We start from the raw sequence: 144,179 nt of genomic DNA, 5'->3' as shown, positions 1-144,179 counted from the left end.
TGTACTGAATCCTTCCCCTCTATCCTTCTGTCAGCGGGTCCCACGTATGTACTGAACCTCCCACCCTATCCTGGCCTTGTGTCAGCGGGTCCCACGTATGTACTGAATCCTTCCCCCCTATCCTTCGGTCAGCGGGTCCCACGTATATACTGAATCCTTCCCCCCTATCCTGGCCTTCTGTCAGTGGGTCCCACGTATGTACTGTATCCTTCCCCCATATCCTTCTGTCAGCGGGTCCCACGTATGTACTGAATCCTTCCCCCATATCCTTCTGTCTGTGGGTCCCACGTATATAATGAATCCTTCCCCCATATCCTTCTGTCAGCGGGTCCCACGTATGTACTGAATCCTTCCCCCATATCCTTCTGTCAGCGGGTCCCACGTATGTACTGAATCCTTCCCCCATATCCTTCTGTCAGCGGGTCCCACGTATATACTGAATCCTTCCCCCCTATCCTGGCCTTTTGTCAGCGGGTCCCACGTATGTACTGAATCCTTCCCCCCTATCCTGGCCTTCTGTCAGCGGGTCCCACGTATGTACTGAATCCTTCCCCCCTATCCTGGCCTTGTGTCAGCGGGTCCCACGTATGTACTGAATCCTTCCCCTCTATCCGTCTGTCAGCGGGTCCCACGTATGTACTGAACCTCCCCCCCTATCCTGGCCTTGTGTCAGCGGGTCCCACGTATGTACTGAATCCTTCCCCTCTATCCGTCTGTCAGCGGGTCCCACGTATGTACTGAATCCTTCCCCCCTATCCTGGCCTTGTGTCAGCGGGTCCCACTTATGTACTGAATCCTTCCCCTCTATCCGTCTGTCAGCGGGTCCCACGTATGTACTGAATCCTTCCCCCCTATCCTGGCCTTCTGTCAGCGGGTCCCACGTATGTACTGAACCTCCCCCCCTATCCTGGCCTTGTGTCAGCGGGTCCCACGTATGTACTGAATCCTTCCCCCCTATCCTTCGGTCAGCGGGTCCCACGTATATTCTGAATCCTTCCCCCCTATCCTGGCCTTCTGTCAGCAGGTCCCACGTATGTACTGAATCCTTCCCCCATATCCTTCTGTCTGTGGGTCCCACGTATATATTGAATCCTTCCCCCCTATCCTGGCCTTGTGTCAGCGGGTCCCACGTATGTACTGAATCCTTCCCCCCTATCCTTCGGTCAGCGGGTCCCACGTATGTACTGAATCCTTCCCCCATATCCTTCTGTCTGTGGGTCCCACGTATATATTGAATCCTTCCCCCCTATCCTGGCCTTCTTTCAGCGGGTCCCACGTATGTACTGAATCCTTCCCCCCTATCCTTCTGTCAGCGGGTCCCACGTATGTACTGAATCCTTCCCCCCTATCCTTCTGTCAGCGGGTCCCACGTATGTACTGAATCCTTCCCCCCTATCCTTCTGTCAGCGGGTCCCACGTATGTACTGAATCCTTCCCCCATATCCTTCTGTCAGCAGGTCCCACGTATGTACTGAATCCTTCCCCCCTATCCTTCTGTCAGCGGGTCCCACGTATGTACTGAATCCTTCCCCCATATCCTTCTGTCAGCGGGTCCCACGTATGTACTGAATCCTTCCCCCATATCCTTCTGTCAGCGGGTCCCACGTATGTACTGAATCCTTCCCCCATATCCTTCTGTCAGCGGGTCCCACGTTTATACTGAATCCTTCCCCCCTATGCTTCTGTCAGCGGGTCCCACGTATGTACTGAATCCTTCCCCCATATCCTTCTGTCAGCGGGTCCCACGTATGTACTGAATCCTTCCCCCATATCCTTCTGTCAGCGGGTCCCACGTATGTACTGAATCCTTCCCCCCTATCCTTCTGTCAGCGGGTCCCACGTATGTACTGAATCCTTCCCCCATAGCCTTCTGTTATCGGGTCCCACGTATGTACTGAATCCTTCCCCCCTATCATTCTGTCAGCGGGTCCCACGTATGTACTGAATCCTTCCCCCATATCCTTCTGTCAGCGGGTCCCACGTATGTACTGAATCCTTCCCCCATATCCTTCTGTCAGCGGGTCCCACGTATGTACTGAATCCTTCCCCCCATATCCTTCTGTCAGCGGGTCCCACGTATGTACTGAATCCTTCCCCCATATGCTTCTGTCAGCGGGTCCCACGTATGTACTGATTCCTTCCCATGTATCCTTCTGTCAGCGGGTCCCACGTATGTACTGAATCCTTCCCCCCTATCCTTCTGTCAGCGGGTCCCACGTATGTACTGAATCCTTCCCCCCTATCCTTCTGTCTGTGGGTCCCACGTATATACTGAATCCTTCCCCCCTATCCTTCTGTCAGCGGGTCCCACGTATGTACTGAATCCTTCCCCCTTATCCTTCTGTCAGCGGGTCCCACGTATGTACTGAATCCTTCCCATGTATCCTTCTGTCAGCGGGTCCCACGTATGTACTGAATCCTTCCCATGTATCCTTCTGTCAGCGGGTCCCACGTATGTACTGAATCCTTCCCCCCTATCCTGGCCTTTTGTCAGCGGGTCCCACGTATGTACTGAATCCTTCCCCCCTATCCTGGCCTTCTATCAGCGGGTCCCACGTATGTACTGAATCCTTCCCCCCTCTCCTGGCCTTGTGTCAGCGGGTCCCACGTATGTACTGAATCCTTCCCCTCTATCCGTCTGTCAGCGGGTCCCACGTATGTACTGAACCTCCCCCCCTATCCTGGCCTTGTGTCAGCGGGTCCCACGTATGTACTGAATCCTTCCCCCATATCCTTCGGTCAGCGGGTCCCACGTATGTACTGAATCCTTCCCATGTATCCTTCTGTCTGTGGGTCTCACGTATATATTGAATCCTTCCCCCCTATCCTGGCCTTTTGTCAGCGGGTCCCACGTATGTACTGAATCCTTCCCCCATATCCTTCTGTCTGTGGGTCCCACGTATATATTGAATCCTTCCCCCCTATCCTGGCCTTGTGTCAGCGGGTCCCACGTATGTACTGAATCCTTCCCCCCTGTCCTGGCCTTCTTTCAGCGGGTCCCACGTATGTACTGAATCCTTCCCCCCTATCCTTCTGTCAGCGGGTCCCACGTATGTACTGAATCCTTCCCCCATATCCTTCTGTCTGTGGGTCCCACGTATGTACTGAATCCTTCCCCCCTATCCTTCTGTCAGCGGGTCCCACGTATGTACGGCATCCTTCCCCCATATCCTTCTGTCAGCGGGTCCCACGTATATACTGAATCCTTCCCCCCTATACTGGCCTTCTGTTATCGGGTCCCACGTATGTACTGAATTCTTCCCCCATATCCTTCTGTCAGCGGGTCCCACGTATGTACTGAATCCTTCCCCCATATCCTTCTGTCAGCGGGTCCCACGTATGTACTGAATCCTTCCCCCCTATCCTTCTGTCAGCGGGTCCCACGTATGTACTGAATCCTTCCCCCATATCCTTCTGTCAGCGGGTCCCACGTATGTGCTGAATCCTTCCCCCATATCCTTCTGTCAGCGGGTCCCACGTATGTACTGAATCCTTCCCCCATATCCTTCTGTCAGCGGGTCCCACGTTTATACTGAATCCTTCGCCCCTATGCTTCTGTCAGCGGGTCCCACGTATATACTGAATCCTTCCCCCCTATCCTTCTGTCAGCGGGTCCCACGTATGTACTGAATCCTTCCCCCATATCCTTCTGTCAGCGGGTCCCACGTATGTACTGAATCCTTCCCCCCTATCCTTCTGTCAGCGGGTCCCACGTATGTACTGAATCCTTCCCCCCTATCCTTCTGTCAGCGGGTCCCACGTATGTACTGAATCCTTCCCCCATATCCTTCTGTCAGCGGGTCCCACGTATATACTGAATCCTTCCCCCCTATCCTTCTGTCAGCGGGTCCCACGTATGTACTGAATCCTTCCCCCCTATCCTTCTGTCAGCGGGTCCCACGTATGTACTGAATCCTTCCCTCATAGCCTTCTGTTATCGGGTCCCACGTATGTACTGAATCCTTCCCCCCTATCCTTCTGTCAGCGGGTCCCACGTATGTACTGAATCCTTCCCCCATATCCTTCTGTCAGCGGGTCCCACGTATGTACTGAATCCTTCCCCCCTATCCTTCTGTCAGCGGGTCCCACGTATGTACTGAATCCTTCCCCCATAGCCTTCTGTTATCGGGTCCCACGTATATACTGTATCCTTCCCCCCTATCCTTCTGTCAGCGGGTCCCACGTATGTACTGAATCCTTCCCCTCTATCCTTCTGTCAGCGGGTCCCACGTATGTACTGTATCCTTCCCCCCTATCCTTCTGTCAGCGGGTCCCACGTATGTACTGAATCCTTCCCATGTATCCTTCTGTCAGCGGGTCCCACGTATGTACTGAATCCTTCCCCCATATCCTTCTGTCAGCGGGTCCCACGTATGTACTGAATCCTTCCCCCCATATCCTTCTGTCAGCGGGTCCCACGTATGTACTGAATCCTTCCCCCATATGCTTCTGTCAGCGGGTCCCACGTATGTACTGAATCCTTCCCCCCTATCCTTCTGTCAGCGGGTCCCACGTATGTACTGAATCCTTCCCCCATATGCTTCTGTCAGCGGGTCCCACGTATGTACTGAATCCTTCCCCCATATGCTTCTGTCAGCGGGTCCCACGTATGTACTGAATCCTTCCCCCCTATCCTTCTGTCTGTGGGTCCCACGTATATACTGAATCCTTCCCCCCTATCCTTCTGTCAGCGGGTTCCACGTATGTACTGAATCCTTCCCATGTATCCTTCTGTCAGCGGGTCCCACGTATGTACTGAATCCTTCCCATGTATCCTTCTGTCAGCGGGTCCCACGTATGTACTGAATCCTTCCCCCCTATCCTTCTGTCAGCGGGTCCCACATATGTACTGAATCCTTCCCCCTTATCCTTCTGTCAGCGGGTCCCACGTATGTACTGCATCCTCCCCCCCTATCCTTCTGTCAGCGGGTCCCACGTATGTACTGAATCCTTCCCCCCTCTCCTTCTGTCAGCGGGTCCCACGTATGTACTGAATCCTTCCCCCATAGCCTTCTGTTATCGGGTCCCACGTATGTACTGAATCCTTCCCCCATATCCTTCTGTCAGCGGGTCCCACGTATGTACTGAATCCATCCCCCGTATCCTTCTGTCAGCGGGTCCCACGTATGTACTGAATCCTTCCCCCCATATCCTTCTGTCAGCGGGTCCCACGTATGTACTGAATCCTTCCCCCCTATCCTTCTGTCAGCGGGTCCCACGTATGTACTGAATCCTTCCCCTCTATCCTTCTGTCAGCGGGTCCCACGTATGTACTGAATCCTTCCCCCATATCCTTCTATCAACGGGTCCCACGTATGTACCGAATCCTTCCCCCCTATCCTTCTGTCAGCGGGTCCCATGTATATACTGAATCCTTCCCCCCTATCCCTCACTCAGCGGGTCCCACGTATGTACTGAATCCTTCCCCCCATATCCTTCTGTCAGCGGGTCCCACGTATGTACTGAATCCTTCCCCCATATGCTTCTGTCAGCGGGTCCCACGTATGTACTGAATCCTTCCCCCCTATCCTTCTGTCAGCGGGTCCCACGTATATACTGAATCCTTCCCCCATATCCTTCTGTCAGCGGGTCCCACGTATGTACTGAATCCTTCCCCCATATCCTTCTATCAACGGGTCCCACGTATGTACTGAATCCTTCCCATGTATCCTTCTGTCAGCGGGTCCCACGTATGTACTGAATCCTTCCCCCATATCCTTCTGTCAGCGGGTCCCACGTATGTACTGAATCCTTCCCCCTTATCCTTCTGTCAGCGGGTCCCACGTATGTACTGCATCCTCCCCCCCTATCCTTCTGTCAGCGGGTCCCACGTATGTACTGAATCCTTCCCCCATAGCCTTCTGTTATCGGGTCCCACGTATGTACTGAATCCTTCCCCCATATCCTTCTGTCAGCGGGTCCCACGTATGTACTGAATCCTTCCCCCATATCCTTCTGTCAGCGGGTCCCACGTATGTACTGAATCCTTCCCCCCTATCCTTCTGTCAGCGGGTCCCACGTATGTACTGAATCCTTCCCCCATATCCTTCTGTCAGCGGGTCCCACGTATGTACTGAATCCTTCCCCCTTATCCTTCTGTCAGTGGGTCCCACGTATGTACTGAATCCTTCCCCCCTATCCTTCTGTCAGCGGGTCCCACGTATGTACTGAATCCTTCCCCTCTATCCTTCTGTCAGCGGGTCCCACGTATGTACTGAATCCTTCCCCCATAGCCTTCTATCAACGGGTCCCACGTATGTACTGAATCCTTCCCCACTATCCTTCTGTCAGTGGGTCCCACGTATGTACTGAATCCTTCCCCCATATCCTTCTATCAACGGGTCCCACATATGTACTGAATCCTTCCCCCATATCCTTCTGTCAGCGGGTCCCACGTATGTACTGAATCCTTCCCCCCATATCCTTCTGTCAGCGGGTCCCACGTATGTACTGAATCCTTCCCCCATATGCTTCTGTCAGCGGGTCCCACGTATGTACTGAATCCTTCCCCCATATGCTTCTGTCAGCGGGTCCCACGTATGTACTGAATCCTTCCCCCATATGCTTCTGTCAGCGGGTCCCACGTATGTACTGAATCCTTCCCCCCTATCCTTCTGTCAGCGGGTCCCACGTATGTACTGAATCCTTCCCCCCTATCCTTCTGTCTGTGGGTCCCACGTATGTACTGAATACTTCCCCCATATCCTTCTGTCAGCGGGTCCCACGTATGTACTGAATCCTTCCCCTCTATCCTTCTGTCAGCGGGTCCCACGTATGTACTGAATCCTTCCCATGTATCCTTCTGTCAGCCCCACGTATCCCACGTATGTACTGAATCCTTCCCATGTATCCTTCTGTCAGCGGGTCCCACGTATGTACTGAATCCTTCCCCCATATCCTTCTGTCAGCGGGTCCCACGTATGTACTGAATCCTTCCCATGTATCCTTCTGTCAGCGGGTCCCACGTATGTACTGAATCCTTCCCATGTATCCTTCTGTCAGCGGGTCCCACGTATGTACTGAATCCTTCCCCCATATCCTTCGGTCAGCGGGTCCCACGTATGTACTGAATCCTTCCCATGTATCCTTCTGTCAGCGGGTCCCACGTATGTACTGAATCCTTCCCCCATATCATTCTGTCAGCGGGTCCCACGTATGTACTGAATCCTTCCCCCCTATCCTTCTGTCAGCGGGTCCCACGTATGTACTGAATCCTTCCCCCATATGCTTCTGTCAGCGGGTCCCACGTATGTACTGAATCCTTCCCCCCTATCCTTCTGTCAGCGGGTCCCACGTATGTACTGAATCCTGCCCCCCTATCCTTCTGTCAGCAGGTCCCACGTATGTACTGAATCCTTCCCCTCTATCCTTCTGTCAGCGGGTCCCACGTATGTACTGAATCCTTCCAAAGTATCCTTCTGTCAGCCCCACGTATCCCACGTATTTACTGAATCCTTCCCATGTATCCTTCTGTCAGCGGGTCCCACGTATGTACTGAATCCTTCCCCCATATCCTTCTGTCAGCGGGTCCCACGTATGTACTGAATCCTTCCCATGTATCCTTCTGTCAGCGGGTCCCACGTATGTACTGAATCCTTCCCATGTATCCTTCTGTCAGCGGGTCCCACGTATGTACTGAATCCTTCCCCCATATCCTTCGGTCAGCGGGTCCCACGTATGTACTGAATCCTTCCCATGTATCCTTCTGTCAGCGGGTCCCACGTATGTACTGAATCCTTCCCCCATATCATTCTGTCAGCGGGTCCCACGTATGTACTGAATCCTTCCCCCCTATCCTTCTGTCAGCGGGTCCCACGTATGTACTGAATCCTTCCCCCATATGCTTCTGTCAGCGGGTCCCACGTATGTACTGAATCCTTCCCCCATATGCTTCTGTCAGCGGGTCCCACGTATGTACTGAATTCTTCCCCCCTATCCTTCTGTCAGCGGGTCCCACGTATGTACTGAATCCTTCCTCCCTATCCTTCTGTCAGCGGGTCCCACGTATGTACTGAATCCTGCCCCCCTATCCTTCTGTCAGCGGGTCCCACGTATGTACTGAATCCTTCCCCCCTATCCTGGCCTTCTGTCAGCGGGTCCCACGTATGTACTGAATCCTTCCCCCATATCCTACTGTCAGCGGGTCCCACGTATGTACTGAATCCTTCCCATGTATCCTTCTGTCAGCGGGTCCCACATATGTACTGAATCCTTCCCATGTATCCTTCTGTCAGCGGGTCCCACGTATGTACTGAATCCTTCCCCCCATATCCTTCTGTCAGCGGGTCCCACGTATGTACTGAATCCTTCCCCCCATATCCTTCTGTCAGCGGGTCCCACGTATGTACTGAATCCTTCCCATGTATCCTTCTGTCAGCGGGTCCCACGTATGTACTGAATCCTTCCCCCCATATCCTTCTGTCAGCGGGTCCCACGTATGTACTGAATCCTTCCCATGTATCCTTCTGTCAGCGGGTCCCACGTATGTACTGAATCCTTCCCCCTTATCCTTCTGTCTGTGGGTCCCACGTATGTACTGAATCCTTCCCCCATATCCTTCTGTCAGCGGGTCCCACGTATGTACTGAATCCTTCCCCCATATCCTTCTGTCAGCGGGTCCCACGTATGTACTGAATCCTTCCCATGTATCCTTCTGTCAGCGGGTCCCACGTATGTACTGAATCCTTCCCATGTATCCTTCTGTCAGCGGGTCCCACGTATGTACTGAATCCTTCCCATGTATCCTTCTGTCAGCGGGTCCCACGTATGTTCTGAATCCTTCCCCCATATCCTTCTGTCAGCGGGTCCCACATATGTACTGAATCCTTCCCCCATATCCTTCTGTCAGCGGGTCCCACGTATGTACTGAATCCTTCCCATGTATCCTTCTGTCAGCGGGTCCCACGTATGTTCTGAATCCTTCCCCCATATCCTTCTGTCAGCGGGTCCCACATATGTACTGAATCCTTCCCCCATATGCTTCTGTCAGCGGGTCCCACATATGTACTGAATCCTTCCCCCATATCCTTCTGTCAGCGGGTCCCATGTATGTACTGAATCCATCCCCCATATCCTTCTGTCAGCGGGTCCCACGTATATACTGAATCCTTCCCCCCTATCCTTCTGTCAGCGGGTCCCACGTATGTACTGAATCCTTCCCCTCTATCCTTCTGTCAGCGGGTCCCACGTATGTACTGAATCCTTCCCCCCTATCCTTCTGTCAGCGGGTCCCACGTATGTACTGAATCCTTCCCCCCTATCCTTCTGTCAGCGGGTCCCACGTATGTACTGTATCCTTCCCCCCTATCCTTCTGTCAGCGGGTCCCACGTATGTACTGAATCCTTCCCATGTATCCTTCTGTCAGCGGGTCCCACGTATGTACTGAATCCTTCCCCCATATCCTTCTGTCAGCGGGTCCCACGTATGTACTGAATCCTTCCCCCCATATCCTTCTGTCAGCGGGTCCCACGTATGTACTGAATCCTTCCCCCATATGCTTCTGTCAGCGGGTCCCACGTATGTACTGAATCCTTCCCCCCTATCCTTCTGTCAGCGGGTCCCACGTATGTACTGAATCCTTCCCCCATATGCTTCTGTCAGCGGGTCCCACGTATGTACTGAATCCTTCCCCCATATGCTTCTGTCAGCGGGTCCCACGTATGTACTGAATCCTTCCCCCCTATCCTTCTGTCTGTGGGTCCCACGTATATACTGAATCCTTCCCCCCTATCCTTCTGTCAGCGGGTTCCACGTATGTACTGAATCCTTCCCATGTATCCTTCTGTCAGCGGGTCCCACGTATGTACTGAATCCTTCCCATGTATCCTTCTGTCAGCGGGTCCCACGTATGTACTGAATCCTTCCCCCCTATCCTTCTGTCAGCGGGTCCCACATATGTACTGAATCCTTCCCCCTTATCCTTCTGTCAGCGGGTCCCACGTATGTACTGCATCCTCCCCCCCTATCCTTCTGTCAGCGGGTCCCACGTATGTACTGAATCCTTCCCCCCTCTCCTTCTGTCAGCGGGTCCCACGTATGTACTGAATCCTTCCCCCCATATCCTTCTGTCAGCGGGTCCCACGTATGTACTGAATCCTTCCCCCCTATCCTTCTGTCAGCGGGTCCCACGTATGTACTGAATCCTTCCCCTCTATCCTTCTGTCAGCGGGTCCCACGTATGTACTGAATCCTTCCCCCATATCCTTCTATCAACGGGTCCCACGTATGTACCGAATCCTTCCCCCCTATCCTTCTGTCAGCGGGTCCCATGTATATACTGAATCCTTCCCCCCTATCCCTCACTCAGCGGGTCCCACGTATGTACTGAATCCTTCCCCCCATATCCTTCTGTCAGCGGGTCCCACGTATGTACTGAATCCTTCCCCCATATGCTTCTGTCAGCGGGTCCCACGTATGTACTGAATCCTTCCCCCCTATCCTTCTGTCAGCGGGTCCCACGTATATACTGAATCCTTCCCCCATATCCTTCTGTCAGCGGGTCCCACGTATGTACTGAATCCTTCCCCCATATCCTTCTATCAACGGGTCCCACGTATGTACTGAATCCTTCCCATGTATCCTTCTGTCAGCGGGTCCCACGTATGTACTGAATCCTTCCCCCATATCCTTCTGTCAGCGGGTCCCACGTATGTACTGAATCCTTCCCCCTTATCCTTCTGTCAGCGGGTCCCACGTATGTACTGCATCCTCCCCCCCTATCCTTCTGTCAGCGGGTCCCACGTATGTACTGAATCCTTCCCCCATAGCCTTCTGTTATCGGGTCCCACGTATGTACTGAATCCTTCCCCCATATCCTTCTGTCAGCGGGTCCCACGTATGTACTGAATCCTTCCCCCATATCCTTCTGTCAGCGGGTCCCACGTATGTACTGAATCCTTCCCCCCTATCCTTCTGTCAGCGGGTCCCACGTATGTACTGAATCCTTCCCCCATATCCTTCTGTCAGCGGGTCCCACGTATGTACTGAATCCTTCCCCCTTATCCTTCTGTCAGTGGGTCCCACGTATGTACTGAATCCTTCCCCCCTATCCTTCTGTCAGCGGGTCCCACGTATGTACTGAATCCTTCCCCTCTATCCTTCTGTCAGCGGGTCCCACGTATGTACTGAATCCTTCCCCCATAGCCTTCTATCAACGGGTCCCACGTATGTACTGAATCCTTCCCCACTATCCTTCTGTCAGTGGGTCCCACGTATGTACTGAATCCTTCCCCCATATCCTTCTATCAACGGGTCCCACATATGTACTGAATCCTTCCCCCATATCCTTCTGTCAGCGGGTCCCACGTATGTACTGAATCCTTCCCCCCATATCCTTCTGTCAGCGGGTCCCACGTATGTACTGAATCCTTCCCCCATATGCTTCTGTCAGCGGGTCCCACGTATGTACTGAATCCTTCCCCCATATGCTTCTGTCAGCGGGTCCCACGTATGTACTGAATCCTTCCCCCATATGCTTCTGTCAGCGGGTCCCACGTATGTACTGAATCCTTCCCCCCTATCCTTCTGTCAGCGGGTCCCACGTATGTACTGAATCCTTCCCCCCTATCCTTCTGTCTGTGGGTCCCACGTATGTACTGAATACTTCCCCCATATCCTTCTGTCAGCGGGTCCCACGTATGTACTGAATCCTTCCCCTCTATCCTTCTGTCAGCGGGTCCCACGTATGTACTGAATCCTTCCCATGTATCCTTCTGTCAGCCCCACGTATCCCACGTATGTACTGAATCCTTCCCATGTATCCTTCTGTCAGCGGGTCCCACGTATGTACTGAATCCTTCCCCCATATCCTTCTGTCAGCGGGTCCCACGTATGTACTGAATCCTTCCCATGTATCCTTCTGTCAGCGGGTCCCACGTATGTACTGAATCCTTCCCATGTATCCTTCTGTCAGCGGGTCCCACGTATGTACTGAATCCTTCCCCCATATCCTTCGGTCAGCGGGTCCCACGTATGTACTGAATCCTTCCCATGTATCCTTCTGTCAGCGGGTCCCACGTATGTACTGAATCCTTCCCCCATATCATTCTGTCAGCGGGTCCCACGTATGTACTGAATCCTTCCCCCCTATCCTTCTGTCAGCGGGTCCCACGTATGTACTGAATCCTTCCCCCATATGCTTCTGTCAGCGGGTCCCACGTATGTACTGAATCCTTCCCCCATATGCTTCTGTCAGCGGGTCCCACGTATGTACTGAATCCTTCCCCCCTATCCTTCTGTCAGCGGGTCCCACGTATGTACTGAATCCTGCCCCCCTATCCTTCTGTCAGCGGGTCCCACGTATGTACTGAATCCTTCCCCTCTATCCTTCTGTCAGCGGGTCCCACGTATGTACTGAATCCTTCCAAAGTATCCTTCTGTCAGCCCCACGTATCCCACGTATTTACTGAATCCTTCCCATGTATCCTTCTGTCAGCGGGTCCCACGTATGTACTGAATCCTTCCCCCATATCCTTCTGTCAGCGGGTCCCACGTATGTACTGAATCCTTCCCATGTATCCTTCTGTCAGCGGGTCCCACGTATGTACTGAATCCTTCCCATGTATCCTTCTGTCAGCGGGTCCCACGTATGTACTGAATCCTTCCCCCATATCCTTCGGTCAGCGGGTCCCACGTATGTACTGAATCCTTCCCATGTATCCTTCTGTCAGCGGGTCCCACGTATGTACTGAATCCTTCCCCCATATCATTCTGTCAGCGGGTCCCACGTATGTACTGAATCCTTCCCCCCTATCCTTCTGTCAGCGGGTCCCACGTATTTACTGAATCCTTCCCCCATATGCTTCTGTCAGCGGGTCCCACGTATGTACTGAATCCTTCCCCCATATGCTTCTGTCAGCGGGTCCCACGTATGTACTGAATTCTTCCCCCCTATCCTTCTGTCAGCGGGTCCCACGTATGTACTGAATCCTTCCTCCCTATCCTTCTGTCAGCGGGTCCCACGTATGTACTGAATCCTGCCCCCCTATCCTTCTGTCAGCGGGTCCCACGTATGTACTGAATCCTTCCCCCCTATCCTGGCCTTCTGTCAGCGGGTCCCACGTATGTACTGAATCCTTCCCCCATATCCTACTGTCAGCGGGTCCCACGTATGTACTGAATCCTTCCCATGTATCCTTCTGTCAGCGGGTCCCACATATGTACTGAATCCTTCCCATGTATCCTTCTGTCAGCGGGTCCCACGTATGTACTGAATCCTTCCCCCCATATCCTTCTGTCAGCGGGTCCCACGTATGTACTGAATCCTTCCCCCCATATCCTTCTGTCAGCGGGTCCCACGTATGTACTGAATCCTTCCCATGTATCCTTCTGTCAGCGGGTCCCACGTATGTACTGAATCCTTCCCCCCATATCCTTCTGTCAGCGGGTCCCACGTATGTACTGAATCCTTCCCATGTATCCTTCTGTCAGCGGGTCCCACGTATGTACTGAATCCTTCCCCCTTATCCTTCTGTCTGTGGGTCCCACGTATGTACTGAATCCTTCCCCCATATCCTTCTGTCAGCGGGTCCCACGTATGTACTGAATCCTTCCCCCATATCCTTCTGTCAGCGGGTCCCACGTATGTACTGAATCCTTCCCATGTATCCTTCTGTCAGCGGGTCCCACGTATGTACTGAATCCTTCCCATGTATCCTTCTGTCAGCGGGTCCCACGTATGTACTGAATCCTTCCCATGTATCCTTCTGTCAGCGGGTCCCACGTATGTTCTGAATCCTTCCCCCATATCCTTCTGTCAGCGGGTCCCACATATGTACTGAATCCTTCCCCCATATCCTTCTGTCAGCGGGTCCCACGTATGTACTGAATCCTTCCCATGTATCCTTCTGTCAGCGGGTCCCACGTATGTTCTGAATCCTTCCCCCATATCCTTCTGTCAGCGGGTCCCACATATGTACTGAATCCTTCCCCCATATGCTTCTGTCAGCGGGTCCCACATATGTACTGAATCCTTCCCCCATATCCTTCTGTCAGCGGGTCCCATGTATGTACTGAATCCATCCCCCATATCCTTCTGTCAGCGGGTCCCACGTATATACTGAATCCTTCCCCCCTATCCTTCTGTCAGCGGGTCCCACGTATGTACTGAATCCTTCCCCTCTATCCTTCTGTCAGCGGGTCCCACGTATGTACTGAATCCTTCCCCCCTATCCTTCTGTCAGCGGGTCCCACGTATGTACTGAATCCTTCCCCCCTATCCTTCTGTCAGCGGGTCCCACGTATGTACTGAATCCTTCCCCCATATCCTTCTGTCAGCGGGTCCCACGTATGTACTGAATCCTTCCCCCCTATCCTTCTGTCAGCGGGTCCCACGTATATACTGAATCCTTCCCATGTATCCTTCTGTCAGCGGGTCCCACGTATGTACTGAGTCCTTCCCCCTTATCCTTCTGTCAGCGGGTCCCACGTATGTACTGAATCCTTCCCCCATATCCTTCTGTCAGCGGGTCCCACGTATGTACTGAATCCTTCCCCCATATGCTTCTGTCAGCGGGTCCCACGTATGTACTGAATCCTTCCCCCATATCCTTCTGTCAGCGGGTCCCACATATGTACTGAATCCTTCCCCCATATGCTTCTGTCAGCGGGTCCCACATATGTACTGAATCCTTCCCCCATATCCTTCTGTCAGCGGGTTCCACGTATGTACTGAATCCTTCCCCCATATCCTTCTGTCAGCGGGTCCCACGTATATACTGAATCCTTCCCCCCTATCCTTCTGTCAGCGGGTCCCACGTATGTACTGAATCCTTCCCCCTTATCCTTCTGTCAGCGGGTCCCACGTATATACTGAATCCTTCCCCCCTATCCTTCTGTCAGCGGGTCCCACGTATGTACTGAATCCTTCCCCCCTATCCTTCTGTCAGCGGGTCCCACGTATGTACTGAATCCTTCCCATGTATCCTTCTGTCAGCGGGTCCCACGTATGTACTGAATCCTTCCCATGTATCCTTCTGTCAGCGGGTCCCACGTATGTACTGAATCCTTCCCCCATATCGTTCTGTCAGCGGGTCTCACGTATGTACTGAATCCTTCCCCCATATCCTTCTGTCAGCGGGTCCCACCAGGGCTCAGCATATTGTTTTTTCCTGGGATACAAACTTCACACCCAGTAAATGGCGAGAAATGCAGAAACTGCTGCATGAGACCTCTCTATAACACCTCTCCTCATATACTACCGCACACCCTTTTTTTTTTTTACCTTTATTTATTAGCAGGCTAATAAACAATACAATGAGATGCATTGTCACATATTCACAATTAGCAGAGCAATGCATAATAGCGCCATACAAACACAACACGCATATCATGTGCATGCATCAGGTAAACTATAAAGCCCCTTTCCCCCCAACGTAATATTAATTATCTAATTTAACTTAAAATGTAAACTTTAGCCGCTGGGATGAGAATATTGTGGGAGAACCTCAGAATAATAATCTGAGCACAGACTGGATCCCATCGTTGGAGAGACTGGATCCCATCGTTAGAGAGTATAGGGATGGCTGGTCCAGCTATCTCTCTACCTTCCCTGTTATGTAAGTTGTAGTAAGACACAGACAGTGACAGGCTATCCTATGGGGTTTTCCCCCTCCTCATGCTGACTTCCTGAGTGACAGGAGTGGTGGTGCATGTGCTGGGCCCTCCCTCTTTGACCTACAGGAAGGAAGTGCCTAAATTATTGTATGAAGTTCAGCCCGTAGGGGTGGGTCCTTCAGTCTGTGATTGGGGTTCCAGACTATCTCTTCATGGGGTAGGAGCTCTGAGCTCCCCTCCGGGCTGGGAGTGAGACATGTGCTCAGTCCCTCATGGGCTGAGGCACTAACCTAATCCAGAGAGGCCTCACAATTACCAGCAGGCCCGTACCACCCAGAAGCCAGGGATCTACCTTATCAACTAGAGCATACGCTGTAACACCACCAGCAGTGGCTGCAGCAATAAAGACAATCCTCATTTATACTTCCCTGGCAGTCTGTGTGGAGGGAAGTATTAAAAGTAAGGACTGTCAGAGCGGGGACCCCCTTCAGCCCTGCTGAAGCCCCCTATGTCTGGAGGAGCTAACACCAAGAAGAAAGAACCAGAGGGATCCCCAAGTTTGCACCAAATCCCCTGGTGCAAAACGTGCAAATCCCTCCGCTCTCGTCCCTGGTGCAAAACGTGCAAATCCCCCAGCTCTCGTCCCTGGTGCAAAACGTGCAAATCCCCCAGCTCTCGTCCCTGGTGCAAAACGTGCAAATCCCTCAGCTCTCGTCCCTGGTGCAAAACCCCTGTCACGGGAGACCAGCCATTTACACCTCTTTGTCTGGATCACACATTGAGCAAAACAAGATAAGTGGAATAAATTGAAGATTTATTCGCATGAAAATGCAAACACACAGTGGGACTCAAACTACATAAGAAATACACACTTACTTGGGACCTGGGCAAGAAAACGAGACTTTCCTAGGTAAAATAGAACGAAATACAAGAGTCTTTAGCTGACCGGGACTCGGCCCAAACTGTCCTGGAACTAAAATCGTCATGAAGTTCCTGTCGCCGCCGCTGTGTCTGCTCCGGAGGCGCTGAAATAAGTTCACCGGGAATTAGCTCCGATTGTCCTGGAACTAAATTCAGCTCGCAATCCCGGCCACGACCGTTACGTTCAATTATTCCGTTCAAAGGCCGCAAAAAGCAGGACTTTGCTATTTCTGTCGGAGCATCTTTTGGATGTTTCGAATTTGCCGCTGCTGTTCTCGCACTTAGAATCTGTTGTCCGGATTGGCTGAGGGATTCTTATAGTATTTCAGAGTTCATGAAATACTCCAGGCAATCTGGGCATGGGAAGAATCCAACCAGCCTATCAGAGCGCAGCAAGTCTATCTAAGACTAAGGCCCCGCTGCCTCAGACCACGCGACCGCACTGCAGACAGGCGGCACGTGGAGAGGCACTTGACCGCTATCTGCGGTCTATAGGGAGCGGGAGCCAAGACGGTTCGGGGGGGGACGTGGCCATGACAGGCGCTAATGTCACTCTCCAGGCTGTGTGTTCCCCACAGATGTCACAGCCCCCCCTGCCGCCCACCCCCTCGGTCTCGGGGAGAGACTGTGAGCGGATCTGTGCCCCGTCACCCACTCAGCAAACATGGGGAGAGGGTAGCCGCCTCCCTCCCCGTAACCGCCTCCCTCCCCTCATTGGCTGACTGCTGCACCACGTGATGCGTCAGCGCTTCTGATCACCAGAAGCTTGCAGCATCGGCCGGCTGACGCGTCACAGCGCGCAGTCAGCCACGTCTGAAGGAGCCAGCGGGGACCTCCAGACTGGAGGAAAGGAGCTGGTGGCTCGCGGCCGCAGCCTATGTCGGGCAAGCGTGGATTCGGAATCTGACAAGGACATGCGCAAACCTAGCACCTCTTCCACTTGTCAGTCAGAAGCCACCTGCTGGGTTAGGCTCCTTACAGTCTGGGCTGGGCAAATGGTGGTCCGATGACTTCCATTCGCCCCAGGACGTGAGTACTTAAGCCTAGATCGCCTGCCCAAATGGCTTTAACACCTTGGCAACCTCTGAGGCTTTCATGTGCGGGACCCAAGCAGACTGGATGGCACCAGGCTTGGTAGCCACATGGTCTCCCGGAACCGTGGACCTGGAAGTCCCAGCTCATACTACCGTGCACAAGCATAAGTACTTTTAAAACAGTGGTTTTTTTTCAACTTCAAGATTTTTATTGGGTCATACAGCTTGTACATTATAACACAGACCATTGTGTAACATCCTTATGCCCACACAGGTATTTCCCCCCCAGCTCTCACTACCGGGGGTTATCATCGATCACATTCAAAACTAGACAGACAACATTTACTCACAGGACCAACCTGACTGACATGACCGAGACAAGACAACATCGGGTGCATACAATGGGGGGGATACCTCGGATAGCTCCTGGGTCGGTAGGCATCTGCCTATTTGGATGTTGCTCTCCGGGCGCCGCCTGTGTGAAATCTTGTACGTTCTTGGTAAAGGGGTGGGTCATACCTGTCTCGTATCTAAGTCATCGTATATCCTGCTCTATCACCAGAGAATGCATCTACCGTTATTATTGCAAAATTGTGCTGGTATCTAACCCGGGGATGTCTGTCTGGGCGATCCATGGTGCCCATACTTTTAAGAAATTGCGGCCAGTGTCGTTGACCCAGCTCGTCAACTGTTCCATCTGGCAGACGTGCCAAATTCTATTTCGAATTCTGGGGATTACTGGTAGATCTTGCTGTTTCCACACCGCTGCGATCTCACACCTGGTGGCGGTCGCAAAATGTGCAACCAATTTGTGTGCCGACTTTGGCAATCCCTGGATCCGTCTGCCCAAAAGGAACAGCCACGGGTCCAGGGGGATCTCCAAGTTGAGAATCCTTTGTGTCCATCCTCTAATGTCCTCCCAAATCGGGACCACCTTAGGGCAGGACCACAGCATGTGGAGTAAGTCAGCTACCTCCCCGCACTGCTTTGGGCAGAGCGGGGAGTATCCGCCGACAAATTTAGACAGTTTTAATGGGGTGTGGTACCAGCGCATCAGGACCTTATATGCGTTCTCTTTTAACGTTGAGCAGATGGAGCTTTTGGCTGCCGCTTGTAGGATGAGTGCCCAGTCTTCGTCCTCTAGAGTCTCCCCTAGATCTGTCTCCCATTTTGTCATGTACTGTAGTTCAGTTGGGGTTCTTCGGGTCCTTCAGGATAGACTACTTCCCTGTACATTCTAGAGGTAAGTCCCCTTGTGTCCGTATCTCTAGAGCACAGCTGCTCGAAATTGGTCCTTGCCGGTCGAATTGGGAATTTATTGTAAAATGCTCTGATCTGGAGGTAATGAAATAGTTCGGTGTTTGGCAAGCCTTTCTCTGATTTGATTTGTGTAAAAGTTTTAATGAATTTCCTCCCCTCCAGATTTTTTCAGTCGCTTGTATCCCGACTGTGTCCAATTTATGAAATGGTGATTGCCGGCCACCCCCGGAGCGAAATCCGGATTGTTCAATAACGGGGTCATTAAGGAGTGTTTGGTTGTCAGGTTATGTTTAATTTGGTATTCCCCCACACCGCCAGAGAGTTTGCCATAGCCGCAGCAGCAGCATCCCCACTGTGTTACCACATCGTTTTGGTAGCCAGATTAAGTTGTGCAGCTCAACTAGTGCACAGCAGTCTCTCTCCAGCGCCACCCATCTCCGCAGCGACGGGTCTGAATGCCACTTGATAATTTGGCATAATTGCGCTGCTTTATAATACGCCATCAAGCAAGGTATCGCCAATCCTCCCCTAATCGTTGGCCGTGTTAGTATGCCCTTCGCGATTCGCGGGCTCTTGTTGTGCCATATAAATGTCATGATTCTGGCCTGCAAGGCGAGGATGTCAGCCCGCACCGGGGGTACAGGGAGGGCCTGGAACAGGTAAAGCACCTTTGGCAGGAGATTCATTTTAATGCTATGAATTCTTCCGAACCAGGAAATGCCATACCCCGCCCACACCCCTGAGATCCTCCCGCAGAGTCCGAAAAAGTTTGGGCTAATTGGCCTTATAAAGGGAACCATAGGTTTTAGTAATGTATATTCCCAGATATTTGATAGAGGAGGCTTGCCACTTGAAATTAAAATTTAGTTCGATTAATTTCTCTACCGGTCTTGTTAGGTTTAGATTGAGGGCTTCAGATTTGGTCTGGTTAATTTTGAACCCCGAAATTTGATTAAATCTTTCCAGAATCTCAAAGACATTGGGCAGAGAGGTAAGAGGTTTTGACAGTGTCAGGATGACGTCATCTGCATATAGCGCCACTTTGTGGGACTGGTCCCCCACATCTATCCCTGCTATATCTGGGTTTAGGCGGATGTGCGCCGCCAGGGGTTCTATACACAGGGCAAACAGCAACGGGGACAGGGGACACCCCTGTCGCGTCCCACTACAGATCTTAAATTGTTCTGAGGGGTAGCCCTGATGGCGCACCCTCGCCGTGGGGCCATGATACAAGGCTAAGATGGCCTCCAAGATACGTCCTTCAAAACCAAATGCCCCTAATGTTGCTCTCAGATAGGTCCAGTCTATCCTATCGAAGGCTTTCTCTGCATCTAGACTTAGTATCATAGACGGGATATTTTTTTTGTTGGCCAGATCAATCAAATCTATTATCCGTCTAGTGTTGTCTGCTGCTTGCCTTCCTCCGATAAACCCCACCTGATCCGGGTGGATTAACCTTGGCAGGACGATACCCACCCTGTTGACTAGTAGTTTAGAGAAGATTTTAACGTCAGAATTGATCAGGGAAATGGGCCGATAGCTCTTACAGTCTACCGGGTCCTTGCCTGGTTTGTGGATCAGCGAGATTGAGTTCTGGAGCATTTGAGTTGGGAAGGAGCCCCCCGCGAGAATATCATTGAATAGTTTCAAGAGATGTGGCGCTAGTATTTTAAGATATTTTTTGTAGTATAAATTTGAAAAGCCGTCCGGCCCGGGGGCATTGGCTGGTTTGAGGGACTTTATTACCTCGGTTAACTCCTCGACCGTAAAGTCCCCCTGTAGTGCCTCCCTCTCCACTCTACCCAATTTGGGAAGATGTGCCTCTTTTAGGAATTTCTCTAATTTTTCTCCTGCTTTTTGTGTGTGGCTGACCTTATCTCCGTCGTAGAGAATCTCATAGTATTGTTTAAATTCCTCTACTATTCGTCTAGGATTGGAGGTAAGGTCCCCCCCCTTCGTTCGGATTGAGGTGATACTATAATTTGGGAGCCTGTTACGCAATGTGTTGGCAAGTAAGGTATCTGGCTTGTTGGCCTTATCATAGAACTTCCGCTTAGACCAGGCCACCTCCCTCTCGGCCCTGGAGGTTAGCAACAAATTAAGTTTAATTGTAGTGTCAGAGAGCTCCTTCAGGGTGCCTCCCTGTTTATTGACTATATGAAGGGCGGAGAGATGTGATAGTCTCTCTCGTAGTTCTTTTATCTGGGCCTCCTTTGCTCTTTTTGTTTGTGCTGCCAGATTCATTGAGTCCCCTCAGGGTCGCCTTATGGGCTTCCCAGAGCGTGGAGTGTGAAGACACGCTCCCGGTATTAATCTCAAAGTATTCCTTGATTTTATTTCCTATTTCCCGCTCTGATATTGGGTTTTTTAACAGCAGCTCATTTAATTTCCAGTTCGCCCCTGGCCTGTCCAGCGACCGTAATGTGCACCGCATCTCAATTGGTGCGTGGTCTGACCATGAAATTTCATGAATCCCAGAGTGGGAGACCACGGGGACCGCTTTATGAGAGATCAGGAAGTATTCTATCCTGCTGTACCTGTCGTGAGGGTGCGAATAGAAGGTGTATGCTCTCGTCGTGGGGTGTTGCTCCCTCCATATATCAATCAACTGACAGTCTCTTATTCCTTGTGTTATGTTTAGTACGTCATGTTTCTGCGGTAGGTTAGTTCCCGTGCATCTGTCCAGGTCTGGGTCTAATGTTCTATTGAGATCTCCCGCCAGTATCACACAACCGCGTGCTATTTTATGTAGCCTGTCAAAGAATTTCATGAAGAACTGTGGGGTTTGTTCACACGGGGCATATATAGATACCAAAGTGACTTCTTGACTGTGTATCGTCCCAATTACGATAACGTATCGCCCGTCAGTGTCTACATGGGTCTTAGTCACCTGTAAGGGCAGTCTGTTGTGGACTAAGATGGCCACTCCCCTTTTCTTAACCGCGGCTGAGGCCATAAAGACTGATCTTAAGTGTTTGTCTAGATATTTCGGGGGATTGTGTTGGAAGAAGTGTGTTTCTTGGATGAGAACAATGTCTGCTTTTTTGCGGATGTAATCCCGGAAAGCAATCCTACGTTTAATGGGGTTATTAAATCCTTTGACGTTATGTGATATAAGGATCAGCTCGTTACTCATCTGGGCGGTGGTGTGAACCCTCGTCCAATGGGAGCATTGCTTTCATCTCTGCTGCTGGCCCTCTCAGGTACCGATCCCCGGCTTCTCTTGTGACCCTTCGGATCTCTTTGACCGGTGACCCCTGGGGACTGGGGGGAAACAGAAGGGAAACCTGGGGGGAGACACATATACATACACAAAAAGAACCAGCATGTAAAGTCCTCAGAGCCGTGGCCCCGCCATCTTGGCTCCAAGTCCATCGCCTTTGGGATCTGGGGAGCAGCAGCGGGGAGCCAACCTCCAACTCTCCCCCCCCTCCGTATCCCCCCCTCTTCCCAAAGGACTTTACTGGAGCGTCCCGGCTCCAGCCCCTGGCCCATGTGGACCGCAGAGCAGGCTCGGCTCCTGTAGCCCCCGCCCCGCTCTTAACTGTGTAAAACTAATTAAACCGCTATAACGTGCACCTTCTGCTCTAACCATTAACTGATGCTACTCCTAGCATCCTTGTCAGGGTTTCCTAACTCGCCCCTGCTTCCTAACCCCCCGCCTAGCTAAAAGATATGCCCCTCTGTGCACTGGCCCCCCTCCCTGTGATCTCCTGCTCCGCACTTCGCTGCTGTTGCCCTTCCTAGATTATGGCCGCATGTCTCCTGCTCCTATCTGGTTTCTCCCCCACCCGCGTCGCTCTTCCCTTCTTTCCCTTCTCTCCGTTTCTCCTCTTCCTCTTCCTGGTTCTCAGCTTCTCTACAGAACTCTCTTCTTAATCACTTGCTATGTTCCCTTCTCTTTACATTCTTTACCCACCTCGACTTCCCTCACTCTCTCTAGCACTTGCTTTTTCCCATCTCTCTCACCGCTGCATACTTTCTCTACCTGCTCCTTTCCAGCTCCCTCTTTACTCCTGCTTGTTCTCCAACCTTTATTCTATCTGCTCGCTGCGGACTCCCTTTCCCCTCTACTGACGCTTCTCCTCTTCCTTCATGTCCTCTCTGTCACTTTACTACCGCCCTTCCGCTACCTGCCTCTGCTACTTCCATCTTCTTATATCACATCCCCCTTCTGTTCTGCTTCTCTCCCTGATCTCTCTCATCCTGCTAACCTCTTCTTGCCTTCTATCCGCTTTTCTTTATCCGTCTCTATCTTCCTCCCCCTTGACACTCTCCTCGGCTGTCTGCTCTCAATTCCAGTACCCCCTTCTCCTTGTTTCCCCATACTGGGCTACGCTTCCTTATTTTCCCCCCTAAGCCCGGAGTCCAATTATCCGTCTTCTGTGTCTCTTCTGTGCCCCCCCGGCTGATCTGGGGTTGCGCTGCTTCCGTCCTCCCCTGGTCCGGCGACTGCTGTGACGGTCTCCGCCCTTGTCGCTGCTCCGTGACGTCAGCCGCCATCTACGCCGTCCCAACCAAGGTGGCCGCTTGGTCACTTCCGCTCAAGGTCCCCGACATCCGGCGGCCGCCATTAAAACAGTGTTTTAATTTAATTTAAAAACATACACTTTAACCTACTAAGTCTCTGGGTTATGGGGAGGAGAATAAGAGGCTGCACGTTTATTCTTACTAGTTATATTCCCCACACTCTTATAACAAATATCTCACAATCTTATGTACGGTTGGAGCACCCCAGAACCCCTACATAGGTTTTTGGTGATCTGGGCATCCCCCTTAACCTAGGGGCCCCCTGATATGTTCAGGGACAACTCACACCCCTTTGCCCATTTACCTTTCTGGTCTGTGCTGAAGCAGGGAATCCTAGCGGTGAGTGCAAGCGTTTTCAAGGCAGGATTTTGACCGGAGCATTGTGTCTACATGTATCTGGGATTCCGACCTGATTCCCGGGTACATTTTTGGGGTTTCCAGCAACTCTGGAACCCGGCTACCCAGGCACAATCTGACAACACTTTCTCCGTAAACCCCCCCTTGAAACTCATAGCCCAGAAATCCCTGCACGCTGGCACCCTCCCCCCCCCGCAATAATCCCTGCACGCTGGCACCCTCCCCCCCCCCGCAATCCCTGTGCGCTGGCACCCCCTGCGCGCTGGCACCCCCTGCACGCTAGCACCCCCTGCGTGCTGGCACCCCCTGCACGCTGGCACTCCCTGCTCGCTGGCACTCCCTGCTCGCTGGCACCCCCTGCACACTGGCACTCCCTGCACGCTGGCACTCCCTGCTCGCTGGCACTCGCTGCTCGCTGGCACCCCCTGCACGCTGGCACTCCCTGCTCGCTGGCACCCCCTGCACGCTGGCACTCCCTGCTCGCTGGCACCCCCTGCACGCTGGCACTCCCTGCTCGCTGGCACTCCCTGCACGCTGGCACTCCCTGCACGCTGGCACTCCCTGCTCGCTGGCACTCCCTGCTCGCTGGCACTCCCTGCGCGCTGGCACTCCCTGTATGCTGGCACTGCACTGGCACTCCCTGCGCGCTGGCACTCCCTGTATGCTGGCACTGCACTGGCACTCCCTGCTCGCTGGCACTTCCTGCTCGCTGGCACTCCCTGCTCGCTGGCACTCCCTGCTCGCTGGCACTCCCTGCTTGCCGGCAGGTAAAGGTAAAAACACAGGCTCCTGAAGAAACCGAATGCGGAGAAACGCGTAGAGTGACGCTGACCAGACCAGACCAGAGAGATTCCTAAGCGAGTGGAGCCCCTGCAGGCTGATGACGTCAGTTCCGGTTTCCGGATCCGGTGAGACGCACCGGTGACACGCACGCCGATACACAGGGGAGGCAGAGAGCACACGCTTCGTTTGCCGAGATCCAGATCGCAGGATCTAAATGCTTTTTTAAATCTACTACCATGTGAGTGTATCCCTTACCACTTACCTGCTTTTATAAATTGTCCTTCCAGTCTGCACTATGTCCGTTTCTTTTTATATATAAGGTCTCCAGAAGCTCCTGGTGTTAATCATCCTTGGTGGGCTGAGATTTAAAGATACCTTTTTGTGAACAGCACTCACTATATGTTTGTGAGTATTTTGCACACAGACCTTTATCAATATATTAACTCACGAATTATCACGTGTACTGCACCATCAGACTTTTTTTCTGTTTTCCATGGCTTGCGCTTCCCGATGACTTACACCACTTCTATCTACATGGGATCGTGAGAAGGATCCTCCACTGGGTTATAGCGGCATCCATATTTGTTTGTATTGGTATCACTTTTATATTTTGTATTACACTGTTGATCACACTGTTTATCACATGTAGTATGTTGGGGGTTTAGGCAGGTTGTATTTTATTTGGTTATTCTAGAGCGCCACTATTGATAATTTTGTTTGTATCAAAGGTAAAAACACAAACATTCAATATTGTCGCTTAATTTACAGAAATGCATTTCCGATCACTGGGCTCAAGAGCTGACACTCCCGATCCCCAATACATGGAGCAGAGGTAAGCAAACGGGCTTAAACCTTTGTGAGCCTGGTTACCCCCTCACCATCACATCCCCCATCTCTATTCCCTGGTGCAAAACGTGCAAATCCCCCAGCTCTATTCCCCGACGCCTCGTGCAAATCCCCCAGCTCTATTCCCCGACACCTCGTGCAAATCCCCCAGCTCTATTCCCCGACGCCTCGTGCAAATCCCCCAGCTCTATTCCCCGACGCCTCGTGCAAATCCCCCAGCTCTATTCCCCGATACCTCGTGCAAATCCCCCAGCTCTATTCCCCGACACCTCGTGCAAATCCCCCAGCTCTATTCCCCGACACCTCGTGCAAATCCCCCAGCTCTATTCCCCGACACCTCGTGCAAATCCCCCAGCTCTATTCCCCGACACCTCGTGCAAATCCCCCAGCTCTATTCCCCGACACCTCGTGCAAATCCCCCAGCTCTATTCCCCGACGCCTCGTGCAAATCCCCCAGCTCTATTCCCCGACACCTCGTGCAAATCCCCCAGCTCTATTCCCCGACACCTCGTGCAAATCCCCCAGCTCTATTCCCCGACACCTCGTGCAAATCCCCCAGCTCTATTCCCCGATACCTCGTGCAAATCCCCCAGCTCTATTCCCCGACACCTCGTGCAAATCCCCCAGCTCTATTCCCCGATACCTCGTGCAAATCCCCCAGCTCTATTCCCCGACACCTCGTGCAAATCCCCCAGCTCTATTCCCCGACACCTCGTGCAAATCCCCCAGCTCTATTCCCCGACGCCTCGTGCAAATCCCCCAGCTCTATTCCCCGACGCCTCGTGCAAATCCCCCAGCTCTATTCCCCGACACCTCGTGCAAATCCCCCAGCTCTATTCCCCGACACCTCGTGCAAATCCCCCAGCTCTATTCCCCGATACCTCGTGCAAATCCCCCAGCTCTATTCCCCGACACCTCGTGCAAATCCCCCAGCTCTATTCCCCGACACCTCGTGCAAATCCCCCAGCTCTATTCCCCGACATCTCGTGCAAATCCCCCAGCTCTATTCCCCGACACCTCGTGCAAATCCCCCAGCTCTATTCCCCGACACCTCGTGCAAATCCCCCAGCTCTATTCCCCGACGCCTCGTGCAAATCCCCCAGCTCTATTCCCCGACGCCTCGTGCAAATCTCCCAGCTCTATTCCCCGACGCCTCGTGCAAATCCCCCAGCTCTATTCCCCGACACCTCGTGGAAATCCCCCAGCTCTATTCCCCAACGCCTCGTGCAAATCCCCCAGCTCTATTCCCCGACGCCTCGTGCAAATCCCCCAGCTCTATTCCCCGATACCTCGTGCAAATCCCCCAGCTCTATTCCCCGATACCTCGTGCAAATCCCCCAGCTCTATTCCCCGGCGCCTCGTGCAAATCCCCCAGCTCTATTCCCCGATACCTCGTGCAAATCCCCCAGCTCTATTCCCGACACCTCGTGCAAATCCCCCAGCTCTATTCCCCGACGCCTCGTGCAAATCCCCCAGCTCTATTCCCCGATACCTCGTGCAAATCCCCCAGCTCTATTCCCGATACCTCGTGCAAATCCCCCAGCTCTATTCCCCGACGCCTCGTGCAAATCCCCCAGCTCTATTCCCCGACACCTCGTGCAAATCTCCCAGCTCTATTCCCCCGACACCTCGTGCAAATCCCCCAGCTCTATTCCCCGACGCCTCGTGCAAATCCCCCAGCTCTATTCCCTGATACCTCGTGCAAATCCCCCAGCTCTATTCCCCGACACCTCGTGCAAATCCCCCAGCTCTATTCCCCGACGCCTCGTGCAAATCCCCCAGCTCTATTCCCCGATACCTCGTGCAAATCCCCCAGCTCTATTCCCCGACACCTCGTGCAAATCCCCCAGCTCTATTCCCCGATACCTCGTGCAAATCCCCCAGCTCTATTCCCCGACACCTCGTGCAAATCCCCCAGCTCTATTCCCCCGACACCTCGTGCAAATCCCCCAGCTCTATTCCCCGATACCTCGTGCAAATCCCCCAGCTCTATTCCCCGACACCTCGTGCAAATCCCCCAGCTCTATTCCCCGATACCTCGTGCAAATCCCCCAGCTCTATTCCCCGACACCTCGTGCAAATCCCCCAGCTCTATTCCCCGGCGCCTCGTGCAAATCCCCCAGCTCTATTCCCCGGCGCCTCGTGCAAATCCCCCAGCTCTATTCCCGACACCTCGTGCAAATCCCCCAGCTCTATTCCCCGACGCCTCGTGCAAATCTCCCAGCTCTATTCCCTGACACCTCGTGCAAATCCCCCAGCTCTATTCCCCGACGCCTCGTGCAAATCCCCCAGCTCTATTCCCCGACGCCTCGTGCAAATCCCCCAGCTCTATTCCCCGACACCTCGTGCAAATCCCCCAGCTCTATTCCCCGACACCTCGTGCAAATCCCCCAGCTCTATTCCCTGGCGCCTCGTGCAAATCCCCCAGCTCTATTCCCCGACGCCTCGTGCAAATCCCCCAGCTCTATTCCCCGACGCCTCGTGCAAATCCCCCAGCTCTATTCCCCGACATCTCGTGCAAATCCCCCAGCTCTATTCCCCGACACCTCGTGCAAATCCCCCAGCTCTATTCCCCGACACCTCGTGCAAATCCCCCAGCTCTATTCCCGATACCTCGTGCAAATCCCCCAGCTCTATTCCCCGACGCCTCGTGCAAATCCCCCAGCTCTATTCCCTGACACCTCGTGCAAATCCCCCAGCTCTATTCCCCGGCGCCTCGTGCAAATCCCCAGCTCTATTCCCCGGCGCCTCGTGCAAATCCCCCAGCTCTATTCCCCGACGCCTCGTGCAAATCCCCCAGCTCTATTCCCCGACTCCTCGTGCAAATCCCCCAGCTCTATTCCCGATACCTCGTGCAAATCCCCCAGCTCTATTCCCGATACCTCGTGCAAATCCCCCAGCTCTATTCCCCGGCGCCTCGTGCAAATCCCCAGCTCTATTCCCCGGCGCCTCGTGCAAATCCCCCAGCTCTATTCCCCGACACCTCGTGCAAATCCCCCAGCTCTATTCCCGATACCTCGTGCAAATCCCCCAGCTCTATTCCCCGACACCTCGTGCAAATCCCCCAGCTCTATTCCCCGACGCCTCGTGCAAATCCCCCAGCTCTATTCCCTGACACCTCGTGCAAATCCCCCAGCTCTATTCCCCGGCGCCTCGTGCAAATCCCCAGCTCTATTCCCCGGCGCCTCGTGCAAATCCCCCAGCTCTATTCCCCGACACCTCGTGCAAATCCCCCAGCTCTATTCCCTGATACCTCGTGCAAATCCCCCAGCTCTATTCCCCGACACCTCGTGCAAATCCCCCAGCTCTATTCCCCGACGCCTCGTGCAAATCCCCCAGCTCTATTCCCCGGCGCCTCGTGCAAATCCCCCATCTCTATTCCCGACACCTCGTGCAAATCCCCCAGCTCTATTCCCCGACACCTCGTGCAAATCCCCCAGCTCTATTCCCCGACGCCTCGTGCAAATCCCCCAGCTCTATTCCCCGGCGCCTCGTGCAAATCCCCCAGCTCTATTCCCTGATACCTCGTGCAAATCCCCCAGCTCTATTCCCCGGCGCCTCGTGCAAATCCCCCAGCTCTATTCCCCGACACCTCGTGCAAATCCCCCAGCTCTATTCCCCGACACCTCGTGCAAATCCCCCAGCTCTATTCCCCGACGCCTCGTGCAAATCCCCCAGCTCTATTCCCCGACGCCTCGTGCAAATCCCCCAGCTCTATTCCCCGACACCTCGTGCAAATCCCCCAGCTCTATTCCCCGACACCTCGTGCAAATCCCCCAGCTCTATTCCCCGACGCCTCGTGCAAATCCCCCAGCTCTATTCCCCGACACCTCGTGCAAATCCCCCAGCTCTATTCCCCGACACCTCGTGCAAATCCCCCAGCTCTATTCCCCGACACCTCGTGCAAATCCCCCAGCTCTATTCCCCGACACCTCGTGCAAATCCCCCAGCTCTATTCCCGATACCTCGTGCAAATCCCCCAGCTCTATTCCCCGACACCTCGTGCAAATCCCCCAGCTCTATTCCCTGATACCTCGTGCAAATCCCCCAGCTCTATTCCCCGGCGCCTCGTGCAAATCCCCCAGCTCTATTCCCCGGCGCCTCGTGCAAATCCCCCAGCTCTATTCCCCGACACCTCGTGCAAATCCCCCAGCTCTATTCCCCGACACCTCGTGCAAATCCCCCAGCTCTATTCCCCGGCGCCTCGTGCAAATCCCCCAGCTCTATTCCCCGACGCCTCGTGCAAATCCCCCAGCTCTATTCCCCGACACCTCGTGCAAATCCCCCAGCTCTATTCCCCGACACCTCGTGCAAATCCCCCAGCTCTATTCCCCGACACCTCGTGCAAATCCCCCAGCTCTATTCCCCGACGCCTCGTGCAAATCCCCCAGCTCTATTCCCCGACGCCTCGTGCAAATCCCCCAGCTCTATTCCCCGGCGCCTCGTGCAAATCCCCCAGCTCTATTCCCCGACGCCTCGTGCAAATCCCCCAGCTCTATTCCCCGACACCTCGTGCAAATCCCCCAGCTCTATTCCCCGACACCTCGTGCAAATCCCCCAGCTCTATTCCCCGACACCTCGTGCAAATCCCCCAGCTCTATTCCCCGACACCTCGTGCAAATCCCCCAGCTCTATTCCCCGACACCTCGTGCAAATCCCCCAGCTCTATTCCCTGACACCTCGTGCAAATCCCCCAGCTCTATTCCCCGACACCTCGTGCAAATCCCCCAGCTCTATTCCCCGACGCCTCGTGCAAATCCCCCAGCTCTATTCCCCGACACCTCGTGCAAATCCCCCAGCTCTATTCCCCGATACCTCGTGCAAATCCCCCAGCTCTATTCCCCGATACCTCGTGCAAATCCCCCAGCTCTATTCCCCGGCGCCTCGTGCAAATCCCCCAGCTCTATTCCCCGACACCTCGTGCAAATCCCCCAGCTCTATTCCCCGACACCTCGTGCAAATCCCCCATCTCTATTCCCCGGCACCTCGTGCAAATCCCCCAGCTCTATTCCCCGACACCTCGTGCAAATCCCCCAGCTCTATTCCCCGATACCTCGTGCAAATCCCCCAGCTCTATTCCCCGACACCTCGTGCAAATCCCCCAGCTCTATTCCCTGGTGCAAAACGTGCAAATCCCCCAGCTCTATTCCCCGACGCCTCGTGCAAATCCCCCAGCTCTATTCCCCGACACCTCGTGCAAATCCCCCAGCTCTATTCCCCGACACCTCGTGCAAATCCCCCAGCTCTATTCCCCGATACCTCGTGCAAATCCCCCAGCTCTATTCCCCGACACCTCGTGCAAATCCCCCAGCTCTATTCCCCGACACCTCGTGCAAATCCCCCAGCTCTATTCCCCGACGCCTCGTGCAAATCCCCCAGCTCTATTCCCCGACGCCTCGTGCAAATCCCCCAGCTCTATTCCCCGACGCCTTGCGCCTCGTGCAAATCCCCAGCTCTATTCCCCGACGCCTCGTGCAAATCCCCCAGCTCTATTCCCGATACCTCGTGCAAATCCCCCAGCTCTATTCCCCGACGCCTCGTGCAAATCCCCCAGCTCTATTCCCCGACACCTCGTGCAAATCCCCAGCTCTATTCCCCGACGCCTCGTGCAAATCCCCAGCTCTATTCCCCGACACCTCGTGCAAATCCCCAGCTCTATTCCCCGACGCCTCGTGCAAATCCCCCAGCTCTATTCCCGATACCTCGTGCAAATCCCCCAGCTCTATTCCCCGACGCCTTGTTCAAATCCCCCAGCTCTATTCCCTGACACCTCGTGCAAATCCCCCAGCTCTATTCCCCAACACCTCGTGCAAATCCCCCAGCTCTATTCCCCGACACCTCGTGCAAATCCCCCAGCTCTATTCCCCGACACCTCGTGCAAATCCCCCAGCTCTATTCCCCGACACCTCGTGCAAATCCCCCAGCTCTATTCCCCGACGCCTCGTGCAAATCCCCCAGTTCTATTCCCCGACACCTCGTGCAAATCCCCCAGCTCTATTCCCTGGTGCAAAACGTGCAAATCCCCCAGCTCTATTCCCTGGTGCAAAACGTGCAAATCCCCCAGCTCTATTCCCCGACACCTCGTGCAAATCCCCCAGCTCTATTCCCCGACGCCACGTGCAAATCCCCCAGCTCTATTCCCCGATACCTCGTGCAAATCCCCCAGCTCTATTCCCCGACGCCTCGTGCAAATCCCCCAGCTCTATTCCCCGACACCTCGTGCAAATCCCCCAGCTCTATTCCCCGACATCTCGTGCAAATCCCCCAGCTCTATTCCCCGACGCCTCGTGCAAATCCCCCAGCTCTATTCCCCGACACCTCGTGCAAATCCCCCAGCTCTATTCCCGATACCTCGTGCAAATCCCCCAGCTCTATTCCCCGACACCTCGTGCAAATCCCCCAGCTCTATTCCCCGACACCTCGTGCAAATCCCCCAGCTCTATTCCCCGACACCTCGTGCAAATCTCCCAGCTCTATTCCCCGATACCTCGTGCAAATCCCCCAGCTCTATTCCCCGACACCTCGTGCAAATCCCCCAGCTCTATTCCCCGATACCTCGTGCAAATCCCCCAGCTCTATTCCCCGACATCTCGTGCAAATCCCCCAGCTCTATTCCCCGGCGCCTCGTGCAAATCCCCCAGCTCTATTCCCCGACACCTCGTGCAAATCCCCCAGCTCTATTCCCCGACACCTCGTGCAAATCCCCCAGCTCTATTCCCCGATACCTCGTGCAAATCCCCCAGCTCTATTCCCTGACGCCTCGTGCAAATCCCCCAGCTCTATTCCCCGACACCTCGTGCAAATCCCCCAGCTCTATTCCCCGACACCTCGTGCAAATCCCCCAGCTCTATTCCCCGACACCTCGTGCAAATCCCCCAGCTCTATTCCCCGACGCCTCGTGCAAATCCCCAGCTCTATTCCCCGACACCTCGTGCAAATCCCCCAGCTCTATTCCCCGACACCTCGTGCAAATCCCCCAGCTCTATTCCCCGACACCTCGTGCAAATCCCCCAGCTCTATTCCCCGACACCTCGTGCAAATCCCCCAGCTCTATTCCCCGACACCTCGTGCAAATCCCCCAGCTCTATTCCCCGACGCCTCGTGCAAATCTCCAGCTCTATTCCCTCGTGCAAATCCCCCAGCTCTATTCCCTCGTGCAAATCCCCCAGCTCTATTCCCCGATACCTCGTGCAAATCCCCCAGCTCTATTCCCCGACACCTCGTGCAAATCCCCCAGCTCTATTCCCCGACACCTCGTGCAAATCCCCCAGCTCTATTCCCCGACGCCTCGTGCAAATCCCCCAGCTCTATTCCCCGACGCCTCGTGCAAATCCCCCAGCTCTATTCCCGATACCTCGTGCAAATCCCCCAGCTCTATTCCCCGACACCTCGTGCAAATCCCCCAGCTCTATTCCCCGACGCCTCGTGCAAATCCCCCAGCTCTATTCCCCGATACCTCGTGCAAATCCCCAGCTCTATTCCCGATACCTCGTGCAAATCCCCCAGCTCTATTCCCCGACGCCTCGTGCAAATCCCCCAGCTCTATTCCCCGACACCTCGTGCAAATCCCCCAGCTCTATTCCCCGACACCTCGTGCAAATCCCCCAGCTCTATTCCCCGACGCCTCGTGCAAATCCCCCAGCTCTATTCCCCGACGCCTCGTGCAAATCCCCCAGCTCTATTCCCCGACACCTCGTGCAAATCCCCCAGCTCTATTCCCCGACGCCTCGTGCAAATCCCCCAGCTCTATTCCCCGACGCCTCGTGCAAATCCCCCAGCTCTATTCCCCGACGCCTCGTGCAAATCCCCCAGCTCTATTCCCCGACACCTCGTGCAAATCCCCCAGCTCTATTCCCCGACACCTCGTGCAAATCCCCCAGCTCTATTCCCCGACACCTCGTGCAAATCCCCCAGCTCTATTCCCCGACGCCTCGTGCAAATCCCCCAGCTCTATTCCCCGATATCTCGTGCAAATCCCCCAGCTCTATTCCCCGATATCTCGTGCAAATCCCCCAGCTCTATTCCCCGATATCTCGTGCAAATCCCCCAGCTCTATTCCCCGACGCCTCGTGCAAATCCCCCAGCTCTATTCCCCGACACCTCGTGCAAATCCCCCAGCTCTATTCCCCGACGCCTCGTGCAAATCCCCCAGCTCTATTCCCCGACGCCTCGTGCAAATCCCCCAGCTCTATTCCCCGACACCTCGTGCAAATCCCCCAGCTCTATTCCCCAATACCTCGTGCAAATCCCCCAGCTCTATTCCCCGACGCCTCGTGCAAATCCCCCAGCTCTATTCCCCGACGCCTCGTGCAAATCCCCCAGCTCTATTCCCCGACACCTCGTGCAAATCTCCAGCTCTATTCCCCGGCGCCTCGTGCAAATCTCCCAGCTCTATTCCCCCGACACCTCGTGCAAATCCCCCAGCTCTATTCCCCGACGCCTCGTGCAAATCCCCCAGCTCTATTCCCCGATACCTCGTGCAAATCTCCAGCTCTATTCCCCGGCGCCTCGTGCAAATCCCCCAGCTCTATTCCCCGGCGCCTCGTGCAAATCCCCCAGCTCTATTCCCCGACACCTCGTGCAAATCCCCCAGCTCTATTCCCCGACGCCTCGTGCAAATCCCCCAGCTCTATTCCCCGACACCTCGTGCAAATCCCCCAGCTCTATTCCCCGACACCTCGTGCAAATCCCCCAGCTCTATTCCCCGATACCTCGTGCAAATCCCCCAGCTCTATTCCCCGACACCTCGTGCAAATCCCCCAGCTCTATTCCCCGGCGCCTCGTGCAAATCCCCCAGCTCTATTCCCCGACACCTCGTGCAAATCCCCCAGCTCTATTCCCCGACGCCTCGTGCAAATCTCCCAGCTCTATTCCCGACGCCTCGTGCAAATCCCCCAGCTCTATTCCCCGACGCCTCGTGCAAATCCCCCAGCTCTATTCCCGATACCTCGTGCAAATCCCCCAGCTCTATTCCCCGACACCTCGTGCAAATCCCCCAGCTCTATTCCCCGATACCTCGTGCAAATCCCCCAGCTCTATTCCCCGACGCCTCGTGCAAATCCCCCAGCTCTATTCCCCGACATCTCGTGCAAATCCCCCAGCTCTATTCCCCGACGCCTCGTGCAAATCCCCCAGCTCTATTCCCCGACGCCTCGTGCAAATCCCCCAGCTCTATTCCCCGACGCCTCGTGCAAATCCCCCAGCTCTATTCCCCGACGCCTCGTGCAAATCCCCCAGCTCTATTCCCCGACGCCTCGTGCAAATCCCCCAGCTCTATTCCCCGACGCCTCGTGCAAATCTCCAGCTCTATTCCCCGGCGCCTCGTGCAAATCTCCAGCTCTATTCCCCGGCGCCTCGTGCAAATCTCCAGCTCTATTCCCCGGCACCTCGTGCAAATCCCCCAGCTCTATTCCCCGACACCTCGTGCAAATCCCCCAGCTCTATTCCCCGACGCCTCGTGCAAATCCCCCAGCTCTATTCCCCGACACCTCGTGCAAATCCCCCAGCTCTATTCCCCGACGCCTCGTGCAAATCTCCAGCTCTATTCCCCGGCGCCTCGTGCAAATCCCCCAGCTCTATTCCCCGACACCTCGTGCAAATCCCCCAGCTCTATTCCCCGACACCTCGTGCAAATCCCCCAGCTCTATTCCCCGACGCCTCGTGCAAATCTCCAGCTCTATTCCCCGGCACCTCGTGCAAATCCCCCAGCTCTATTACCTGGTGCAAAACTGGGAAATGCTTGTGAAATGAAAGTGTCGGGTTTCCATGGAGTGTGTGAGGGGCCAGTGCCCCCATGTGGTCGCCGTGTGTACTGCACGATTCATTGTAACGTCAGTAACACGCGTGTGCATGTCAGTGACACACTAACACTCAGATCTTGTGAGAGGTGATACTCGGGTATTACAGTGTGCCAGTACGTTACACAATTATTACGTGGAGGGAACACGTGCGACGTGTAACCAGGGAAAGTGATGTGAACAGCACCACACCAGGTCCGCATGGCTGCATCGCGGAGGAAAACACAACGTTTACTGGAATTACAAAATAAAACCGCGCAGGAAACACATGAATTCAAAGAGAAACTATGAGCCTGTCCCTCCCCCCGCAGGGTGACACAGTGACACAGACAGAAGGGAGCTATGAGTCTGTCCCTCCCCCCGCAGGGTGACACAGTGACACAGACAGAAGGGAGCTATGAGTCTGTCCATCCCCCCGCAGGGTGACACAGTGACACAGACAGAAGGGAGCTATGAGTCTGTCCATCCCCCCGCAGGGTGACACAGTGACAGAGACAGAAGGGAGCTATGAGTCTGTCCCTCCCCCCGCAGGGTAACACAGTGACACAGACAGAAGGGAGCTATGAGCCTGTCCCTCCCCCCGCAGGGTGACACAGTGACACAGACAGAAGGGAGCTATGAGTCTGTCCCTCCCCCCGCAGGTTGACACAGTGACAGACAGAAGGGAGCTATGAGTCTGTCCCTCCCCCCGCAGGGTGACACAGTGACACACACAGAAGGGAGCTATGAGCCTGTCCCTCCCCCCGCAGGGTGACACAGTGACACAGACAGAAGGGAGCTATGAGTCTGTCCCTCCCCCCGCAGGGTGACACAGTGACACAGACAGAAGGGAGCTATGAGTCTGTCCCTCCCCCCGCAGGTTGACACAGTGACACAGACAGAAGGGAGCTATGAGTCTGTCCCTCCCCCCGCAGGGTGACACAGTGACACAGACAGAAGGGAGCTATGAGTCTGTCCCTCCCCCCGCAGGGTGACACAGTGACACAGACAGAAGGGAGCTATGAGTCTGTCCCTCCCCCCACAGGGTGACACAGTGACACAGACAGAAGGGAGCTATGAGCCTGTCCCTCCCCCCACAGGGTAACACAGTGACACAGACAGAAGGGAGCTATGAGTCTGTCCCTCCCCCCGCAGGGTGACACAGTGACACAGACAGATGGGAGCTATGAGTCTGTCCCTCCCCCGCAGGGTGACACAGTGACACAGACAGAAGGGAGCTATTAGTCTGTCCCTCCCCCCGCAGGGTGACACAGTGACACAGACAGAAGGGAGCTATGAGTCTGTCCCTCCCCCCGCAGGGTGACACAGTGACACAGACAGAAGGGAGCTATGAGCCTGTCCCTCCCCCCGCAGGGTGACACAGTGACACAGACAGATGGGAGCTATGAGTCTGTCCCTCCCCCGCAGGGTGACACAGTGACACAGACAGAAGGGAGCTATGAGCCTGTCCCTCCCCCCGCAGGGTGACACAGTGACACAGACAGAAGGGAGCTATGAGTCTGTCCCTCCCCCCGCAGGGTAACACAGTGACACAGACAGAAGGGAGCTATTAGTCTGTCCCTCCCCCTGCAGGGTGACACAGTGACACAGACAGAAGGGAGCTATGAGTCTGTCCCTCCCCCCGCAGGGTGACACAGTGACACAGACAGAAGGGAGCTATGAGTCTGTCCCTCCCCCCTCAGGGTGACACAGTGACACAGACAGAAGGGAGCTATGAGTCTGTCCCTCCCCCGCAGGGTGACACAGTGACGCAGACAGAAGGGAGCTATGAGACTGTCCCTCCCCCCGCAGGGTGACACAGTGACACAGACAGATGGGAGCTATGAGACTGTCCCTCCCCGCAGGGTGACACAGACAGAAGGGAGCTATGAGACTGTCCCTCCCTGCAGGGTGACACAGACAGAAGGGAGCTATGAGACTGTCCCTCCCCCCGCAGGGTGACACAGATAGAAGGGAGCTATGAGTCTGTCCCTCCCCCCGCAGGGTGACACAGTGACACAGACAGAAGGGAGCTATGAGTCTGTCCCTCCCCCCGCAGGGTGACACAGTGACACAGACAGAAGGGAGCTATGAGTCTGTCCCTCCCCCCTCAGGGTGACACAGTGACACAGACAGAAGGGAGCTATGAGTCTGTCCCTCCCCCCGCAGGGTGACACAGTGACACAGACAGATGAGAGCTATGAGACTGTCCCTCCCCGCAGGGTGACACAGACAGAAGGGAGCTATGAGACTGTCCCTCCCCCCGCAGGGTGACACAGTGACACAGACAGATGGGAGCTATGAGACTGTCCCTCCCCGCAGGGTGACACAGACAGATGGGAGCTATGAGTCTGTCCCTCCCCCGCAGGGTGACACAGTGACACAGGCAGAAGGGAGCTATGAGCCTGTCCCTCCCCCCGCAGGGTGACACAGACAGAAGGGAGCTATGAGTCTGTCCCTCCCCCCGCAGGGTGACACAGACAGAAGGGAGCTATGAGTCTGTCCCTCCCCCCGCAGGGTGACACAGTGACACAGACAGAAGGGAGCTATGAGCCTGTCTCTCCCCCCACAGGGTGACACGGTGACACAGACAGAAGGGAGCTATGAGACTGTCCCTCCCCCCGCAGGGTGACACAGACAGAAGGGAGCTATGAGTCTGTCCCTCCCCCCGCAGGGTGACACACTGACACAGACAGAAGGGAGCTATGAGTCTGTCCCTCCCCCCGCAGGGTGACACAATGACACAGACAGAAGGGAGCTATGAGTCTGTCCCTCCCCCCGCAGGGTGACACAGACAGAAGGGAGCTATGAGTCTGTCCCTCCCCCCGCAGGGTGACACACTGACACAGACAGAAGGGAGCTATGAGTCTGTCCCTCCCCCCGCAGGGTGACACAATGACACAGACAGAAGGGAGCTATGAGTCTGTCCCTCCCCCCGCAGAGTGACACAGTGACACAGACAGAAGGGAGCTATGAGCCTGTCCCTCCCCCGCAGGGTGACACAATGACACAGACAGAAGGGAGCTATGAGTCTGTCCCTCCCCCCGCAGGGTGACACAGACAGAAGGGAGCTATGAGTCTGTCCCTCCCCCCGCAGGGTGACACAGTGACACAGACAGAAGGGAGCTATGAGACTGTCCCTCCCCCCGCAGGGTGACACAGTGACACAGACAGAAGGGAGCTATGAGTCTGTCCCTCCCCCCGCAGGGTGACACAGACAGAAGGGAGCTATGAGTCTGTCCCTCCCCCCGCAGGGTGACACACTGACACAGACAGAAGGGAGCTATGAGTCTGTCCCTCCCCCCGCAGGGTGACACGGTGACACAGACAGAAGGGAGCTATGAGTCTATCCCTCCCCTCGCAGGGTGACACAGTGACACAGACAGAAGGGAGCTATGAGTCTGTCCCTCCCCCCGCAGGGTGACACAGTGACACAGACAGAAGGGAGCTATGAGTCTGTCCCTCCCCCGCAGGGTGACACAGTGACACAGACAGAAGGGAGCTATGAGCCTGTCCCTCCCCCCGCAGGGTGACACAGTGACACAGACAGAAGGGAGCTATGAGCCTGTCCCTCCCCCCGCAGGGTGACACAGACAGAAGGGAGCTATGAGCCTGTCCCTCCCCCCGCAGGGTGACACAGACAGAAGGGAGCTATGAGTCTGTCCCTCCCCCCGCAGGGTGACACAATGACACAGACAGAAGGGAGCTATGAGCCTGTCCCTCCCCCCGCAGGGTGACACAGACAGAAGGGAGCTATGAGTCTGTCCCTCCCCCCGCAGGGTGACACACTGACACAGACAGAAGGGAGCTATGAGTCTGTCCCTCCCCCCGCAGGGTGACACAATGACACAGACAGAAGGGAGCTATGAGTCTGTCCCTCCCCCCGCAGGGTGACACAGACAGAAGGGAGCTATGAGTCTGTCCCTCCCCCCGCAGGGTGACACACTGACACAGACAGAAGGGAGCTATGAGTCTGTCCCTCCCCCCGCAGGGTGACACAATGACACAGACAGAAGGGAGCTATGAGTCTGTCCCTCCCCCCGCAGGGTGACACAGTGACACAGACAGAAGGGAGCTATGAGTCTGTCCCTCCCCCCGCAGGTTGATACAGTGACACAGACAGAAGGGAGCTATGAGTCTGTCCCTCCCCCCGCAGGGTGACACAGCGACACAGACAGAAGGGAGCTATGAGCCTGTCCCTCCCCCTGCAGGGTGACACAGTCAGAAGGGAGCTATGAGTCTGTCCCTCCCCCAGCAGGGTGACACAGTGACACAGACAGAAGGGAGCTATGAGTCTATCCCTCCCCTCGCAGGGTGACACAGTGACACAGACAGAAGGGAGCTATGAGCCTGTCCCTCCCCCCGCAGGGTGACACAGACAAAAGGGAGCTATGAGACTGTCCCTCCCCCCGCAGGGTGACACAGATAGAAGGGAGCTATGAGTCTGTCCCTCCCCCCGCAGGGTGACACAGTGACACAGACAGAAGGGAGCTATGAGACTGTCCCTCCCCCCGCAGGGTGACACAGTGACACAGACAGAAGGGAGCTATGAGACTGTCCCTCCCCCCGCAGGGTGACACAGTGACACAGACAGAAGGGAGCTATGAGACTGTCCCTCCCCCCGCAGGGTGACACAGTGACACAGACAGAAGGGAGCTATGGGTGAGCAGAAACTCAAATTCATCTTTATTGATTACCTGAAGAGTCCTACCCAATTCCAACAGGTCCACAAGTTCTCTTTTAAATTGGACCGTGGGATTGGAAGGTAATTTGGAATATGAATCAGTATCATTCAACTGACGTAGAGCCTCAATCTCATAGGCCTTGGCAGATTGTACAATAACTGCTCCCCCATGGTCAGCATTTTTTATTATTATAGACTTATCCTTCTGCAAATCAAGAGATGTTCTGGATGTTCTCTCTGGACACTCTGGCCCCAGTGGGCATCAATGTCGACTGGAAACTTCAATTTTTTTTACATTAATCAATTTTTTCCTTTCCCCCTTTCCCTTCCATTCCCCCTCCCCCCTCCCATTCCCCCCCCCCTCCTCCTATCTTCCCCCCCTCCTCCTCCCTTCCCCCTACCTCCTCCCTTCCCCCCTCCTCCTCCCTTCCCCCCCCTTCCGCTGTCCATTCTTTCCTTCCCCCCCCCTCCCCCGCTCCCTCTCCCCTACCTCCCCCGCTCCCCTCCTCCCTGTTCATTCATAATTAATAGATTTCCACTTGGTTGGATATGCTGGACATGTATAATCTTTGGGTATATAAGGTTATATGATCATTATCCAATGGCTAGGTATATATTTTTTAATCATGATAAGTTATAGATGATTGGTATAGTTATCTGTTCATTATTGTGCTTTGTCCATATACAATAAATAAGTGTTCTTTATTATATACAAGGATACATGAATGACATAGTACAGTATAAGACCTCAATTTATTATATAATTAATTTTGCCAGTTATTCTTAGTCGTTATGTATTGTGCTGATCCAATATGCAGCATTTTTGTTTTAAATTTTTCGGATCACTTCATGGTTGGAGTGAGTTTTATTGTCACACAGTTCTTCCTAAATAGCTAAGGGGGTTCAGGGCTGCTCGTTTTTGCTTGGAATCCTGTATTTTTAATTATGTACAATGTAGAAGGTACAGGCATACCCCGCTTTAAGTACACTCAATTTAAGTACACTCGCGAGTAAGTACATATCGCCCAATAGGCAAACGGCAGCTCACGCATGCGCCTGTCAGCACGTCCTGAACAGTAATACCGGCTCCCTACCTGTACCGAAGCTGTGCGCAAGCGGGGAGACTATAGAGACTGTTACACATGCATTATTTACATCAGTTATGCACGTATATGAGGATTGCAGTACAGTACATGCATCGATAAGTGGGAAAAAGGTAGTGCTTCACTTTAAGTACATTTTCGCTTTACATACATGCTCCGGTCCCATTGCGAACGTTAATGCGGGGTATGCCTGTATTTAGTTATCTAGTTTCCACTATACTGTGTGTGTATATAGTACCCATTTGTTTCCTGCCCCTGTTTTTTGTACTATCGTTTTCAGCAGGCTAATAGTTAGGCTCAATAGTAATCAGACCAAGAGCTTTTCATTGATGGCTCAGCCGTCACGTCATAAGGGGGCTGGAGCTTTTGTGCCTCCGTGTGCCTCCTGCCTGTTTAAGAGATACCAGTTGTGTTTAGTGCTGTTATTACTTAGCGTCCCTGTTAGAGGGGGCGGCTTGACTCTCATAGGCAGAGAGCGCCGATACGTCATCACAGGAGGCGGGAATTGTGGGTATTTAAATCTTATGTGTTGTGTGTATACTATACTCTTTGACAAAGGCCAATTGCGGCTGAAACGCGTCAGAGTTTGTCTGTTGCTGTTTTTAAGTGCCATTAAACTTTGTTGTACCCAGTTTCTTGCAAGTTTGGTCCCACAAATTTTTTCCAAGGCAGCTGCACCGCCATCCAAGAATCTTCTGCATTGCAAACCACCTCGGTAGGAGCACGCCCCACAGCACCTGCATCTCCAGAGACTTGTGAGTTCGGTTTTTCCTTTTTTCACTGTACCCATGGCTTGTGACACCCATACAAAATATACCCCCTACAGAGGTTAGTGGGAGTCCACAAAGAGTGGCCCTAAGGGTTATTAGTGACAAAGGATTACCGATACGACTACAAAGCTGTGTGTATATGGAATAATATTACTGTTTGCATTGATACATGGACGTTCCCTGTGAGCATTGCATAGGAGTTCTATTTCCTATTCCTCCACCTTGACACAATGACACAGACAGAAGGGAGCTATGAGCCTGTCCCTCCCCCCGCAGGGTGACACAGTGACACAGACAGAAGGGAGCTTTGAGCCTGTCCCTCCCCCCGCAGGGTGACACAGTGACACAGACAGAAGGGAGCTATGAGCCTGTCCCTCTCCCCGCAGGGTGACACAGACAGAAGGGAGCTATGAGTCTGTCCCTCCCCCCGCAGGGTGACACAGTGACACAGACAGAAGGCAGCTATGAGTCTGTCCCTTCCCCCGCAGGGTGACAGTGACACAGACAGAAGGGAGCTATGAGTCTGTCCCTCCCCCAGCAGGGTGACAGTGACACAGACAGAAGGGAGCTATAAGTCTGTCCCTCCCCCGCAGGGTTACACAGTGACACAGACAGAAGGGAGCTATGTGTCTGTCCCTCCCCCCGCAGGGTGACACAGTGACACAGACAGAAGGGAACTATGAGCCTGTCCCTCCCCCCGCAGGGTGACACAGTGACACAGACAGAAGGGAGCTATGAGTCTGTCCCTCCCCCCACGGGGTGACAGAGATAGAAGGGAGCTATGGGTCTGTCCCACCCCCCGCAGGGTGACACACTGACACAGTCAGAAGGGAGCTGAGTCTGTCCCTCCCCCCGCAGGGTGACACAGTGACACAGACAGAAGGGAGCTATGGGTCTGTCACTTCCCCCGCAGGGTGACACAGTGACATAGACAGTATTACTTCATGGTAAAACATTTTATAAATAAATAAAAGACAGAAGGGAGCGATGGAATTTGCTGCTCTCACAGCAGTACGATGTGGTCCTGTTCAGCCAGCAAGTCGCTAATGACCGGATTTTTGGTGCTCGGTGACACTGCCAGTCAATGGTGCAACAGTCTGCAGTAATATTTACAGTGTATCATGTGCGACGGTCTGCAGTAATATTTACCATGTATAATAGTGCGACGGTCTGCAGTAATATTTACGATGTATAATAGTGCGACGGTCTGCAGTAATATTTACGATGTATAATATTGCGATGGTCTGCAGTAATATTTACGATGTATAATAGTGCGACGGTCTGCAGTAATATTTACGATGTATAATAGTGCGACGGTCTGCAGTAATATTTACGATGTATAATAGTGCGACGGTCTGCAGTAATATTTACGATGTATAATAGTGCGACGGTCTGCAGTAATATTTACGATGTATAATAGTGCGACGGTCTGCAGTAATATTTACGATGTATAATAGTGCGACGGTCTGCAGTAATATTTACGATGTATAATAGTGCGATGGTCTGCAGTAATATTTACGATGTATAATAGTGCGACGGTCTGCAGTAATATTTACGATGTATAATAGTGCGACGGTCTGCAGTAATATTTACGATGTATAATAGTGCGATGGTCTGCAGTAATATTTACGATGTATAATAGTGCGATGGTCTGCAGTAATATTTACGATGTATAATAGTGCGATGTCTGCAGTAATGTTTACCATGTATAATAGTGCGATGGTCTGCAGTAATGTTTACCATGTATAATAGTGCGATGGTCTGCAGTAATGTTTACCATGTATAATAGTGCGATGGTCTGCAGTAATGTTTACCATGTATAATAGTGCGATGGTCTGCAGTAATGTTTACCATGTATAATAGTGCGATGGTCTGCAGGTTTGAAGTAACACATTTCTAGGTGCTGGCTGACACTGGGCGTTGCATTACAGCTTTTCTAGAGAACTTCTCTCTTTGCTAAGTGACAGGGTGACAGGCCTCGGGCTGCAGGTGACACCGCGTGACATCTGTGTCCCAGGGGTCAGATCTGCACATATCTGATGATCTCGCTCAGATCGTAGCCGGTGACAGCGAAGGACGTCCCCTGCGGGTCACAGAAACGGGCCCCACAGATCTGCGTGTCTGTCACGCACTCCGAGTGACGGTGCTCCACCTGTGGCGAGAGGAGAAGTGACACAACCCGGAGCATCGAGCTCGCCCCGAGAGGGAAGCCACGCTGCCTGGAACAGGGCGCAGGGCGCGGGTACACCGAGGAAACGCAGTCACACAAATACTATGTACAGTCATGTGAAAAAGAAAGTACACCCTCTCTGAATTCCATGGTTTTACATATCAGGACATTATAACAAGCATCTGTACCTACACTGTGTCATGATTTATTTAACAAAAATAAAGCCAAAATGGAGAAGCCGTGTGTGAGAAACTAAGTATACCCTTACTGCTTCCACAGGAATGAAGATGCTATGTAACATACAGGTGCTGCTAATCAAATGCCCTTGATGAATTGATCATCAGAAAGTGTGACCACCTCTATAAAAGCCGAAGTTTTAGCAGTTTGCTAGTCTGGAGCATTCAGGTGTGTGTTAACACCATTCTAAGGAGGAAAGACATCAGCAATGATCTTAGAGAAGCAATTGTTGCTGCCCATCAATCTGGGAAGGGTTATAAGGCCATTTCCAAACAATTTAAAGTCCAACATTCTACAGTGAGAAAGATTATTCAAAAGTGGAAAACATTCAAGACAGTTGCCATTCTTCCCAGGAGTGGACGTCCCAGCAAATTCACCCCAAGGTCAGACCGTGCAATGCTCAGAGAAAGTGCAAAAAAAACCAAGAGTTACATCTCAGACTCTTCAGGCCTCAGTTAGCATGTTAAATGTTTAAGTTCATGACAGCACAATTAGAAAAAGACTGAACAAGTATGGTTTGTTTGGAAGGGTTGCCAGGAGAAAGCCTCTTCGATCTAAAAAGAACATGGCAGCACGGCTTAGGTTTGCAAAGTTGCATCTGAACAAACCACAAGACTTCTGGAACAATGTCCTTTGGACAGACGAAACCAAAGTGGAGATGTTTGGCCATAATGCACAGTGCCATATTTGGCGAAAACCAAACACAGCATATCAGCACAAACACCTCATACCAACTGTCAAGCACGGTGGTGGAGGGGTGATGATTTGTTTTTCAGCCACAGGACCTGGGAACCTTGCAGTCATTGAGTCGAACATGAACTCCTCTGTAAAACCAAAGTATTCTAGAGTCAAATGTGAGGCCATCTGTTCGACAGCTAAAGCTTGGCCGAAATTGGGTCATGCAACAGGACAACGATCCCAAGCACACCAGCAAATCTACAACAGAATGGCTGAAAAAGAAAAGAATCAAGGTGTTGCAATGGCCCAGTCAAAGTCCAGACCTCAACCCGATTGAAATGCTGTGGCTGGACCTTAAGAGAGCTGCGCATAAATAAATGCCCACAAACCTCAATGATCTGAAGCAACGTTGTAAAGAAGAGTGGGCCAAAATTCCTCCACAACGATGTGAGAGACTGATAAAGTCATACAGAAAACGATTACTTCAACTTATTGCTGCTAAAGGTGGTTCTACAAGCTACTGAATCATAAGGTATACTTAGTTTTTCACACATAGCTTTTCCATTTTGGCTTTATGTTTGTTAAATAAATCATGACACAGTGTAATACGTCATGTGTTGTTGTTCATCTGAGGTTGTATTTACCTAATTTTAAGACCTGCTAAGGCACAGATGATTGTTATTATGTCCTGATATGTAAAACCATACAATTCAAAGGGTGTACTTTCTTTTTCACATGACTGTACATGCAGCCTCGCGAAGGCGGAGCAGGGCGCGGATACACCGAGGAAACGCAGTCACATAAATATTAAGCCGAGATGAGATACGCAGAGATGAGATAGTCAGGCTGCTGCTGCAGCGAGTGAGACTGTTACAGTAGATATGTCAGAGATGCACTACGAGAGCACACCCTATGTCCCAGCTAATTATCCCCTTCCCACAAAATGTGACACAATAATTGAGAAAGGAGTCGGTGAGCTGTGATCAGTGATTAGCTGCTAATGAGGGTTTGTAATGAAGGAGCCGCCGGCCCCGTCTATTTCTGGGAATCTCCAACGTGGAAGAATCCCCCCAAACTCACCTCGATGGTTCCCGAATCAGCACAGCGGCTCAGCTGCCACATCTGCACAAAGGAATCTTCTGCCCCTGACAGCAGCTGCGGAGATAGGAGCAGTGTTATATACAGACCTTCCCACTCCTCCATATAACACCTCCCTTCTTATTGCCCCATATCCCCTTCTATTACCCCATATAACCACCCCCTATTGCCCCATATAACCCCTACCTATAACTCCTCCTATTACCCCATATAACTGCTCCCTATAACTCCTCCAGGATGGGCTGCAGGTGAGCTCCTGCTGGGGAGCCAGGATGGCCTTAGACCCAGGGGTTGGTGGCTGTGAGTTGGAGGTGGAAGTAGGAGAGGCTGCAGGCTGCAGCGGGGGTGTAGGCCTTGAGGAGCCTGAATGCGAGTTACAGGAGAGTTTGGAGAGAAAGGAAAGAGCAGAACAGAATCTGCTTAAGAAAGAAGAGAAACAAGTTTATTGAAGAAGTATAACAGGAAGATAGAAGAATTGGAAATAGAAAATATTAAATTAAAGAAATGTCGTGGTCGTGAGATAGACACGCGCAAGAAGCAAATACATAATCTGCATGTTGAATTATCCCAATTGGAAGGTGAGATTGCTAAAATAGCAGGGGTTCCAGTCAAACAGAAACGTTCCCTTTAAAAAACAATTGAAATGCTAACCCACAGTGCTGAGCAGGGTGCAGAGCGGGGCGCAGAGCAAAATGCTGAGCAGGGTGCAGAGCGGGGCGCAGAGCAAAATGCTGAGCAGGGTGCAGAGCAAAATGCTGAGCAGGGTGCAGAGCAGGGCGCAGAGCAAAGTGCTGAGCAGGGTGCAGAGCGGGGCGCAGAGCAAAATGCTGAGCAGGGTGCAGAGCAAAATGCTGAGCAGGGTGCAGAGCAGGGCGCAGAGCAAAGTGCAGAACAAGGCGCAGATTCATATTGTGGAAACGGAAGCCAAAACCCCATTAAGAATCACATTAAATGCTCTCAAGAAAAGATACGTTTGGAGACGTCTAAAAAAAGTGGGAGAGAAACTAGATCCCAGAACAAGTCTGCAATGTCTAAAGATAAAACAGAGAACTTATCCCAGGAAGACTCAGATCCCGACAGTTTAAATCAATCAACTGCCAAGAAAACCCCAAAGGGTAAAGCTGCTAAAGAAAAGAAAGCAAAGGACCGTCAGCTAAAGGATTCTACAGGTGAAGGTAACAGCCCTGTAATAGGGTCCAAAGACATCAGGGAAGGGGACCCACCTCAGGATGTATCAGACTGTGAGCAAGGATCTGTTCCAGAGCTTCCAGCATCCCAGGAGTTAACAGCAGAAGATCTGGTTAAAAGACCCTTGCATGCAAAGAATGCAGCAGACACCTGTGATGTTAGGTTATCTCAGACTCCCACGCTGGGAGAAGTTACAGAAATTACAGAGAATTCTGGAGAGCAGCAAAGCAAGAACCTAAAAACTCTGAGAGGAGAACAGCTGGAAATGGAGTTTGTGCCTGAGAGCAGTGAGCCAGAGAACCCATGCTCACCTGTGGACTTACAGAACCACCCCCCTGCTTATTAGCAGGTCCTGTGATTCAGAACTCTGAGAGGGGAGAACAGCAGGTGGTAATTAGCAGCAATGGAGACAGCATTAACCCTGTAATGCCTGGGAGTGAAATTAAGGTTGTAGAGACTGAAAGTGCTGCTCCTATCCTAACAGTTCCTGATAGAGTGTCCCAATCAGAAGATGGGGTAAAGCAAAGTAATGGCATTAAGGTAACCCCAGTTCACACAGCACCCCCTTCAGCCTGGAGTGGGAGATCCTTTGTGAGCGCTGTGACCAGAAATGCACAACCTTTAAAAAGGAGGAATGTGGTAAAGTTGAGGTATAAAGGCAGTGAGAAGATGAAGCCTGACAGGATTTTTGTTGGAAAACATCTATTGGAAGAATCCTTGGGCTTCAGAGCAGATGAAATTTACGCACTCATCCATGTTCCAGGTTCATGCAAATACGATGTCAGCTTTAAGAGACCTCAGGCTCTGGACTATTTCTGGACAAAATATGAAAGTCTTAAAAATACTGAATTATGGAAGTCCTTTGCTGTTTTTCCTGTGTGGGCAGCGCAAGCGTTACAAACTCCTCCTATTACCCCATATAACCACTCCCTATAACTCCTATTGTCCCATATAACCCCTCCTATTGCCCCATATAACCTATCCCTATAACTTCTCCTATTACCCCATATAACCGCTCCCTAGAACTCCTCCTATTGCCCCATATAACCACTCCCTATAACTCCTCCTATTGCCCCATATAACCTCTCCCTATAACTGCTCCTATTGCCCCATATAACCGCCCCCCCATCCCATGTGAGAATGTGCCTCACTTTCCCGGACTCGGGTGCGATGTCCAGGGTGTAGATCCACCGTGCGTGTGTGTCCAGCTCCACATGCAGAGCCCCCGTGGCTGCGTCATATACGCGGATCTGCCCGCTGCCGTACGCCGCGGCAATCACCCCGTCCCACAGCTTCACCGAGGAGCAGGGGACCCTGCGGGACAGGACAGGATTCATGTCAAACACACCACATGCACCAGGAAACAGATCCGGGAAGGACCTGACCATGTCCGGAGGGGAGGACCTGACCATGTCCGGAGGGGAAGACCTGACCATGTCCGGAGGGGAGGACCTGACCATGTCCGGAGGGGAGGACCTGAACATGTCCGGAGGGGAGGACCTGAACATGTCCGGAGGGGAGGACCTGACCATGTCCGGAGGGGAGGACCTGACCAGGTCCGGAGGGGAGGACCTGACCATGTCCGGAGGGGAGGACCTGACCATGTCCGGAGGAGAGGACCTGACCATGTCCGGAGGGGAGGACCTGACCATGTCCGGAGGGGAGGACCTGAACATGTCCGGAGGAGAGGACCTGACCATGTCCGGAGGGGAGGACCTGACCATGTCCGGAGGGGAAGACCTGACCATGTCCGGAGGGGAGGACCTGACCATGTCCGGAGGGGAGGACCTGACCATGTCCGGAGGGGAGGACCTGACCATGTCCGGAGGGGAGGACCTGACCATGTCCGGAGGGGAGGAGTGAGAGGGTGGGGGAGGGAAGGATCTGAACATGTCCGGAGGGGAGGACCTGACCATGTCCGGAGGGGAGGACCTGACCATGTCCGGAGGGGAGGAGCGAGAGGGGGGGGGATAAGGAATGACCTGAGCATGTCCGGAGGGGAGGACCTGACCATGTCCGGAGGGGAGGACCTGAGCATGTCCGGAGGGGAGGACCTGAGCATGTCCGGAGGGGAGGACCTGACCATGTCCGGAGGGGAGGAGCGAGAGGGGGGGGGATAAGGAAGGACCTGAGCATGTCCGGAGGGGAGGACCTGACCATGTCCGGAGGGGAGGACCTGAGCATGTCCGGAGGGGAGGACCTGAGCATGTCCGGAGGGGAGGACCTGACCATGTCCGGAGGGGAGGACCTGACCATGTCCGGAGGGGAGGAGTGAGAGGGTGGGGGAGGGGAGGAGTGAGAGGGTGGGGGAGGGAAGGACCTGAACATGTCCGGAGGGGAGGACCTGACCATGTCCGGAGGGGAGGAGTGAGAGGGTGGGGGAGGGAAGAACCTGAACATGTCCGGAGGGGAGGACCTGACCATGTCCGGAGGGGAGGACCTGACCATGTCCAGAGGGGAGGACCTGACCATGTCCGGAGAGGAGGACCTGACCATGTCCGGAGGGGAGGACCTGACCATGTCCGGAGGGGAGGAGTGAGAGGGTGGGGGAGGGAAGGATCTGAACATGTCCAGAGGGGAGGAGCGAGAGGGGGGGGGATAAGGAAGGACCTGAGCATGTCCGGAGGGGAGGACCTGACCATGTCCGGAGGGGAGGACCTGACCATGTCCGGAGGGGAGGACCTGACCATGTCCGGAGGGGAGGAGTGAGAGGGTGGGGGAGGGAAGGACCTGAACATGTCCGGAGGGGAGGACCTGACCATGTCCGGAGGGGAGGACCTGAACATGTCCGGAGGGGAGGAGTGAGAGGGTGGGGGAGGGAAGGACCTGAACATGTCCGGAGGGGAGGACCTGACCATGTCCGGAGGGGAGGACCTGAACATGTCCGGAGGGGAGGACCTGAACATGTCCGGAGGGGAGGAGTGAGAGGGTGGGGGAGGGAAGGACCTGAACATGTCCGGAGGGGAGGACCTGACCATGTCCGGAGGGGAGGACCTGACCATGTCCGGAGGGGAGGACCTGAACATGTCCGGAGGGGAGGACCTGAACATGTCCGGAGGGGAGGACCTGAACATGTCCGGAGGGGAGGACCTGACCATGTCCGGAGGGGAGGAGCGGGAGGGGGGTGACGGTGAGGGGGTACCCAGGCCATTAATAAAGGTATTATGCTCTGCTGGGTGCCCCTGAGCCATATGGGGGAATTGGGATTGTCAGCTCTTCAACCCAGTCATGGCATGTAACTGCATTTGTAAGAAAGATGTATGTGTATTTTTGCTGTTCCAGGAGTGCCAACCAGCGGAGATGTGCAGGGCGTGAGCTTCAGGAGTGCCAACCAGCGGAGATGTGCAGGGCGTGAGTTCCAGGAGTGCCAACCAGCGGAGATGTGCAGGGCGTGAGCTTCAGGGGTGCCAACCAGCGGAAATGTGCAGGGCGTGAGTTTCAGGGGTGCTAACCAGCGGAGATGTGCAGGGCGTGAGCTTCAGGAGTGCCAACCAGCGGAGATGTGCAGGGCGTGAGCTTCAGGAGTGCCAACCAGCGGAGATGTGCAGGGCGTGAGTTCCAGGGGTGCCAACCAGCGGAGATGTGCAGGGCGTGAGTTCCAGGAGTGCCAACCAGCGGAGATGTGCAGGGCGTGAGTTCCAGGAGTGCCAACCAGCGGAGATGTGCAGGGCGTGAGTTCCAGGGGTGCTAACCAGCGGAGATGTGCAGGGCGTGAGTTCCAGGAGTGCCAACCAGCGGAGATGTGCAGGGCGTGAGTTCCAGGAGTGCCAACCAGCGGAGATGTGCAGGGCGTGAGTTCCAGGAGTGCCAACCAGCGGAGATGTGCAGGGCATGAGTTCCAGGAGTGCTAACCAGCGGAGATGTGCAGGGCGTGAGCTTCAGGGGTGCCAACCAGCGGAGATGTGCAGGGCGTGAGTTCCAGGAGTGCTAACCAGCGGAGATGTGCAGGGCGTGAGTTCCAGGAGTGCCAACCAGCGGAGATGTGCAGGGCGGGAGTTCCAGTGGTGCCAACCAGCGGAGATGTGCAGGGCGTGAGTTCCAGGAGTGCCAACCAGCGGAGATGTGCAGGGCGGGAGTTCCAGGGGTGCTAACCAGCGGAGATGTGCAGGGCGTGAGTTCCAGGAGTGCCAACCAGCGGAGATGTGCAGGGCGGGAGTTCCAGGGGTGCTAACCAGCGGAGATGTGCAGGGCGTGAGTTCCAGGAGTGCCAACCAGCGGAGATGTGCAGGGCGTGAGTTCCAGGAGTGCCAACCAGCGGAGATGTGCAGGGCGTGAGTTCCAGGAGTGCCAACCAGCGGAGATGTGCAGGGCGTGAGTTCCAGGAGTGCCAACCAGCGGAGATGTGCAGGGCGTGAGTTCCAGGAGTGCCAACCAGCGGAGATGTGCAGGGCGTGAGTTCCAGGGGTGCTAACCAGCGGAGATGTGCAGGGCGTGAGCTTCAGGGGTGCCAACCAGCGGAGATGTGCAGGGCGTGAGCTTCAGGGGTGCCAACCAGCGGAGATGTGCAGGGCGTGAGTTCCAGGAGTGCTAACCAGCGGAGATGTGCAGGGCGTGAGTTCCAGGAGTGCCAACCAGCGGAGATGTGCAGGGCGTGAGCTTCAGGGGTGCCAACCAGCGGAGATGTGCAGGGCGTGAGTTCCAGGAGTGCCAACCAGCGGAGATGTGCAGGGCGTGAGTTCCAGGAGTGCCAACCAGCGGAGATGTGCAGGGCGTGAGTTCCAGGAGTGCTAACCAGTGGAGATGTGCAGGGCGGGAGTTCCAGGGATGATTTTACGGTAAAATGTTGTCAGGGTGTGTTTGGGTAGAAGGGGGCCAGTGTTGCGGGTTACCCCGAAACATGTACACAGGAATCCTACCAGATTCCTGAGGAACACAGACCACCAGATAAAATCTTCCCTAGAAAGCAGTGTGCAGCTCGCCGCCAAATCTCCCTGCTTCAGCACAGGCCAGGACAGTAAGAACGGGCAGGGAACTGTGTTACATAACAGGTCCCGGGGTATGCCCAAACCCCAGAACCCAGTGAGGGGTTCAGTACCTCTCTCACCAAGTATAAGGTGAAGAGAGTTATAGGTGTTTTAAGTTAAAGTGTAGAGTGTCAGTTCTGCGACCCAGTGATGGCTGCCATACTGTAATTGTATTAAAAAACGTCTGTGTGCCTCCCACCAGGGATAAGGTGGCGAGAATCATATCATGCTTTAAATGTATGGGTTACTGGAACAGTGTTTCCCTGTGAACCGCGCAAAGGAAAAAAGGGTGTTTATAAGCAGCAGCTTTCAGCACAGCGCACAGCGTTTAGCTAACTTCGGCTAGGAAGGTCCGGGAGCGCAGAGTTTTGCTGTGAGTGCTGCTGGAGTAAAATCATTAAAAAGGTGATGCCGCAATTTTTATAAAGGTATATAAAAATTGATGTATAGAAGTCCTCAAGGGTTACGTTTTTGGTAAAGTAATGTTCAGAGGAAGTCATTCAGTGTGGATGAAGGTCCATTTGCATAAGAAACAGAGGAAGCTACCCCGCCCCCAAGCTTCAAAGGCCGTCCAGGATATGAAGGTGTTAACCATGTGTTAGCACGGGTATGGAAGTGTTAGACCTTGTGTTAGCAAGAAGGGGTGAAGGAAGAGACTTCAATAAGCCATCCTGCGAAATGGCTGCTCTGTCCAGACTTTTTGGTGCTGAGCCGGCAGGGGATCTAGCATGACAAATGGGGAAAGATGGCGTTTATCGCACATGCCCAGTTGCTATGCTGAAGCTCCAAGTGCCAGTATACACAGGACTGGCAAACTCAAGGATAGGTTGGATAATTTATTCCCACGCAGAGATTGGCTGACCAGGTTAGGTATAGGAAGGTTTAACCCTATAATAATCCGTGCAGCCCATCCGGTAACAGTTCCATCTAAGTTCCATCCTGTAACCAGACTTAATTAACAGCGTAACTAGTAAGTGTATTTTTTTGTTGTAATTGTAAATCAAGCTGTGTATGTTCATTCTGTAAATAAATTACAATTTATTTTATCTCTTGCTTTGCTCAAATCAAAGGATCCGGGTAATTAAGGTGTTAAAAGCATTTTTTCTCCTGTGACAGAGGGGGGGGGGGGGGGTGACAGGGAAGGACCTGAACATGTCCGGAGGAGAGGAGCGAGGGGGCGGGAGGAGGGGTGAGAGGGAAGACAGGGTGTTCTCTCAGCGCAGGTTCAGCCCGTCTGTTCTCTCAGCACAGGTACAGCCCGCCTGTTCTCTCAGCGCAGGTACAGCCCGCCTGTTCTCTCAGCGCAGGTACAGCCCGCCTGTTCTCTCAGCGCAGGTACAACCCGTCTGTTCTCTCAGCGCAGGTACAGCCCGCCTGTTCTCTCAGCGCAGGTACAGCCCGCCTGTTCTCTCAGCGCAGGTACAGCCCGCCTGTTCTCTCAGCGCAGGTACAGCCCGCCTGTTCTCTCAGCGCAGGTACAGCCCGCCTGTTCTCTCAGCGCAGGTACAGCCCGCCTGTTCTCTCAGCGCAGGTACAGCCCGCCTGTTCTCTCAGCGCAGGTACAGCCCGCCTGTTCTCTCAGCGCAGGTACAGCCCGCCTGTTCTCTCAGCGCAGGTACAGCCCGCCTGTTCTCTCAGCGCAGGTACAGCCCGCCTGTTCTCTCAGCGCAGGTACAGCCCGTCTGTTCTCTCAGCGCAGGTACAGCCCGCCTGTTCTCTCAGCGCAGGTACAGCCCGCCTGTTCTCTCAGCGCAGGTACAACCCGTCTGTTCTCTCAGCGCAGGTACAGCCCGCCTGTTCTCTCAGCGCAGGTACAGCCCGCCTGTTCTCTCAGCGCAGGTACAGCCCGCCTGTTCTCTCAGCGCAGGTACAGCCCGCCTGTTCTCTCAGCGCAGGTACAGCCCGTCTGTTCTCTCAGCGCAGGTACAGCCCGCCTGTTCTCTCAGCGCAGGTACAGCCCGCCTGTTCTCTCAGCGCAGGTACAACCCGTCTGTTCTCTCAGCGCAGGTACAGCCCGCCTGTTCTCTCAGCGCAGGTACAGCCCGTCTGTTCTCTCAGCGCAGGTACAGCCCACCTGTTCTCTCAGCGCAGGTACAGCCCGCCTGTTCTCTCAGCGCAGGTACAGCCCGCCTGTTCTCTCAGCGCAGGTACAGCCCGCCTGTTCTCTCAGTGCAGGTACAGCCCGCCTGTTCTCTCAGCGCAGGTACAGCCCGCCTGTTCTCTCAGCGCAGGTACAGTCCGTCTGTTCTCTCAGCGCAGGTACAGCCCGTCTGTTCTCTCAGTACAACACAATACAGCCTGCACTCACCCGTACGCAGAGATCTTGGTCCGCAGTTTAAAGTCTTCCCCAGACTTCCATACGCACAGAACCCCAGAGTCATCAGCAGTGACGAGGTCATTGGCGCTGTCCTACAGGAGAAAACATCTCACAATACTGCAATACCATAAAGCCTCTCTGATACATCCCAGGGACCAGAGACAGACAGGGGCTCTCACTTCCTGTCTCTGTGACACAGTGTATTCTCAGATCAGTGCCCTTGGTCTCACTTCCTGTCTCTGTGACACAATGTATTCTCAAATCAGTGCCCTAGGTCAGACGCTGGCTCACACTTCCTGTCGCTGTGACACAATGTATTCTCAGATCAGTGCCCTGGGTCAGACTCTGTGTCACAGAGACAGGAAGTGAGAGCCAGAGTCTGACCCAGGGCACTGATCTGAGAATACATTGTGTCACAGAGACAGTAAGTGAGAGCCAGGGCACTGATCTGAGAATACATTGTGTTACAGAGACAGGAAATGAGAGCCAGGGCACTGATCTGAGAATACATTGTGTCACAGAGACAGGAAGTGAGAGCCAGAGTCTGACCCAGGGCACTGATCTGAGAATACATTGTGTCACAGAGACAGGAAGTGAGAGCCAGAGTCTGACCCAGGGCACTGATCTGAGAATACACTGTGTCACAGAAACAGGAAGTGAGAGCCAGAGTCTGACCCAGGGCACTGATCTGAGAATACATTGTGTTACAGAGACAGGAAATGAGAACCAGGGCACTGATCTGATAATACATTGTGTCACAGAGACAGGAAGTGAGAGCCAATGTATTATCAGATCAGTGCCCTGGTTCTCACTTCCTGTCTCTGTGACACAATGTATTATCAGATCAGTGCCCTGGCTTTCACTTCCTGTCTCTGTGACACAATGTATTCTCAGATCAGTGCCCTGGGTCAGACTCTGGCTCTCACTTCCTGTCTCTGTGACACAATGTATTATCAGATCAGTGCTCTGGTTCTCACTTCCTGTCTCTGTAACACACTGTATTCTCAGATCAGTGTCCTGGGTCAGACTCTGGCTCTTACTTCCTGTCTCTGTGACACAATGAATTATCAGATCAGTGCCCTGGGTCAGACTCTGGCTCTCACTTCCTGTCTCTGTGACACAATGAATTATCAGATCAGTGCCCTGGGTCAGACACTGGCTCTGACTTCCTCTCTCTGTAACACAATGTATTCTCAAATCAGTGCGCTGGGTCTCACTTCCTGTCTCTCTAACACAGTGTATTATCAGATCAGTGCCCTGGGTCAGACTCTGGTTCTCACTTCCTGTCTCTGTGACACAATGAATTATCAGATCAGTGCCCTGGGTCAGACTCTGGTTCTCACTTCCTGTCTCTGTGACACAATGTATTATCAGATCAGTGCCCTCGGTCAGACTCTGGTTCTCACTTCCTGTCTCTGTAACACATGAATTATCAGATCAGTGCCCTGGGTCAGACTCTGGCTCTCACTTCCTGTCTCTGTGACACATTGTATTCTCAGATCAGTGCCCTGGGTCAGACTCTGGCTCTCACTTCCTATCTCTGTGACACAGTGTATTCTCAGATCAGTGCCCTGGGTCAGACTCTGGCTCTCACTTCCTGTCTCTGTGACACAATGTATTCTCAGATCAGTGCCCTGGATCAGACTCTGGTTCTCACTTCCTGTCTCTGTAACACAATGTTTTATCAGATCAGTGCCCTGGGTCAGACTCTGGCTCTAACTTCCTGTCTCTGTGACACAGTGTATTCTCAGATCAGTGCCCTGGGTCAGACTCTGGCTCTCACTTCCTGTCTCTGTGACACAGTGTATTCTCAGATCAGTGCCCTGGCTTTCACTTCCTGTCTCTGTGACACAATGTATTCTCAGATCAGTGCCCTGGCTCTCACTTCCTGTCTCTGTGACACAATGTATTCTCTGATCAGTGCCATGGGTCTCACTTCCTGTCTCTGTGACACAATGTATTCTCAAATCAGTGCCCTGGTTCTCACTTCCTGTCTCTGTGACACAATGTATTCTCAGATCAGTGCCCTGGGCCAGACTCTGGTTCTCACTTCCTGTCTCTGTGACACAGTGTTTTCTCAGATCAGTGCCCTGGTTCTTACTTCCTGTCTCTGTGACACAATGTATTCTCAGATCAGTGCCCTGGGTCAGACTCTGGCTCTCACTTCCTGTCTCTGTGACACAGTGTATTCTCAGATCAGTGCCCTGGGTCAGACTCTGGCTCTCACTTCCTGTCTCTGTGACACAATGTATTCTCAGATCAGTGCCCTGGGTTAGACTCTGGTTCTCACTTCCTGTCTCTGTAACACAATGTTTTATCAGATCAGTGCCCTGGGACAGACTCTGGCTCTCACTTCCTGTCTCTGTGACACAGTGTATTCTCAGATCAGTGCCCTGGCTTTCACTTCCTGTCTCTGTGACACAAGGTATTCTCATATCAGTGCCCTGGCTCTCACTTCCTGTCTCTGTGACACAATGTATTCTCTGATCAGTGCCCTGATTCTCACTTCCTGTCTCTGTGACACAATGTATTCTCAGATCAGTGCCCTGGGTCAGACTCTGGTTCTCACTTCCTCTCTCTGTAACACAATGTATTATCAGATCAGTGCCCTGGTTCTCATTTCCTGTCTCTGTAACACAATGTATTCTCAGATCAGTGCCCTGGGTCAGACTCTGGCTCTCACTTCCTGTCTCTGTGACACAATGTATTCTCAGATCAGTGCCCTGGGTCAGACTCTGGCTCTCACTTCCTGTCTCTGTGACACATTGTATTCTCAGATCAGTGCCCTGGGTCAGACTCTGGCTCTCACTTCCTGTCTCTGTGACACAGTGTATTCTCAGATGAGTGCCCTGGGTCAGACTCTGGCTCTCACTTCCTGTCTCTGTGACACAGTGTATTCTCAGATGACTGCCCTGGGTCAGACTCTGGCTCTCACTTCCTGTCTCTGTAACACAGTGTATTCTCAGATCAGTGCCCTGGCTCTCACTTCCTGTCTCTGTGACACAGTGTATTCTCAGATCAGTGCCCTGGGTCAGACTCTGGCTCTCACTTCCTGTCTCTGTGACACAATGAATTCTCAGATCAGTGCCCTGGGTCAGACTCTGGTTCTCACTTCCTGTCTCTGTAACACAATGTTTTATCAGATCAGTGCCCTGGGTCAGACTCTGGTTCTCACTTCCTGTCTCTGTGACACAGTGTATTATCAGATCAGTGCCCTGGGTCAGACTCTGGCTCTCACTTCCTGTCTCTGTGACACAATGTATTCTCAGATCAGTGCCCTGGGTCAGACTCTGGCTCTCACTTCCTGTCTCTGTGACACAATGTATTATCAGATCAGTGCCCCGGTTCTCACTTCCTGTCTCTGTAACACAATGTATTCTCAGAGCAGTGTCCTGGGTCAGACTCTGGCTCTTACTTCCTGTCTCTGTGACACAATGTATTCTCAGATCAGTGCCCTGGGTCAGACTCTGGTTCTCACTTCCTGTCTCTGTGACACATTGTATTCTCAGATCAGTGCCCTGGGTCAGACTCTGGTTCTCACTTCCTGTCTCTGTGACACAATGTATTCTCAGATCAGTGCCCTGGGTCAGACTCTGGTTCTCACTTCCTGTCTCTGTGACACATTGTATTCTCAGATCAGTGCCCTGGGTCAGACTCTGGTTCTCACTTCCTGTCTCTGTGACACATTGTATTCTCAGATCAGTGCCCTGGGTCAGACTCTGGTTCTCACTTCCTGTCTCTGTGACACAATGTATTCTCAGATCAGTGCCCTGGGCCAGACTCTGGTCCTCACTTCCTGTCTCTGTGACACAGTGTATTATCAGATCAGTGCCCTGGGTCAGACTCTGGCTCTCACTTCCTGTCTCTGTAACACAATGTATTATCAGATCAGTGCCCTGGGTCAGACTCTGGTTCTCACTTCCTCTCTCTGTAACACGATGTATTCTCAGATCAGTGCCCTGGCTCTCACTTCCTGTCTCTGTGACACAGTTTTTCTCAGATCAGTGCCCTGGGTCAGACTCTGGCTCTCACTTCCTGTCTCTGTGACACAGTGTTTTCTCAGATCAGTGCCCTGGGTCAGACTCTGGCTCTCACTTCCTGTCTCTGTAACACAATGTATTCTCAGATCAGTGCCCTGGCTCTCACTTCCTGTCTCTGTGACACAATGTATTCTCAGATCAGTGCCCCCCTGGGTCAGACTCTGGCTCTCACTTCCTGTCTCTGTGACACAATGTATTCTCAGATCAGTGCCCTGGCTCTCACTTCCTGTTTCTGTGACACAATGTATTCTCTGATCAGTGCCCTGATTCTCACTTCCTGTCTCTGTGACACAATGTATTCTCAGATCAGTGCCCTGGGTCAGACTCTGGTTCTCACTTCCTGTCTCTGTGACACAATGTATTCTCAGATCAGTGCCCTGGTTCTCACTTCCTGTCTCTGTAACACAATGTATTCTCAGATCAGTGCCCTGGGTCAGACTCTGGTTCTCACTTCCTGTCTCTGTGACACAGTGTATTCTCAGATCAGTGCCCTGGGTCAGACTCTGGTTCTCACTTCCTGTCTCTGTGACACAATGTATTATCAGATCAGTGCCCTGGTTCTCATTTCCTGTCTCTGTAACACAATGTATTCTCAGATCAGTGCCCTGGGTCAGACTCTGGCTCTCACTTCCTGTCTCTGTGACACAATGTATTCTCAGATCAGTGCCCTGGGTCAGACTCTGGCTCTCACTTCCTGTCTCTGTGACACAGTGTATTCTCAGATGAGTGCCCTGGGTCAGACTCTGGCTCTCACTTCCTGTCTCTGTGACACAGTGTATTCTCAGATGACTGCCCTGGGTCAGACTCTGGCTCTCACTTCCTGTCTCTGTAACACAGTGTATTCTCAGATCAGTGCCCTGGCTCTCACTTCCTGTCTCTGTGACACAATGAATTCTCAGATCAGTGCCCTGGGTCAGACTCTGGTTCTCACTTCCTGTCTCTGTAACACAATGTTTTATCAGATCAGTGCCCTGGGTCAGACTCTGGTTCTCACTTCCTGTCTCTGTGACACAGTGTATTATCAGATCAGTGCCCTGGGTCAGACTCTGGCTCTCACTTCCTGTCTCTGTGACACAATGTATTCTCAGATCAGTGCCCTGGGTCAGACTCTGGCTCTCACTTCCTGTCTCTGTGACACAATGTATTATCAGATCAGTGCCCTGGTTCTCACTTCCTGTCTCTGTAACACAATGTATTCTCAGAGCAGTGTCCTGGGTCAGACTCTGGCTCTTACTTCCTGTCTCTGTGACACAATGTATTCTCAGATCAGTGCCCTGGGTCAGACTCTGGTTCTCACTTCCTGTCTCTGTGACACATTGTATTCTCAGATCAGTGCCCTGGGTCAGACTCTGGTTCTCACTTCCTGTCTCTGTGACACAATGTATTCTCAGATCAGTGCACTGGGCCAGACTCTGGTCCTCACTTCCTGTCTCTGTGACACAGTGTATTATCAGATCAGTGCCCTGGGTCAGACTCTGGCTCTCACTTCCTGTCTCTGTAACACAATGTATTATCAGATCAGTGCCCTGGGTCAGACTCTGGTTCTCACTTCCTCTCTCTGTAACACAATGTATTCTCAGATCAGTGCCCTGGCTCTCACTTCCTGTCTCTGTGACACAATGTATTCTCAGATCAGTGCCCCCCTGGGTCAGACTCTGGCTCTCACTTCCTGTCTCTGTGACACAATGTATTCTCAGATCAGTGCCCTGGCTCTCACTTCCTGTCTCTGTGACACAATGTATTCTCAAATCAGTGCCCTGGGTCAGACTCTGGTTCTCACTTCCTGTCTCTGTGACACATTGTATTCTCAGATCAGTGCCCTGGGTCAGACTCTGGTTCTCACTTCCTGTCTCTGTGACACAATGTATTCTCAGATCAGTGCCCTGGGCCAGACTCTGGCTCTCACTTCCTGTCTCTGTGACACAGTGTATTCTCAGATCAGTGCCCTGGGTCAGACTCTGGTTCTCACTTCCTGTCTCTGTGACACAATGTATTCTCAGATCAGTGCCCTGGTTCTCACTTCCTGTCTCTGTGACACAATGTATTCTCAGATCAGTGCCCTGGGTCAGACTCTGGTTCTCACTTCCTGTCTCTGTGACACATTGTATTCTCAGATCAGTGCCCTGGGTCAGACTCTGGTTCTCACTTCCTGTCTCTGTGACACAATGTATTCTCAGATCAGTGCCCTGGGCCAGACTCTGGTTCTCACTTCCTGTCTCTGTGACACAGTGTATTATCAGATCAGTGCCCTGGGTCAGACTCTGGCTCTCACTTCCTGTCTCTGTGACACAATGTATTCTCAGATCAGTGCCCTGGGCCAGACTCTGGTTCTCACTTCCTGTCTCTGTGACACAATGTATTATTAGATCAGTGCCCTGGTTCTCATTTCCTGTCTCTGTAACACAATGTATTCTCAGATCAGTGCCCTGGGTCAGACTCTGGTTCTCACTTCCTGTCTCTGTGACACATTGTATTCTCAGATCAGTGCCCTGGGTCAGACTCTGGTTCTCACTTCCTGTCTCTGTGACACAATGTATTCTCAGATCAGTGCCCTGGGCCAGACTCTGGTTCTCATTTCCTGTCTCTGTGACACAATGTATTCTCAGATCAGTGCCCCCCTGGGTCAGACTCTGGCTCTCACTTCCTGTCTCTGTGACACAATGTATTCTCAGATCAGTGCCCTGGCTCTCACTTCCTGTCTCTGTGACACAATGTATTCTCAAATCAGTGCCCTGGGTCAGACTCTGGTTCTCACTTCCTGTCTCTGTGACACATTGTATTCTCAGATCAGTGCCCTGGGTCAGACTCTGGCTCTCACTTCCTGTCTCTGTGACACATTGTATTCTCAGATCAGTGCCCTGGGTCAGACTCTGGCTCTCACTTCCTGTCTCTGTGACACAGTGTATTCTCAGATGAGTGCCCTGGGTCAGACTCTGGCTCTCACTTCCTGTCTCTGTGACACAGTGTATTCTCAGATGACTGCCCTGGGTCAGACTCTGGCTCTCACTTCCTGTCTCTGTAACACAGTGTATTCTCAGATCAGTGCCCTGGCTCTCACTTCCTGTCTCTGTGACACAGTGTATTCTCAGATCAGTGCCCTGGGTCAGACTCTGGCTCTCACTTCCTGTCTCTGTGACACAATGAATTCTCAGATCAGTGCCCTGGGTCAGACTCTGGTTCTCACTTCCTGTCTCTGTAACACAATGTTTTATCAGATCAGTGCCCTGGGTCAGACTCTGGTTCTCACTTCCTGTCTCTGTGACACAGTGTATTATCAGATCAGTGCCCTGGGTCAGACTCTGGCTCTCACTTCCTGTCTCTGTGACACAATGTATTCTCAGATCAGTGCCCTGGGTCAGACTCTGGCTCTCACTTCCTGTCTCTGTGACACAATGTATTATCAGATCAGTGCCCTGGTTCTCACTTCCTGTCTCTGTAACACAATGTATTCTCAGAGCAGTGTCCTGGGTCAGACTCTGGCTCTTACTTCCTGTCTCTGTGACACAATGTATTCTCAGATCAGTGCCCTGGGTCAGACTCTGGTTCTCACTTCCTGTCTCTGTGACACAGTGTTTTCTCAGATCAGTGCCCTGGGTCAGACTCTGGTTCTCACTTCCTCTCTCTGTAACACAATGTATTCTCAGATCAGTGCCCTGGCTCTCACTTCCTGTCTCTGTGACACAATGTATTCTCAGATCAGTGCCCCCCTGGGTCAGACTCTGGCTCTCACTTCCTGTCTCTGTGACACAATGTATTCTCAGATCAGTGCCCTGGCTCTCACTTCCTGTCTCTGTGACACAATGTATTCTCAAATCAGTGCCCTGGGTCAGACTCTGGTTCTCACTTCCTGTCTCTGTGACACATTGTATTCTCAGATCAGTGCCCTGGGTCAGACTCTGGTTCTCACTTCCTGTCTCTGTGACACAATGTATTCTCAGATCAGTGCCCTGGGCCAGACTCTGGCTCTCACTTCCTGTCTCTGTGACACAGTGTATTCTCAGATCAGTGCCCTGGGTCAGACTCTGGTTCTCACTTCCTGTCTCTGTGACACAATGTATTCTCAGATCAGTGCCCTGGTTCTCACTTCCTGTCTCTGTGACACAATGTATTCTCAGATCAGTGCCCTGGGTCAGACTCTGGTTCTCACTTCCTGTCTCTGTGACACATTGTATTCTCAGATCAGAGCCCTGGGTCAGACTCTGGTTCTCACTTCCTGTCTCTGTGACACAATGTATTCTCAGATCAGTGCCCTGGGCCAGACTCTGGTTCTCACTTCCTGTCTCTGTGACACAGTGTATTATCAGATCAGTGCCCTGGGTCAGACTCTGGCTCTCACTTCCTGTCTCTGTAACACAGTGTATTCTCAGATCAGTGCCCTGGCTCTCACTTCCTGTCTCTGTGACACAGTGTATTCTCAGATCAGTGCCCTGGGTCAGACTCTGGCTCTCACTTCCTGTCTCTGTGACACAATGAATTCTCAGATCAGTGCCCTGGGTCAGACTCTGGTTCTCACTTCCTGTCTCTGTAACACAATGTTTTATCAGATCAGTGCCCTGGGTCAGACTCTGGTTCTCACTTCCTGTCTCTGTGACACAGTGTATTATCAGATCAGTGCCCTGGGTCAGACTCTGGCTCTCACTTCCTGTCTCTGTGACACAATGTATTCTCAGATCAGTGCCCTGGGTCAGACTCTGGTTCTCACTTCCTCTCTCTGTAACACGATGTATTCTCAGATCAGTGCCCTGGCTCTCACTTCCTGTCTCTGTGACACAGTTTTTCTCAGATCAGTGCCCTGGGTCAGACTCTGGCTCTCACTTCCTGTCTCTGTGACACAGTGTTTTCTCAGATCAGTGCCCTGGGTCAGACTCTGGCTCTCACTTCCTGTCTCTGTAACACAATGTATTCTCAGATCAGTGCCCTGGCTCTCACTTCCTGTCTCTGTGACACAATGTATTCTCAGATCAGTGCCCCCCTGGGTCAGACTCTGGCTCTCACTTCCTGTCTCTGTGACACAATGTATTCTCAGATCAGTGCCCTGGCTCTCACTTCCTGTTTCTGTGACACAATGTATTCTCTGATCAGTGCCCTGATTCTCACTTCCTGTCTCTGTGACACAATGTATTCTCAGATCAGTGCCCTGGGTCAGACTCTGGTTCTCACTTCCTGTCTCTGTGACACAATGTATTCTCAGATCAGTGCCCTGGTTCTCACTTCCTGTCTCTGTAACACAATGTATTCTCAGATCAGTGCCCTGGGTCAGACTCTGGTTCTCACTTCCTGTCTCTGTGACACAGTGTATTCTCAGATCAGTGCCCTGGGTCAGACTCTGGTTCTCACTTCCTGTCTCTGTGACACAATGTATTATCAGATCAGTGCCCTGGTTCTCATTTCCTGTCTCTGTAACACAATGTATTCTCAGATCAGTGCCCTGGGTCAGACTCTGGCTCTCACTTCCTGTCTCTGTGACACAATGTATTCTCAGATCAGTGCCCTGGGTCAGACTCTGGCTCTCACTTCCTGTCTCTGTGACACAGTGTATTCTCAGATGAGTGCCCTGGGTCAGACTCTGGCTCTCACTTCCTGTCTCTGTGACACAGTGTATTCTCAGATGACTGCCCTGGGTCAGACTCTGGCTCTCACTTCCTGTCTCTGTAACACAGTGTATTCTCAGATCAGTGCCCTGGCTCTCACTTCCTGTCTCTGTGACACAGTGTATTCTCAGATCAGTGCCCTGGGTCAGACTCTGGCTCTCACTTCCTGTCTCTGTGACACAATGAATTCTCAGATCAGTGCCCTGGGTCAGACTCTGGTTCTCACTTCCTGTCTCTGTAACACAATGTTTTATCAGATCAGTGCCCTGGGTCAGACTCTGGTTCTCACTTCCTGTCTCTGTGACACAGTGTATTATCAGATCAGTGCCCTGGGTCAGACTCTGGCTCTCACTTCCTGTCTCTGTGACACAATGTATTCTCAGATCAGTGCCCTGGGTCAGACTCTGGCTCTCACTTCCTGTCTCTGTGACACAATGTATTATCAGATCAGTGCCCTGGTTCTCACTTCCTGTCTCTGTAACACAATGTATTCTCAGAGCAGTGTCCTGGGTCAGACTCTGGCTCTTACTTCCTGTCTCTGTGACACAATGTATTCTCAGATCAGTGCCCTGGGTTAGACTCTGGTTCTCACTTCCTGTCTCTGTGACACATTGTATTCTCAGATCAGTGCCCTGGGTCAGACTCTGGTTCTCACTTCCTGTCTCTGTGACACAATGTATTCTCAGATCAGTGCCCTGGGTCAGACTCTGGTTCTCACTTCCTGTCTCTGTGACACAGTGTATTATCAGATCAGTGCCCTGGGTCAGACTCTGGCTCTCACTTCCTGTCTCTGTGACACAATGTATTCTCAGATCAGTGCCCTGGGTCAGACTCTGGCTCTCACTTCCTGTCTCTGTGACACAATGTATTATCAGATCAGTGCCCTGGTTCTCACTTCCTGTCTCTGTAACACAATGTATTCTCAGAGCAGTGTCCTGGGTCAGACTCTGGCTCTTACTTCCTGTCTCTGTGACACAATGTATTCTCAGATCAGTGCCCTGGGTCAGACTCTGGTTCTCACTTCCTGTCTCTGTGACACAGTTTTTCTCAGATCAGTGCCCTGGGTCAGACTCTGGCTCTCACTTCCTGTCTCTGTGACACAGTGTTTTCTCAGATCAGTGCCCTGGGTCAGACTCTGGTTCTCACTTCCTCTCTCTGTAACACAATGTATTCTCAGATCAGTGCCCTGGCTCTCACTTCCTGTCTCTGTGACACAATGTATTCTCAGATCAGTGCCCCCCTGGGTCAGACTCTGGCTCTCACTTCCTGTCTCTGTGACACAATGTACTCTCAGATCAGTGCCCTGGCTCTCACTTCCTGTCTCTGTGACACAATGTATTCTCAAATCAGTGCCCTGGGTCAGACTCTGGTTCTCACTTCCTGTCTCTGTGACACATTGTATTCTCAGATCAGTGCCCTGGGTCAGACTCTGGTTCTCACTTCCTGTCTCTGTGACACAATGTATTCTCAGATCAGTGCCCTGGGCCAGACTCTGGCTCTCACTTCCTGTCTCTGTGACACAGTGTATTCTCAGATCAGTGCCCTGGGTCAGACTCTGGTTCTCACTTCCTGTCTCTGTAACACAATGTATTATCAGATCAGTGCCCTGGGTCAGACTCTGGTTCTCACTTCCTGTCTCTGTGACACAGTGTATTATCAGATCAGTGCCCTGGGTCAGACTCTGGCTCTCACTTCCTGTCTCTGTGACACAATGTATTCTCAGATCAGTGCCCTGGGTCAGACTCTGGCTCTCACTTCCTGTCTCTGTGACACAATGTATTATCAGATCAGTGCCCCGGTTCTCACTTCCTGTCTCTGTAACACAATGTATTCTCAGAGCAGTGTCCTGGGTCAGACTCTGGCTCTTACTTCCTGTCTCTGTGACACAATGTATTCTCAGATCAGTGCCCTGGGTCAGACTCTGGTTCTCACTTCCTGTCTCTGTGACACATTGTATTCTCAGATCAGTGCCCTGGGTCAGACTCTGGTTCTCACTTCCTGTCTCTGTGACACAATGTATTCTCAGATCAGTGCCCTGGGTCAGACTCTGGTTCTCACTTCCTGTCTCTGTGACACATTGTATTCTCAGATCAGTGCCCTGGGTCAGACTCTGGTTCTCACTTCCTGTCTCTGTGACACATTGTATTCTCAGATCAGTGCCCTGGGTCAGACTCTGGTTCTCACTTCCTGTCTCTGTGACACAATGTATTCTCAGATCAGTGCCCTGGGCCAGACTCTGGTCCTCACTTCCTGTCTCTGTGACACAGTGTATTATCAGATCAGTGCCCTGGGTCAGACTCTGGCTCTCACTTCCTGTCTCTGTAACACAATGTATTATCAGATCAGTGCCCTGGGTCAGACTCTGGTTCTCACTTCCTCTCTCTGTAACACGATGTATTCTCAGATCAGTGCCCTGGCTCTCACTTCCTGTCTCTGTGACACAGTTTTTCTCAGATCAGTGCCCTGGGTCAGACTCTGGCTCTCACTTCCTGTCTCTGTGACACAGTGTTTTCTCAGATCAGTGCCCTGGGTCAGACTCTGGCTCTCACTTCCTGTCTCTGTAACACAATGTATTCTCAGATCAGTGCCCTGGCTCTCACTTCCTGTCTCTGTGACACAATGTATTCTCAGATCAGTGCCCCCCTGGGTCAGACTCTGGCTCTCACTTCCTGTCTCTGTGACACAATGTATTCTCAGATCAGTGCCCTGGCTCTCACTTCCTGTTTCTGTGACACAATGTATTCTCTGATCAGTGCCCTGATTCTCACTTCCTGTCTCTGTGACACAATGTATTCTCAGATCAGTGCCCTGGGTCAGACTCTGGTTCTCACTTCCTGTCTCTGTGACACAATGTATTCTCAGATCAGTGCCCTGGTTCTCACTTCCTGTCTCTGTAACACAATGTATTCTCAGATCAGTGCCCTGGGTCAGACTCTGGTTCTCACTTCCTGTCTCTGTGACACAGTGTATTCTCAGATCAGTGCCCTGGGTCAGACTCTGGTTCTCACTTCCTGTCTCTGTGACACAATGTATTATCAGATCAGTGCCCTGGTTCTCATTTCCTGTCTCTGTAACACAATGTATTCTCAGATCAGTGCCCTGGGTCAGACTCTGGCTCTCACTTCCTGTCTCTGTGACACAATGTATTCTCAGATCAGTGCCCTGGGTCAGACTCTGGCTCTCACTTCCTGTCTCTGTGACACAGTGTATTCTCAGATGAGTGCCCTGGGTCAGACTCTGGCTCTCACTTCCTGTCTCTGTGACACAGTGTATTCTCAGATGACTGCCCTGGGTCAGACTCTGGCTCTCACTTCCTGTCTCTGTAACACAGTGTATTCTCAGATCAGTGCCCTGGCTCTCACTTCCTGTCTCTGTGACACAGTGTATTCTCAGATCAGTGCCCTGGGTCAGACTCTGGCTCTCACTTCCTGTCTCTGTGACACAATGAATTCTCAGATCAGTGCCCTGGGTCAGACTCTGGTTCTCACTTCCTGTCTCTGTAACACAATGTTTTATCAGATCAGTGCCCTGGGTCAGACTCTGGTTCTCACTTCCTGTCTCTGTGACACAGTGTATTATCAGATCAGTGCCCTGGGTCAGACTCTGGCTCTCACTTCCTGTCTCTGTGACACAATGTATTCTCAGATCAGTGCCCTGGGTCAGACTCTGGCTCTCACTTCCTGTCTCTGTGACACAATGTATTATCAGATCAGTGCCCTGGTTCTCACTTCCTGTCTCTGTAACACAATGTATTCTCAGAGCAGTGTCCTGGGTCAGACTCTGGCTCTTACTTCCTGTCTCTGTGACACAATGTATTCTCAGATCAGTGCCCTGGGTCAGACTCTGGTTCTCACTTCCTGTCTCTGTGACACATTGTATTCTCAGATCAGTGCCCTGGGTCAGACTCTGGTTCTCACTTCCTGTCTCTGTGACACAATGTATTCTCAGATCAGTGCACTGGGCCAGACTCTGGTCCTCACTTCCTGTCTCTGTGACACAGTGTATTATCAGATCAGTGCCCTGGGTCAGACTCTGGCTCTCACTTCCTGTCTCTGTAACACAATGTATTATCAGATCAGTGCCCTGGGTCAGACTCTGGTTCTCACTTCCTCTCTCTGTAACACAATGTATTCTCAGATCAGTGCCCTGGCTCTCACTTCCTGTCTCTGTGACACAATGTATTCTCAGATCAGTGCCCCCCTGGGTCAGACTCTGGCTCTCACTTCCTGTCTCTGTGACACAATGTATTCTCAGATCAGTGCCCTGGCTCTCACTTCCTGTCTCTGTGACACAATGTATTCTCAAATCAGTGCCCTGGGTCAGACTCTGGTTCTCACTTCCTGTCTCTGTGACACATTGTATTCTCAGATCAGTGCCCTGGGTCAGACTCTGGTTCTCACTTCCTGTCTCTGTGACACAATGTATTCTCAGATCAGTGCCCTGGGCCAGACTCTGGCTCTCACTTCCTGTCTCTGTGACACAGTGTATTCTCAGATCAGTGCCCTGGGTCAGACTCTGGTTCTCACTTCCTGTCTCTGTGACACAATGTATTCTCAGATCAGTGCCCTGGTTCTCACTTCCTGTCTCTGTGACACAATGTATTCTCAGATCAGTGCCCTGGGTCAGACTCTGGTTCTCACTTCCTGTCTCTGTGACACATTGTATTCTCAGATCAGTGCCCTGGGTCAGACTCTGGTTCTCACTTCCTGTCTCTGTGACACAATGTATTCTCAGATCAGTGCCCTGGGCCAGACTCTGGTTCTCACTTCCTGTCTCTGTGACACAGTGTATTATCAGATCAGTGCCCTGGGTCAGACTCTGGCTCTCACTTCCTGTCTCTGTGACACAATGTATTCTCAGATCAGTGCCCTGGGCCAGACTCTGGTTCTCACTTCCTGTCTCTGTGACACAATGTATTATTAGATCAGTGCCCTGGTTCTCATTTCCTGTCTCTGTAACACAATGTATTCTCAGATCAGTGCCCTGGGTCAGACTCTGGTTCTCACTTCCTGTCTCTGTGACACATTGTATTCTCAGATCAGTGCCCTGGGTCAGACTCTGGTTCTCACTTCCTGTCTCTGTGACACAATGTATTCTCAGATCAGTGCCCTGGGCCAGACTCTGGTTCTCATTTCCTGTCTCTGTGACACAATGTATTCTCAGATCAGTGCCCCCCTGGGTCAGACTCTGGCTCTCACTTCCTGTCTCTGTGACACAATGTATTCTCAGATCAGTGCCCTGGCTCTCACTTCCTGTCTCTGTGACACAATGTATTCTCAAATCAGTGCCCTGGGTCAGACTCTGGTTCTCACTTCCTGTCTCTGTGACACATTGTATTCTCAGATCAGTGCCCTGGGTCAGACTCTGGCTCTCACTTCCTGTCTCTGTGACACATTGTATTCTCAGATCAGTGCCCTGGGTCAGACTCTGGCTCTCACTTCCTGTCTCTGTGACACAGTGTATTCTCAGATGAGTGCCCTGGGTCAGACTCTGGCTCTCACTTCCTGTCTCTGTAACACAGTGTATTCTCAGATCAGTGCCCTGGCTCTCACTTCCTGTCTCTGTGACACAGTGTATTCTCAGATCAGTGCCCTGGGTCAGACTCTGGCTCTCACTTCCTGTCTCTGTGACACAATGAATTCTCAGATCAGTGCCCTGGGTCAGACTCTGGTTCTCACTTCCTGTCTCTGTAACACAATGTTTTATCAGATCAGTGCCCTGGGTCAGACTCTGGTTCTCACTTCCTGTCTCTGTGACACAGTGTATTATCAGATCAGTGCCCTGGGTCAGACTCTGGCTCTCACTTCCTGTCTCTGTGACACAATGTATTCTCAGATCAGTGCCCTGGGTCAGACTCTGGCTCTCACTTCCTGTCTCTGTGACACAATGTATTATCAGATCAGTGCCCTGGTTCTCACTTCCTGTCTCTGTAACACAATGTATTCTCAGAGCAGTGTCCTGGGTCAGACTCTGGCTCTTACTTCCTGTCTCTGTGACACAATGTATTCTCAGATCAGTGCCCTGGGTCAGACTCTGGTTCTCACTTCCTGTCTCTGTGACACAGTGTTTTCTCAGATCAGTGCCCTGGGTCAGACTCTGGTTCTCACTTCCTCTCTCTGTAACACAATGTATTCTCAGATCAGTGCCCTGGCTCTCACTTCCTGTCTCTGTGACACAATGTATTCTCAGATCAGTGCCCCCCTGGGTCAGACTCTGGCTCTCACTTCCTGTCTCTGTGACACAATGTATTCTCAGATCAGTGCCCTGGCTCTCACTTCCTGTCTCTGTGACACAATGTATTCTCAAATCAGTGCCCTGGGTCAGACTCTGGTTCTCACTTCCTGTCTCTGTGACACATTGTATTCTCAGATCAGTGCCCTGGGTCAGACTCTGGTTCTCACTTCCTGTCTCTGTGACACAATGTATTCTCAGATCAGTGCCCTGGGCCAGACTCTGGCTCTCACTTCCTGTCTCTGTGACACAGTGTATTCTCAGATCAGTGCCCTGGGTCAGACTCTGGTTCTCACTTCCTGTCTCTGTGACACAATGTATTCTCAGATCAGTGCCCTGGTTCTCACTTCCTGTCTCTGTGACACAATGTATTCTCAGATCAGTGCCCTGGGCCAGACTCTGGTTCTCACTTCCTGTCTCTGTGACACAGTGTATTATCAGATCAGTGCCCTGGGTCAGACTCTGGCTCTCACTTCCTGTCTCTGTAACACAGTGTATTCTCAGATCAGTGCCCTGGCTCTCACTTCCTGTCTCTGTGACACAGTGTATTCTCAGATCAGTGCCCTGGGTCAGACTCTGGCTCTCACTTCCTGTCTCTGTGACACAATGAATTCTCAGATCAGTGCCCTGGGTCAGACTCTGGTTCTCACTTCCTGTCTCTGTAACACAATGTTTTATCAGATCAGTGCCCTGGGTCAGACTCTGGTTCTCACTTCCTGTCTCTGTGACACAGTGTATTATCAGATCAGTGCCCTGGGTCAGACTCTGGCTCTCACTTCCTGTCTCTGTGACACAATGTATTCTCAGATCAGTGCCCTGGGTCAGACTCTGGTTCTCACTTCCTCTCTCTGTAACACGATGTATTCTCAGATCAGTGCCCTGGCTCTCACTTCCTGTCTCTGTGACACAGTTTTTCTCAGATCAGTGCCCTGGGTCAGACTCTGGCTCTCACTTCCTGTCTCTGTGACACAGTGTTTTCTCAGATCAGTGCCCTGGGTCAGACTCTGGCTCTCACTTCCTGTCTCTGTAACACAATGTATTCTCAGATCAGTGCCCTGGCTCTCACTTCCTGTCTCTGTGACACAATGTATTCTCAGATCAGTGCCCCCCTGGGTCAGACTCTGGCTCTCACTTCCTGTCTCTGTGACACAATGTATTCTCAGATCAGTGCCCTGGCTCTCACTTCCTGTTTCTGTGACACAATGTATTCTCTGATCAGTGCCCTGATTCTCACTTCCTGTCTCTGTGACACAATGTATTCTCAGATCAGTGCCCTGGGTCAGACTCTGGTTCTCACTTCCTGTCTCTGTGACACAATGTATTCTCAGATCAGTGCCCTGGTTCTCACTTCCTGTCTCTGTAACACAATGTATTCTCAGATCAGTGCCCTGGGTCAGACTCTGGTTCTCACTTCCTGTCTCTGTGACACAGTGTATTCTCAGATCAGTGCCCTGGGTCAGACTCTGGTTCTCACTTCCTGTCTCTGTGACACAATGTATTATCAGATCAGTGCCCTGGTTCTCATTTCCTGTCTCTGTAACACAATGTATTCTCAGATCAGTGCCCTGGGTCAGACTCTGGCTCTCACTTCCTGTCTCTGTGACACAGTGTATTCTCAGATGAGTGCCCTGGGTCAGACTCTGGCTCTCACTTCCTGTCTCTGTAACACAGTGTATTCTCAGATCAGTGCCCTGGCTCTCACTTCCTGTCTCTGTGACACAGTGTATTCTCAGATCAGTGCCCTGGGTCAGACTCTGGCTCTCACTTCCTGTCTCTGTGACACAATGAATTCTCAGATCAGTGCCCTGGGTCAGACTCTGGTTCTCACTTCCTGTCTCTGTAACACAATGTTTTATCAGATCAGTGCCCTGGGTCAGACTCTGGTTCTCACTTCCTGTCTCTGTGACACAGTGTATTATCAGATCAGTGCCCTGGGTCAGACTCTGGCTCTCACTTCCTGTCTCTGTGACACAATGTATTCTCAGATCAGTGCCCTGGGTCAGACTCTGGCTCTCACTTCCTGTCTCTGTGACACAATGTATTATCAGATCAGTGCCCTGGTTCTCACTTCCTGTCTCTGTAACACAATGTATTCTCAGAGCAGTGTCCTGGGTCAGACTCTGGCTCTTACTTCCTGTCTCTGTGACACAATGTATTCTCAGATCAGTGCCCTGGGTCAGACTCTGGTTCTCACTTCCTGTCTCTGTGACACAGTGTTTTCTCAGATCAGTGCCCTGGGTCAGACTCTGGTTCTCACTTCCTCTCTCTGTAACACAATGTATTCTCAGATCAGTGCCCTGGCTCTCACTTCCTGTCTCTGTGACACAATGTATTCTCAGATCAGTGCCCCCATGGGTCAGACTCTGGCTCTCACTTCCTGTCTCTGTGACACAATGTATTCTCAGATCAGTGCCCTGGCTCTCACTTCCTGTCTCTGTGACACAATGTATTCTCAAATCAGTGCCCTGGGTCAGACTCTGGTTCTCACTTCCTGTCTCTGTGACACATTGTATTCTCAGATCAGTGCCCTGGGTCAGACTCTGGTTCTCACTTCCTGTCTCTGTGACACAATGTATTCTCAGATCAGTGCCCTGGGCCAGACTCTGGCTCTCACTTCCTGTCTCTGTGACACAGTGTATTCTCAGATCAGTGCCCTGGGTCAGACTCTGGTTCTCACTTCCTGTCTCTGTGACACAATGTATTCTCAGATCAGTGCCCTGGTTCTCACTTCCTGTCTCTGTGACACAATGTATTCTCAGATCAGTGCCCTGGGTCAGACTCTGGTTCTCACTTCCTGTCTCTGTGACACATTGTATTCTCAGATCAGAGCCCTGGGTCAGACTCTGGTTCTCACTTCCTGTCTCTGTGACACAATGTATTCTCAGATCAGTGCCCTGGGCCAGACTCTGGTTCTCACTTCCTGTCTCTGTGACACAGTGTATTATCAGATCAGTGCCCTGGGTCAGACTCTGGCTCTCACTTCCTGTCTCTGTAACACAGTGTATTCTCAGATCAGTGCCCTGGCTCTCACTTCCTGTCTCTGTGACACAGTGTATTCTCAGATCAGTGCCCTGGGTCAGACTCTGGCTCTCACTTCCTGTCTCTGTGACACAATGAATTCTCAGATCAGTGCCCTGGGTCAGACTCTGGTTCTCACTTCCTGTCTCTGTAACACAATGTTTTATCAGATCAGTGCCCTGGGTCAGACTCTGGTTCTCACTTCCTGTCTCTGTGACACAGTGTATTATCAGATCAGTGCCCTGGGTCAGACTCTGGCTCTCACTTCCTGTCTCTGTGACACAATGTATTCTCAGATCAGTGCCCTGGGTCAGACTCTGGTTCTCACTTCCTCTCTCTGTAACACGATGTATTCTCAGATCAGTGCCCTGGCTCTCACTTCCTGTCTCTGTGACACAGTTTTTCTCAGATCAGTGCCCTGGGTCAGACTCTGGCTCTCACTTCCTGTCTCTGTGACACAGTGTTTTCTCAGATCAGTGCCCTGGGTCAGACTCTGGCTCTCACTTCCTGTCTCTGTAACACAATGTATTCTCAGATCAGTGCCCTGGCTCTCACTTCCTGTCTCTGTGACACAATGTATTCTCAGATCAGTGCCCCCCTGGGTCAGACTCTGGCTCTCACTTCCTGTCTCTGTGACACAATGTATTCTCAGATCAGTGCCCTGGCTCTCACTTCCTGTTTCTGTGACACAATGTATTCTCTGATCAGTGCCCTGATTCTCACTTCCTGTCTCTGTGACACAATGTATTCTCAGATCAGTGCCCTGGGTCAGACTCTGGTTCTCACTTCCTGTCTCTGTGACACAATGTATTCTCAGATCAGTGCCCTGGTTCTCACTTCCTGTCTCTGTAACACAATGTATTCTCAGATCAGTGCCCTGGGTCAGACTCTGGTTCTCACTTCCTGTCTCTGTGACACAGTGTATTCTCAGATCAGTGCCCTGGGTCAGACTCTGGTTCTCACTTCCTGTCTCTGTGACACAATGTATTATCAGATCAGTGCCCTGGTTCTCATTTCCTGTCTCTGTAACACAATGTATTCTCAGATCAGTGCCCTGGGTCAGACTCTGGTTCTCACTTCCTGTCTCTGTGACACAATGTATTCTCAGATCAGTGCCCTGGGTCAGACTCTGGTTCTCACTTCCTGTCTCTGTGACACAGTGTATTCTCAGATGAGTGCCCTGGGTCAGACTCTGGCTCTCACTTCCTGTCTCTGTGACACAATGTATTCTCAGATCAGTGCCCTGGGTCAGACTCTGGCTCTCACTTCCTGTCTCTGTAACACAGTGTATTCTCAGATCAGTGCCCTGGCTCTCACTTCCTGTCTCTGTGACACAGTGTATTCTCAGATCAGTGCCCTGGGTCAGACTCTGGCTCTCACTTCCTGTCTCTGTGACACAATGAATTCTCAGATCAGTGCCCTGGGTCAGACTCTGGTTCTCACTTCCTGTCTCTGTAACACAATGTTTTATCAGATCAGTGCCCTGGGTCAGACTCTGGTTCTCACTTCCTGTCTCTGTGACACAGTGTATTATCAGATCAGTGCCCTGGGTCAGACTCTGGCTCTCACTTCCTGTCTCTGTGACACAATGTATTCTCAGATCAGTGCCCTGGGTCAGACTCTGGCTCTCACTTCCTGTCTCTGTGACACAATGTATTATCAGATCAGTGCCCTGGTTCTCACTTCCTGTCTCTGTAACACAATGTATTCTCAGAGCAGTGTCCTGGGTCAGACTCTGGCTCTTACTTCCTGTCTCTGTGACACAATGTATTCTCAGATCAGTGCCCTGGGTTAGACTCTGGTTCTCACTTCCTGTCTCTGTGACACATTGTATTCTCAGATCAGTGCCCTGGGTCAGACTCTGGTTCTCACTTCCTGTCTCTGTGACACAATGTATTCTCAGATCAGTGCCCTGGGTCAGACTCTGGTTCTCACTTCCTGTCTCTGTGACACAGTGTATTATCAGATCAGTGCCCTGGGTCAGACTCTGGCTCTCACTTCCTGTCTCTGTGACACAATGTATTCTCAGATCAGTGCCCTGGGTCAGACTCTGGCTCTCACTTCCTGTCTCTGTGACACAATGTATTATCAGATCAGTGCCCTGGTTCTCACTTCCTGTCTCTGTAACACAATGTATTCTCAGAGCAGTGTCCTGGGTCAGACTCTGGCTCTTACTTCCTGTCTCTGTGACACAATGTATTCTCAGATCAGTGCCCTGGGTCAGACTCTGGTTCTCACTTCCTGTCTCTGTGACACAGTTTTTCTCAGATCAGTGCCCTGGGTCAGACTCTGGCTCTCACTTCCTGTCTCTGTGACACAGTGTTTTCTCAGATCAGTGCCCTGGGTCAGACTCTGGTTCTCACTTCCTCTCTCTGTAACACAATGTATTCTCAGATCAGTGCCCTGGCTCTCACTTCCTGTCTCTGTGACACAATGTATTCTCAGATCAGTGCCCCCCTGGGTCAGACTCTGGCTCTCACTTCCTGTCTCTGTGACACAATGTACTCTCAGATCAGTGCCCTGGCTCTCACTTCCTGTCTCTGTGACACAATGTATTCTCAAATCAGTGCCCTGGGTCAGACTCTGGTTCTCACTTCCTGTCTCTGTGACACATTGTATTCTCAGATCAGTGCCCTGGGTCAGACTCTGGTTCTCACTTCCTGTCTCTGTGACACAATGTATTCTCAGATCAGTGCCCTGGGCCAGACTCTGGCTCTCACTTCCTGTCTCTGTGACACAGTGTATTCTCAGATCAGTGCCCTGGGTCAGACTCTGGTTCTCACTTCCTGTCTCTGTGACACAATGTATTCTCAGATCAGTGCCCTGGTTCTCACTTCCTGTCTCTGTGACACAATGTATTCTCAGATCAGTGCCCTGGGTCAGACTCTGGTTCTCACTTCCTGTCTCTGTGACACATTGTATTCTCAGATCAGAGCCCTGGGTCAGACTCTGGTTCTCACTTCCTGTCTCTGTGACACAATGTATTCTCAGATCAGTGCCCTGGGCCAGACTCTGGTTCTCACTTCCTGTCTCTGTGACACAGTGTATTATCAGATCAGTGCCCTGGGTCAGACTCTGGCTCTCACTTCCTGTCTCTGTAACACAGTGTATTCTCAGATCAGTGCCCTGGCTCTCACTTCCTGTCTCTGTGACACAGTGTATTCTCAGATCAGTGCCCTGGGTCAGACTCTGGCTCTCACTTCCTGTCTCTGTGACACAATGAATTCTCAGATCAGTGCCCTGGGTCAGACTCTGGTTCTCACTTCCTGTCTCTGTAACACAATGTTTTATCAGATCAGTGCCCTGGGTCAGACTCTGGTCCTCACTTCCTGTCTCTGTGACACAGTGTATTATCAGATCAGTGCCCTGGGTCAGACTCTGGCTCTCACTTCCTGTCTCTGTGACACAATGTATTCTCAGATCAGTGCCCTGGGTCAGACTCTGGTTCTCACTTCCTCTCTCTGTAACACGATGTATTCTCAGATCAGTGCCCTGGCTCTCACTTCCTGTCTCTGTGACACAGTTTTTCTCAGATCAGTGCCCTGGGTCAGACTCTGGCTCTCACTTCCTGTCTCTGTGACACAGTGTTTTCTCAGATCAGTGCCCTGGGTCAGACTCTGGCTCTCACTTCCTGTCTCTGTAACACAATGTATTCTCAGATCAGTGCCCTGGCTCTCACTTCCTGTCTCTGTGACACAATGTATTCTCAGATCAGTGCCCCCCTGGGTCAGACTCTGGCTCTCACTTCCTGTCTCTGTGACACAATGTATTCTCAGATCAGTGCCCTGGCTCTCACTTCCTGTTTCTGTGACACAATGTATTCTCTGATCAGTGCCCTGATTCTCACTTCCTGTCTCTGTGACACAATGTATTCTCAGATCAGTGCCCTGGGTCAGACTCTGGTTCTCACTTCCTGTCTCTGTGACACAATGTATTCTCAGATCAGTGCCCTGGTTCTCACTTCCTGTCTCTGTAACACAATGTATTCTCAGATCAGTGCCCTGGGTCAGACTCTGGTTCTCACTTCCTGTCTCTGTGACACAGTGTATTCTCAGATCAGTGCCCTGGGTCAGACTCTGGTTCTCACTTCCTGTCTCTGTGACACAATGTATTATCAGATCAGTGCCCTGGTTCTCATTTCCTGTCTCTGTAACACAATGTATTCTCAGATCAGTGCCCTGGGTCAGACTCTGGCTCTCACTTCCTGTCTCTGTGACACAATGTATTCTCAGATCAGTGCCCTGGGTCAGACTCTGGCTCTCACTTCCTGTCTCTGTGACACAGTGTATTCTCAGATGAGTGCCCTGGGTCAGACTCTGGCTCTCACTTCCTGTCTCTGTGACACAGTGTATTCTCAGATGACTGCCCTGGGTCAGACTCTGGCTCTCACTTCCTGTCTCTGTAACACAGTGTATTCTCAGATCAGTGCCCTGGCTCTCACTTCCTGTCTCTGTGACACAGTGTATTCTCAGATCAGTGCCCTGGGTCAGACTCTGGCTCTCACTTCCTGTCTCTGTGACACAATGAATTCTCAGATCAGTGCCCTGGGTCAGACTCTGGTTCTCACTTCCTGTCTCTGTAACACAATGTTTTATCAGATCAGTGCCCTGGGTCAGACTCTGGTTCTCACTTCCTGTCTCTGTGACACAGTGTATTATCAGATCAGTGCCCTGGGTCAGACTCTGGCTCTCACTTCCTGTCTCTGTGACACAATGTATTCTCAGATCAGTGCCCTGGGTCAGACTCTGGCTCTCACTTCCTGTCTCTGTGACACAATGTATTATCAGATCAGTGCCCTGGTTCTCACTTCCTGTCTCTGTAACACAATGTATTCTCAGAGCAGTGTCCTGGGTCAGACTCTGGCTCTTACTTCCTGTCTCTGTGACACAATGTATTCTCAGATCAGTGCACTGGGTCAGACTCTGGTTCTCACTTCCTGTCTCTGTGACACATTGTATTCTCAGATCAGTGCCCTGGGTCAGACTCTGGTTCTCACTTCCTGTCTCTGTGACACAATGTATTCTCAGATCAGTGCACTGGGCCAGACTCTGGTCCTCACTTCCTGTCTCTGTGACACAGTGTATTATCAGATCAGTGCCCTGGGTCAGACTCTGGCTCTCACTTCCTGTCTCTGTAACACAATGTATTATCAGATCAGTGCCCTGGGTCAGACTCTGGTTCTCACTTCCTCTCTCTGTAACACAATGTATTCTCAGATCAGTGCCCTGGCTCTCACTTCCTGTCTCTGTGACACAATGTATTCTCAGATCAGTGCCCCCCTGGGTCAGACTCTGGCTCTCACTTCCTGTCTCTGTGACACAATGTATTCTCAGATCAGTGCCCTGGCTCTATCTTCCTGTCTCTGTGACACAATGTATTCTCAAATCAGTGCCCTGGGTCAGACTCTGGTTCTCACTTCCTGTCTCTGTGACACATTGTATTCTCAGATCAGTGCCCTGGGTCAGACTCTGGTTCTCACTTCCTGTCTCTGTGACACAATGTATTCTCAGATCAGTGCCCTGGGCCAGACTCTGGCTCTCACTTCCTGTCTCTGTGACACAGTGTATTCTCAGATCAGTGCCCTGGGTCAGACTCTGGTTCTCACTTCCTGTCTCTGTGACACAATGTATTCTCAGATCAGTGCCCTGGTTCTCACTTCCTGTCTCTGTGACACAATGTATTCTCAGATCAGTGCCCTGGGTCAGACTCTGGTTCTCACTTCCTGTCTCTGTGACACATTGTATTCTCAGATCAGTGCCCTGGGTCAGACTCTGGTTCTCACTTCCTGTCTCTGTGACACAATGTATTCTCAGATCAGTGCCCTGGGCCAGACTCTGGTACTCACTTCCTGTCTCTGTGACACAGTGTATTATCAGATCAGTGCCCTGGGTCAGACTCTGGCTCTCACTTCCTGTCTCTGTGACACAATGTATTCTCAGATCAGTGCCCTGGGCCAGACTCTGGTTCTCACTTCCTGTCTCTGTGACACAATGTATTATTAGATCAGTGCCCTGGTTCTCATTTCCTGTCTCTGTAACACAATGTATTCTCAGATCAGTGCCCTGGGTCAGACTCTGGTTCTCACTTCCTGTCTCTGTGACACATTGTATTCTCAGATCAGTGCCCTGGGTCAGACTCTGGTTCTCACTTCCTGTCTCTGTGACACAATGTATTCTCAGATCAGTGCCCTGGGCCAGACTCTGGTTCTCATTTCCTGTCTCTGTGACACAATGTATTCTCAGATCAGTGCCCCCCTGGGTCAGACTCTGGCTCTCACTTCCTGTCTCTGTGACACAATGTATTCTCAGATCAGTGCCCTGGCTCTCACTTCCTGTCTCTGTGACACAATGTATTCTCAAATCAGTGCCCTGGGTCAGACTCTGGTTCTCACTTCCTGTCTCTGTGACACATTGTATTCTCAGATCAGTGCCCTGGGTCAGACTCTGGCTCTCACTTCCTGTCTCTGTGACACATTGTATTCTCAGATCAGTGCCCTGGGTCAGACTCTGGCTCTCACTTCCTGTCTCTGTGACACAGTGTATTCTCAGATGAGTGCCCTGGGTCAGACTCTGGCTCTCACTTCCTGTCTCTGTGACACAGTGTATTCTCAGATGACTGCCCTGGGTCAGACTCTGGCTCTCACTTCCTGTCTCTGTAACACAGTGTATTCTCAGATCAGTGCCCTGGCTCTCACTTCCTGTCTCTGTGACACAGTGTATTCTCAGATCAGTGCCCTGGGTCAGACTCTGGCTCTCACTTCCTGTCTCTGTGACACAATGAATTCTCAGATCAGTGCCCTGGGTCAGACTCTGGTTCTCACTTCCTGTCTCTGTAACACAATGTTTTATCAGATCAGTGCCCTGGGTCAGACTCTGGTTCTCACTTCCTGTCTCTGTGACACAGTGTATTATCAGATCAGTGCCCTGGGTCAGACTCTGGCTCTCACTTCCTGTCTCTGTGACACAATGTATTCTCAGATCAGTGCCCTGGGTCAGACTCTGGCTCTCACTTCCTGTCTCTGTGACACAATGTATTATCAGATCAGTGCCCTGGTTCTCACTTCCTGTCTCTGTAACACAATGTATTCTCAGAGCAGTGTCCTGGGTCAGACTCTGGCTCTTACTTCCTGTCTCTGTGACACAATGTATTCTCAGATCAGTGCCCTGGGTCAGACTCTGGTTCTCACTTCCTGTCTCTGTGACACAGTTTTTCTCAGATCAGTGCCCTGGGTCAGACTCTGGCTCTCACTTCCTGTCTCTGTGACACAGTGTTTTCTCAGATCAGTGCCCTGGGTCAGACTCTGGTTCTCACTTCCTCTCTCTGTAACACAATGTATTCTCAGATCAGTGCCCTGGCTCTCACTTCCTGTCTCTGTGACACAATGTATTCTCAGATCAGTGCCCCCCTGGGTCAGACTCTGGCTCTCACTTCCTGTCTCTGTGACACAATGTATTCTCAGATCAGTGCCCTGGCTCTCACTTCCTGTCTCTGTGACACAATGTATTCTCAAATCAGTGCCCTGGGTCAGACTCTGGTTCTCACTTCCTGTCTCTGTGACACATTGTATTCTCAGATCAGTGCCCTGGGTCAGACTCTGGTTCTCACTTCCTGTCTCTGTGACACAATGTATTCTCAGATCAGTGCCCTGGGCCAGACTCTGGCTCTCACTTCCTGTCTCTGTGACACAGTGTATTCTCAGATCAGTGCCCTGGGTCAGACTCTGGTTCTCACTTCCTGTCTCTGTGACACAATGTATTCTCAGATCAGTGCCCTGGTTCTCACTTCCTGTCTCTGTGACACAATGTATTCTCAGATCAGTGCCCTGGGTCAGACTCTGGTTCTCACTTCCTGTCTCTGTGACACATTGTATTCTCAGATCAGAGCCCTGGGTCAGACTCTGGTTCTCACTTCCTGTCTCTGTGACACAATGTATTCTCAGATCAGTGCCCTGGGCCAGACTCTGGTTCTCACTTCCTGTCTCTGTGACACAGTGTATTATCAGATCAGTGCCCTGGGTCAGACTCTGGCTCTCACTTCCTGTCTCTGTAACACAGTGTATTCTCAGATCAGTGCCCTGGCTCTCACTTCCTGTCTCTGTGACACAGTTTTTCTCAGATCAGTGCCCTGGGTCAGACTCTGGCTCTCACTTCCTGTCTCTGTGACACAGTGTATTCTCAGATGAGTGCCCTGGGTCAGACTCTGGCTCTCACTTCCTGTCTCTGTGACACAATGTATTCTCAGATCAGTGCCCTGGTTCTCACTTCCTGTCTCTGTAACACAATGTATTCTCAGATCAGTGTCCTGGGTCAGACTCTGGCTCTTACTTCCTGTTTCTGTGACACACTGTATTCTCAGATCAGTGCCCTGGTTCTCACTTCCTGTCTCTGTGACACAGTGTTTTCTCAGATCAGTGCCCTGGCTCTCACTTCCTGTCTCTGTGACACAGTGTATTATCAGATCAGTGCCCTGGGTCAGACTCTGGCTCTCACTTCCTGTCTCTGTGACAGAGTGTATTATCAGATCAGTGCCCTGGGTCAGACTCTGGTTCTCACTTCCTGTCTCTGTGACACAATGTATTCTCAGATCAGTGCCCTGGGCCAGACTCTGGCTCTCACTTCCTGTCTCTGTGACACAGTGTATTCTCAGATCAGTGCCCTGGGTCAGACTCTGGTTCTCACTTCCTGTCTCTGTGACACAATGTATTCTCAGATCAGTGCCCTGGTTCTCACTTCCTGTCTCTGTGACACAATGTATTCTCAGATCAGTGCCCTGGGTCAGACTCTGGTTCTCACTTCCTGTCTCTGTGACACAGTGTATTCTCAGATCAGTGCCCTGGGTCAGACTCTGGCTCTCACTTCCTGTCTCTGTGACACAATGAATTCTCAGATCAGTGCCCTGGGTCAGACTCTGGTTCTCACTTCCTGTCTCTGTAACACAATGTTTTATCAGATCAGTGCCCTGGGTCAGACTCTGGTTCTCACTTCCTGTCTCTGTGACACAGTGTATTATCAGATCAGTGCCCTGGGTCAGACTCTGGCTCTCACTTCCTGTCTCTGTGACACAATGTATTCTCAGATCAGTGCCCTGGGTCAGACTCTGGCTCTCACTTCCTGTCTCTGTGACACAATGTATTATCAGATCAGTGCCCTGGTTCTCACTTCCTGTCTCTGTAACACAATGTATTCTCAGAGCAGTGTCCTGGGTCAGACTCTGGCTCTTACTTCCTGTCTCTGTGACACAATGTATTCTCAGATCAGTGCCCTGGGTCAGACTCTGGTTCTCACTTCCTGTCTCTGTGACACAGTTTTTCTCAGATCAGTGCCCTGGGTCAGACTCTGGCTCTCACTTCCTGTCTCTGTGACACAGCGTTTTCTCAGATCAGTGCCCTGGGTCAGACTCTGGTTCTCACTTCCTCTCTCTGTAACACAATGTATTCTCAGATCAGTGCCCTGGCTCTCACTTCCTGTCTCTGTGACACAATGTATTCTCAGATCAGTGCCCCCCTGGGTCAGACTCTGGCTCTCACTTCCTGTCTCTGTGACACAATGTATTCTCAGATCAGTGCCCTGGCTCTCACTTCCTGTCTCTGTGACACAATGTATTCTCAAATCAGTGCCCTGGGTCAGACTCTGGTTCTCACTTCCTGTCTCTGTGACACATTGTATTCTCAGATCAGTGCCCTGGGTCAGACTCTGGTTCTCACTTCCTGTCTCTGTGACACAATGTATTCTCAGATCAGTGCCCTGGGCCAGACTCTGGCTCTCACTTCCTGTCTCTGTGACACAGTGTATTCTCAGATCAGTGCCCTGGGTCAGACTCTGGTTCTCACTTCCTGTCTCTGTGACACAATGTATTCTCAGATCAGTGCCCTGGTTCTCACTTCCTGTCTCTGTGACACAATGTATTCTCAGATCAGTGCCCTGGGTCAGACTCTGGTTCTCACTTCCTGTCTCTGTGACACATTGTATTCTCAGATCAGAGCCCTGGGTCAGACTCTGGTTCTCACTTCCTGTCTCTGTGACACAATGTATTCTCAGATCAGTGCCCTGGGCCAGACTCTGGTTCTCACTTCCTGTCTCTGTGACACAGTGTATTATCAGATCAGTGCCCTGGGTCAGACTCTGGCTCTCACTTCCTGTCTCTGTAACACAGTGTATTCTCAGATCAGTGCCCTGGCTCTCACTTCCTGTCTCTGTGACACAGTGTATTCTCAGATCAGTGCCCTGGGTCAGACTCTGGCTCTCACTTCCTGTCTCTGTGACACAATGAATTCTCAGATCAGTGCCCTGGGTCAGACTCTGGTTCTCACTTCCTGTCTCTGTAACACAATGTTTTATCAGATCAGTGCCCTGGGTCAGACTCTGGTTCTCACTTCCTGTCTCTGTGACACAGTGTATTATCAGATCAGTGCCCTGGGTCAGACTCTGGCTCTCACTTCCTGTCTCTGTGACACAATGTATTCTCAGATCAGTGCCCTGGGTCAGACTCTGGCTCTCACTTCCTGTCTCTGTGACACAATGTATTATCAGATCAGTGCCCTGGTTCTCACTTCCTGTCTCTGTAACACAATGTATTCTCAGAGCAGTGTCCTGGGTCAGACTCTGGCTCTTACTTCCTGTCTCTGTGACACAATGTATTCTCAGATCAGTGCCCTGGGTCAGACTCTGGTTCTCACTTCCTGTCTCTGTGACACAGTTTTTCTCAGATCAGTGCCCTGGGTCAGACTCTGGCTCTCACTTCCTGTCTCTGTGACACAGTGTTTTCTCAGATCAGTGCCCTGGGTCAGACTCTGGCTCTCACTTCCTGTCTCTGTAACACAATGTATTCTCAGATCAGTGCCCTGGCTCTCACTTCCTGTCTCTGTGACACAATGTATTCTCAGATCAGTGCCCTGGGTCAGACTCTGGCTCTCACTTCCTGTCTCTGTGACACAATGTATTCTCAGATCAGTGCACTGGCTCTCACTTCCTGTCTCTGTGACACAATGTATTCTCAAATCAGTGCCCTGGGTCAGACTCTGGTTCTCACTTCCTGTCTCTGTGACACAGTGTATTCTCAGATCAGTGCCCTGGGTCAGACTCTGGTTTTCACTTCCTGTCTCTGTGACACAATGTATTCTCAGATCAGTGCCCTGGGCCAGACTCTGGCTCTCACTTCCTGTCTCTGTGACACAGTGTATTCTCAGATCAGTGCCCTGGGTCAGACTCTGGTTCTCACTTCCTGTCTCTGTGACACAATGTATTCTCAGATCAGTGCCCTGGTTCTCACTTCCTGTCTCTGTGACACAATGTATTCTCAGATCAGTGCCCTGGGTCAGACTCTGGTTCTCACTTCCTGTCTCTGTGACACATTGTATTCTCAGATCAGTGCCCTGGGTCAGACTCTGGCTCTCACTTCCTGTCTCTGTAACACAATGTATTATCAGATCAGTGCCCTGGGTCAGACTCTGGCTCTCACTTCCTCTCTCTGTAACACAATGTATTCTCAGATCAGTGCCCTGGCTCTCACTTCCTGTCTCTGTGACACAGTTTTTCTCAGATCAGTGCCCTGGGTCAGAATCTGGCTCTCACTTCCTGTCTCTGTGACACAGTGTATTCTCAGATGAGTGCCCTGGGTCAGACTCTGGCTCTCACTTCCTGTCTCTGTGACACAATGTATTCTCAGATCAGTGCCCTGGTTCTCACTTCCTGTCTCTGTAACACAATGTATTCTCAGATCAGTGTCCTGGGTCAGACTCTGGCTCTTACTTCCTGTTTCTGTGACACACTGTATTCTCAGATCAGTGCCCTGGTTCTCACTTCCTGTCTCTGTGACACAGTGTTTTCTCAGATCAGTGCCCTGGCTCTCACTTCCTGTCTCTGTGACACAGTGTATTATCAGATCAGTGCCCTGGGTCAGACTCTGGCTCTCACTTCCTGTCTCTGTGACAGAGTGTATTATCAGATCAGTGCCCTTGGTCAGACTCTGGTTCTCAATTCCCGTCTCTGTGACACAGTGTTTTCTCAGATCAGTGCCCTGGGTCTCACTTCCTGTCTCTGTGACACAGTGTATTCTCAGATCAGTGCCCTGGGTCAGACTCTGGCTCTCACTTCCTGTCTCTGTGACACAGTGTATTCTCAGATCAGTGCCCTGGGTCAGACTCTGGCTCTCACTTCCTGTCTCTGTGACACAGTGTATTCTCAGATCAGTGCCCTGGCTCTCACTTCCTGTCTCTGTGACACAGTGTTTTCTCAGATCAGTGCCCTGGGTCAGACTCTTGCTGTGCCCCTGCGGTTCCTCACCTTGCTCTCGCAGGCGATGTCGGTGACCGGGTCTCTGTGCTCCGCCAGCACCTCGGCCAGGGTGATGTTTGTGCCCTTTGCTGGGATGTTAAACACTAGCACCAGCCCCGACGATGTCCCTGCAGTGAGGGGGGTAAATCAGACACGGCAATTCATCCAGTAAAAGAGGACATGTGTTCTGTCAGGGGTCAGTCCCTCCTAGGGGCAAAGTGTACTGATGGCAGTGACAGGGTTAAGGGGTCAGTCCCTCCTAGGGGCAAAGTGTACTAATGGCAGTGACAGGGTTAAGGGGTCAGTCCCTCCTATGGGCAAAGTGTACTAATGGCAGTTACATGGTTAAAGGGTCAGTCCCCCTAGGGGCAAAGTGTACTGATGGCAGTGACAGGGTTAAGGGGTCAGTCCCTCCTAGGGGCAAAGTGTAATAATGGCAGTGACAGGGTTAAGGGGTCAGTCCCCCTAGGGGCAAAGTGCACTAATGGTAGTGACAGGGTTAAGGGGTCAGTCCCCCTAGGGGCAAAGTGTACTAATGGCAGTGACAGGGTTAAGGGGTCAGTCCCCCTAGGGGCAAAGTGTACTGATGGCAGTGACAGGGTTAAGGGGTCAGTCCCTCCTAGGGGCAAAGTGTACTAATGGCAGTGACAGGGTTAAGGGGTCAGTCCCTCCTAGGGGCAAAGTGTACTAATGGCAGTGACAGGGTTAAGGGGTCAGTCCCCCTAGGGGTAAAGTGTACTGATGGCAGTGACAGGGTTAAGGGGTCAGTCCCTCCTAGGGGCAAAGTGTACTAATGGCAGTGACAAGGTTAAGGGGTCAGACCCCCAGGGGCAAAGTGTTCTAATGGCAGTGACATGGTTAAGGGGTCAGTCCCCCCAGGGGCAAAGTGTACTAATGGCAGTGACAGGGTTAAGGGGTCAGTCCCTCCTAGGGGCAAAGTGTACTAATGGCAGTGACAGGGTTAAGGGGTCAGTCCCTCCTAGGGGCAAAGTGTACAAATGGCAGTGACATGGTTAAGGTGTCAGTCCCTCCTAGGGGCAAAGTGTACTAATGGCAGTGACAGGGTTAAGGGGTCAGTCCCTCCTAGAGGCAAAGTGTACTAATGGCAGTGACAGGGTTAAGGGGTCAGTCCCTCCCAGGGGCAAAGTGTACAAATGGCAGTGACAGGGTTAAGGGGTCAGTCCCTCCTAGGGGCAAAGTGTACTAATGGCAGTGACAGGGTTAAGGGGTCAGTCCCTCCTAGGGGCAAAGTGCACTAATGGCAGTGACAGGGTTACAGGGTCAGTCCCTCCCAGGGGCAAATTTTACAAATGGCAGTGACATGGTTAAGGGGTCAGTCCCTTGTAGGGGCAAAGTGTACTAATGGCAGTGACATGTTTAAGGGATCAGTCCCTCCTAGGGGCAAAGTGCACTAATGGCAGTGACATGGTTAAGGGGTCAGTCCCTCCCAGGGGCAAAGTGTACAAATGGCAGTGACAGGGTTAAGGGGTCAGTCCCTCCTAGGGGCAAAGTGTACTAATGGCAGTGACAGGGTTAAGGGGTCAGTCCCTCCTAGGGGCAAAGTGCACTAATGGCAGTGACAGGGTTACAGGGTCAGTCCCTCCCAGGGGCAAAGTGTACTAATGGCAGTGACATGGTTAAGAGGTCAGTCCCCCCAGGGGCAAAGTGTACTAATGGCAGAGACAGGGTTAATGGGTCAGTCCCTCCTAGGGGCAAAGTGTACTAATGGCAGTGACAGGGTTAAGGGGTCAGTCCCTCCTAGGGGCAAAGTGTACTAATGGCAGTGACAGGGTTAAGGGGTCAGTCCCTCCTAGGGGCAAAGTGTACTAATGGCAGTGACAGGGTTAAGGGGTCAGTCCCTCCCAGGGGCAAAGTGTACAAATGGCAGTGACAGGGTTAAGGGGTCAGTCCCTCCTAGGGGCAAAGTGTACTAATGGCAGTGACAGGGTTAAGGGGTCAGTCCCTCCTAGGGGCAAAGTGCACTAATGGCAGTGACAGGGTTACAGGGTCAGTCCCTCCCAGGGGCAAATTGTACAAATGGCAGTGACATGGTTAAGGGGTCAGTCCCTCCTAGGGGCAAAGTGTACTAATGGCAGTGACATGTTTAAGGGATCAGTCCCTCCTAGGGGCAAAGTGTACTAATGGCAGAGACAGGGTTAAGGGGTCAGTCCCTCCTAGGGGCAAAGTGTACTAATGGCAGTGACAGGGTTAAGGTGTCAGTCCCTCCTAGGGGCAAAGTGTACTAATGGCAGTGACAGGGTTAAGGGGTCAGTCCCTCCTAGGGGCAAAGTGTACTAATGGCAGTGACAGGGTTAAGGGGTCAGTCCCTCCCAGGGGCAAAGTGTACAAATGGCAGTGACAGGGTTAAGGGGTCAGTCCCTCCTAGGGGCAAAGTGTACTAATGGCAGTGACATGGTTAAGGGGTCAGTCCCTCCTAGGGGCAAAGTATACTGATGGCAGTGACATGTTTAAGGGATCAGTCCCTCCTAGGGGCAAAGTGTACTAATGGCAGTGACAGGGTTAAGGATCAGTCCCTCCTAGGGGCAAAGTGTACTAATGGCAGTGACATGGTTAAGGGGTCAGTCCCTCCTAGGGGCAACGTGTACTAATGGCAGTGACATGTTTAATGGGTCAGTCCCTCCTAGGGGCAAAGTGTACTAATGGCAGTGACAGGGTTAAGGGGTCAGCCCCTCCTAGGGACAAAGTGTGCTAATGGCAGTGAGAGGGTTAAGGGGTCAGTCCCTCCTATGGGCAAAGTGTACTAATGGCAGTGACATGGTTAAGGGGTCAGTCCCTCCTATGGGCAAAGTGTACTAATGGCAGTGACATGTTTATGGGATCAGTCCCTCCTATGGGCAAAGTGTACTAATGGCATTGACAGGGTTAATGGGTCAGTCCCTTCTAGGGACAAAGTGTACTAATGGCAGTGACATGGTTAAGGGGTCAGTCCCCCCCCCCCAGGGGCAAAGTGTACTAATGGCAGTGACATGGTTAAGGGGTCAATTCCTCCTAGGGGCAAAGTGTACAAATGGCAGTGACATGGTTAAGGGGTCACTCTCTACTAGGAGCAAAGTGTACTAATGGCAGTGACAGGGTTAAGGGGTCAGTCTCTCCTAGGAGCAACTAATGGCAGTGACAGGGTTAAGGGGTCAGTCCCTCCTAGGGGCAAAGTGTACTAAAGGCAGTGACAGGGTTAAGGGGTCAGTCCCTCCTAGGGTCAAAGTGTACTAATGGCAGTGACAGGGTTAAGGGGTCAGTCCCCCCCCCCAGGGGCAAAGTGTACTAATGGCAGTGACATGGTTAAGGGGTCAATTCCTCCTAGGGGCAAAGTGTACAAATGGCAGTGACAGGGTTAAGGGGTCAGTCACTCCTAGGGACAAAGTGTACTAATGGCAGTGACATGGTTAAGGGGTCAGTCCCTCCTATGGGCAAAGTGTACTAATGGCATTGAGATGGTTAAGGTGTCAGTCCCTCCTAGGGGCAAAGTGTACTAATGGCAGTGACATGGTTAAGGGGTCACTCTCTACTAGGAGCAAAGTGTACTAATGGCAGTGACAGGGTTAAGGGGTCAGTCCCTCCTAGGGGCAAAGTGTACTAATGGCAGTGACATGGTTAAGGGGTCAGTCCCTCCTAGGGGCAAAGTGTACTAATGGCAGTGACAGGGTTAAGGGGTCAGTCACTCCTAGGGACAAAGTGTACTAATGGCAGTGACATGGTTAAGGGGTCAGTCCCTCCTATGGGCAAAGTGTACTAATGGCATTGAGATGGTTAAGGTGTCAGTCCCTCCTAGGGGCAAAGTGTACTAATGGCAGTGACATGGTTAAGGGGTCAGTCTCTCCTAGGGGCAAAGTGTACTAATGGCAGTGACATGGTTAAGGGGTCAGTCTCTCCTAGGGACAAAGTGTACTAATGGCAGTGACATGGTTAAGGGGTCAGTCTCTCCTAGGGACAAAGTGTACTAATGGCAGTGACATGGTTAAGGGGTCAGTCCCTCCTAGGGGCAAAGTGTACTAATGGCAGTGACATGGTTAAGGTGTCAGTCCCTCCTATGGGCAAAGTGTACTAATGGCAGTGACATGGTTAAGGGGTCAGTCCCTCCTAGGGGCAAAGTGTACTAATGGCAGTGACATGTTAAGGGGTCAGTCCCTCCTAGGGGCAAAGTGTACTAATGGCAGTGACAGGGTTAAGGGGTCAGTCCCTCCCAGGAGCAAAGTGTACTAATGGCAGTGACATGGTTAAGGGGTCAGTCCCTCCTAGGGGCAAAGTGTACTAATGGCAGTGACATGTTAAGGGGTCAGTCCCTCCTAGGGGCAAAGTGTACTAATGGCAGTGACATGGTTAAGGGGTCTGTCCCTCCTAGGGGCAAAGTGTACTAATGGCAGTGACATGTTAAGGGGTCAGTCCCTCCTAGGGGCAAAGTGTACTAATGGCAGTGACATGGTTAAGGGGTCTGTCCCTCCTAGGGGCAAAGTGTACTAATGGCAGTAACATGGTTAAGGGGTCAGTCCCTCCTAGGGGCAAAGTGTACTAATGGCAGTGACAGGGTTAAGGGGTCAGTCCCTCCTAGGAGCAAAGTGTACTAATGGCAGTGACAGGGTTACAGGGTCAGTCCCTCCCAGGGGCAAAGTGTACAAATGGCAGTGACATGGTTAAGGGGTCAGTCTCTCCTAGGAGCAACTAATGGCAGTGACAGGGTTAAGGGGTCAGTCCCTCCTAGGGGCAAAGTGTACTAATGCCAGTGACAGGGTTAAGGGGTCAGTCCCTCCTAGGGGCAAAGTGTACTGATGGCAGTGACAGGGTTAAGGGGTCAGTCCCTCCTAGGGGCAAAGTGTACTAATGGCAGTGACAAGGTTAAGGGGTCAGACCCCCAGGGGCAAAGTGTACTAATGGCAGTGACATGGTTAAGGTGTCAGTCCCTCCTAGGGGCAAAGTGTACTAATGGCAGTGACATGGTTAAGGGGTCAGTCCCTCCTAGGGGCAAAGTGTACTAATGGCAGTGACATGTTAAGGGGTCAGTCCCTCCTAGGGGCAAAGTGTACTAATGGCAGTGACAGGGTTAAGGGGTCAGTCCCTCCCAGGAGCAAAGTGTACTAATGGCAGTGACATGGATAAGGGGTCAGTCCCTCCTAGGGGCAAAGTGTACTAATGGCAGTGACATGTTAAGGGGTCAGTCCCTCCTAGGGGCAAAGTGTACTAATGGCAGTGACATGGTTAAGGGGTCTGTCCCTCCTAGGGGCAAAGTGTACTAATGGCAGTGACATGTTAAGGGGTCAGTCCCTCCTAGGGGCAAAGTGTACTAATGGCAGTGACATGGTTAAGGGGTCTGTCCCTCCTAGGGGCAAAGTGTACTAATGGCAGTGACATGGTTAAGGGGTCAGTCCCTCCTAGGGGCAAAGTGTACTAATGGCAGTGACAGGGTTAAGGGGTCAGTCCCTCCTAGGAGCAAAGTGTACTAATGGCAGTGACAGTGTTACAGGGTCAGTCCCTCCCAGGGGCAAAGTGTACAAATGGCAGTGACATGGTTAAGGGGTCAGTCTCTCCTAGGAGCAACTAATGGCAGTGACAGGGTTAAGGGGTCAGTCCCTCCTAGGGGCAAAGTGTACTAATGCCAGTGACAGGGTTAAGGGGTCAGTCTCTCCTAGGGGCAAAGTGTACTGATGGCAGTGACAGGGTTAAGGGGTCAGTCCCTCCTAGGGGCAAAGTGCACTAATGGCAGTGACATGGTTAAGGGGTCAGTCCCCCCAGGGGCAAAGTGTACTAATGTCAGAGACAGGGTTAAGGGGTCAGTCCCTCCTAGGGGCAAAGTGTACTAATGGCAGTGACAGGGTTAAGGGGTCAGTCCCCCTAGGGGCAAAGTGCACTAATGGCAGTGACAGGGTTAAGGTGTCAGTCCCTCCTAGGGGCAAAGTGTACTAATGGCAGTGACAATGGTTAAGGGGTCAGTCCCTCCTAGGGGCAAAGTGTACTAATGGCAGTGACATGTTAAGGGGTCAGTCCCTCCTAGGGGCAAAGTGTACTAATGGCAGTGACAGGGTTAAGGGGTCAGTCCCTCCCAGGAGCAAAGTGTACTAATGGCAGTGACATGGTTAAGGGGTCAGTCCCTCCTAGGGGCAAAGTGTACTAATGGCAGTGACATGTTAAGGGGTCAGTCCCTCCTAGGGGCAAAGTGTACTAATGGCAGTGACATGGTTAAGGGGTCTGTCCCTCCTAGGGGCAAAGTGTACTAATGGCAGTGACATGTTAAGGGGTCAGTCCCTCCTAGGGGCAAAGTGTACTAATGGCAGTGACATGGTTAAGGGGTCTGTCCCTCCTAGGGGCAAAGTGTACTAATGGCAGTGACATGGTTAAGGGGTCAGTCCCCCCAGGGTCAAAGTGTACTAATGGCAGTGACAGGGTTAAGGGGTCAGTCCCCCTAGGGGCAAAGTGCACTAATGGCAGTGACAGGGTTAAGGGGTCAGTCCCTCCTAGGGTCAAAGTGTACTAATGGCAGTGACATGGTTAAGGGGTCAATTCCTCCTAGGGGCAAAGTGTACAAATGGCAGTGACATGGTTAAGGGGTCACTCTCTACTAGGAGCAAAGTGTACTAATGGCAGTGACAGGGTTAAGGGGTCAGTCCCTCCTAGGGGCAAAGTGTACTAATGGCAGTGACAGGGTTAAGGGGTCAGTCACTCCTAGGGACAAAGTGTACTAATGGCAGTGACATGGTTAAGGGGTCAGTCCCTCCTATGGGCAAAGTGTACTAATGGCATTGAGATGGTTAAGGTGTCAGTCCCTCCTAGGTGCAAAGTGTACTAATGGCAGTGACAGGGTTAAGGGGTCAGTCCCCCTAGGGGCAAAGTGCACTAATGGCAGTGACAGGGTTAAGGGGTCAGTCCCTCCTAGGGTCAAAGTGTACTAATGGCAGTGACATGGTTAAGGGGTCAATTCCTCCTAGGGGCAAAGTGTACAAATGGCAGTGACATGGTTAAGGGGTCACTCTCTACTAGGAGCAAAGTGTACTAATGGCAGTGACAGGGTTAAGGGGTCAGTCCCTCCTAGGGGCAAAGTGTACTAATGGCAGTGACAGGGTTAAGGGGTCAGTCACTCCTAGGGACAAAGTGTACTAATGGCAGTGACATGGTTAAGGGGTCAGTCCCTCCTATGGGCAAAGTGTACTAATGGCATTGAGATGGTTAAGGTGTCAGTCCCTCCTAGGTGCAAAGTGTACTAATGGCAGTGACATGGTTAAGGGGTCAGTCTCTCCTAGGGGCAAAGTGTACTAATGGCAGTGACATGGTTAAGGGGTCAGTCTCTCCTAGGGACAAAGTGTACTAATGGCAGTGACATGGTTAAGGGGTCAGTCCCTCCTAGGGGCAAAGTGTACTAATGGCAGTGACATGGTTAAGGTGTCAGTCCCTCCTAGGGGCAAAGTGTACTAATGGCAGTGACATGGTTAAGGGGTCAGTCCCTCCTAGGGGCAAAGTGTACTAATGGCAGTGACATGTTAAGGGGTCAGTCCCTCCTAGGGGCAAAGTGTACTAATGGCAGTGACAGGGTTAAGGGGTCAGTCGCTCCCAGGAGCAAAGTGTACTAATGGCAGTGACATGGTTAAGGGGTCAGTCCCTCCTAGGGGCAAAGTGTACTAATGGCAGTGACATGTTAAGGGGTCAGTCCCTCCTAGGGGCAAAGTGTACTAATGGCAGTGACATGGTTAAGGGGTCTGTCCCTCCTAGGGGCAAAGTGTACTAATGGCAGTGACATGGTTAAGGGGTCAGTCCCTCCTAGGGGCAAAGTGTACTAATGGCAGTGACAGGGTTAAGGGGTCAGTCCCTCCCAGGGGCAAAGTGTACAAATGGCAGTGACATGGTTAAGGGGTCAGTCTCTCCTAGGAGCAACTAATGGCAGTGACAGGGTTAAGGGGTCAGTCCCTCCTAGGGGCAAAGTGTACTAATGCCAGTGACAGGGTTAAGGGGTCAGTCCCTCCTAGGGGCAAAGTGTACTGATGGCAGTGACAGGGTTAAGGGGTCAGTCCCTCCTAGGGGCAAAGTGTACTAATGGCAGTGACAAGGTTAAGGGGTCAGACCCCCAGGGGCAAAGTGTACTAATGGCAGTGACATGGTTAAGGTGTCAGTCCCTCCTAGGGGCAAAGTGTACTAATGGCAGTGACATGGTTAAGGGGTCAGTCCCTCCTAGGGGCAAAGTGTACTAATGGCAGTGACATGTTAAGGGGTCAGTCCCTCCTAGGGGCAAAGTGTACTAATGGCAGTGACAGGGTTAAGGGGTCAGTCCCTCCCAGGAGCAAAGTGTACTAATGGCAGTGACATGGTTAAGGGGTCAGTCCCTCCTAGGGGCAAAGTGTACTAATGGCAGTGACATGTTAAGGGGTCAGTCCCTCCTAGGGGCAAAGTGTACTAATGGCAGTGACATGGTTAAGGGGTCTGTCCCTCCTAGGGGCAAAGTGTACTAATGGCAGTGACATGTTAAGGGGTCAGTCCCTCCTAGGGGCAAAGTGTACTAATGGCAGTGACATGGTTAAGGGGTCTGTCCCTCCTAGGGGCAAAGTGTACTAATGGCAGTGACATGGTTAAGGGGTCAGTCCCTCCTAGGGGCAAAGTGTACTAATGGCAGTGACAGGGTTAAGGGGTCAGTCCCTCCTAGGAGCAAAGTGTACTAATGGCAGTGACAGTGTTACAGGGTCAGTCCCTCCCAGGGGCAAAGTGTACAAATGGCAGTGACATGGTTAAGGGGTCAGTCTCTCCTAGGAGCAACTAATGGCAGTGACAGGGTTAAGGGGTCAGTCCCTCCTAGGGGCAAAGTGTACTAATGCCAGTGACAGGGTTAAGGGGTCAGTCCCTCCTAGGGGCAAAGTGTACTGATGGCAGTGACAGGGTTAAGGGGTCAGTCCCTCCTAGGGGCAAAGTGCACTAATGGCAGTGACATGGTTAAGGGGTCAGTCCCCCCAGGGGCAAAGTGTACTAATGTCAGAGACAGGGTTAAGGGGTCAGTCCCTCCTAGGGGCAAAGTGTACTAATGGCAGTGACAGGGTTAAGGGGTCAGTCCCCCTAGGGGCAAAGTGCACTAATGGCAGTGACAGGGTTAAGGTGTCAGTCCCTCCTAGGGGCAAAGTGTACTAATGGCAGTGACAATGGTTAAGGGGTCAGTCCCTCCTAGGGGCAAAGTGTACTAATGGCAGTGACATGTTAAGGGGTCAGTCCCTCCTAGGGGCAAAGTGTACTAATGGCAGTGACAGGGTTAAGGGGTCAGTCCCTCCCAGGAGCAAAGTGTACTAATGGCAGTGACATGGTTAAGGGGTCAGTCCCTCCTAGGGGCAAAGTGTACTAATGGCAGTGACATGTTAAGGGGTCAGTCCCTCCTAGGGGCAAAGTGTACTAATGGCAGTGACATGGTTAAGGGGTCTGTCCCTCCTAGGGGCAAAGTGTACTAATGGCAGTGACATGTTAAGGGGTCAGTCCCTCCTAGGGGCAAAGTGTACTAATGGCAGTGACATGGTTAAGGGGTCTGTCCCTCCTAGGGGCAAAGTGTACTAATGGCAGTGACATGGTTAAGGGGTCAGTCCCTCCTAGGGGCAAAGTGTACTAATGGCAGTGACAGGGTTAAGGGGTCAGTCCCTCCTAGGAGCAAAGTGTACTAATGGCAGTGACAGTGTTACAGGGTCAGTCCCTCCCAGGGGCAAAGTGTACAAATGGCAGTGACATGGTTAAGGGGTCAGTCTCTCCTAGGAGCAACTAATGGCAGTGACAGGGTTAAGGGGTCAGTCCCTCCTAGGGGCAAAGTGTACTAATGCCAGTGACAGGGTTAAGGGGTCAGTCCCTCCTAGGGGCAAAGTGTACTGATGGCAGTGACAGGGTTAAGGGGTCAGTCCCTCCTAGGGGCAAAGTGCACTAATGGCAGTGACATGGTTAAGGGGTCAGTCCCCCCAGGGGCAAAGTGTACTAATGTCAGAGACAGGGTTAAGGGGTCAGTCCCTCCTAGGGGCAAAGTGTACTAATGGCAGTGACAGGGTTAAGGGGTCAGTCCCCCTAGGGGCAAAGTGCACTAATGGCAGTGACAGGGTTAAGGTGTCAGTCCCTCCTAGGGGCAAAGTGTACTAATGGCAGTGACAATGGTTAAGGGGTCAGTCCCTCCTAGGGGCAAAGTGTACTAATGGCAGTGACATGTTAAGGGGTCAGTCCCTCCTAGGGGCAAAGTGTACTAATGGCAGTGACAGGGTTAAGGGGTCAGTCCCTCCCAGGAGCAAAGTGTACTAATGGCAGTGACATGGTTAAGGGGTCAGTCCCTCCTAGGGGCAAAGTGTACTAATGGCAGTGACATGTTAAGGGGTCAGTCCCTCCTAGGGGCAAAGTGTACTAATGGCAGTGACATGGTTAAGGGGTCTGTCCCTCCTAGGGGCAAAGTGTACTAATGGCAGTGACATGTTAAGGGGTCAGTCCCTCCTAGGGGCAAAGTGTACTAATGGCAGTGACATGGTTAAGGGGTCTGTCCCTCCTAGGGGCAAAGTGTACTAATGGCAGTGACATGGTTAAGGGGTCAGTCCCTCCTAGGGGCAAAGTGTACTAATGGCAGTGACATGGTTAAGGGGTCAGTCCCCCCAGGGGCAAAGTGTACTAATGGCAGTGACAGGGTTAAGGGGTCAGTCCCCCTAGGGGCAAAGTGCACTAATGGCAGTGACAGGGTTAAGGTGTCAGTCCCTCCTAGGGGCAAAGTGTACTAATGGCAGTGACATGGTTAAGGGGTCTGTCCCTCCTAGGGGCAAAGTGTACTAATGGCAGTGACATGGTTAAGGGGTCAGTCCCCCTAGGGGCAAAGTGCACTAATGGCAGTGACAGGGTTAAGGTGTCAGTCCCTCCTAGGGTCAAAGTGTACTAATGGCAGTGACAGGGTTAAGGGGTCAGTCCCCCCCCCCCCCCAGGGGCAAAGTGTACTAATGGCAGTGACATGGTTAAGGGGTCAATTCCTCCTAGGGGCAAAGTGTACAAATGGCAGTGACATGGTTAAGGGGTCACTCTCTACTAGGAGCAAAGTGTACTAATGGCAGTGACAGGGTTAAGGGGTCAGTCCCTCCTAGGGGCAAAGTGTACTAATGGCAGTGACAGGGTTAAGGGGTCAGTCACTCCTAGGGACAAAGTGTACTAATGGCAGTGACATGGTTAAGGGGTCAGTCCCTCCTATGGGCAAAGTGTACTAATGGCATTGAGATGGTTAAGGTGTCAGTCCCTCCTAGGGGCAAAGTGTACTAATGGCAGTGACATGGTTAAGGGGTCAGTCTCTCCTAGGGGCAAAGTGTACTAATGGCAGTGACATGGTTAAGGGGTCAGTCTCTCCTAGGGACAAAGTGTACTAATGGCAGTGACATGGTTAAGGGGTCAGTCTCTCCTAGGGACAAAGTGTACTAATGGCAGTGACATGGTTAAGGGGTCAGTCCCTCCTAGGGGCAAAGTGTACTAATGGCAGTGACATGGTTAAGGTGTCAGTCCCTCCTAGGGGCAAAGTGTACTAATGGCAGTGACATGGTTAAGGGGTCAGTCCCTCCTAGGGGCAAAGTGTACTAATGGCAGTGACATGTTAAGGGGTCAGTCCCTCCTAGGGGCAAAGTGTACTAATGGCAGTGACAGGGTTAAGGGGTCAGTCCCTCCCAGGAGCAAAGTGTACTAATGGCAGTGACATGGTTAAGGGGTCAGTCCCTCCTAGGGGCAAAGTGTACTAATGGCAGTGACATGTTAAGGGGTCAGTCCCTCCTAGGGGCAAAGTGTACTAATGGCAGTGACATGGTTAAGGGGTCTGTCCCTCCTAGGGGCAAAGTGTACTAATGGCAGTGACATGTTAAGGGGTCAGTCCCTCCTAGGGGCAAAGTGTACTAATGGCAGTGACATGGTTAAGGGGTCTGTCCCTCCTAGGGGCAAAGTGTACTAATGGCAGTGACATGGTTAAGGGGTCAGTCCCTCCTAGGGGCAAAGTGTACTAATGGCAGTGACAGGGTTAAGGGGTCAGTCCCTCCTAGGAGCAAAGTGTTCTAATGGCAGTGACAGGGTTACAGGGTCAGTCCCTCCCAGGGGCAAAGTGTACAAATGGCAGTGACATGGTTAAGGGGTCAGTCTCTCCTAGGAGCAACTAATGGCAGTGACAGGGTTAAGGGGTCAGTCCCTCCTAGGGGCAAAGTGTACTAATGCCAGTGACAGGGTTAAGGGGTCAGTCCCTCCTAGGGGCAAAGTGTACTGATGGCAGTGACAGGGTTAAGGGGTCAGTCCCTCCTAGGGGCAAAGTGTACTAATGGCAGTGACAAGGTTAAGGGGTCAGACCCCCAGGGGCAAAGTGTACTAATGGCAGTGACATGGTTAAGGTGTCAGTCCCTCCTAGGGGCAAAGTGTACTAATGGCAGTGACATGGTTAAGGGGTCAGTCCCTCCTAGGGGCAAAGTGTACTAATGGCAGTGACATGTTAAGGGGTCAGTCCCTCCTAGGGGCAAAGTGTACTAATGGCAGTGACAGGGTTAAGGGGTCAGTCCCTCCCAGGAGCAAAGTGTACTAATGGCAGTGACATGGTTAAGGGGTCAGTCCCTCCTAGGGGCAAAGTGTACTAATGGCAGTGACATGTTAAGGGGTCAGTCCCTCCTAGGGGCAAAGTGTACTAATGGCAGTGACATGGTTAAGGGGTCTGTCCCTCCTAGGGGCAAAGTGTACTAATGGCAGTGACATGTTAAGGGGTCAGTCCCTCCTAGGGGCAAAGTGTACTAATGGCAGTGACATGGTTAAGGGGTCTGTCCCTCCTAGGGGCAAAGTGTACTAATGGCAGTGACATGGTTAAGGGGTCAGTCCCTCCTAGGGGCAAAGTGTACTAATGGCAGTGACAGGGTTAAGGGGTCAGTCCCTCCTAGGAGCAAAGTGTACTAATGGCAGTGACAGTGTTACAGGGTCAGTCCCTCCCAGGGGCAAAGTGTACAAATGGCAGTGACATGGTTAAGGGGTCAGTCTCTCCTAGGAGCAACTAATGGCAGTGACAGGGTTAAGGGGTCAGTCCCTCCTAGGGGCAAAGTGTACTAATGCCAGTGACAGGGTTAAGGGGTCAGTCCCTCCTAGGGGCAAAGTGTACTGATGGCAGTGACAGGGTTAAGGGGTCAGTCCCTCCTAGGGGCAAAGTGCACTAATGGCAGTGACATGGTTAAGGGGTCAGTCCCCCCAGGGGCAAAGTGTACTAATGTCAGAGACAGGGTTAAGGGGTCAGTCCCTCATAGGGGCAAAGTGTACTAATGGCAGTGACAGGGTTAAGGGGTCAGTCCCCCTAGGGGCAAAGTGCACTAATGGCAGTGACAGGGTTAAGGTGTCAGTCCCTCCTAGGGGCAAAGTGTACTAATGGCAGTGACAATGGTTAAGGGGTCAGTCCCTCCTAGGGGCAAAGTGTACTAATGGCAGTGACATGTTAAGGGGTCAGTCCCTCCTAGGGGCAAAGTGTACTAATGGCAGTGACAGGGTTAAGGGGTCAGTCCCTCCCAGGAGCAAAGTGTACTAATGGCAGTGACATGGTTAAGGGGTCAGTCCCTCCTAGGGGCAAAGTGTACTAATGGCAGTGACATGGTTAAGGGGTCAGTCCCTCCTAGGGGCAAAGTGTACTAATGGCAGTGACATGGTTAAGGGGTCTGTCCCTCCTAGGGGCAAAGTGTATTAATGGCAGTGACATGTTAAGGGGTCAGTCCCTCCTAGGGGCAAAGTGTACTAATGGCAGTGACATGGTTAAGGGGTCTGTCCCTCCTAGGGGCAAAGTGTACTAATGGCAGTGACATGGTTAAGGGGTCTGTCCCTCCTAGGGGCAAAGTGTACTAATGGCAGTGACAGGGTTAAGGGGTCAGTCCCCCTAGGGGCAAAGTGCACTAATGGCAGTGACAGGGTTAAGGTGTCAGTCCCTCCTAGGGGCAAAGTGTACTAATGGCAGTGACATGGTTAAGGGGTCTGTCCCTCCTAGGGGCAAAGTGTACTAATGGCAGTGACATGGTTAAGGGGTCAGTCCCCCCAGGGGCAAAGTGTACTAATGGCAGTGACATGGTTAAGGGGTCTGTCCCTCCTAGGGGCAAAGTGTATTAATGGCAGTGACATGTTAAGGGGTCAGTCCCTCCTAGGGGCAAAGTGTACTAATGGCAGTGACATGGTTAAGGGGTCTGTCCCTCCTAGGGGCAAAGTGTACTAATGGCAGTGACATGGTTAAGGGGTCTGTCCCTCCTAGGGGCAAAGTGTACTAATGGCAGTGACAGGGTTAAGGGGTCAGTCCCCCTAGGGGCAAAGTGCACTAATGGCAGTGACAGGGTTAAGGTGTCAGTCCCTCCTAGGGGCAAAGTGTACTAATGGCAGTGACATGGTTAAGGGGTCTGTCCCTCCTAGGGGCAAAGTGTACTAATGGCAGTGACATGGTTAAGGGGTCAGTCCCCCCAGGGGCAAAGTGTACTAATGGCAGTGACAGGGTTAAGGGGTCAGTCCCCCTAGGGGCAAAGTGCACTAATGGCAGTGACAGGGTTAAGGTGTCAGTCCCTCCTAGGGGCAAAGTGTACTAATGGCAGTGACATGGTTAAGGGGTCTGTCCCTCCTAGGGGCAAAGTGTACTAATGGCAGTGACATGGTTAAGGGGTCAGTCCCCCTAGGGGCAAAGTGCACTAATGGCAGTGACAGGGTTAAGGTGTCAGTCCCTCCTAGGGGCAAAGTGTACTAATGGCAGTGACATGGTTAAGGGGTCTGTCCCTCCTAGGGGCAAAGTGTACTAATGGCAGTGACAGGGTTAAGGTGTCAGTCCCTCCTAGGGGCAAAGTGTACTAATGGCAGTGACATGGTTAAGGGGTCAGTCCCCCTAGGGGCAAAGTGTACTAATGGCAGTGACAGGGTTAAGGGGTCAGTCCCCCTAGGGGCAAAGTGCACTAATGGCAGTGACAGGGTTAAGGTGTCAGTCCCTCCTAGGGGCAAAGTGTACTAATGGCAGTGACATGGTTAAGGGGTCTGTCCCTCCTAGGGGCAAAGTGTACTAATGGCAGTGACAGGGTTAAGGTGTCAGTCCCTCCTAGGGGCAAAGTGTACTAATGGCAGTGACATGGTTAAGGGGTCAGTCCCCCCAGGGGCAAAGTGTACTAATGGCAGTGACAGGGTTAAGGGGTCAGTCCCCCTAGGGGCAAAGTGCACTAATGGCAGTGACAGGGTTAAGGTGTCAGTCCCTCCTAGGGGCAAAGTGTACTAATGGCAGTGACATGGTTAAGGGGTCAGTCCCTCCCAGGGGCAAAGTGTACTAATGGCAGTGACAGGGTTAAGGTGTCAGTCCCCCTAGGGGCAAAGTGCACTAATGGCAGTGACATGGTTAAGGGGTCAGTCCCCCCAGGGGCAAAGTGTACTAATGGCAGTGACAGGGTTAAGGGGTCAGTCCCCCTAGGGGCAAAGTGCACTAATGGCAGTGACAGGGTTAAGGTGTCAGTCCCTCCTAGGGGCAAAGTGTACTAATGGCAGTGACATGGTTAAGGGGTCAGTCCCTCCCAGGGGCAAAGTGTACTAATGGCAGTGACAGGGTTAAGGGGTCAGTCCCCCTAGGGGCAAAGTGTACTAATGGCAGTGACATGGTTAAGGTGTCAGTCCCTCCTAGGGGCAAAGTGTACTAATGGCAGTGACATGGTTAAGGGGTCAGTCCCCCTAGGGGCAAAGTGCACTAATGGCAGTGACAGGGTTAAGGTGTCAGTCCCTCCTAGGGGCAAAGTGTACTAATGGCAGTGACAGGGTTAAGGGGTCAGTCCCCCTAGGGGCAAAGTGCACTAATGGCAGTGACAGGGTTAAGGGGTCAGTCCCCCTAGGGGCAAAGTGCACTAATGGCAGTGACAGGGTTAAGGGGTCTGTCCCTCCCAGGGGCAAAGTGTACTAATGGCAGTGACATGGTTAAGGGGTCAGTCCCTCCCAGGGGCAAAGTGTACTAATGGCAGTGACAGGGTTAAGGGGTCAGTCCCTCCTAGGAGCAAAGTGTACTAATGGCAGTGACAGGGTTACAGGGTCAGTCCCTCCCAGGGGAAAAGTGTACAAATGGCAGTGACAGGGTTAAGGGGTCAGTCCCTCCTAGGGGCAAAGTGTACTGATGGCAGTGACAGGGTTAAGGGGTCAGTCCCTCCTAGGGGCAAAGTGTACTAATGGCAGTGACAAGGTTAAGGGGTCAGACCCCCAGGGGCAAAGTGTTCTAATGGCAGTGACATGGTTAAGGGGTCAGTCCCCCCAGGGGCAAAGTGTACTAATGGCAGAGACAGGGTTAAGGGGTCAGTCCCTCCTAGGGGCAAAGTGTACTAATGGCAGTGACAGGGTTAAGGGGTCAGTCCCTCCTAGGGGCAAAGTGTACAAATGGCAGTGACAGGGTTAAGGGGTCAGTCCATCCTAGGGGCAAAGTGTACTAATGGCAGTGACAGGGTTAAGCAGTCAGTCCCACCAAGGGGCAAAGTGTACTAATGGCAATGACAGGGTTAAGGGGTCAGTCCCCCTAGGGGCAAAGTGCACTAATGGCAGTGACAGGGTTAAGGTGTCAGTCCCTCCTAGGGGCAAAGTGTACTAATGGCAGTGACATGGTTAAGGGGTCAGTCCCCCTAGGGGCAAAGTGCACTAATGGCAGTGACAGGGTTAAGGTGTCAGTCCCTCCTAGGGGCAAAGTGTACTAATGGCAGTGACAGGGTTAAGGGGTCAGTCCCCCTAGGGGCAAAGTGCACTAATGGCAGTGACAGGGTTAAGGGGTCAGTCCCCCTAGGGGCAAAGTGCACTAATGGCAGTGACATGGTTAAGGGGTCAGTCCCTCCCAGGGGCAAAGTGTACTAATGGCAGTGACAGGGTTAAGGGGTCAGTCCCTCCTAGGAGCAAAGTGTACTAATGGCAGTGACAGGGTTACAGGGTCAGTCCCTCCCAGGGGCAAAGTGTACAAATGGCAGTGACAGGGTTAAGGGGTCAGTCCCTCCTAGGGGCAAAGTGTACTGATGGCAGTGACAGGGTTAAGGGGTCAGTCCCTCCTAGGGGCAAAGTGTACTAATGGCAGTGACAAGGTTAAAGGGTCAGACCCCCAGGGGCAAAGTGTTCTAATGGCAGTGACATGGTTAAGGGGTCAGTCCCCCCAGGGGCAAAGTGTACTAATGGCAGAGACAGGGTTAAGGGGTCAGTCCCTCCTAGGGGCAAAGTGTACTAATGGCAGTGACAGGGTTAAGGGGTCAGTCCCTCCTAGGGGCAAAGTGTACAAATGGCAGTGACAGGGTTAAGGGGTCAGTCCATCCTAGGGGCAAAGTGTACTAATGGCAGTGACAGGGTTAAGCAGTCAGTCCCACCAAGGGGCAAAGTGTACTAATGGCAATGACAGGGTTAAGGGGTCAGTCCCTCCCAGGGGCAAAGTGTACTAATGGCAGTGACATGGTTAAGGGGTCAGTCCCTCCTAGGGGCAAAGTGTACTAATGGCAGTGACATGGTTAAGGGGTCAGTCCCTCCCAGGGGCAAAGTGTACTAATGGCAGTGACATGGTTAAGGGGTCAGTGTCTCCTAGGGACAAAGTGTACTAATGGCAGTGACATGGTTAAGGGGTCAGTCCCTCCCAGGGGCAAAGTGTACTAATGGCAGTGACATGGTTAAGGGGTCAGTGTCTCCTAGGGGCAAAGTGTACTAATGGCAGTGACATGGTTAAGGGGTCAGTCCCTCCCAGGGGCAAAGTGTACTAATGGCAGTGACATGGTTAAGGGGTCAGTGTCTCCTAGGGACAAAGTGTACTAATGGCAGTGACATGGTTAAGGGGTCAGTCCCCCTAGGGGCAAAGTGTACTAATGGCAGTGACAGGGTTAAGGGGTCAGTCCCCCTAGGGGCAAAGTGCACTAATGGCAGTGACAGGGTTAAGGTGTCAGTCCCTCCTAGGGGCAAAGTGTACTAATGGCAGTGACATGGTTAAGGGGTCTGTCCCTCCTAGGGGCAAAGTGTACTAATGGCAGTGACAGGGTTAAGGTGTCAGTCCCTCCTAGGGGCAAAGTGTACTAATGGCAGTGACATGGTTAAGGGGTCAGTCCCCCCAGGGGCAAAGTGTACTAATGGCAGTGACAGGGTTAAGGTGTCAGTCCCCCTAGGGGCAAAGTGCACTAATGGCAGTGACATGGTTAAGGGGTCAGTCCCCCCAGGGGCAAAGTGTACTAATGGCAGTGACAGGGTTAAGGGGTCAGTCCCCCTAGGGGCAAAGTGCACTAATGGCAGTGACAGGGTTAAGGTGTCAGTCCCTCCTAGGGGCAAAGTGTACTAATGGCAGTGACATGGTTAAGGGGTCAGTCCCTCCCAGGGGCAAAGTGTACTAATGGCAGTGACAGGGTTAAGGGGTCAGTCCCCCTAGGGGCAAAGTGCACTAATGGCAGTGACAGGGTTAAGGTGTCAGTCCCTCCTAGGGGCAAAGTGTACTAATGGCAGTGACATGGTTAAGGGGTCAGTCCCCCTAGGGGCAAAGTGCACTAATGGCAGTGACAGGGTTAAGGTGTCAGTCCCTCCTAGGGGCAAAGTGTACTAATGGCAGTGACAGGGTTAAGGGGTCAGTCCCCCTAGGGGCAAAGTGCACTAATGGCAGTGACAGGGTTAAGGGGTCAGTCCCCCTAGGGGCAAAGTGCACTAATGGCAGTGACATGGTTAAGGGGTCAGTCCCTCCCAGGGGCAAAGTGTACTAATGGCAGTGACAGGGTTAAGGGGTCAGTCCCTCCTAGGAGCAAAGTGTACTAATGGCAGTGACAGGGTTACAGGGTCAGTCCCTCCCAGGGGCAAAGTGTACAAATGGCAGTGACAGGGTTAAGGGGTCAGTCCCTCCTAGGGGCAAAGTGTACTGATGGCAGTGACAGGGTTAAGCAGTCAGTCCCACCAAGGGGCAAAGTGTACTAATGGCAATGACAGGGTTAAGGGGTCAGTCCCTCCCAGGGGCAAAGTGTACTAATGGCAGTGACATGGTTAAGGGGTCAGTCCCTCCTAGGGGCAAAGTGTACTAATGGCAGTGACATGGTTAAGGGGTCAGTCCCTCCCAGGGGCAAAGTGTACTAATGGCAGTGACATGGTTAAGGGGTCAGTGTCTCCTAGGGACAAAGTGTACTAATGGCAGTGACATGGTTAAGGGGTCAGTCCCTCCCAGGGGCAAAGTGTACTAATGGCAGTGACATGGTTAAGGGGTCAGTGTCTCCTAGGGGCAAAGTGTACTAATGGCAGTGACATGGTTAAGGGGTCAGTCCCTCCCAGGGGCAAAGTGTACTAATGGCAGTGACATGGTTAAGGGGTCAGTGTCTCCTAGGGACAAAGTGTACTAATGGCAGTGACATGGTTAAGGGGTCAGTCCCCCTAGGGGCAAAGTGTACTAATGGCAGTGACAGGGTTAAGGTGTCAGTCCCCCTAGGGGCAAAGTGTACTAATGGCAGTGACATGGTTAAGGGGTCAGTGTCTCCTAGGGGCAAAGTGTACTAATGGCAGTGACATGGTTAAGGGGTCAGTCCCTCCCAGGGGCAAAGTGTACTAATGGCAGTGACATGGTTAAGGGGTCAGTCCCCCTAGGGGCAAAGTGTACTAATGGCAGTGACAGGGTTAAGGTGTCAGTCCCTCCTAGGGGCAAAGTGTACTAATGGCAGTGACATGGTTAAGGGGTCTGTCCCTCCTAGGGGCAAAGTGTACTAATGGCAGTGACAGGGTTAAGGTGTCAGTCCCTCCTAGGGGCAAAGTGTACTAATGGCAGTGACATGGTTAAGGGGTCAGTCCCCCCAGGGGCAAAGTGTACTAATGGCAGTGACAGGGTTAAGGTGTCAGTCCCCCTAGGGGCAAAGTGTACTAATGGCAGTGACAGGGTTAAGGGGTCAGTCCCCCTAGGGGCAAAGTGCACTAATGGCAGTGACAGGGTTAAGGTGTCAGTCCCTCCTAGGGGCAAAGTGTACTAATGGCAGTGACATGGTTAAGGGGTCAGTCCCTCCCAGGGGCAAAGTGTACTAATGGCAGTGACAGGGTTAAGGGGTCAGTCCCCCTAGGGGCAAAGTGCACTAATGGCAGTGACAGGGTTAAGGTGTCAGTCCCTCCTAGGGGCAAAGTGTACTAATGGCAGTGACATGGTTAAGGGGTCAGTCCCCCTAGGGGCAAAGTGCACTAATGGCAGTGACAGGGTTAAGGTGTCAGTCCCTCCTAGGGGCAAAGTGTACTAATGGCAGTGACAGGGTTAAGGGGTCAGTCCCCCTAGGGGCAAAGTGCACTAATGGCAGTGACAGGGTTAAGGGGTCAGTCCCCCTAGGGGCAAAGTGCACTAATGGCAGTGACATGGTTAAGGGGTCAGTCCCTCCCAGGGGCAAAGTGTACTAATGGCAGTGACAGGGTTAAGGGGTCAGTCCCTCCTAGGAGCAAAGTGTACTAATGGCAGTGACAGGGTTACAGGGTCAGTCCCTCCCAGGGGCAAAGTGTACAAATGGCAGTGACAGGGTTAAGGGGTCAGTCCCTCCTAGGGGCAAAGTGTACTGATGGCAGTGACAGGGTTAAGGGGTCAGTCCCTCCTAGGGGCAAAGTGTACTAATGGCAGTGACAAGGTTAAGGGGTCAGACCCCCAGGGGCAAAGTGTTCTAATGGCAGAGACAGGGTTAAGGGGTCAGTCCCTCCTAGGGGCAAAGTGTACTAATGGCAGAGACAGGGTTAAGGGGTCAGTCCCTCCTAGGGGCAAAGTGTACTAATGGCAGTGACATGGTTAAGGGGTCAGTCCCCCCAGGGGCAAAGTGTACTAATGGCAGAGACAGGGTTAAGGGGTCAGTCCCTCCTAGGGGCAAAGTGTACTAATGGCAGTGACAGGGTTAAGGGGTCAGTCCCTCCTAGGGGCAAAGTGTACAAATGGCAGTGACAGGGTTAAGGGGTCAGTCCATCCTAGGGGCAAAGTGTACTAATGGCAGTGACAGGGTTAAGCAGTCAGTCCCACCAAGGGGCAAAGTGTACTAATGGCAATGACAGGGTTAAGGGGTCAGTCCCCCTAGGGGCAAAGTGCACTAATGGCAGTGACAGGGTTAAGGTGTCAGTCCCTCCTAGGGGCAAAGTGTACTAATGGCAGTGACATGGTTAAGGGGTCAGTCCCCCTAGGGGCAAAGTGCACTAATGGCAGTGACAGGGTTAAGGTGTCAGTCCCTCCTAGGGGCAAAGTGTACTAATGGCAGTGACAGGGTTAAGGGGTCAGTCCCCCTAGGGGCAAAGTGCACTAATGGCAGTGACAGGGTTAAGGGGTCAGTCCCCCTAGGGGCAAAGTGCACTAATGGCAGTGACATGGTTAAGGGGTCAGTCCCTCCCAGGGGCAAAGTGTACTAATGGCAGTGACAGGGTTAAGGGGTCAGTCCCTCCTAGGGGCAAAGTGCACTAATGGCAGTGACATGGTTAAGGGGTCAGTCCCTCCCAGGGGCAAAGTGTACTAATGGCAGTGACAGGGTTACAGGGTCAGTCCCTCCCAGGGGCAAAGTGTACAAATGGCAGTGACATGGTTAAGGGGTCAGTCCCTCCTAGGGGCAAAGTGTACTGATGGCAGTGACAGGGTTAAGGGGTCAGTCCCTCCTAGGGGCAAAGTGTACTAATGGCAGTGACAAGGTTAAGGGGTCAGACCCCCAGGGGCAAAGTGTTCTAATGGCAGTGACATGGTTAAGGGGTCAGTCCCCCCAGGGGCAAAGTGTACTAATGGCAGAGACAGGGTTAAGGGGTCAGTCCCTCCTAGGGGCAAAGTGTACTAATGGCAGTGACAGGGTTAAGGGGTCAGTCCCTCCTAGGGGCAAAGTGTACAAATGGCAGTGACAGGGTTAAGGGGTCAGTCCATCCTAGGGGCAAAGTGTACTAATGGCAGTGACAGGGTTAAGCAGTCAGTCCCACCAAGGGGCAAAGTGTACTAATGGCAATGACAGGGTTAAGGGGTCAGTCCCTCCCAGGGGCAAAGTGTACTAATGGCAGTGACATGGTTAAGGGGTCAGTCCCTCCTAGGGGCAAAGTGTACTAATGGCAGTGACATGGTTAAGGGGTCAGTCCCTCCCAGGGGCAAAGTGTACTAATGGCAGTGACATGGTTAAGGGGTCAGTGTCTCCTAGGGACAAAGTGTACTAATGGCAGTGACATGGTTAAGGGGTCAGTCCCTCCCAGGGGCAAAGTGTACTAATGGCAGTGACATGGTTAAGGGGTCAGTGTCTCCTAGGGGCAAAGTGTACTAATGGCAGTGACATGGTTAAGGGGTCAGTCCCTCCCAGGGGCAAAGTGTACTAATGGCAGTGACATGGTTAAGGGGTCAGTGTCTCCTAGGGACAAAGTGTACTAATGGCAGTGACATGGTTAAGGGGTCAGTCCCTCCCAGGGGCAAAGTGTACTAATGGCAGTGACATGGTTAAGGGGTCAGTGTCTCCTAGGGACAAAGTGTACTAATGGCAGTGACATGGTTAAGGGGTCAGTCCCTCCTAGGGGCAAAGTGTACTAATGGCAGTGACATGGTTAAGGTGTCAGTCCCTCCTAGGGGCAAAGTGTACTAATGGCAGTGACATGGTTAAGGGGTCAGTCCCTCCTAGGGGCAAAGTGTACTAATGGCAGTGACATGTTAAGGGGTCAGTCCCTCCTAGGGGCAAAGTGTACTAATGGCAGTGACAGGGTTAAGGGGTCAGTCCCTCCCAGGAGCAAAGTGTACTAATGGCAGTGACATGGTTAAGGGGTCAGTCCCTCCTAGGGGCAAAGTGTACTAATGGCAGTGACATGTTAAGGGGTCAGTCCCTCCTAGGGGCAAAGTGTACTAATGGCAGTGACATGGTTAAGGGGTCTGTCCCTCCTAGGGGCAAAGTGTACTAATGGCAGTGACATGTTAAGGGGTCAGTCCCTCCTAGGGGCAAAGTGTACTAATGGCAGTGACATGGTTAAGGGGTCTGTCCGTCCTAGGGGCAAAGTGTACTAATGGCAGTGACATGGTTAAGGGGTCTGTCCCTCCTAGGGGCAAAGTGTACTAATGGCAGTGACAGGGTTAAGGGGTCAGTCCCTCCTAGGAGCAAAGTGTTCTAATGGCAGTGACAGGGTTACAGGGTCAGTCCCTCCCAGGGGCAAAGTGTACAAATGGCAGTGACATGGTTAAGGGGTCAGTCTCTCATAGGAGCAACTAATGGCAGTGACAGGGTTAAGGGGTCAGTCCCTCCTAGGGGCAAAGTGTACTAATGCCAGTGACAGGGTTAAGGGGTCAGTCCCTCCTAGGGGCAAAGTGTACTGATGGCAGTGACAGGGTTAAGGGGTCAGTCCCTCCTAGGGGCAAAGTGTACTAATGGCAGTGACAAGGTTAAGGGGTCAGACCCCCAGGGGCAAAGTGTACTAATGGCAGTGACATGGTTAAGGTGTCAGTCCCTCCTAGGGGCAAAGTGTACTAATGGCAGTGACATGGTTAAGGGGTCAGTCCCTCCTAGGGGCAAAGTGTACTAATGGCAGTGACATGTTAAGGGGTCAGTCCCTCCTAGGGGCAAAGTGTACTAATGGCAGTGACAGGGTTAAGGGGTCAGTCCCTCCCAGGAGCAAAGTGTACTAATGGCAGTGACATGGTTAAGGGGTCAGTCCCTCCTAGGGGCAAAGTGTACTAATGGCAGTGACATGTTAAGGGGTCAGTCCCTCCTAGGGGCAAAGTGTACTAATGGCAGTGACATGGTTAAGGGGTCTGTCCCTCCTAGGGGCAAAGTGTACTAATGGCAGTGACATGTTAAGGGGTCAGTCCCTCCTAGGGGCAAAGTGTACTAATGGCAGTGACATGGTTAAGGGGTCTGTCCCTCCTAGGGGCAAAGTGTACTAATGGCAGTGACATGGTTAAGGGGTCAGTCCCTCCTAGGGGCAAAGTGTACTAATGGCAGTGACATGGTTAAGGGGTCAGTCCCTCCTAGGAGCAAAGTGTACTAATGGCAGTGACAGTGTTACAGGGTCAGTCCCTCCCAGGGGCAAAGTGTACAAATGGCAGTGACATGGTTAAGGGGTCAGTCTCTCCTAGGAGCAACTAATGGCAGTGACAGGGTTAAGGGGTCAGTCCCTCCTAGGGGCAAAGTGTACTAATGCCAGTGACAGGGTTAAGGGGTCAGTCCCTCCTAGGGGCAAAGTGTACTGATGGCAGTGACAGGGTTAAGGGGTCAGTCCCTCCTAGGGGCAAAGTGCACTAATGGCAGTGACATGGTTAAGGGGTCAGTCCCCCCAGGGGCAAAGTGTACTAATGTCAGAGACAGGGTTAAGGGGTCAGTCCCTCATAGGGGCAAAGTGTACTAATGGCAGTGACAGGGTTAAGGGGTCAGTCCCCCTAGGGGCAAAGTGCACTAATGGCAGTGACAGGGTTAAGGTGTCAGTCCCTCCTAGGGGCAAAGTGTACTAATGGCAGTGACATGTTAAGGGGTCAGTCCCTCCTAGGGGCAAAGTGTACTAATGGCAGTGACATGTTAAGGGGTCAGTCCCTCCTAGGGGCAAAGTGTACTAATGGCAGTGACAGGGTTAAGGGGTCAGTCCCTCCCAGGAGCAAAGTGTACTAATGGCAGTGACATGGTTAAGGGGTCAGTCCCTCCTAGGGGCAAAGTGTACTAATGGCAGTGACATGGTTAAGGGGTCAGTCCCTCCTAGGGGCAAAGTGTACTAATGGCAGTGACATGTTAAGGGGTCAGTCCCTCCTAGGGGCAAAGTGTACTAATGGCAGTGACATGGTTAAGGGGTCTGTCCCTCCTAGGGGCAAAGTGTATTAATGGCAGTGACATGTTAAGGGGTCAGTCCCTCCTAGGGGCAAAGTGTACTAATGGCAGTGACATGGTTAAGGGGTCTGTCCCTCCTAGGGGCAAAGTGTACTAATGGCAGTGACAGGGTTAAGGGGTCAGTCCCCCTAGGGGCAAAGTGCACTAATGGCAGTGACAGGGTTAAGGTGTCAGTCCCTCCTAGGGGCAAAGTGTACTAATGGCAGTGACATGGTTAAGGGGTCTGTCCCTCCTAGGGGCAAAGTGTACTAATGGCAGTGACATGGTTAAGGGGTCAGTCCCCCCAGGGGCAAAGTGTACTAATGGCAGTGACATGGTTAAGGGGTCTGTCCCTCCTAGGGGCAAAGTGTATTAATGGCAGTGACATGTTAAGGGGTCAGTCCCTCCTAGGGGCAAAGTGTACTAATGGCAGTGACATGGTTAAGGGGTCTGTCCCTCCTAGGGGCAAAGTGTACTAATGGCAGTGACATGGTTAAGGGGTCTGTCCCTCCTAGGGGCAAAGTGTACTAATGGCAGTGACAGGGTTAAGGGGTCAGTCCCCCTAGGGGCAAAGTGCACTAATGGCAGTGACAGGGTTAAGGTGTCAGTCCCTCCTAGGGGCAAAGTGTACTAATGGCAGTGACATGGTTAAGGGGTCTGTCCCTCCTAGGGGCAAAGTGTACTAATGGCAGTGACATGGTTAAGGGGTCAGTCCCCCCAGGGGCAAAGTGTACTAATGGCAGTGACAGGGTTAAGGGGTCAGTCCCCCTAGGGGCAAAGTGCACTAATGGCAGTGACAGGGTTAAGGTGTCAGTCCCTCCTAGGGGCAAAGTGTACTAATGGCAGTGACATGGTTAAGGGGTCTGTCCCTCCTAGGGGCAAAGTGTACTAATGGCAGTGACATGGTTAAGGGGTCAGTCCCCCCAGGGGCAAAGTGCACTAATGGCAGTGACAGGGTTAAGGTGTCAGTCCCTCCTAGGGGCAAAGTGTACTAATGGCAGTGACATGGTTAAGGGGTCTGTCCCTCCTAGGGGCAAAGTGTACTAATGGCAGTGACAGGGTTAAGGTGTCAGTCCCTCCTAGGGGCAAAGTGTACTAATGGCAGTGACATGGTTAAGGGGTCAGTGTCTCCTAGGGACAAAGTGTACTAATGGCAGTGACATGGTTAAGGGGTCAGTCCCTCCCAGGGGCAAAGTGTACTAATGGCAGTGACATGGTTAAGGGGTCAGTGTCTCCTAGGGGCAAAGTGTACTAATGGCAGTGACATGGTTAAGGGGTCAGTCCCTCCCAGGGGCAAAGTGTACTAATGGCAGTGACATGGTTAAGGGGTCAGTGTCTCCTAGGGACAAAGTGTACTAATGGCAGTGACATGGTTAAGGGGTCAGTCCCCCTAGGGGCAAAGTGTACTAATGGCAGTGACAGGGTTAAGGGGTCAGTCCCCCTAGGGGCAAAGTGCACTAATGGCAGTGACAGGGTTAAGGTGTCAGTCCCTCCTAGGGGCAAAGTGTACTAATGGCAGTGACATGGTTAAGGGGTCTGTCCCTCCTAGGGGCAAAGTGTACTAATGGCAGTGACAGGGTTAAGGTGTCAGTCCCTCCTAGGGGCAAAGTGTACTAATGGCAGTGACATGGTTAAGGGGTCAGTCCCCCCAGGGGCAAAGTGTACTAATGGCAGTGACAGGGTTAAGGGGTCAGTCCCCCTAGGGGCAAAGTGCACTAATGGCAGTGACAGGGTTAAGGTGTCAGTCCCTCCTAGGGGCAAAGTGTACTAATGGCAGTGACATGGTTAAGGGGTCAGTCCCTCCCAGGGGCAAAGTGTACTAATGGCAGTGACAGGGTTAAGGTGTCAGTCCCCCTAGGGGCAAAGTGCACTAATGGCAGTGACATGGTTAAGGGGTCAGTCCCCCCAGGGGCAAAGTGTACTAATGGCAGTGACAGGGTTAAGGGGTCAGTCCCCCTAGGGGCAAAGTGCACTAATGGCAGTGACAGGGTTAAGGTGTCAGTCCCTCCTAGGGGCAAAGTGTACTAATGGCAGTGACATGGTTAAGGGGTCAGTCCCTCCCAGGGGCAAAGTGTACTAATGGCAGTGACAGGGTTAAGGGGTCAGTCCCCCTAGGGGCAAAGTGCACTAATGGCAGTGACAGGGTTAAGGTGTCAGTCCCTCCTAGGGGCAAAGTGTACTAATGGCAGTGACAGGGTTAAGGGGTCAGTCCCCCTAGGGGCAAAGTGTACTAATGGCAGTGACATGTTAAGGGGTCAGTCCCCCTAGGGGCAAAGTGCACTAATGGCAGTGACAGGGTTAAGGTGTCAGTCCCTCCTAGGGGCAAAGTGTACTAATGGCAGTGACAGGGTTAAGGGGTCAGTCCCCCTAGGGGCAAAGTGCACTAATGGCAGTGACAGGGTTAAGGGGTCAGTCCCCCTAGGGGCAAAGTGCACTAATGGCAGTGACATGGTTAAGGGGTCAGTCCCTCCCAGGGGCAAAGTGTACTAATGGCAGTGACAGGGTTAAGGGGTCAGTCCCTCCTAGGAGCAAAGTGTACTAATGGCAGTGACAGGGTTACAGGGTCAGTCCCTCCCAGGGGCAAAGTGTACAAATGGCAGTGACAGGGTTAAGGGGTCAGTCCCTCCTAGGGGCAAAGTGTACTGATGGCAGTGACAGGGTTAAGGGGTCAGTCCCTCCTAGGGGCAAAGTGTACTAATGGCAGTGACAAGGTTAAGGGGTCAGACCCCCAGGGGCAAAGTGTTCTAATGGCAGTGACATGGTTAAGGGGTCAGTCCCCCCAGGGGCAAAGTGTACTAATGGCAGAGACAGGGTTAAGGGGTCAGTCCCTCCTAGGGGCAAAGTGTACTAATGGCAGTGACAGGGTTAAGGGGTCAGTCCCTCCTAGGGGCAAAGTGTACAAATGGCAGTGACAGGGTTAAGGGGTCAGTCCATCCTAGGGGCAAAGTGTACTAATGGCAGTGACAGGGTTAAGCAGTCAGTCCCACCAAGGGGCAAAGTGTACTAATGGCAATGACAGGGTTAAGGGGTCAGTCCCCCTAGGGGCAAAGTGCACTAATGGCAGTGACAGGGTTAAGGTGTCAGTCCCTCCTAGGGGCAAAGTGTACTAATGGCAGTGACATGGTTAAGGGGTCAGTCCCCCTAGGGGCAAAGTGCACTAATGGCAGTGACAGGGTTAAGGTGTCAGTCCCTCCTAGGGGCAAAGTGTACTAATGGCAGTGACAGGGTTAAGGGGTCAGTCCCCCTAGGGGCAAAGTGCACTAATGGCAGTGACAGGGTTAAGGGGTCAGTCCCCCTAGGGGCAAAGTGCACTAATGGCAGTGACATGGTTAAGGGGTCAGTCCCTCCCAGGGGCAAAGTGTACTAATGGCAGTGACAGGGTTAAGGGGTCAGTCCCTCCTAGGGGCAAAGTGCACTAATGGCAGTGACATGGTTAAGGGGTCAGTCCCTCCCAGGGGCAAAGTGTACTAATGGCAGTGACAGGGTTACAGGGTCAGTCCCTCCCAGGGGCAAAGTGTACAAATGGCAGTGACATGGTTAAGGGGTCAGTCCCTCCTAGGGGCAAAGTGTACTGATGGCAGTGACAGGGTTAAGGGGTCAGTCCCTCCTAGGGGCAAAGTGTACTAATGGCAGTGACAAGGTTAAGGGGTCAGACCCCCAGGGGCAAAGTGTTCTAATGGCAGTGACATGGTTAAGGGGTCAGTCCCCCCAGGGGCAAAGTGTACTAATGGCAGAGACAGGGTTAAGGGGTCAGTCCCTCCTAGGGGCAAAGTGTACTAATGGCAGTGACAGGGTTAAGGGGTCAGTCCCTCCTAGGGGCAAAGTGTACAAATGGCAGTGACAGGGTTAAGGGGTCAGTCCATCCTAGGGGCAAAGTGTACTAATGGCAGTGACAGGGTTAAGCAGTCAGTCCCACCAAGGGGCAAAGTGTACTAATGGCAATGACAGGGTTAAGGGGTCAGTCCCTCCCAGGGGCAAAGTGTACTAATGGCAGTGACATGGTTAAGGGGTCAGTCCCTCCTAGGGGCAAAGTGTACTAATGGCAGTGACATGGTTAAGGGGTCAGTCCCTCCCAGGGGCAAAGTGTACTAATGGCAGTGACATGGTTAAGGGGTCAGTGTCTCCTAGGGACAAAGTGTACTAATGGCAGTGACATGGTTAAGGGGTCAGTCCCTCCCAGGGGCAAAGTGTACTAATGGCAGTGACATGGTTAAGGGGTCAGTCCCTCCTAGGGGCAAAGTGTACTAATGGCAGTGACATGGTTAAGGTGTCAGTCCCTCCTAGGGGCAAAGTGTACTAATGGCAGTGACATGGTTAAGGGGTCAGTCCCTCCTAGGGGCAAAGTGTACTAATGGCAGTGACATGTTAAGGGGTCAGTCCCTCCTAGGGGCAAAGTGTACTAATGGCAGTGACATGGTTAAGGGGTCTGTCCCTCCTAGGGGCAAAGTGTACTAATGGCAGTGACATGTTAAGGGGTCAGTCCCTCCTAGGGGCAAAGTGTACTAATGGCAGTGACATGGTTAAGGGGTCTGTCCGTCCTAGGGGCAAAGTGTACTAATGGCAGTGACATGGTTAAGGGGTCTGTCCCTCCTAGGGGCAAAGTGTACTAATGGCAGTGACAGGGTTAAGGGGTCAGTCCCTCCTAGGAGCAAAGTGTTCTAATGGCAGTGACAGGGTTACAGGGTCAGTCCCTCCCAGGGGCAAAGTGTACAAATGGCAGTGACATGGTTAAGGGGTCAGTCTCTCATAGGAGCAACTAATGGCAGTGACAGGGTTAAGGGGTCAGTCCCTCCTAGGGGCAAAGTGTACTAATGCCAGTGACAGGGTTAAGGGGTCAGTCCCTCCTAGGGGCAAAGTGTACTGATGGCAGTGACAGGGTTAAGGGGTCAGTCCCTCCTAGGGGCAAAGTGTACTAATGGCAGTGACAAGGTTAAGGGGTCAGACCCCCAGGGGCAAAGTGTACTAATGGCAGTGACATGGTTAAGGTGTCAGTCCCTCCTAGGGGCAAAGTGTACTAATGGCAGTGACATGGTTAAGGGGTCAGTCCCTCCTAGGGGCAAAGTGTACTAATGGCAGTGACATGTTAAGGGGTCAGTCCCTCCTAGGGGCAAAGTGTACTAATGGCAGTGACAGGGTTAAGGGGTCAGTCCCTCCCAGGAGCAAAGTGTACTAATGGCAGTGACATGGTTAAGGGGTCAGTCCCTCCTAGGGGCAAAGTGTACTAATGGCAGTGACATGTTAAGGGGTCAGTCCCTCCTAGGGGCAAAGTGTACTAATGGCAGTGACATGGTTAAGGGGTCTGTCCCTCCTAGGGGCAAAGTGTACTAATGGCAGTGACATGTTAAGGGGTCAGTCCCTCCTAGGGGCAAAGTGTACTAATGGCAGTGACATGGTTAAGGGGTCTGTCCCTCCTAGGGGCAAAGTGTACTAATGGCAGTGACATGGTTAAGGGGTCAGTCCCTCCTAGGGGCAAAGTGTACTAATGGCAGTGACAGGGTTAAGGGGTCAGTCCCTCCTAGGAGCAAAGTGTACTAATGGCAGTGACAGTGTTACAGGGTCAGTCCCTCCCAGGGGCAAAGTGTACAAATGGCAGTGACATGGTTAAGGGGTCAGTCTCTCCTAGGAGCAACTAATGGCAGTGACAGGGTTAAGGGGTCAGTCCCTCCTAGGGGCAAAGTGTACTAATGCCAGTGACAGGGTTAAGGGGTCAGTCCCTCCTAGGGGCAAAGTGTACTGATGGCAGTGACAGGGTTAAGGGGTCAGTCCCTCCTAGGGGCAAAGTGCACTAATGGCAGTGACATGGTTAAGGGGTCAGTCCCCCCAGGGGCAAAGTGTACTAATGTCAGAGACAGGGTTAAGGGGTCAGTCCCTCATAGGGGCAAAGTGTACTAATGGCAGTGACAGGGTTAAGGGGTCAGTCCCCCTAGGGGCAAAGTGCACTAATGGCAGTGACAGGGTTAAGGTGTCAGTCCCTCCTAGGGGCAAAGTGTACTAATGGCAGTGACATGTTAAGGGGTCAGTCCCTCCTAGGGGCAAAGTGTACTAATGGCAGTGACATGTTAAGGGGTCAGTCCCTCCTAGGGGCAAAGTGTACTAATGGCAGTGACAGGGTTAAGGGGTCAGTCCCTCCCAGGAGCAAAGTGTACTAATGGCAGTGACATGGTTAAGGGGTCAGTCCCTCCTAGGGGCAAAGTGTACAAATGGCAGTGACATGGTTAAGGGGTCAGTCCCTCCTAGGGGCAAAGTGTACTAATGGCAGTGACATGTTAAGGGGTCAGTCCCTCCTAGGGGCAAAGTGTACTAATGGCAGTGACATGGTTAAGGGGTCTGTCCCTCCTAGGGGCAAAGTGTATTAATGGCAGTGACATGTTAAGGGGTCAGTCCCTCCTAGGGGCAAAGTGTACTAATGGCAGTGACATGGTTAAGGGGTCTGTCCCTCCTAGGGGCAAAGTGTACTAATGGCAGTGACAGGGTTAAGGGGTCAGTCCCCCTAGGGGCAAAGTGCACTAATGGCAGTGACAGGGTTAAGGTGTCAGTCCCTCCTAGGGGCAAAGTGTACTAATGGCAGTGACATGGTTAAGGGGTCTGTCCCTCCTAGGGGCAAAGTGTACTAATGGCAGTGACATGGTTAAGGGGTCAGTCCCCCCAGGGGCAAAGTGTACTAATGGCAGTGACATGGTTAAGGGGTCTGTCCCTCCTAGGGGCAAAGTGTATTAATGGCAGTGACATGTTAAGGGGTCAGTCCCTCCTAGGGGCAAAGTGTACTAATGGCAGTGACATGGTTAATGGGTCTGTCCCTCCTAGGGGCAAAGTGTACTAATGGCAGTGACATGGTTAAGGGGTCTGTCCCTCCTAGGGGCAAAGTGTACTAATGGCAGTGACAGGGTTAAGGGGTCAGTCCCCCTAGGGGCAAAGTGCACTAATGGCAGTGACAGGGTTAAGGTGTCAGTCCCTCCTAGGGGCAAAGTGTACTAATGGCAGTGACATGGTTAAGGGGTCTGTCCCTCCTAGGGGCAAAGTGTACTAATGGCAGTGACATGGTTAAGGGGTCAGTCCCCCCAGGGGCAAAGTGTACTAATGGCAGTGACAGGGTTAAGGGGTCAGTCCCCCTAGGGGCAAAGTGCACTAATGGCAGTGACAGGGTTAAGGTGTCAGTCCCTCCTAGGGGCAAAGTGTACTAATGGCAGTGACATGGTTAAGGGGTCTGTCCCTCCTAGGGGCAAAGTGTACTAATGGCAGTGACATGGTTAAGGGGTCAGTCCCCCCAGGGGCAAAGTGCACTAATGGCAGTGACAGGGTTAAGGTGTCAGTCCCTCCTAGGGGCAAAGTGTACTAATGGCAGTGACAGGGTTAAGGTGTCAGTCCCTCCTAGGGGCAAAGTGTACTAATGGCAGTGACATGGTTAAGGGGTCAGTCCCCCTAGGGGCAAAGTGTACTAATGGCAGTGACAGGGTTAAGGGGTCAGTCCCCCTAGGGGCAAAGTGCACTAATGGCAGTGACAGGGTTAAGGTGTCAGTCCCTCCTAGGGGCAAAGTGTACTAATGGCAGTGACATGGTTAAGGGGTCTGTCCCTCCTAGGGGCAAAGTGTACTAATGGCAGTGACAGGGTTAAGGTGTCAGTCCCTCCTAGGGGCAAAGTGTACTAATGGCAGTGACATGGTTAAGGGGTCAGTCCCCCCAGGGGCAAAGTGTACTAATGGCAGTGACAGGGTTAAGGGGTCAGTCCCCCTAGGGGCAAAGTGCACTAATGGCAGTGACAGGGTTAAGGTGTCAGTCCCTCCTAGGGGCAAAGTGTACTAATGGCAGTGACATGGTTAAGGGGTCAGTCCCTCCCAGGGGCAAAGTGTACTAATGGCAGTGACAGGGTTAAGGTGTCAGTCCCCCTAGGGGCAAAGTGCACTAATGGCAGTGACATGGTTAAGGGGTCAGTCCCCCCAGGGGCAAAGTGTACTAATGGCAGTGACAGGGTTAAGGGGTCAGTCCCCCTAGGGGCAAAGTGCACTAATGGCAGTGACAGGGTTAAGGTGTCAGTCCCTCCTAGGGGCAAAGTGCACTAATGGCAGTGACAGGGTTAAGGGGTCAGTCCCTCCTAGGGACAAAGTGTACTAATGGCAGTGACATGGTTAAGGGGTCAGTCCCTCCCAGGGGCAAAGTGTACTAATGGCAGTGACAGGGTTAAGGGGTCAGTCCCCCTAGGGGCAAAGTGCACAAATGGCAGTGACAGGGTTAAGGTGTCAGTCCCTCCTAGGGGCAAAGTGTACTAATGGCAGTGACATGGTTAAGGGGTCAGTCCCCCTAGGGGCAAAGTGCACTAATGGCAGTGACAGGGTTAAGGTGTCAGTCCCTCCTAGGGGCAAAGTGTACTAATGGCAGTGACAGGGTTAAGGGGTCAGTCCCCCTAGGGGCAAAGTGCACTAATGGCAGTGACAGGGTTAAGGGGTCAGTCCCCCTAGGGGCAAAGTGCACTAATGGCAGTGACATGGTTAAGGGGTCAGTCCCTCCCAGGGGCAAAGTGTACTAATGGCAGTGACAGGGTTAAGGGGTCAGTCCCTCCTAGGAGCAAAGTGTACTAATGGCAGTGACAGGGTTACAGGGTCAGTCCCTCCCAGGGGCAAAGTGTACAAATGGCAGTGACAGGGTTAAGGGGTCAGTCCCTCCTAGGAGCAAAGTGTACTAATGGCAGTGACAGGGTTACAGGGTCAGTCCCTCCCAGGGGCAAAGTGTACAAATGGCAGTGACAGGGTTAAGGGGTCAGTCCCTCCTAGGGGCAAAGTGTACTGATGGCAGTGACAGGGTTAAGGGGTCAGTCCCTCCTAGGGGCAAAGTGTACTAATGGCAGTGACAAGGTTAAGGGGTCAGACCCCCAGGGGCAAAGTGTTCTAATGGCAGTGACATGGTTAAGGGGTCAGTCCCCCCAGGGGCAAAGTGTACTAATGGCAGTGACAGGGTTAAGGGGTCAGTCCCTCCTAGGGGCAAAGTGTACAAATGGCAGTGACAGGGTTAAGGTGTCAGTCCCTCCTAGGGGCAAAGTGTACTAATGGCAATGACAGGGTTAAGGGGTCAGTCCCTCCCAGGGGCAAAGTGTACAAATGGCAGTGACAGGGTTAAGGGGTCAGTCCCCCTAGGGGCAAAGTGCACTAATGGCAGTGACAGGGTTAAGGTGTCAGTCCCTCCTAGGGGCAAAGTGTACTAATGGCAGTGACAAGGTTAAGGGGTCAGACCCCCAGGGGCAAAGTGTTCTAATGGCAGTGACATGGTTAAGGGGTCAGTCCCCCCAGGGGCAAAGTGTACTAATGGCAGTGACAGGGTTAAGGGGTCAGTCCCTCCTAGGGGCAAAGTGTACAAATGGCAGTGACAGGGTTAAGGTGTCAGTCCATCCTAGGGGCAAAGTGTACTAATGGCAGTGACAGGGTTAAGCAGTCAGTCCCACCAAGGGGCAAAGTGTACTAATGGCAATGACAGGGTTAAGGGGTCAGTCCCTCCCAGGGGCAAAGTGTACTAATGGCAGTGACATGGTTAAGGGGTCAGTCCCTCCTAGGGGCAAAGTGTACTAATGGCAGTGACATGGTTAAGGGGTCAGTCCCTCCCAGGGGCAAAGTGTACTAATGGCAGTGACATGGTTAAGGGGTCAGTCCCTCCCAGGGACAAAGTGTACTAATGGCAGTGACATGGTTAAGGGGTCAGTGTCTCCTAGGGACAAAGTGTACTAATGGCAGTGACATGGTTAAGGGGTCAGTCCCTCCTAGGGGCAAAGTGTACTAATGGCAGTGACATGGTTAAGGGGTCAGTGTCTCCTAGGGGCAAAGTGTACTAATGGCAGTGACATGGTTAAGGGGTCAGTGTCTCCTAGGGACAAAGTGTACTAATGGCAGTGACAGGGTAATGTCCCCGGGCCGGCGCTATGCCGCGTGCGCGGGACTCACCCACACAGATGTAATGTCCCCGGGCCGGCGCTATGCCGCGTGCGCGGGACTCACCCACACAGATGTAATGTCCCCGGGCCGGCGCTATGCCGCGCGGGACTCACCCACACAGAGGTAATGTCCCCGGGCCGGCGCTATGCCGCGCGGGACTCACCCACACAGAGGTAATGTCCTCAGGCCGGCGCTATGCCGCGCGGGACTCACCCACACAGAGGTAATGTCCCCGGGCCGGCGCTATGCCGCGCGGGACTCACCCACACAGAGGTAATGTGTCCGGGCCGGCGCTATGCCGCGCGGGACTCACCCACACAGATGTAATGTCCCCGGGCCGGCGCTATGCCGCGCGGGACTCACCCACACAGATGTAATGTCCCCGGGCCGGCGCTATGCCGCGCGGGACTCACCCACACAGATGTAATGTCCCCGGGCCGGCGCTATGCCGCGTGCGCGGGACTCACCCACACAGATGTAATGTCCCCGGGCCGGCGCTATGCCGCGTGCGCGGGACTCACCCACACAGATGTAATGTCCCCGGGCCGGCGCTATGCCGCGCGGGACTCACCCACACAGATGTAATGTCCCCGGGCCGGCGCTATGCCGCGTGCGCGGGACTCACCCACACAGAGGTAATGTCCCCGGGCCGGCGCTATGCCGCGCGGGACTCACCCACACAGAGGTAATGTCCCCGGGCCGGCGCTATGCCGCGCGGGACTCACCCACACAGATGTAATGTCCCCGGGCCGGCGCTATGCCGCGCGGGACTCACCCACACAGATGTAATGTCCCCGGGCCGGCGCTATGCCGCGCGGGACTCACCCACACAGATGTAATGTCCCCGGGCCGGCGCTATGCCGCGCGGGACTCACCCACACAGATGTAATGTCCCCGGGCCGGCGCTATGCCGCGCGGGACTCACCCACACAGAGGTAATGTCCCCGGGCCGGCGCTATGCCGCGCGGGACTCACCCACACAGATGTAATGTCCCCGGGCCGGCGCTATGCCGCGCAGGACTCACCCACACAGAGGTAATGTCCCCGGGCCGGCGCTATGCCGCGCGGGACTCACCCACACAGATGTAATGTCCCCGGGCCGGCGCTATGCCGCGCGGGACTCACCCACACAGATGTAATGTCCCCGGGCCGGCGCTATGCCGCGCGGGACTCACCCACACAGAGGTAATGTCCCCGGGCCGGCGCTATGCCGCGTGCGCGGGACTCACCCACACAGAGGTAATGTCCCCGGGCCGGCGCTATGCCGCGCGGGACTCACCCACACAGAGGTAATGTCCCCGGGCCGGCGCTATGCCGCGCGGGACTCACCCACACAGATGTAATGTCCCCGGGCCGGCGCTATGCCGCGCGGGTCTCACCCACACAGATGTAATGTCCCCGGGCCGGCGCTATGCCGCGTGCGCGGGACTCACCCACACAGATGTAATGTCCCCGGGCCGGCGCTATGCCGCGCGGGACTCACCCACACAGATGTAATGTCCCCGGGCCGGCGCTATGCCGCGTGCGCGGGACTCACCCACACAGAGGTAATGTCCCCGGGCCGGCGCTATGCCGCGTGCGCGGGACTCACCCACACAGATGTAATGTCCCCGGGCCGGCGCTATGCCGCGTGCGCGGGACTCACCCACACAGATGTAATGTCCCCGGGCCGGCGCTATGCCGCGCGGGACTCACCCACACAGAGGTAATGTCCCCGGGCCGGCGCTATGCCGCGTGCGCGGGACTCACCCACACAGAGGTAATGTCCCCGGGCTGGCGCTATGCCGCGCGGGACTCACCCACACAGATGTAATGTCCCCGGGCCGGCGCTATGCCGCGCAGGACTCACCCACACAGAGGTAATGTCCCCGGGCCGGCGCTATGCCGCGCGGGACTCACCCACACAGATGTAATGTCCCCGGGCCGGCGCTATGCCGCGCGGGACTCACCCACACAGATGTAATGTCCCCGGGCCGGCGCTATGCCGCGCGGGACTCACCCACACAGAGGTAATGTCCCCGGGCCGGCGCTATGCCGCGCGGGACTCACCCACACAGAGGTAATGTCCCCGGGCCGGCGCTATGCCGCGTGCGCGGGACTCACCCACACAGATGTAATGTCCCCGGGCCGGCGCTATGCCGCGCGGGACTCACCCACACAGAGGTAATGTCCCCGGGCCGGCGCTATGCCGCGTGCGCGGGACTCACCCACACAGATGTAATGTCCCCGGGCCGGCGCTATGCCGCGCGGGACTCACCCACACAGATGTAATGTCCCCGGGCCGGCGCTATGCCGCGCGGGACTCACCCACACAGAGGTAATGTCCCCGGGCCGGCGCTATGCCGCGCGGGACTCACCCACACAGAGGTAATGTGTCCGGGCCGGCGCTATGCCGCGTGCGCGGGACTCACCCACACAGATGTAATGTCCCCGGGCCGGCGCTATGCCGCGTGCGCGGGACTCACCCACACAGATGTAATGTCCCCGGGCCGGCGCTATGCCGCGCGGGACTCACCCACACAGATGTAATGTCCCCGGGCCGGCGCTATGCCGCGCGGGACTCACCCACACAGATGTAATGTCCCCGGGCCGGCGCTATGCCGCGCGGGACTCACCCACACAGATGTAATGTCCCCGGGCCGGCGCTATGCCGCGTGCGCAGGACTCACCCACACAGATGTAATGTCCCCGGGCCGGCGCTATGCCGCGTGCGCGGGACTCACCCACACAGAGGTAATGTCCCCGGGCCGGCGCTATGCCGCGCGGGACTCACCCACACAGAGGTAATGTCCCCGGGCCGGCGCTATGCCGCGTACGCGGGACTCACCCACACAGATGTAATGTCCCCGGGCCGGCGCTATGCCGCGTGCGCGGGACTCACCCACACAGATGTAATGTCCCCGGGCCGGCGCTATGCCGCGCGGGACTCACCCACACAGATGTAATGTCCCCGGGCCGGCGCTATGCCGCGCGGGACTCACCCACACAGATGTAATGTCCCCGGGCCGGCGCTATGCCGCGCGGGACTCACCCACACAGATGTAATGTCCCCGGGCCGGCGCTATGCCGCGCGGGACTCACCCACACAGAGGTAATGTCCCCGGGCCGGCGCTATGCCGCGTGCGCGGGACTCACCCACACAGATGTAATGTCCCCGGGCCGGCGCTATGCCGCGTGCGCGGGACTCACCCACACAGATGTAATGTCCCCGGGCCGGCGCTATGCCGCGCGGGACTCACCCACACAGATGTAATGTCCCCGGGCCGGCGCTATGCCGCGTGCGCGGGACTCACCCACACAGAGGTAATGTCCCCGGGCCGGCGCTATGCCGCGTGCGCGGGACTCACCCACACAGATGTAATGTCCCCGGGCCGGCGCTATGCCGCGTGCGCGGGACTCACCCACACAGATGTAATGTCCCCGGGCCGGCGCTATGCCGCGTGCGCGGGACTCACCCACACAGATGTAATGTCCCCGGGCCGGCGCTATGCCGCGCGGGACTCACCCACACAGAGGTGATGTCCCCGGGCCGGCGCTATGCCGCGCGGGACTCACCCACACAGAGGTAATGTCCCCGGGCCGGCGCTATGCCGCGCGGGACTCACCCACACAGATGTAATGTCCCCGGGCCGGCGCTATGCCGCGTGCGCGGGACTCACCCACACAGATGTAATGTCCCCGGGCCGGCGCTATGCCGCGCGGGACTCACCCACACAGAGGTAATGTCCCCGGGCCGGCGCTATGCCGCGTGCGCGGGACTCACCCACACAGAGGTAATGTCCCCGGGCCGGCGCTATGCCGCGCGGGACTCACCCACACAGAGGTAATGTCCCCGGGCCGGCGCTATGCCGCGCGGGACTCACCCACACAGATGTAATGTCCCCGGGCCGGCGCTATGCCGCGCGGGACTCACCCACACAGATGTAATGTCCCCGGGCCGGCGCTATGCCGCGTGCGCGGGACTCACCCACACAGAGGTAATGTCCCCGGGCCGGCGCTATGCCGCGCGGGACTCACCCACACAGATGTAATGTCCCCGGGCCGGCGCTATGCCGCGGTGCGCGGGACTCACCCACACAGATGTAATGTCCCCGGGCCGGCGCTATGCCGCGTGCGCGGGACTCCCCCACACAGAGGTAATGTCCCCGGGCCGGCGCTATGCCGCGCGGGACTCACCCACACAGATGTAATGTCCCCGGGCCGGCGCTATGCCGCGCAGGGACTCACCCACACAGATGTAATGTCCCCGGGCCGGCGCTATGCCGCGCGGGACTCACCCACACAGAGGTAATGTCCCCCGGGCCGGCGCTATGCCGCGCGGGACTCACCCACACAGAGGTAATGTCCCCGGGCCGGCGCTATGCCGCGCGGGACTCACCCACACAGATGTAATGTCCCCGGGCCGGCGCTATGCCGCGCGGGACTCCCCCACACAGATGTAATGTCCCCGGGCCGGCGCTATGCCGCGCGGGACTCACCCACACAGAGGTAATGTCCCCGGGCCGGCGCTATGCCGCGCGGGACTCACCCACACAGATGTAATGTCCCCGGGCCGGCGCTATGCCGCGCGGGACTCACCCACACAGAGGTAATGTCCCCGGGCCGGCGCTATGCCGCGCGGGACTCACCCACACAGAGGTAATGTCCCCGGGCCGGCGCTATGCCGCGCGGGACTCACCCACACAGAGGTAATGTCCCCGGGCCGGCGCTATGCCGCGCGGGACTCACCCACACAGATGTAATGTCCCCGGGCCGGCGCTATGCCGCGCGGGACTCACCCACACAGATGTAATGTCCCCGGGCCGGCGCTATGCCGGCGCGGGACTCACCCACACAGATGTAATGTCCCCGGGCCGGCGCTATGCCGCGTGCGCGGGACTCACCCACACAGAGGTAATGTCCCCGGGCCGGCGCTATGCCGCTGGCGGGACTCACCCACACAGATGTAATGTCCCCGGGCCGGCGCTATGCGCGGCGCAGGACTCACCCACACAGATGTAATGTCCCCGGGCCGGCGCTATGCCGCGCGGGACTCACCCACACAGAGGTAATGTCCCCGGGCCGGCGCTATGCCGCGCGGGACTCACCCACACAGATGTAATGTCCCCGGGCCGGCGCTATGCCGCGCGGGACTCACCCACACAGAGGTAATGTCCCCGGGCCGGCGCTATGCCGCGCGGGACTCACCCACACAGAGGTAATGTCCCCGGGCCGGCGCTATGCCGCGTGCGCGGGACTCACCCACACAGATGTAATGTCCCCGGGCCGGCGCTATGCCGCGGCGCGGGACTCACCCACACAGATGTAATGTCCCCGGGCCGGCGCTATGCCGCGTGCGCGGACTCACCCACACAGATGTAATGTCCCCGGGCCGGCGCTATGCCGCGCGCGGACTCACCCACACAGAGGTAATGTCCCCGGGCCGGCGCTATGCCGCGCGGGACTCACCCACACAGATGTAATGTCCCCCGGGCCGGCGCTATGCCGCGCTGGGGACTCACCCACACAGATGTAATGTCCCCGGGCCGGCGCTATGCCGCGTGCGCGGACTCACCCACACAGATGTAATGTCCCCGGGCCGGCGCTATGCCGCGCGGGGACTCACCCACACAGATGTAATGTCCCCGGGCCGGCGCTATGCCGCGTGCGCGGACTCACCCACACAGATGTAATGTCCCCGGGCCGGCGCTATGCGCGCGGGACTCACCCACACAGATGTAATGTCCCCGGGCCGGCGCTATGCCGCGCGGGACTCACCCACACAGATGTAATGTCCCCGGGCCGGCGCTATGCCGCGTGCGCAGGACTCACCCACACAGATGTAATGTCCCCGGGCCGGCGCTAGTGCCGCGCGGGACTCACCCACACAGAGGTAATGTCCCCGGGCCGGCGCTATGCCGCGCGCGGACTCACCCACACAGATGTAATGTCCCCGGGCCGGCGCTATGCCGCGCGGGACTCACCCACACAGATGTAATGTCCCCGGGCCGGCGCTATGCCGCGTGCGCGGACTCACCCACACAGATGTAATGTCCCCGGGCCGGCGCTATGCGCGGCGCGGACTCACCCACACAGATGTAATGTCCCCCGGGCCGGCGCTATGCCGCGCGGGACTCACCCACACAGATGTAATGTCCCCGGGCCGGCGCTATGCCGCGCGGGACTCACCCACACAGATGTAATGTCCCCGGGCCGGCGCTATGCCGCGTGCGCGGACTCACCCACACAGATGTAATGTCCCCGGGCCGGCGCTATGCCGCGCGGGACTCACCCACACAGATGTAATGTCCCCGGGCCGGCGCTATGCCGCGGCGGGACTCACCCACACAGATGTAATGTCCCCGGGCCGGCGCTATGCCGCGTGCGCGGGACTCACCCACACAGATGTAATGTCCCCGGGCCGGCGCTATGCCGCGTGCGCGGGGACTCACCCACACAGATGTAATGTCCCCGGGCCGGCGCTATGCCGCGGCGCGGGACTCACCCACACAGATGTAATGTCCCCGGGCCGGCGCTATGCGCTGCGCGGGACTCACCCACACAGATGTAATGTCCCCGGGCCGGCGCTATGCCGCGCGGGACTCACCCACACAGATGTAATGTCCCCGGGCCGGCGCTATGCCGCGGCGCGGGACTCACCCACACAGAGGTAATGTCCCCGGGCCGGCGCTATGCCCGCGCGGGACTCACCCACACAGATGGTAATGTCCCCGGGCCGGCGCTATGCCGCGTGCGGGACTCACCCACACAGATGTAATGTCCCCGGGCCGGCGCTATGCCGCGGCGCGGGACTCACCCACACAGATGTAATGTCCCCGGGCCGGCGCTATGCCGCGCGGGACTCACCACACAGAGGTATGTCCCGGCCGCGCTATGCCGCGCGGGACTCACCCACACAGAGGTAATGTCCCCGGGCCGGCGCTATGCCGCGGCGGGACTCACCCACACAGATGTAATGTCCCCGGGCCGGCGCTATGCCGCGCGGGACTCACCCACACAGATGTAATGTCCCCGGGCCGGCGCTATGCCGCGGCGCGGGACTCACCCACACAGAGGTAATGTCCCCCGGGCCGGCGCTATGCCGGCGCGGGACTCACCCACACAGATGTAATGTCCCCGGGCCGGCGCTATGCCGCGTGCGCGGGACTCACCCACACAGATGTAATGTCCCCGGGCCGGCGCTATGCCGCGTGCGCGGGACTCACCCACACAGAGGTAATGTCCCCGGGCCGGCGCTATGCCGCGCGGGGACTCACCCACACAGATGTAATGTCCCCGGGCCGGCGCTATGCCGCGCGCGGGACTCACCCACACAGAGGTAATGTCCCCCGGGCCGGCGCTATGCCGGCGCGGGACTCACCCACACAGAGGTAATGTCCCCGGCCGGCGCTATGCCGCGCGGGACTCACCCACACAGATGTAATGTCCCCGGGCCGGCGCTATGCCGCGCGGGACTCCCCCACACAGATGTAATGTCCCGGGCCGGCGCTATGCCGCGCGGGACTCACCCACACAGAGGTAATGTCCCCGGGCCGGTCCCCGGGCCGGCGCTATGCCGCGCGGGACTCACCCACACAGAGGTAATGTCCCCGGGCCGGCGCTATGCCGCGCGGGACTCACCCACACAGAGGTAATGTCCCCGGGCCGGCGCTATGCCGCGCGGGACTCACCCACACAGATGTAATGTCCCCGGGCCGGCGCTATGCCGCGCGGGACTCACCCACACAGATGTAATGTCCCCGGGCCGGCGCTATGCCGCGCGGGACTCACCCACACAGATGTAATGTCCCCGGGCCGGCGCTATGCCGCGTGCGCGGGACTCACCCACACAGAGGTAATGTCCCCGGGCCGGCGCTATGCCGCGCGGACTCACCCACACAGATGTAATGTCCCCGGGCCGGCGCTATGCGCGTGCGCAGGACTCACCCACACAGATGTAATGTCCCCGGGCCGGCGCTATGCCACGCGGACTCACCCACACAGAGGTAATGTCCCGGGCCGGCGCTATGCCGCGCGGGACTCACCCACACAGATGTAATGTCCCCGGGCCGGCGCTATGCTGCGCGGGACTCACCCACACAGATGTAATGTCCCCGGGCCGGCGCTATGCGCGCGGACTCACCCACACAGATGTAATGTCCCCGGGCCGGCGCTATGCCGCGCGGGACTCACCCACACAGAGGTAATGTCCCCGGGCCGGCGCTATGCCGCGTGCGCGGGACTCACCCACACAGATGTAATGTCCCCGGGCCGGCGCTATGCCGCGTGCGCGGGACTCACCCACACAGATGTAATGTCCCCGGGCCGGCGCTATGCCGCGTGCGCAGGACTCACCCACACAGATGTAATGTCCCCGGGCCGGCGCTATGCCGCGTGCGCAGGACTCACCACACAGATGTAATGTCCCCGGGCCGGCGCTATGCCGCGCGGGACTCACCCACACAGAGGTAATGTCCCCGGGCCGGCGCTATGCCGCGCGGGACTCACCCACACAGAGGTAATGTCCCCGGGCCGGCGCTATGCCGCGCGGGACTCACCCACACAGATGTAATGTCCCCGGGCCGGCGCTATGCCGCGCGGGACTCACCCACACAGATGTAATGTCCCCGGGCCGGCGCTATGCCGCGCGGGACTCACCCACACAGATGTAATGTCCCCGGGCCGGCGCTATGCCGCGTGCGCAGAACTCACCCACACAGATGTAATGTCCCCGGGCCGGCGCTATGCCGCGCGGGACTCACCCCACAGAGGTAATGTCCCCGGGCCGGCGCTATGCCGCGTGCGCGGGACTCACCCACACAGATGTAATGTCCCCGGGCCGGCGCTATGCCGCGCGGGACTCACCCACACAGATGTAATGTCCCCGGGCCGGCGCTATGCCGCGCGGGACTCACCCACACAGAGGTAATGTCCCCGGGCCGGCGCTATGCCGCGTGCGCGGGACTCACCCACACAGATGTAATGTCCCCGGGCCGGCGCTATGCCGCGCAGGACTCACCCACACAGATGTAATGTCCCCGGGCCGGCGCTATGCCGCGCAGGACTCACCCACACAGATGTAATGTCCCCGGGCCGGCGCTATGCTGCGCGGGACTCACCCACACAGAGGTAATGTCCCCGGGCCGGCGCTATGCCGCGCGGGACTCACCCACACAGAGGTAATGTCCCCGGGCCGGCGCTATGCCGCGTGCGCGGGACTCACCCACACAGATGTAATGTCCCCGGGCCGGCGCTATGCCGCGCGGGACTCACCCACACAGATGTAATGTCCCCGGGCCGGCGCTATGCCGCGCAGGACTCACCCACACAGATGTAATGTCCCCGGGCCGGCGCTATGCCGCGCGGGACTCACCCACACAGATGTAATGTCCCCGGGCCGGCGCTATGCCGCGCGGGACTCACCCACACAGATGTAATGTCCCCGGGCCGGCGCTATGCCGCGTGCGCGGGACTCACCCACACAGATGTAATGTCCCCGGGCCGGCGCTATGCCGCGCGGGACTCACCCACACAGATGTAATGTCCCCGGGCCGGCGCTATGCCGCGCGGGACTCACCCACACAGATGTAATGTCCCCGGGCCGGCGCTATGCCGCGTGCGCAGGACTCACCCACACAGATGTAATGTCCCCGGGCCGGCGCTATGCCGCGCGGGACTCACCCACACAGAGGTAATGTCCCCGGGCCGGCGCTATGCCGCGCGGGACTCACCCACACAGAGGTAATGTCCCCGGGCCGGCGCTATGCCGCGCGGGACTCACCCACACAGATGTAATGTCCCCGGGCCGGCGCTATGCCGCGTGCGCGGGACTCACCCACACAGAGGTAATGTCCCCGGGCCGGCGCTATGCCGCGTGCGCGGGACTCACCCACACAGAGGTAATGTCCCCGGGCCGGCGCTATGCCGCGCGGGACTCACCCACACAGATGTAATGTCCCCGGGCCGGCGCTATGCCGCGCAGGACTCACCCACACAGAGGTAATGTCCCCGGGCCGGCGCTATGCCGCGTGCGCAGGACTCACCCACACAGATGTAATGTCCCCGGGCCGGCGCTATGCCGCGCGGGACTCACCCACACAGATGTAATGTCCCCGGGCCGGCGCTATGCCGCGCGGGACTCACCCACACAGATGTAATGTCCCCGGGCCGGCGCTATGCCGCGCGGGACTCACCCACACAGAGGTAATGTGTCCGGGCCGGCGCTATGCCGCGTGCGCGGGACTCACCCACACAGATGTAATGTCCCCGGGCCGGCGCTATGCCGCGCGGGACTCACCCACACAGATGTAATGTCCCCGGGCCGGCGCTATGCCGCGCGGGTCTCACCCACACAGATGTAATGTCCCCGGGCCGGCGCTATGCCGCGCGGGACTCACCCACACAGAGGTAATGTCCCCGGGCCGGCGCTATGCCGCGCGGGACTCACCCACACAGATGTAATGTCCCCGGGCCGGCGCTATGCCGCGTGCGCGGGACTCACCCACACAGATGTAATGTCCCCGGGCCGGCGCTATGCCGCGCGGGACTCACCCACACAGAGGTAATGTCCCCGGGCCGGCGCTATGCCGCGTGCGCGGGACTCACCCACACAGATGTAATGTCCCCGGGCCGGCGCTATGCCGCGCGGGACTCACCCACACAGATGTAATGTCCCCGGGCCGGCGCTATGCCGCGTGCGCGGGACTCACCCACACAGATGTAATGTCCCCGGGCCGGCGCTATGCCGCGCGGGACTCACCCACACAGAGGTAATGTCCCCGGGCCGGCGCTATGCCGCGCGGGACTCACCCACACAGAGGTAATGTCCCCGGGCCGGCGCTATGCCGCGCGGGACTCACCCACACAGATGTAATGTCCCCGGGCCGGCGCTATGCCGCGCGGGACTCCCCCACACAGATGTAATGTCCTCGGGCCGGCGCTATGCCGCGCGGGACTCACCCACACAGATGTAATGTCCCCGGGCCGGCGCTATGCCGCGCGGGACTCACCCACACAGATGTAATGTCCCCGGGCCGGCGCTATGCCGCGTGCGCGGGACTCACCCACACAGAGGTAATGTCCCCGGGCCGGCGCTATGCCGCGCGGGACTCACCCACACAGATGTAATGTCCCCGGGCCGGCGCTATGCCGCGCGGGACTCACCCACACAGATGTAATGTCCCCGGGCCGGCGCTATGCCGCGCGGGACTCACCCACACAGATGTAATGTCCCCGGGCCGGCGCTATGCCGCGTGCGCGGGACTCACCCACACAGAGGTAATGTCCCCGGGCCGGCGCTATGCCGCGTGCGCGGGACTCACCCACACAGATGTAATGTCCCCGGGCCGGCGCTATGCCGCGTGCGCGGGACTCACCCACACAGATGTAATGTCCCCGGGCCGGCGCTATGCCGCGTGCGCGGGACTCACCCACACAGAGGTAATGTCCCCGGGCTGGCGCTATGCCGCGTGCGCGGGACTCACCCACACAGATGTAATGTCCCCGGGCCGGCGCTATGCCGCGCGGGACTCACCCACACAGATGTAATGTCCCCGGGCCGGCGCTATGCCGCGCGGGACTCACCCACACAGATGTAATGTCCCCGGGCCGGCGCTATGCCGCGCGGGACTCACCCACACAGAGGTAATGTCCCCGGGCCGGCGCTATGCCGCGCGGGACTCACCCACACAGAGGTAATGTCCCCGGGCCGGCGCTATGCCGCGTGCGCGGGACTCACCCACACAGATGTAATGTCCCCGGGCCGGCGCTATGCCGCGCGGGACTCACCCACACAGATGTAATGTCCCCGGGCCGGCGCTATGCCGCGCGGGACTCACCCACACAGAGGTAATGTCCCCGGGCCGGCGCTATGCCGCGTGCGCGGGACTCACCCACACAGATGTAATGTCCCCGGGCCGGCGCTATGCCGCGCAGGACTCACCCACACAGATGTAATGTCCCCGGGCCGGCGCTATGCCGCGCAGGGACTCACCCACACAGATGTAATGTCCCCGGGCCGGCGCTATGCTGCGCGGGACTCACCCACACAGAGGTAATGTCCCCGGGCCGGCGCTATGCCGCGCGGGACTCACCCACACAGAGGTAATGTCCCCGGGCCGGCGCTATGCCGCGTGCGCGGGACTCACCCACACAGATGTAATGTCCCCGGGCCGGCGCTATGCCGCGCGGGACTCACCCACACAGATGTAATGTCCCCGGGCCGGCGCTATGCCGCGCGGGACTCACCCACACAGATGTAATGTCCCCGGGCCGGCGCTATGCCGCGTGCGCGGGACTCACCCACACAGATGTAATGTCCCCGGGCCGGCGCTATGCCGCGTGCGCGGGACTCACCCACACAGAGGTAATGTCCCCGGGCCGGCGCTATGCCGCGCGGGACTCACCCACACAGATGTAATGTCCCCGGGCCGGCGCTATGCCGCGTGCGCAGGACTCACCCACACAGATGTAATGTCCCCGGGCCGGCGCTATGCCGCGCGGGACTCACCCACACAGAGGTAATGTCCCCGGGCCGGCGCTATGCCGCGCGGGACTCACCCACACAGAGGTAATGTCCCCGGGCCGGCGCTATGCCGCGCGGGACTCACCCACACAGATGTAATGTCCCCGGGCCGGCGCTATGCCGCGTGCGCGGGACTCACCCACACAGAGGTAATGTCCCCGGGCCGGCGCTATGCCGCGCGGGACTCACCCACACAGATGTAATGTCCCCGGGCCGGCGCTATGCCGCGCAGGACTCACCCACACAGAGGTAATGTCCCCGGGCCGGCGCTATGCCGCGTGCGCAGGACTCACCCACACAGATGTAATGTCCCCGGGCCGGCGCTATGCCGCGCGGGACTCACCCACACAGATGTAATGTCCCCGGGCCGGCGCTATGCCGCGCGGGACTCACCCACACAGATGTAATGTCCCCGGGCCGGCGCTATGCCGCGCGGGACTCACCCACACAGAGGTAATGTCCCCGGGCCGGCGCTATGCCGCGCGGGACTCACCCACACAGAGGTAATGTCCCCGGGCCGGCGCTATGCCGCGCGGGACTCACCCACACAGATGTAATGTCCCCGGGCCGGCGCTATGCCGCGTGCGCGGGACTCACCCACACAGATGTAATGTCCCCGGGCCGGCGCTATGCCGCGCGGGACTCACCCACACAGAGGTAATGTCCCCGGGCCGGCGCTATGCCGCGCGGGACTCACCCACACAGATGTAATGTCCCCGGGCCGGCGCTATGCCGCGTGCGCGGGACTCACCCACACAGAGGTAATGTCCCCGGGCCGGCGCTATGCCGCGCGGGACTCACCCACACAGATGTAATGTCCCCGGGCCGGCGCTATGCCGCGCGGGACTCCCCCACACAGATGTAATGTCCTCGGGCCGGCGCTATGCCGCGCGGGACTCACCCACACAGATGTAATGTCCCCGGGCCGGCGCTATGCCGCGCGGGACTCACCCACACAGATGTAATGTCCCCGGGCCGGCGCTATGCCGCGTGCGCGGGACTCACCCACACAGAGGTAATGTCCCCGGGCCGGCGCTATGCCGCGCGGGACTCACCCACACAGATGTAATGTCCCCGGGCCGGCGCTATGCCGCGCGGGACTCACCCACACAGATGTAATGTCCCCGGGCCGGCGCTATGCCGCGCGGGTCTCACCCACACAGATGTAATGTCCCCGGGCCGGCGCTATGCCGCGCGGGACTCACCCACACAGATGTAATGTCCCCGGGCCGGCGCTATGCCGCGCGGGACTCACCCACACAGATGTAATGTCCCCGGGCCGGCGCTATGCCGCGTGCGCGGGACTCACCCACACAGAGGTAATGTCCCCGGGCCGGCGCTATGCCGCGTGCGCGGGACTCACCCACACAGATGTAATGTCCCCGGGCCGGCGCTATGCCGCGTGCGCGGGACTCACCCACACAGATGTAATGTCCCCGGGCCGGCGCTATGCCGCGTGCGCGGGACTCACCCACACAGAGGTAATGTCCCCGGGCCGGCGCTATGCCGCGTGCGCGGGACTCACCCACACAGATGTAATGTCCCCGGGCCGGCGCTATGCCGCGCGGGACTCACCCACACAGAGGTAATGTGTCCGGGCCGGCGCTATGCCGCGCGGGACTCACCCACACAGAGGTAATGTCCCCGGGCCGGCGCTATGCCGCGTGCGCGGGACTCACCCACACAGATGTAATGTCCCCGGGCCGGCGCTATGCCGCGCGGGACTCACCCACACAGATGTAATGTCCCCGGGCCGGCGCTATGCCGCGCAGGACTCACCCACACAGAGGTAATGTCCCCGGGCCGGCGCTATGCCGCGCGGGACTCACCCACACAGATGTAATGTCCCCGGGCCGGCGCTATGCCGCGTGCGCGGGACTCACCCACACAGAGGTAATGTCCCCGGGCCGGCGCTATGCCGCGCGGGACTCACCCACACAGAGGTAATGTCCCCGGGCCGGCGCTATGCCGCGCGGGACTCACCCACACAGATGTAATGTCCCCGGGCCGGCGCTATGCCGCGTGCGCGGGACTCACCCACACAGATGTAATGTCCCCGGGCCGGCGCTATGCCGCGCGGGACTCACCCACACAGATGTAATGTCCCCGGGCCGGCGCTATGCCGCGTGCGCGGGACTCACCCACACAGAGGTAATGTCCCCGGGCTGGCGCTATGCCGCGCGGGACTCACCCACACAGATGTAATGTCCCCGGGCCGGCGCTATGCCGCGTGCGAATACGGCCTGAGCTGTGAGAGGAAGAAAAGTGACAGAGTGACACAGTGACATAGGCGGAGGGACCTATGGGATACGCAGGGTAAAAATTCGTATGACTCAATGTATCAAGGCAAAGCAATCGTGCGAAACATTCGCGGTGTGCACATGTAACATGTAACAGCCATTATTCTCGCCGGTAACGCGTTAGATGAAGGATCACGTGATTTCCCCCAAACGTTCGGTCTGCATTGTGTGTTTGTTAGAACAGTGCTGCCCAGAATATTGCATTATGGGTTCCGAGCCGAACGCTTGGAAGGAACAGGGTGTCTGTCCTCGAGAAAATCTGGGGCCATTTTTTTGCCCCAGAATTGCATTATATCTTCCTTGATACAAAGACCCCATCATGGGCAGAGCGGGCTGCGAGTTTGGCTTCTCCGGAGCCCACGTCTCCTCCTGCCGGCACTTACAGTGGCCCCACGGTCTCCCCTGGCAAGGCGGAGCCGGGCGTGATCATGGGCTGCGAGAAGGACTCATTGAACAAGTAATGTGCATACTGTCTATAGTGTCATCCATACAGTCACATGAAGTCTTCTTCTCATCAGTCCAAGCAGCACGGTTACACTGACCAAATTGCCAGGTGCATAAGGTATTTAAAGTAACTTGTCCCGTATTGTGTATGACACTGAAGGGTACTCGTGGCCCCAGGAGTCTGTCCATCCCGTGGCCCCAGGAGTCTGTCCATCCCGTGGCCCCAGGAGTCTGTCCATCCCGTGGCCCCAGGAGTCTGTCCATCCCGTGGCCCCAGGACTCTGTCCATCCCGTGGCCCCAGGAGTCTGTCCATCCCGTGGCCCCAGGAGTCTGTCCATCCCGTGGCCCCAGGAGTCTGTCCATCCCGTGGCCCCAGGAGTCTGTCCATCCCGTGGCCCCAGGAGTCTGTCCATAAATACATCAGTGCAACGTGTGTATAAACACGGTATCACACAGCGACGCTGACCTGAGCAACGTGTGTATAAACACGGTATCACAACGCTGACCTGAGTAACGTGTGTATAAACACGGTATCACACAGCGACGCTGACCTGAGCAACGTGTGTATAAACACGGTATCACACAGCGACGCTGACCTGAGTAACGTGTGTATAAACACGGTATCACAACGCTGACCTGAGTAACGTGTGTATAAACACGGTATCACACAGCGACGCTGACCTGAGTAACGTGTGTATAAACACGGTATCACACAGCAACGCTGACCTGAGCAACGTGTGTATAAACACGGTATCACACAGCGACGCTGACCTGAGCGACGTGTGTATAAACACGGTATCACACAGCGACGCTGACCTGAGTAACGTGTATAAACACGGTATCACAACGCTGACCTGAGTAACGTGTGTATAAACACGGTATCACACAGCAACGCTGACCTGAGCAACGTGTGTATAAACACGGTATCACACAGCGACGCTGACCTGAGCAACGTGTGTATAAACACGGTATCACACAGCAACGCTGACCTCAGCAACGTGTGTATAAACACGGTATCACACAGCAACGCTGACCTCAGCAACGTGTGTATAAACACGGTATCACACAGCGACGCTGACCTGAGCAACGTGTGTATAAACACGGTATCACACAGCAACGCTGACCTGAGCAACGTGTGTATAAACACGGTATCACACAGCGACGCTGACCTGAGTAACGTGTGTATAAACACGGTATCACACAGCGACGCTGACCTGAGCAACGTGTGTATAAACACGGTATCACACAGCGACGCTGACCTGAGTAACGTGTGTATAAACACGGTATCACACAGCAACGCTGACCTGAGCAACGTGTGTATAAACACGGTATCACACAGCGACGCTGACCTGAGCAACGTGTGTATAAACACGGTATCACACAGCGACGCTGACCTGAGTAACGTGTGTATAAACACGGTATCACACAGCGACGCTGACCTGAGCAACGTGTGTATAAACACGGTATCACACAGCGACGCTGACCTGAGTAACGTGTGTATAAACACGGTATCACACAGCGACGCTGACCTGAGTAACGTGTGTATAAACACGGTATCACACAGCAACGCTGACCTGAGTAACGTGTGTATAAACACGGTATCACACAGCGACGCTGACCTGAGTAACGTGTGTATAAACACGGTATCACACAGCGACGCTGACCTGAGTAACGTGTGTATAAACACGGTATCACACAGCGACGCTGACCTGAGTAACGTGTATAAACACGGTATCACACAGCGACGCTGACCTGAGTAACGTGTATAAACACGGTATCACACAGCAACGCTGACCTGAGCAACGTGTGTATAAACACGGTATCACACAGCGACGCTGACCTGAGTAACGTGTGTATAAACACGGTATCACACAGCGACGCTGACCTGAGCAACGTGTGTATAAACACGGTATCACACAGCGACGCTGACCTGAGTAACGTGTGTATAAACACGGTATCACACAGCGACGCTGCCCTGAGTAACGTGTGTATAAACACGGTATCACACAGCGACGCTGACCTGAGTAACGTGTGTATAAACACGGTATCACACAGCGACGCTGACCTGAGTAACGTGTGTATAAACACGGTATCACACAGCGACGCTGACCTGAGTAACGTGTGTATAAACACGGTATCACACAGCGACGCTGACCTGAGTAACGTGTGTATAAACACGGTATCACACAGCAACGCTGACCTGAGTAACGTGTGTATAAACACGGTATCACACAGCGACGCTGACCTGAGTAACGTGTGTATAAACACGGTATCACACAGCGACGCTGACCTGAGTAACGTGTGTATAAACACGGTATCACACAGCGACGCTGACCTGAGTAACGTGTATAAACACGGTATCACACAGCGACGCTGACCTGAGTAACGTGTATAAACACGGTATCACACAGCAACGCTGACCTGAGCAACGTGTGTATAAACACGGTATCACACAGCAACGCTGACCTGAGCAACGTGTGTATAAACACGGTATCACACAGCGATGCTGACCTGAGCAACGTGTGTATAAACACGGTATCACACAGCAACGCTGACCTGAGCAACGTGTGTATAAACACGGTATCACACAGCGACGCTGACCTGAGCAACGTGTGTATAAACACGGTATCACACAGCAACGCTGACCTGAGCAACGTGTGTATAAACACGGTATCACACAGCAACGCTGACCTGAGCAACGTGTGTATAAACACGGTATCACACAGCAACGCTGACCTGAGTAACGTGTGTATAAACACGGTATCACACAGCAACGCTGACCTGAGTAACGTGTGTATAAACACGGTATCACACAGCAACGCTGACCTGAGCATCGTGTGTATAAACACGGTATCACACAGCAACGCTGACCTGAGTAACGTGTGTATAAACACGGTATCACACAGCGACGCTGACCTGAGCAACGTGTGTATAAACACGGTATCACACAGCGACGCTGACCTGAGCAACGTGTGTATAAACACGGTATCACACAGCGACGCTGACCTGAGCAACGCGTGTATAAACACGGTATCACACAGCAACGCTGACCTGAGTAACGTGTGTATAAACACGGTATCACACAGCAACGCTGACCTGAGTAACGTGTGTATAAACACGGTATCACACAGCAACGCTGACCTGAGCAACGTGTGTATAAACAAGGTATCACAACGCTGACCTGAGTAACGTGTGTATAAACACGGTATCACACAGCAACGCTGACCTGAGCAACGTGTGTATAAACACGGTATCACACAGCAACGCTGACCTGAGCAACGTGTGTATAAACACGGTATCACACAGCAACGCTGACCTGAGCAACGTGTGTATAAACACGGTATCACACAGCAACGCTGACCTGAGTAACGTGTGTATAAACACGGTATCACACAGCAACGCTGACCTGAGCAACGTGTGTATAAACAAGGTATCACACAGCAACGCTGACCTGAGTAACGTGTGTATAAACACGGTATCACACAGCGACGCTGACCTGAGCAACGTGTGTATAAACACGGTATCACAGCGACGCTGACCTGAGCAACGTGTGTATAAACACGGTATCACACAGCAACGCTGACCTGAGCAACGTGTGTATAAACACGGTATCACACAGCAACGCTGACCTGAGCAACGTGTGTATAAACACGGTATCACACAGCAACGCTGACCTGAGCAACGCGTGTATAAACACGGTATCACACAGCAACGCTGACCTGAGTAACGTGTGTATAAACACGGTATCACACAGCAACGCTGACCTGAGCAACGTGTGTATAAACACGGTATCACACAGCAACGCTGACCTGAGCAACGTGTGTATAAACACGGTATCACACAGCGACGCTGACCTGAGCAACGTGTGTATAAACACGGTATCACACAGCAACGCTGACCTGAGCAACGTGTGTATAAACACGGTATCACACAGCAACGCTGACCTGAGCAACGTGTGTATAAACACGGTATCACACAGCAACGCTGACCTGAGCAACGTGTGTATAAACACGGTATCACACAGCAACGCTGACCTGAGCAACGTGTGTATAAACACGGTATCACACAGCAACGCTGACCTGAGCAACGTGTGTATAAACACGGTATCACACAGCGACGCTGACCTGAGCAACGTGTGTATAAACACGGTATCACACAGCGACGCTGACCTGAGTAACGTGTATAAACACGGTATCACACAGCGACGCTGACCTGAGTAACGTGTGTATAAACACGGTATCACAGCGACGCTGACCTGAGTAACGTGTGTATAAACACGGTATCACACAGCGACGCTGACCTGAGTAACGTGTATAAACACGGTATCACACAGCGACGCTGACCTGAGTAACGTGTGTATAAACACGGTATCACACAGCAACGCTGACCTGAGTAACGTGTGTATAAACACGGTATCACACAGCAACGCTGACCTGAGCAACGTGTGTATAAACACGGTATCACACAGCAACGCTGACCTGAGTAACGTGTGTATAAACACGGTATCACACAGCGACGCTGACCTGAGCAACGTGTGTATAAACACGGTATCACACAGCAACGCTGACCTGAGCAACGTGTGTATAAACACGGTATCACACAGCAACGCTGACCTGAGCAACGTGTGTATAAACACGGTATCACACAGCGACGCTGACCTGAGCAACGTGTGTATAAACACGGTATCACACAGCAACGCTGACCTGAGCAACGTGTGTATAAACACGGTATCACACAGCAACGCTGACCTGAGCAACGTGTGTATAAACACGGTATCACACAGCAACGCTGACCTGAGCAACGTGTGTATAAACACGGTATCACACAGCAACGCTGACCTGAGCAACGTGTGTATAAACACGGTATCACACAGCAACGCTGACCTGAGCAACGTGTGTATAAACACGGTATCACACAGCGACGCTGACCTGAGCAACGTGTGTATAAACACGGTATCACACAGAGACACTGACCTGAGCAACGTGTGTATAAACACGGTATCACAACGCTGACCTGAGTAACGTGTGTATAAACACGGTATCACACAGCGACGCTGACCTGAGTAACGTGTGTATAAACACGGTATCACACAGCGATGCTGACCTGAGCAACGTGTGAATAAACACGGTATCACACAGCGACGCTGACCTGAGTAACGTGTATAAACACGGTATCACACAGCAACGCTGACCTGAGCAACGTGTGTATAAACACGGTATCACACAGCGACGCTGACCTGAGCAACGTGTGTATAAACACGGTATCACACAGCGACGCTGACCTGAGCAACGTGTGTATAAACACGGTATCACACAGCAACGCTGACCTGAGTAACGTGTGTATAAACACGGTATCACACAGCGACGCTGACCTGAGCAACGTGTGTATAAACACGGTATCACACAGCAACGCTGACCTGAGCAACGTGTGTATAAACACGGTATCACACAGCGACGCTGACCTGAGCAACGTGTGTATAAACACGGTATCACACAGCAACGCTGACCTGAGCAACGTGTGTATAAACACGGTATCACACAGCGACGCTGACCTGAGCAACGTGTGTATAAACACGGTATCACACAGCGACGCTGACCTGAGTAACGTGTATAAACACGGTATCACACAGCGACGCTGACCTGAGCAACGTGTGTATAAACACGGTATCACACAGCAACGCTGACCTGAGCAACGTGTGTATAAACACGGTATCACACAGCGACGCTGACCTGAGCAACGTGTGTATAAACACGGTATCACACAGCAACGCTGACCTGAGCAATGTGTGTATAAACACGGTATCACACAGCAACGCTGACCTGAGCAACGTGTGTATAAACACGGTATCACACAGCGACGCTGACCTGAGCAACGTGTGTATAAACACGGTATCACACAGCGACGCTGACCTGAGCAACGTGTGTATAAACACGGTATCACACAGCAACGCTGACCTGAGTAACGTGTGTATAAACACGGTATCACACAGCGACGCTGACCTGAGTAACGTGTATAAACACGGTATCACACAGCGACGCTGACCTGAGCAACGTGTGTATAAACACGGTATCACACAGCAACGCTGACCTGAGCAACGTGTGTATAAACACGGTATCACACAGCAACGCTGACCTGAGCAACGTGTGTATAAACACGGTATCACACAGCAACGCTGACCTGAGCAACGTGTGTATAAACACGGTATCACACAGCAACGCTGACCTGAGTAACGTGTGTATAAACACGGTATCACACAGCAACGCTGACCTGAGTAACGTGTATAAACACGGTATCACACAGCAACGCTGACCTGAGCAACGTGTGTATAAACACGGTATCACAGCAACGCTGACCTGAGTAACGTGTGTATAAACACGGTATCACAGCAACGCTGACCTGAGCAACGTGTGTATAAACACGGTATCACACAGCAACGCTGACCTGAGTAACGTGTGTATAAACACGGTATCACACAGCAACGCTGACCTGAGTAACGTGTGTATAAACACGGTATCACACAGCAATGCTGACCTGAGCAACGTGTGTATAAACACGGTATCACAAAGCGACACTGACCTGAGCAACGTGTGTATAAACACGGTATCACACAGCGACGCTGACCTGAGTAACGTGTGTATAAACACGGTATCACAGCAACGCTGACCTGAGCAACGTGTGTATAAACACGGTATCACACAGCAACGCTGACCTGAGCAACGTGTGTATAAACACGGTATCACACAGCGATGCTGACCTGAGCAACGTGTGTATAAACACGGTATCACACAGCGACGCTGACCTGAGCAACGTGTGTATAAACACGGTATCACACAGCGACGCTGACCTGAGCAACGTGTGTATAAACACGGTATCACACAGCGACGCTGACCTGAGCAACGTGTGTATAAACACGGTATCACACAGCGACGCTGACCTGAGCAACGTGTGTATAAACACGGTATCACACAGCGACGCTGACCTGAGCAACGTGTGTATAAACACGGTATCACACAGCAACGCTGACCTGAGCAAAGTGTGTATAAACACGGTATCACACAGCAACGCTGACCTGAGCAACGTGTGTATAAACACGGTATCACACAGCAACGCTGACCTGAGTAACGTGTGTATAAACACGGTATCACACAGCAACGCTGACCTGAGCAACGTGTGTATAAACACGGTATCACACAGCAACGCTGACCTGAGTAACGTGTGTATAAACACGGTATCACATAGCAACGCTGACCTGAGCAACGTGTGTATAAACACGGTATCACACAGCAACACTGACCTGAGCAACGTGTGTATAAACACGGTATCACACAGCAACGCTGACCTGAGCAACGTGTGTATAAACACGGTATCACACAGCGACGCTGACCTGAGCAACGTGTGTATAAACACAGTATCACACAGCGACGCTGACCTGAGCAACGTGTGTATAAACACGGTATCACACAGCGACGCTGACCTGAGCAACGTGTGTATAAACACGGTATCACACAGCGACGCTGACCTGAGTAACGTGTATAAACACGGTATCACACAGCAACGCTGACCTGAGCAACGTGTGTATAAACACGGTATCACACAGCAACGCTGACCTGAGTAACGTGTGTATAAACACGGTATCACACAGCAACGCTGACCTGAGTAACGTGTGTATAAACACGGTATCACACAGCGACGCTGACCTGAGCAACGTGTGTATAAACACGGTATCACAACGCTGACCTGAGCATTGTGTGTATAAACACGGTATCACACAGCGACGCTGACCTGAGCAACGTGTGTATAAACACGGTATCACACAGCAACGCTGACCTGAGTAACGTGTATAAACACAGTATCACACAGCGACGCTGACCTGAGCAACGTGTGTATAAACACGGTATCACACAGCAACGCTGACCTGAGCAACGTGTGTATAAACACGGTATCACACAGCAACGCTGACCTGAGCAACGTGTGTATAAACACGGTATCACACAGCAACGCTGACCTGAGCAACGTGTGTATAAACACGGTATCACACAGCAACGCTGACCTGAGCAACGTGTGTATAAACACGGTATCACACAGCGACGCTGACCTGAGCAACGTGTGTATAAACACGGTATCACACAGCAACGCTGACCTGAGTAACGTGTGTATAAACACGGTATCACACAGCAACGCTGACCTGAGCAACGTGTGTATAAACACGGTATCACACAGCAACACTGACCTGAGTAACGTGTGTATAAACACGGTATCACACAGCAACGCTGACCTGAGCAACGCGTGTATAAACACGGTATCACACAGCGACGCTGACCTGAGCAACGTGTGTATAAACACGTTATCACACAGCAACGCTGACCTGAGCATCGTGTGTATAAACACGGTATCACACAGCAACGCTGACCTGAGCAACGTGTGTATAAACACGGTATCACAACGCTGACCTGAGCAACGTGTGTATAAACACGGTATCACACAGCAATGCTGACCTGAGCAACGTGTGTATAAACACGGTATCACAACGCTGACCTGAGTAACGTGTGTATAAACACGGTATCACACAGCAACGCTGACCTGAGCAACGTGTGTATAAACACGGTATCACACAGCAACGCTGACCTGAGCAACGTGTGTATAAACACGGTATCACACAGCAACGCTGACCTGAGCAACGTGTGTATAAACACGGTATCACACAGCGACGCTGACCTGAGCAACGTGTGTATAAACACGGTATCACACAGCAACGCTGACCTGAGCAACGTGTGTATAAACACGGTATCACACAGCAACGCTGACCTGAGCAACGTGTGTATAAACAAGGTATCACACAGCAACGCTGACCTGAGTAACGTGTGTATAAACACGGTATCACACAGCAACGCTGACCTGAGCAACGTGT

The 144,179-nt window shown here is 53.8% G+C and overlaps 1 protein-coding gene across 1 annotated transcript; it reads right to left on the bottom strand.

Moving 5' to 3' along the window:
* Positions 1 to 42,558: 42,558 nt before the first annotated feature.
* On the bottom strand, positions 42,559 to 134,829 carry LOC142483067 (WD repeat-containing protein 54-like). Its single transcript, XM_075583154.1, has 6 exons — positions 134,718 to 134,829; positions 85,431 to 85,549; positions 54,261 to 54,361; positions 48,140 to 48,302; positions 45,783 to 45,857; positions 42,559 to 43,769 (listed from the first exon to the last, which is right to left on the bottom strand). Exons 1-6 carry the CDS (start codon positions 134,812 to 134,814, stop codon positions 43,638 to 43,640), a joined length of 687 nt encoding a protein of 228 aa, XP_075439269.1. The 5' UTR covers positions 134,815 to 134,829; the 3' UTR covers positions 42,559 to 43,637.
* Between the last annotated feature and the right edge of the window lie 9,350 nt (positions 134,830 to 144,179).

Source organism: Ascaphus truei, unplaced genomic scaffold, assembly GCF_040206685.1.
Source record: "Ascaphus truei isolate aAscTru1 unplaced genomic scaffold, aAscTru1.hap1 HAP1_SCAFFOLD_293, whole genome shotgun sequence".
Lineage (NCBI taxonomy): Eukaryota > Metazoa > Chordata > Amphibia > Anura > Ascaphidae > Ascaphus > Ascaphus truei.
This window is presented reverse-complemented; position numbering and strand designations above follow the sequence as displayed.

Coding starts and splice junctions, on each gene's coding strand:
- LOC142483067 (XM_075583154.1), bottom strand. CDS start 134,814: ATGTCACTGTGTCACTCTGTCACTTTTCTTCCTCTCACAGCTCAGGCC. Junction 48,303..54,260: donor ACCAAGATCTCTGCGTACGG/GTGAGTGCAGGC, acceptor CCTGTCCCGCAG/GGTCCCCTGCTCCTCGGTGA. Junction 43,770..45,782: donor CTGATTCGGGAACCATCGAG/GTGAGTTTGGGG, acceptor CTCTCGCCACAG/GTGGAGCACCGTCACTCGGA.